Source organism: Thamnophis sirtalis, unplaced genomic scaffold (assembly GCF_051295495.1).
Source record: "Thamnophis sirtalis isolate CommonGarterSnake01/CBP01778 unplaced genomic scaffold, rThaSir2_p1.2 scaffold_17, whole genome shotgun sequence".
Classification (NCBI taxonomy): Eukaryota; Metazoa; Chordata; class Lepidosauria; order Squamata; family Natricidae; genus Thamnophis; species Thamnophis sirtalis.
In genome coordinates, this window is record NW_028261397.1 from 18,748 (window position 1) to 157,606 (window position 138,859).

Here is a 138,859-nt window from a genome sequence, read left to right on the forward strand (position 1 = left end):
GGCCGGTCCATGCCAGGTGCCACAATAAAAGTTATTAACTCCTGATGGGTCCCCATTTTCATCTCTATGGGCTCAGTAGAAAAATGAGCAGGGCCGCCTCCCGCAATAGAATCATCAATTTGTCAAAAAACAATAGGGGTTTTCAAAGTCCTCAATTTTAAGCCTAGTTTCTCCACCATTTCAGGACTTATCATCCGGCGAGAACAGCCGGAATCAAGGAGAGCTAAAAGTTTCTCAGTTGTGCCAGAAGATGGCACTCTCATCTCAATTGGGATAAGCATGGGGCCCCTTCTGTAACTTACCCAGCGATGAGACTCCTCCTCATCCGATTCGTCAGATGAGCTGGGGCTCACGCCTCCCTCCTCCTCCGGCTGGAAGTGCTGGGGAACATTTTCAGCGGCGAATGCAGCCTCCCTCCTTTTGCCTGGGGTCTTCATTGCTTTTCCCTCTCTCCGGGGGGTGGGTGGGGGTGGGGTGGTCTGAGCCAATTTTACGCGGCAATTTACAGCGCGATGGCCTTCCTTCCCACAGCGGAAACAAGTGAAAGGCTTGGCTTTGCCTGTGAAACCTCCTTTTCCCTCACTCCTGGGGCGGAGGGTTTTTTGGGGGGCTGCTGGGGGGGATTTCTCCACATCTCCCTCTTTCATGCATTGAAGCCTGGCTAAATCCAACTCCACGTCTGCCGCGTGCTCATACCAAACAGTTACATGACGGGGAAGGCGTCTGTTTATGCACTGTTGGTATATTTTTTCATTCAATCCCTCAGCAAACTGATCCAGCAAAGCCTCTTCCAACCACCCCCTCATATAAGCTGACAACTCTTGAAATTCCTGGACATAATCTGGCACAGATTTGTTTCCCTGCTTCAGAGCCATAAATTTCAGGCGCCCATGTCTCTTGGTCAAAGGGTCATCAAACCTCCTTCTCATGGCTGCCATAAAGTCATTAAAATTCCTCAGGAGAGGGGAATTGCATTTGTGTAGGCCGACCATCCATTCGGCTGCCTTCTTCTCTAAGGACATCAACACCATCCTCACTTTCATTTCATCTGTCTCTAAATCAGGCCCATAGATTTCCATATAATTCCAGACCTGAATTATAAACAGCCCAAGACCTTTAGGGTCTCCATCGTATTTTATGGTTAAGGAAGGGGCTTTTGCCATTCGGCGCCGCCTCCCCCCCCCTGCTCTTTGAGCGACTCTAGCTGGAGGGGGGGAGGCTGGTTCTGGGTTTTCTTGCGCACAACCCCCCTCGGCCCCTTCACCCTCCCTTAAACTATGCATTGAGTACCTTTGCTCAAATTCCTCTATCGGCTCCCTTTCCACTGCTCTCTCACGGTTTCTGCGTTCAGTCCATGCTTCTTCAAGAAGTCTCATGGCGTGGGAAAGCTTGTAATCCTCTTCTCCAGAATCACCCCAATCAGCTGATTCTTTTCTTTGGTCTCCTTCTCGTGACTCCAGCATCCAATTCCTCAGGCTCCTCTTTTTCTCCCACACCCAAAGTCCATCTGGGACGAACGGCAGGCTCATCCACTCTTAGTCCGGACAGCCTTTCGGTTAAAGATGGTCCTGCCATTGCCCCCTCCTCTTCCTCCTGGTCACTTACATGCAAAGACATTTCTTTTCTTCTTGTGAGGGGACCCCCCTCGGTAGGTTTTAGCTCCGGGATGGGTGCGAAAGCAGACTCAGCTTATTGTCAGCATTACTTCATTCAGGAATCAGGAAAGAAAACCACTGGACTCCATTTGTATTGAAATCAAGTGTACTTTTACTAATCATAAATGAACAGTTGCAAAGCTAAGCTGAGTCTGGTTAATTAGGCGCGAAAGCTAATAATATAATGTATAATTCATTCCCCTCCCTTTGGCATCCCCGTGCACAGTCCAATCATATTGCCCCAAATGTCAGGTGTGAGATAACTTCGAAAGGCATCACCAGGATGGAATGCTGGACCGTTGGCCTTGGCGGGAAACTCCCTTCCTCCACATACACAGTAAGGTGGTCAGTTCAGCATCTAGAAACTTCCTCCAGCACAGCAATGATTCCCCTCCCAATTACCATGCCCCCCCTTCCCCATTTCAATGGCAGCCGAAGCAGCAGTAAAGCAGAGGCTGACAGAGTTTAGTTGCTAAGCAAGGTGGTTGTTAAGGGAATCACACCCAATTTTGTAAGCTAGAGGAGTTAAGCATTGTGGTTGTTAAGGGAATCATGGGGTCAAACACAATCCTGATGCAGCCCTCAATGAAGTCGAGTTTGACACACCTGCACTAGGCAGATTCGACCGAAACAGACCATCAACTCCAGGAGATCCAGAAAGATCTCTTTATGGAGAGTGACTGAAATAGCTGAATCATGACCACTGGGCCAACGTTTATTAAAACCGAGACGTCACCCAAGAAACTTCCATCAAAGGGAAAATTTGGGAAGCCGAAAGGCATTGGAAAGAACCGACTCAGGCCATACAGACCCCGGGGGGGTGTCTCCCCCCACCCAAATTAAGATCGGCTACTATAGCAACATAATCGTGCAAATCTGATTGTGCTGGATCTCTTCCTCTTCCTCCTTACAATCCAGTGAAGTGTTACTCAATCTCAGCAACTTTTAAGATCTGGGGAACTCTCAGAAAAGCTGGGAGTTGTACCCCACACACACTTTAAAGTTGCTGAGCTTAACAAGCATTGATTCGAGTGATAAGGGAGGTGTCTGCATGACCAGCCAGACGGAATTCCTTGACCGATGGAGTCCCTGCCATGCCACCACCTGCTAGAAAGAGGGGGGCAGGCCGATGCTGTTGGGGTGAGATGGCTCCTCATCATTTTGCCTAGGGTACCAGCTTCATTCCTATTGGTCCAAAAAACCTTGGCAAGGGTAACTAACGGTTTGAGCGGCCCACAAGCTGGATTACTGCAATGTATTCTACGTAGCAATAGACTTTATCACTTTTCAATGCTTTACAGCCCTCTCTAAGCAGTTTACAGAGTGGTCATTTTGCCCCCAACAATTTGGATTCCCATTTTAATGACCTTGGAAGGATGAAAAGCTGAGTCAACTTTGAGCCTGGTGAGATTCGAACTGCCTAATTTCAGGCAGCCAGCAGTAAGCAGAAGTAGCTTGCAATACTGCACTCTAACCACTGTGCCACTGTGGCGCAGAGGACAGACTTTGGCATTGACCCAGCAACTCTTCAGGAACTACCATATTTTTCAGATTATAAGACGCACCTAAATTTAAAAGAGGAAGAGCTGTGAGCTGCATTTTCAGCCCTTTTGGGGGGGCCTTTTTGGCCCTTTGCCAGACTTTTTTCTTACCCATTTTCAAGACTTTTGGGGGGCATTTTAAAGGCATTTTGGGCCATTTTTTCCAAAAAAAGAAGCAAAAAAAGAAGCCTCAATAATGTGCAGAAAAAAGCCTCAAAAACCGTCCTAAAAACAGGGTGTGCAGAGCCCAAAAAATGGCCGGTGGGCGGGCAGGGCTTCAGCAATATTCCATCTATAAGACGCACAGACATTTTCACCCCCTTTGAGGAGAGAAAAAGGGGCGTCCTATAGTCCAAAAATATGGTATGTTGCAAAGGCCATATAAGGTTGAAAATACTCATTTTAGTCGATGATTGACAGCCAGGCTGGAATTGATTAAATCATGCAAATAATAGCAAAAAGGGGAAATCCCGTATAATATGAATTTCCCTGATCGTACAGATGTGGCACGCCAGAACCCGCATATAGACACACACCAAAGAAAAGATATTTGCAAATTAAGCTAAGGGCATCCCTACTGCAGCTACATGTCCACCAAATTAAACATTGCAAAGGACACATTTACGCACATCTCACCAAGGACCGTCGTTCTTATAAATATTACCAACCCCTATACCCAAAATTGTTGCTCCTCCAAGAGCTGTTTCTATGCTCTTGAATAACAGAATAGATGAATTGGAAGGGCCCTTGAGGGGTTCCAACTAAGAAGACCTTCCAGATGGCCAAGTTCCACTTGCTCTTAAGTCCAAAGGGCCACCAGAACCTCATAGCCAGGCAGGTGAATCAGCTGTGTGGTTGTGATGCAGCAAGTAACGCAAAAGGTGAGCTGAGCTGGCCTTGGAAGGTTTCCACACCTACCACCCATCTCACCAAGCTTCCAACCCTTCAGCGGCAGAAGGAAAGCGGGGGGGGGGCGGACTCCACCTTTATCCTTCAGTCCCTGGGAAGCGGGGGGGGGGGGAAATCTGGAGGATAGTAGGAAGTCAGAATTAAACCAGGATGCCTCGCACAAGCTGCCTGCAATTTCCCCTTCATATTTCGGTTGAACGATTTCATTGTAATTCTGGAAAAAGAAGAAACAAATCAAAGCGTCAGAATTGGGAGACTCTCCAGGACAAAAATTGGCTTGCAAATCTCTGCTCATCAGCAGCTCTGCAGGGGTTTGGCGGTGGGCTCTTCTCCAAATCACAGGGGCAGTTTTGTGCTGCCTCCAGAGTCTGGCATCAGTGAGGCAGAGGAACAATGGGAGCCTGTTCCCACTTAAGACAAAAAGGGGAGACTCGGGAGGAAGGCTTGGAGAGGATTGGCCCCTCCCATAAGACATCCTTTGCAGGAAGCAAGGCTTGTTCGTTCTGGTCGGTTCAAGCTCTGAGAAGCTCCGTTTGACTCTGTGCTCCGTTTGGCCCTGCAAAACTGATTGGCGGTTAGGTCAAGGGAGATAAAGGTGGCTGCTTATCAGCATTGTCCCGAAAGACTGTGGCAGACTTCCGTAGGACTCTTCGCAGACTGTGAATCATTGCGGTCTGGGAATGAACATAATTTCCAGCCGTCTAAATAAAAAGAGGGTTTTTGGGACGGAGCGTGTGATTTTTATTGTCTCAGGAAGCCTCTACACTAGGTAGAGGCAGATATTTCTCTCTCTCTGGGCACAATGAGAATATATCTGCTGAACAAAACTCCTCATTGGCAACAGGCAGAGCATCCGGCCACTAAACACACAGTTCCATTCAGTTGCCTAGACTCCACCCCGCAGGGGATTATGCTGTCGTTAAAAAGAAGATGGTGATGATTCATCATATTGATAGCAGTATTCCAATATTTGAAAGGCTCCTACAAAGACAAGGAGGTCGAACTATTTTCCCGGGTCCCTGGGAGAACTGCACACTTACATTAACTTTTGAAGCTTGCAGTGTCTTTGCCTCAATCCTTGGCATAGCTGCCTGACCCCTTCATCTCCCAGGCTGTTATCCCCCAGGTTCAGCTCCAAGAGGATATCGCTGGTTTCCAAGACGGAGGCCAGGTCTCCACAGGCACCGGGGGTCAGGCCGAAGGAGTGTAAGCTGCAATGAAAGGCAAGGACATCCATGGGCCCATCATGCTTGGGAGATCGGGAAATTCCCCGTGATGTTTCCAGACGGATCTAGCCAGGAGGTTCGCTCAGGCATGTGCTTGTGTGCACAAGCATCCGGGTGGGTAGGTGGGTAGGTGGAGCCTCCCGCCACTGCCACTACTGGTTCAGCCAAACCGGGCCAAACTGGCAGCAATCCACCTCTGCAGGAAACCCTACACTACTTAAAATGTTTTTTTTAAAAAACCTTACAGGAATTGTGATTTTCAAATGGTCATTTCTGAATTCATGGATATAGGTTGTGCATCTGCATGGTAGCCAGTGAAAACATTCCCAAGGATTTCCTTATTGCAGTAATAAAGAATCAGACTATAATTAAGGTGACCAGACGTCCCAATTTCAGCGGGACAGTCACGATTTATAACAATTTGTCCTGTGTCCCGGGGCGTTTTTAAAAAGTCCCGATTTTCTGGCTTCATGTTGAAAGCCCAGTGGATTTGCTTAAAAATCCTAACCGGGGCTAGACAAAAGACACCCTGTCTAATCCCTCTCTGTCTCAGTACTTTCATTGAAGATATTAAAAGAGCCAAGGTGGCGCAGTGGTTAAATGCAGCACTGCAGGCTGACTGCTAGATCAGCAGTTCAGCGGTTCAAATCTCACCGGCTCAGGGTTCACTCAGCCTTCCATCCTTCTGAGGTGGGTAAAATGAGGACCCAGATTGTTGGGGGCAATATGCTGACTCTCTGTAAACCGCTTAGAGAGGCCTGAAAGGCCTATGAAGCGGTATATAAGTCTACTGCTATTGCTATTGCTATAAAACATTAGAGCAAGAAAAAGGACCCCCCCGCAACCCTTTTACCTCATTTTATAAGAAAAAATGACCAAGTACCATAGAGCTCCAGGAATTACTTGGCTAGAGAAGCCGCGAGTATTACTTCCTGGATTTTCCGGAGGGGAGGCGCAGGGAGGTTGGAGGTCGGCTCGTGTGGGAAAAATGGTGGCAAAGTTTCTTTGAAAAATATTTCCCTGACTAATTTCACAATTTTAATTTGCTCAGTTCTTTGTATTAACATCTACATCATTCTGGATTGATTTGGAGTGCTCACTTGTGCCTGCTGGTAAGTGAGCTGGGTTTTTTTCTTTTACTTTTTTAATGTATTTTAAAATAATATTTTATTTATTGTGCATAGGATTTTTTAAAATTTATTCTGTGTGGATTCTTTTTTTAAATTGTCTTAGACTATTTGAAAAAAGATTCTATCCAAAATAAATTGAAGTGAAACCATTTTTAAAAATTCTATGCACAATACTTTGAAATATATTGTGCATAGAAAGAATAGTTTGAAATGTTTTATTTCAATTTATTCTCTGTGGATTCTTTTTTTAAATTGTCTTAGACTATTTAAAAAAAGATTCTATACAAAATACAAAATACCAGCTACAGTTATTCACTTAAGAACTGTGGCAAGAAAGGTGGTATAATAGGCTTAGTGACCAAAGTTACAATGGCATTGAAAAAAGTGACTGATGACCATTTTTCACACTTAGCAACCATTTTCACACTTAGCGACCGTTGCAGCATCCTCATGGTCACGCGATCAAAATTTTGATGTTTGGCAGCAGATTCGTATTTATGATGGTTTCAGTGTCCTGGGGTCATATAATCACCTTTTGACAAAGTCAAATGGGGAAACCAGATTCACTTATGTTACTAACTTATCAGCTGCAGTTATTCACTTAAGAACTGTGGCAAGAAAGGTGGTATAGTGACCAAAGTTACAATGGCATTGAAAAAAGTGACTGATGACCATTTTTCACACTTAGCGACCGTTGCAGCATCCTCATGGTCACGCGATCAAAATTTTGATGTTTGGCAACAGTTACAATTTATATCTGTAAATTGTAGTTATGTTGAAATAAAAAAAAATATTACAATACTATTTTTGCGTTATATGAAAATTTTTGTTGCTCCGTATAAAAATTTTAATCCCCCCCCCCCGCAGGTCAAAGGTGTCCCTCTTTACCAATCTGAAAATCTGGTCACCTTATACGACCACCCTCATTCAGTGACCGTTTGAAGTTGCAATGGCACTGGGTGAAAAAGGACCATAATTCACAATGCGGCAGCCTTCTCACCCATGGTCACCCGATCAAAATTCAGATTCTTGGCAACTGGCATATATTTATATACCACCCAAAGGGACCCCAGAGGGTTGTCATATATGATGGGGGAGGGGCCGAAAGAGCCTTCAGTGCCTTTAGTGTTTCTCAACCTTGGTGACTTTTAAGTCTTGTGGACTTCTGGGAGTTGAAGTCCAAAGAACTTAAAGTCGCCAAGGTTGAGAAACGCGGCTTTAGCGGATGCCACAAGGGTCACTTTTGTGTTTGCCTTTGTGTCATCCTGAGATCTTCTGCAGGGCAGCTTAGTTAGAAAGCCAGTTTTACTGGGAATGCGGATCGTCTTTGACTTACAACCATTCATTTAGTGACAATTCACAATTATAACACGGGAGGGGGGGAGACTTATGACCATTTTCACACTTTTACAACCATTGCAGTATCCCCACGGCCGAAATTCCCATGACGCTTGGCAACTGGCATGTACTTATGACGGTTGCAGTGTCCAGGGGTCATGTGATTCCCTTTTGCGACCGTCTGACAAGCCAAGTCAACGGGGAAGCCGGATTCACTTAACAGTCACAAGACTAGCTTAACATAATGGTAGAGATTCACTTAACAACTGTGACAAGAAAGGTCATAAAGTGGGGCAAAACCCACTTAACAGCCTTCAAAGAAAAAACCCCAGAAAGTCCAGTTGCCTCTTGAAAAAAAAAGGCACTTTTGGGACTTAGCAACATAAATTTTGGGCTCAGTTTTGGTCCTAAGGCGAGGATGGTTGATATTAGTGAGTTATGCTTAATTAGATTGTTACCTTTTGTGCATGTTACTTGGATTGTACACAAACAACTCACTCATATTACTGCAGTGAAATAATATTACTCAGATTGCCACTTTGCATATTATCTGGATTGCAATGAAAGAATTCGTTCGCATTCATGAATATATTGGCAAATTATTGCGGCGAAATAACTCACGAATTATTTAGTCCAGGATTGTCATGAAATAATATTGCAGATGCTTTGGTTTATGAGTTATGAAAGTTTATTTATATGCCACCCTTTTCCCTGGGGGGATTCAGGGCGGCTTACAACTCAAGGGGGGGAGGGGAAACAAACATTTTACACGTAGAAACAATACATAATTAAAAGCACAACATTCATACCATTCGGGTGGGTTACAGTCTTTAACCCCAGGCCTGACGGGATAGCCAGATTTTAAGGGCTGTGCGGAAGGTCTGGAGGGTGGTGAGGGTACGAATCTCCACGGGGAGATCGTTCCATAGGGTCGGAGCTACCACCGAGAAGGCTCTCCTCCGCGTAGTTGCCAGTCGGCATTGACCGGCAGATGGGACTCGGAGGAGGCCTAATGGCCTGATTTGTTTGAATTGTATCGCCAATTTTTGCACTATATTGTATAAATGGTCTTGATCGGGGAGCCCCTTTGTTGGGGGGGGGTTTCTCAGGCCAGGCCGCCCACCTCACAGGGTTGTTGTTGCTGGGAAATTAAGATTAGGTGAATGTGCTACCTCGAGTTATCCCAAATATACAAAAGGCATGATAAAAATCTCATAAAGAGCGAGATAAAAATTAATAAATGAGTAGAAACATGCCTCACGGCCGCACGCCAAACCACAGATTCCCCTCAAAGCCTCTGAGGGACCCACCCGAGCTGGCCCAGAAAGATGTGAATGCGGCCCCTGGTACTCTTTGCCCCACCACCGGTCTCCCTAGGCTTCGGACACCCACTCCCATCAACCCCAGCCCACACCTTCCCCCACTCACCGATCGCCACCGATGCCACCGCGCGGCAACCAAAATGGCGCCCTCCAGGTTACCTCAGCGCGTAAGAAGTTCCGTGCATGCGCCACAACGCACGGAGGGGGGGAAGACGTGCGCCTGAGCAAAGAGGGAGGGCCGCCTACTTTTTCCTATTGGCCAGAGCTGCTGTGGGCAGGATTCGCCCCGCCTCCATCACGTGTCTTTAGAAGACTGGCTTATGAAAAATAAACAAGGTTTGGTTCCTCCTTAACCATTAAACGTGGTTTAACATGACTCAATTTCTACCCCATGGTTCAGCTGGATTTAAAGCTTTGGTTTGGGATTGCTTATAGTGCGGTGATGGCTTTCATCAATATTTTTTTTATTTTTTTTGCAGTCTAAAAGCTGTTGCCATTGTACTTTCTGTAAAGGTAAAAGGAAGAGGCTCTCTTGCAACACGGAACAATGGGGAAAAGCCCTTTGGTTTATCCAGCATGTCCGCAAACTGCAAAAAATACAGATGTTTCTGTCAATGGAAGGAATCAGAAAGTTTAAAAAATTGCTTTATAATTTATCATAGAAAATAATATACAAAATTTTCTATTCCAGGGCCCAGGGGGACATGATTTGAGTATTTGAGGGGTTGCCACAAAGAGGAAGGGTTCAAATTATTCTCCAAAGCACCTGAAGGCAGGAGAAGAAGCAACGGGTGGAAACTAATCAAGGAGAGAAGCAACCTAGAACTAAGGAGGAATTTCCTGACAGTCAGAACAATTAACCAGTGGAACGGCTTGCCACCGGAGGTTGTGGGGGCTCCATCACTGGAGGCTTTCAAGAAGAGACTGCTCAGCCATTTGTTCTGAAATGGTATAGGGCATGTGCCATAGGGCAAACCTATGGCACATGCGCCATATTGGGTGGCACGCGGAGCCATATTGGGTGGCACACCAACTGTTAGCTCCGGCACGCAGGCACATGCCAGCCAGCTGATTTTTCACATTTCCAGAGGGCCAGGGAGGCAGTTTTTCGCCCTCCCCAGGCTTCAGGAAAGCCTCCAGAGCCTGGGGAGGGTTTGCGCATGTGTGGGAGGAGGTCGCGTGCAAATGCGCAGTTGGGCGGGGAGATTGGGCACGCGTGGGCGCAATTTTGGCACACCATAAGAAGGTGGTTTGCCACCACTGGTATAGGGTCTCCTGCTTGAGCCTGGGGCTGGACTAGAAGACCTCCAAGCTCCCTTCCAGCTCTCTTCTGATTGACTGATGTTCTGAGGTTCTAAACTCCAGATGATAAAAACCTAAAGACCTGCGTGGAGCACCGTGAATTCTAGCAAGGGGATGATGCCATGTTCTAGGTGCAAATGGTAGAAAAGGCCTGGCAATGTCCAAGAAGAGGGTCATCAGAGACTTTGGTGAGACGGGTTTTGGCATGGTGCTGCAGGAGGCCTTTATGATGCGCCCAGAGGACATCATATTAAAGCCCTGTTCATGTTTGAAACCAGCCTGAGCTATTCGGGTTTTCTCCCAAGATGGAGCCGTCAGCTCTCTGTCTTGGGGTTTTGGCTCTTGAGAAGTATTTTCTCCCCTTGATTATTGTCTTCTTCATGATCTGGAAGATATTGGAGGTGAGTTTCGGATTGTAGATTGTAGATTGTAGAAGTTTATTTATATGCCGCCCTTTTCCCTGGGGGGACTCAGGGCGGCTCACAACCCAAAGGGGAGGGGGAGACAAACTTTTAACATATAAGACAATACATCATTAAAAAACACAACATTCATACCATTCGGGCGGGTTACAGTCTTAGCCCCAGGCCTGACGGGATAGCCAGATGCTGAGGGCTGTGCGGAAGGTCTGGAGGGTGGTGAGGGTACGAATCTCCACGGGGAGATCGTTCCATAGGGTCGGAGCTGCCACCGAGAAGGCTCTCCTCCGCGTGGTTGCCAGTCGGCATTGACCGGCAGATGGGACTCGGAGGAGGCCTAATCGATGGGATCTAATAGGTCGCGTGGATGGCTACAAAGACGCTTGAGTTACCCCTTCAACCCCTTTCAATGGTTCTCCAAGACAGAACCAGTAAGTTTTTGAGACTCCTATCCCAGAGGGAACAAATCATAGGGAGGAAAAATGTGGCTTTTCTTTCTTTCTTTTTTTTAAAAGGTTTTTATTAGGTGGACATTAAAAACGTTGGACATAGTGCAACATTTCTGGCATAGTCATTTCCATAGAGTTCTTTTTTAATTATTTTTATTTTTTGTTACACAGACAACAATGGGAAAGGGAGAGGATGGGGAAAAAAAGGGGGGGGAAGGGGAAACCCATCTTCACATATAATATGTCGTTTAATCACAGGTGCATCCCTACTAAGTTTATACATCCCGTATCTCTCTATTGTATATTTAATAAGCACCACAATAAGCTAGGGTTTAAAAAACAAAAAACAACAAAGTAAAACAAGGGAGAGAGGGGGGGGAAAAAGGTAGGGGGAGGGGGGGAGGCCAAAAAGGACAAAAAAAAGGTCCAAGAAGGAAAGGGGAAAAAAAAAAAACCATCATCACATACAGCATGTCGTTTGATTACGGTTGTTTTAACATCTACATCTTCAAATAATGTTTACCATCTCAGATATTTCCTCTAATGTAACTAAAGATCTCATTTTCCTTCTACAATATATATTCAGTTAGCATTAGCATTATTTTCCCCCAGAGAATATACTTCTATTCATTGTTAACCTTGCATTTCATACCTTCAAACAGAGATCTTATTCCTTCATTGTTCAACAAGGCATCGCTGCCTATATATACCAGTTTTCATTTGTTCCCCTATTAGAATTGCCTTATCAGCAGCGAAATATCATTATAAGTTCTTAACCTTATACATTATATCACCAGACCTTATATTAGTACTTCCTTATATCATTGTTGAATTATTTCACAGCATAATTATATCATCATTTACTTTTTCCAATTAAGGCATAAGTGTATCATTTTTCATTTCCAAAATTTTGTTTTTTTTCCCTTAGCCATTGATAAAACAAGTCCCATATCTTATAAAATTGTTCATCCTCTTGCTCTCTAATTTCAAATGTCAATTTACTCATTTCGGCACAGTCCATTATTTTTCGAATGATTTCTTCCTCTTTTGGTATTGTTTCATTTTTCCAGTTTTTTGCAAATACAATTCTGGCTGCTGTTAACACATTTACAATCAAATATTTTAAGTCTTTGTTGTAGGTTTCTGGTAAAATTCCCAATAAAAAGACCTCTGATTTAAAGTCTATTTGTTTGTGTATCATTTTCTCCAACCACATGTGGATTTTAGTCCAGTATCTTTTGGCTTCAGTGCAAATCCACCACATGTGGTAGTATGAGCCAGGTATCTGGTGACATTTCCAACACTTTTCTGATTTATTCTTGAACATTCTTGCGATTCTGGTCGGGGGTAGATGCCACCTGTAAAACATCTTATACAAGTTTTCTCTATATGCAGTAGACATTGTCATTTTATAATTTTGAGACCACAATTTCTGCCAATTCTCTAAATCAATCCCATACTTACAATTTTTCCCCCAAGCAATCATAGTTTCTTTAACTTGTTCTTCATGCAATTTAAACTCCAATAAATATCCATATAGTTTTTTAATTACTTTTTCATCGGTACCTGTTAGAATTTTGTCTAGCTCAGTCATTTTATTATAGAGACCTTTAGTTTTTCTATCTTCATTATATCTAGATTGTATCTGTACATATGAATACCAGTTCATTTCCATCCCTTCTTGCTTCAACTCGACTAGATTTGAGCTCACCCTCTGTATTCAATAATTCTATATATCTAACTGTTTGTTCCTTTTTATGTATTATCGGATACGAGAATGCTTCAATTGTTGATGTCCAGACTGGAATTTTTAAATAATGTAATTTTTTAATCTTTTCCCAATTTAACAACAACGCCTCCCTTATATAATGTCTTCTAAAATAACCATGTGGTTTAGTTCCCTTATACCATAAGAAAGCATGCCATCCCAACAGCAAATCGTGACCTTCTACGTTCAATAATCTAGAGTTTTTTAATGATATCCACTCCTTAATCCACATCAGGTTTGCTGCCTGATAGTATAGCTCCCAATCGGGTAAACCAAAACCTCCTCTTGATCTAACATCTTGTAGTAATTTAAGCTTTATTCTAGCTTTTTTCCCTTGCCAAATAAATTTCAAAACTATTTTATTTAAGTCTAGAAAAAAATCCTTACCCAGTCTAATTGGGATTGTCTGAAACAGATATAGAATTCTAGGTAGAATGTTCATTTTAATTGTGGAAATTCTTCCCATCATTGATAAATGCAAGTTTTCCCATTTCTCCAAATCGGTTGCTATTTGTCGTTTTAATCTGGTATAATTATCCTCTTTAAGAGTGCTACATCTAGGTGATAAATGTATCCCCAAATATTTAATCTTACTTGCGTTTTGAATCTGCAACATTTCTGACAACTGTTCCTTTTGTGTAGCTGGGATATTCTTTGTCATGATCTTTGTTTTATCTTTGTTTATTTTCAAGCCTGCTACTTCTCCATATTCCTCTATTCTTTCTAACAATTTGGGTGCGGTTTCTAATGGATCTTCAAGAATGAAAACTAAGTCGTCTGCGAACGCTTGCAGTTTATACTCTTCTCTCTTAATTTTCATTCCTCTTATTTCTTCTTCTTCTCTGATCTTTCTATTTAAGACCTCTAGTGTTAGGACAAAGAGTAGCGGTGATAGTGGGCAGCCTTGTCTTGTACCTCTCTTTATTTCAATCGGTTCTGTTAGTTCTCCATTTACCATTATCTTTGCTGCTTGTTTCTGGTATATCGTTCGTATACTTTGAGTGAATTTCTTGCCAAAGTTCATCTGCTCCAGTTGCATAAACATAAACTGCCAATTCACATTATCAAAGGCCTTCTGCACATCGAGGAACATCAGTGCCAATTGTTTTTCTGGGTGGGCCTCATAGTATTCCAAGGTATTCAAAATTATTCTCATATTGTCATTGATTTGTCTTTTAGGTAAAAAGCCATTTTGATCTGAATGGATGAAGCCATTTAAGTATTTTTTAAGTCTCTCAGCTAGTATAGATGCAAATAGCTTGTAGTCTGAGTTTAATAAAGAAATTGGTCTATAATTCTTGATTTGTGTTAAATCAGTCTCTTCCTTGGGTAGTAATGTGATATACGCTTCTGACCATGACTTCGGCATTTGGTTCTCAGTCATCACTTCATTCATGACTTGTAGGAGTGGGAGGGTCAATGTTTCTTCAAATGTTCTGTAGAATTCCACGGGTAGGCCATCTGGTCCTGGGGCTTTCCCATTATTTTGTTTTTTAAGAGCCTCTGTTAGTTCCATCATTGTTATTTTTCTTTCTAACATTGTTCTAGTTTCATCTGGTACCTGGGGGAGATTAGCATCTTGTAAATACTTTTTGACTCGTCCCTCCTCCACCTTCTCTTGTTCATAGAGTTTAACGTAGTAGTCATGTATAATATATTTTTTCGGTATTTCCATATTGAATTTCTCCTTGCTTATCTCTTAGTTGAGGTATTTTCTTTGTTTCTCTCTCTTTTTTCATCTTATATGCTAACCACCTGCCTGGTTTGTTCGCATTTTCAAAATAATTCTGTTTGGCACCTCTAATTTTTTGTGCCAGTTCTTCCTTTTCTAATAGGTCCATTTTGTGTTTAATTATGTCCATTTTTATTTTAACATCTTTTTTTTGTGGTGCTCTCTGTAGGTCTCTTTCAAGTATTTTATAGTCATTGTCTAAAGCTTTATGCATTTGTCTTTTTTTTGAGTTTCTCTTCCTTGTGTAATCTAATGTTAACGTTAACCCTAACGATAACGTTAACCATAACGATGTTAACGTTAACCCTAACAATAACGTTAACCATAACGTTAACCCTAACAATAACGTTAACCCTAACGATAACGTTAACCCTAATAACGTTAACCCTAACGATAACGTTAACCCTAACGATAACGTTAACCCTAACGATAACGATAACGTTAACCCTAACGATAACGTTAACCCTAACGATAACGTTAACCATAACGATAACGTTAACCCTAACGATAACGTTAACCCTAACGATAACGTTAACCCTAACGATAACGTTAAGGTTAACCCTAACGATAACGTTAACCATAACGATAACGTTAAGGTTAACCCTAACGATAACGTTAACCATAACGATAACATTAACCATAACGATAACGTTAAGGTTAACCCTAACGATAACGTTAACCCTAACGTTAACGTTAACCCTAACAATAAAGTTAACCCTAACGATAACGTTAAGGTTAACCCTAACGATAACGTTAACCATAACGTTAACCCTAACGATAACGTTAACCCTAACGATAACGTTAACCCTAACGATAACGTTAACGTTAACCATAACGATAACGTTAACCCTAACGATAACGTTAACCCTAACGATAACGTTAACCATAACGATAACGTTAAGGTTAACCCTAACGATAACGTTAACCATAACGATAACGTTAAGGTTAACCCTAACAATAACGTTAACGATAAGGATGTTATGGCTTTCTAGGAGTTTGTTTTCTCCTGTGTGATTCACCGTGACTCTGCAGGCCCTAGTATGAACTAGGCCATGGAGGACACCCACCTGCACAAGGAACTATATTACAACAGACAACTACACATTGAGTGCGGTTGGTCGGCCAGTTACAAATTCATCTGGTGGTGATGCTGTCCAACCCACATTCTTTATGTAGTAGTAGGTTATGGTCTACCTTATCAAATGCCTTACTGAAGTCCAAGTAAACTATATCGACGGCATTCCTCTGGTCCACTAATTTTGTCACATTATCAAAGGAGGCAATGAGATTAGTCTGGCGTGATCTGTTTTTGACAAACCCATGTTGGCTTTTGGGTATTTGTTTGCTTCTAGGTGTTCACTAATTTGTTGCTTGATTATCTTTTCCAGAATCTTTCCTGGTATTGAGGTCAGGCTGATAGGTCTTTAGTTTCCTGGATGTTTCCCCCCCACCTTTTTTGAAGATGGGAACCACATCAGCTCTTTTCCAGTCTTCTGGCAGTTCCCCGGTGCTCCAGGATCTCTGAAAGATATAGTTCAGTGGTTCTGAGATCTCATCTGCCAGTCCCTTCAGAACCTTGGGGTGTAATCCGTCCGGCCCTGGTGATTTGAACTCATCTAGGGTAGACAGGTGCTCGCTTACCATTTTCTTCCCTATTTCAACTTGTGTTCCTAATCTGATTCTTGTGGTGCTGTTTTTGATAGGTTGGACTGTTTTATCCCTTTGTGTAAAGACAGATGCAAAACATGAGTTAAATAGTTCTGCTTTCTCCCTGTCGCTTGTCACCGTCTTGCCATTTTCTCCCAGCAATGGACCAATTGTTTCCTTTAACATGTTGGAAGAAGCTTTTTTTGTTTTTTACTTTTGTGGCAAGACTTTCTTCATTGTGAGCCTTAGCTTTCCTCACTTCATCTTTACAGACTCGGGCTATTTGCTGATATTCTGCCTTAGTTATGTCCCCATCTTTCCACTTTTTATACTTATCTTTTTTGTCTTTCAATTTGTCAGAGAGTTCTTTATGCAGCCATGCTGGTTTCTTTTGGGAGCTGTTATTTTTCTTCTTCATTGGTATTGTGCTAGACTGGGCTTTTGTAATCTCATTTTTCAAAATTTCCCAAGCTTCTTGAGTTGTTTTCCCCTTGAGGATTCTCATCCATGGAATTTTTCCCAAGCTCTCTCTAAGTTTATTGAAATTAGCTCTCTTAAAGTCCAAGACTCTAGTTTCACTTTGTTCTACTACTTGTGTTTGCATATTGCAATGTCACTTATCCCCAGGGTTCCTGTGGCTTCAACATCTTCTATCATTTCCCCTCTGTTAGTGAGAATTAAGTCCAATATTGCTGATCCCCTTGTTCCCTTCTCTACTTTTTGGGAAAGAAAGTTCTCTGCTAGGTTTGTTAGGTTTGTTCTTCCACTTGGTACAGAGTTTGTTTCCCAGTTGATGTCAGGGTAGTTAAAAAAAACCACTACTATTGTGGTGAGCTTCCTACATACCTTAGTTACCTGACTAGCAAAAAGTTCATCTACTTCCTCTGCTTGGTTGGGTGGCCTGTAGTATAGACCTATGGCAATATCATTTCCCCCACAACCTTTAATATTGACACAAATGCATTCAAGATAGTTCTCATCATTGTTGTGCTCTATTTCTGTAGAGAGGTAATTATTTCTTATATAGTGCAACTCCACCTCTTCTTTTATTTGGTCTATTTCTTTTAAATAATTTAAATCCTTCTAGCTGTATGTTCCATTTGGTTTCATCCGACCAAGTTTCTGTAATGGCAACAATATTGTATAATATCTGCCCTCTTTTACTTGAATTTCTAATTCGCCCTGTTTATTCCTCATACTCTGTGCATTGGTGTATAGACATTTGAGTCCATTTTGATTGACACTGTGTTTACTGTCTACATAACCTATGTTATGCCTGACTTCCCCTATTTTCTTGCCACTTGTATGATTCGTGCACATGGAATGGCACTCACTATTAAATGCTTGGTTTTGCTTGACAGCGGGAGTGATAATCTTACCCGCACAAACATCTGTTACATGCACTGATAACCCTATGAATTTTAGATTGCTAGGGACAGAAATGTTTTGTATCAATTAATTCTCTGTCCCCGCTGTTCAGTTTAAATGTTTATCCCGAAAATCTGTGAATTTAATGCCAAGTAATTCAGTCCCTTTCTTGGATGGGTGCAAACCATCTCTTTTCTACAGTTTTTCATTGGACCAGCTGCAGACATTGTGACTAATAAAACCAAAGCCTTCCCTTTTACACCACTCTTTTAGCCACACATTAAACTCTGCTACACGCTGCCCTTTCCCTTTTTGGTCCTTATATACTGGTAAAACCTCTGAAAAGATAAGCCTACAAATCTATACTACTAAGTTCATCCCCCAAGCTCTGGAAATCATTCTGCACAGAAAGTACATCTTTTTGGGACAGACCATTTGTGCCAAGATGTATAATAGCATCAACATCACAGTCCTTACTTGCATTCTTGACTATCTTAAGATTACACCTCTCGTCTCTGCTGGCAGTAGCACCTGGGAGACACCTGACCTCTTTTAAAACCTACATATCCTTTCCTAAATTTACATCCCTTATGATTGAATCACCGACCAGGTGGTGACTTCTCTTTTTGCATACCTTGCTCTTCTTGTGCGACTGATGTGTGATACCTGGTTCCCCATTTCGCCTTTCCGAAGTAAGTTCTTCATTTTGAACCACGATCCCCTGCTTATTTGAGTCATCATTATCACAACTACCTTGACCTGTCTCTCTAGTGTCCCCATTAGGGTCACCAAGGGCGCTGTATCTGTTATGCTGGGTCACAGCAAAAACTTTATGTTTATGGTTCACAGCTCTCACCCTGCCAAATCCCACGGTTGTCCAGACTGCTCTTCTCCTGCGGGATCTTTGGGGTGGGGGGTGGGGGGCGGATAGCGTGGCATCTCCGTAGAATGGAATGGCTGAATTGGACACCTAATTTCTGCTTGGAGAGCACAGATTAGAGATTCTAGATAGATTATCTGTCTATATAGACTAGTAATTTGTTTATAAAGGGGACAGTATCCAAATTTGAAAAGAGTACTGTGAAAGACAGGTGCGAGACAGCTATTACATTGAACTAAACCGGTTTAAATGAATACATTATCTCCATCCCTAATTATATCTCCCACTACTCTAATTCTAATTCTATCTCCCCCTGCCTTTATTTACAAATTACCTTTTATGGGTGCTAAAGGTGCTTTTTCAGGAGGCAACTGGGCTTTAACAGATTAACAGAGTTGGAAGGGGCCTTGTAAATCATCTAGTCCAATCCCCCACCCAAGCAGGAGACCCTACACCATTTCTGACAGATGTCAGTCTTCTTGAAAGCTTCGAGTGATGAAGCTCCCAGAACTTCTGAAAGCAAGCTGTTCCATTGGTTAATTGCTGTCAGGAAATTTCTCCTTATTTCCAGGTTGAATCTCTCCTTGTTCAGTTTCCACCCATTATTCCTCGTCTGGTTTTTGGAAGGTGCTTTGGAAAATAGCTTGGAACCTAGTGGTGGGCTGCAGCTGGTTCGCACTAGTTCAAGCGAACCAGATGTTAATATTCTGCTTAGTTCGGCAAACTGGCAAATCCTACCACTGGCTGCCACACACACACACACACACACACACACACACACACACACACACACCAGGGTTGCCATTCAGGGGGTGGGGAAGCTGCAGGGGCCTGACTGGGAGCTGTGCTGATCAGCTGGGAGGCTGTGAAAGTGTAAATGAACCTGCAGCACCCATCAGCTGGGAGGCTGTCACCCCCCTGCAGCCCAAAAGACCACGTGAGCACTAGGTTTTTTAAAACATTGTCAGACCTTCCAACTTCACAAGATCTCCCCCCCCTTCCCCCCCCCCCCGAGAAGTTGAAAGGCCTGGCTGAACATTTTTTAAACTGGAAGTCACATGGTCTTCTTTTGTTGCCCTGCATGCAGGAGAAGAGCTGGAAGGCAGGTTAGTCAGGGAATTTGATGAAATGGAAGTGAGGATTTTGAATTACCATTTTGTCTGGGATGGGGTGGAAGTGGAGATTTTGCATTATGATTGCTCATAAGTAAGTAAGAACCAGTAAAAGGGGAATGGAAATATCCCTATCTGTAGATCATCATTTTTCAGTCTTAGCAAGTTTAAGATGGGCGAATTCACGCTGCCTTGGGAATTCTGGAATTGAAGTCCACACACCTTAAAACTGCCCAAGTTGAGAAGCATGGGTCTACAGTATACCTTAGGATTTTCCATTCCTGCTTTCCACAATTTCCCGATAGTTGAAACAATCAGTGGAACAACTTGCCTCCAGAAGTTGTGAATGCTCCATCACTGGACATTCTTAAGATGAGGTTGGATAACCATTTAAACGAAGTGGTGCAGGGTTTCCTGCAGGGGCGGGCTTCAAAAATCTTAGCAAGGGGTTCTCTGCCTGATTGCTGGGTGGGCGTAGCCTAGTCAGCCTCCTGCACTATGGCGGGAGGGGGAGTTTTGGCCCCACCCCGGCTCTGTAGGCTTTCCTCGAGCCTCCTCAAGCTCCGGACGACCGCTCTTATTATCTTATTATCCAGGAGATAATGGGGCTGTCCCTTTGCCACTTGAGGTGCTGACTCATCCCCTTCTCAAGTAACGGGTAAGAAGATGTTGGACAGCCATTTGTCTGAAATGGTTTCCTGCCTAGGCCGGGGGTTGGACTTGAAGACCTCCAAGGTCCCATCCAACTCTGCTATTGTATTGTATTGTAACTGTCTCTAGACCAAACCATACTAGATCATTTCCGCACTGTATCCAACCTTTTCTTTTTAGAGCAGGATCTTGAGAATGTGGATGCACAACAGCCTGGAAGGATCATGAAGATGATTATCTGGAGCCCTTTCGGGAAGCTTCAGGACTGGAATTGAAACAGGGCCAGTTGTGCCTGGGGACCCTCATCCTTCTTGGCCCCTCAGTCTTCCCCACCTTCCCCACCAGAGTATCCTTTGGTCGGGGCTCTGGAGGGGGGAAGTGCTGCCTTCTGCTGACCCTTCTGGATGGGGGTGAACAGGCTGGCGCTCAATCCTGACAAGACCGAGTGGCTTGTGTTTTTTCCTCCCACAAATTGGCTTAGTATTCCATCTCTCAGGCTGGGGGGTGAAATTATACGCCCCCTCAGACAGGGTGCGCAATTTGGGAGTCCTCCTGGACCCACAGCTGACTTTAGATCATCAGTTGTCGGCTGTGACCAGGGGGGCGTTTGCCCAGGTCCGCCTGGTGCACTAATTGCGTCCCTACCTGAACCGGGAGGATCTTACAACAGTCACTCATGCCCTCGTTACCTCAAGACTGGACTACTGCAATGCGCTCTACATGGGGCAGCCCTTGAAGAGTGTTCGGAGACTCCAGCTGGTCCAGAACGCAGCCACGCGAGCGATTGTGCGTGTACCCCGGTACACCCACGTTACACCTATCCTCCGCGAGCTGCACTGGCTACCTATTGGTCTCTGGATACACTTCAGGGTGCTAGTTATTACTTATAAAGCCCTTCATGGTATTGGACCTGGGTACTTGAGAGACCACCTGCTGCCAATTACCTCCCAAAGACCCATTACATCCCACAGATTAGGCCTCCTCCGTATCCCATTTGCCGGCCAACGTTGGCTGGCGACTACTCGGAGGAGGGCCTTCTCTGTGGCTGCTCCGGCCCTTTGGAACGAGCTCCCCGTGGAGATTCGGACCCTCTCCACTTTTCAGGCCTTCCGGACAGCCGTTAAGGCCTGGCTGTCCCAGCAAGCCTGGGGTTGAGTTCCCCCCCCCTACTCGAATTTGCTGTGTCTGTTGTGCTTTTAAATTGTTCGTATTGTCTGATTGTCTTTGTCTTACTTTTTGTAATTTCCCCTCCCTTGGCTTTTGTTCAGCCGCCCTGAGTCCCTTTGGGGGGAATAGGGCGGCCTACAAATTGAATAAACTCCAACTCCAACTCCTGCCTCCACATTGTGATGCCGGCCAGGGGTCCTCGGCCCCTCTTTCGAAGGGTCCAACGCGGGTCTCTCCCCGCCCCTGCATCGCGGGAAACCACCGGTTGCCGCCCCCGGCTTGCTGGTCTCGGGGATTCACCGCCCTCGTTCCGGGTGGGACTGGGCCCTCGGGGGGGGGGGGGAGAATCGCGTCTACACAGACGTAATAAGAGCGGCGGTCAAGCGCCAAACTAACGCGTGGATCATTTTAGCGGACGCCCCCGCTGCCCCAACTGCCAACAGGCAGGGCCGAGGCAAGAAAAACCTTCCGCTGCCCTCCGGGAGAAGCTCCGAGGCCGGTCTCGAGCGCCGCGCAGAGCACAGGCGCGGCAGCCTCCAGGCCCGGCCGCCTTCCCCCAGGCGCACTCTGATGACACCACCGCGAAGGCCGCAACAACGGCTTCCGGCGGAGCGTCGTCACTTCCGGCGAGTAGGCGCGGCGGCCGCCATCTTGGGCGGCTGCGGGAGGCGGCGACCGGGTGGGCGCGCGCGATCGGCGGCGACGCTGCCGCTCTCCCCCGCCGGCCATGGCCGGGCAGTTCGACGCGGAGGACCAGGCGAGCTGGTACTGGGGACGGTTGAGCCGGGCGGAGGCGGTGGAGCTCCTGCAGGGGCAGCGCCACGGCACCTTCCTGGTGCGGGACTCGGGCAGCATCCTGGGCGACTTCGTCCTCTCCGTCTCCGAGAGCTCGCGCGTCTCGCACTACATCGTCAACAGCCAAGGCGGGGGCGGGGCGGGGGCGGCCCCCCCGGCGCCCGGTGAGTCCCCCCCCCACTCCCCCCTTTCCGGCCTCTGCCCCGCCGCCGCCGCCGCCCGGGCGAGGAAGCGGCTGGGAGGTCTCTCCTTCGCCCGGGTGTCCTCGGGATGCGGCCGAGCGGGGCGTCCTGGCTGCAATTCTGGTGGAATCGCTTTCGACTTACCCATCCCTAAGATCCCCTCGCGGCCTCCCATCCACGCCCCCAGCAGGGCCGGCTGCTTTTGCTGTTTGAGATGAGCCGGTGTCGCCTGTTGCTGCCGCCTCTTCCGTGTAGTTGAATAAAATGCTCTTTGGCAGTCAGGATTTGGCTCCTCTGTTTGCAAAAGGCCTTTTAGGCCACAGAAGCCCCAGTTGGTTGCCTCTGTCCTCTGGGCTGAATGGTGAGGATTAGGACCCTTCCTGTGGCGGCTCTCAAGGCCCAAGTCAAGTTGTGGTCAAGTCACATTTAGGTTTGTAGTTGTTCCCTTTAGTTCAAGGGGCTGATATCTTCTTTTGAGTTTGAATTGCCTCTGAAGAGCCTCCGCTTAATTTTGCTGCTTACAAAGTGAATTTGTGCATAAGTTATGTACAGATGCAATAATGGTACTGTCAAGTAATGGACATTATTTATTTAGTTTTTCATTTTTAAGAAACAAAATGAGTTATTGGTTGGATGCTATTCTTGGTATTTCCTATTTTGTTTAATTATCTTTTTGTTTCCCCGCTCGCAGGGTCGTCTCCTAAGTTTCGGATAGGTGATCAAGAGTTTGATTCCTTACCAGCTTTGTTGGAGTTCTACAAAATACACTACTTGGACACTACAACGTTGATAGAGCCTGTTTCAAAATCAAAGCATCACAATGATGCGCAGCTCAGGCAGGAAGAAGTTGAATATGTACGTGCTCTTTTTGACTTTAGTGGCAATGATGAGGAAGACCTCCCATTTAAGAAAGGAGACATACTGAGGATCTGGGAAAAACCCGAAGAGCAGTGGTGGAATGCAGAGGACGGTGGTGGCAGGCGAGGCATGATACCGGTTCCTTATGTCGAGAAGTATAAGGCTGCCTCTGCTGCAGTCTCCGCTCCGATTGGAAGTAACCAGGATAGTACGGTCCCACAGGCGTTGGGTGGGCCAGAACCAGGTCCCTATGCCCAGCCTAGCATCAATACGCCACTTCCCAATCTTCAGAATGGGCCAATACTTGCCCGGGTCATCCAGAAGCGGGTCCCTAATGCTTATGACAAGACAGCCTTGGCCTTGGAGGTACGTAGTGGCGCAGTGCAGAGGGAATTCTCACTCGGGTCCTTCCGTTTCGAAAAGAACAGGGGGGGAACCCAGCGAGCAGCAAGGCTTCCAAGCCACTGGTGCTGATGTTCCTCACAATGTAGCATGCAGAAAGACTAGCGTGATCTCCTTGAAATGGATAGTATTTCTGTGTTGTGAGTGCTGTCTGTATTTGCCTCTCCTGAGAGAAACACACTGATTACTTAAGTTCTGTCTGAAGCATTTTTCAGAGGAAAAGTTACTAAATCTAACTTGGCCTTTCGTGCCCAAGGTCATGGGTTACACTGCTTAGAGGTTTGATACACATTAACTCTTCCCTGGTGTCAGCTAAATGTATCTCAGCTTGATTTCTTCTAAAGCAGCAGGATAAGGCAGGAAATGGCACTGGGAAAGGGTTGGGGTGCTACTTCACTTGGGAAGTGACATTTGTTGAGTTTTGCCCCATTTGTCGACTCTCCTTGCCACATTTGTTAAGTGAATCACTACAGTCGTTAAATTAGTATCACGGTTGTTAAGTGAATCTGATTTCCCCATTGACTTTGCTTGTCAGAAAGTTGCAAAAGGGGATCACATAACTCGGAGACACTGCAACCGGCATAAATGTGCCTGAGTGGTCAAGCATCCAAATGTAAATCACGTGACCATGTGGATGCTACAAGTCATAAGTGTGAAAAATGGTCATAAGTCACTTTTTTCAGTGCCGTTGTAACTTCAAACGGCCACTAAACAATCTGTTGTAAGTGAAGGACTACCTCTGGTTAGCCGGATTGTGATGCTTGAACTGCTTCCATACTTCCATGGAAGACCGGGACTGCCTAGGATATCGGTAGTAGCAGCCCAGTGTTTAGACTGGTTCTTTGGTGCCTCTGCCTTTGCCTTGGGAGGAATCCCACAATGGGCTATTGAGGAACACTAATTGGGACAATCTTGGCTTACATATTTAAAGGATAACACACCCTTGTTCCCATGAAAAAATTACTCTGTTCTCAAGCTGGGATTGTTCTGTAATGGTTTCCAAAGGCATCACTGTTAAGCAGAACTGCCAGAGTGACGAGGCATGACAACAGAGCTCTATCTGACTTTTCAGCCTGGCAGGCTTGGAGATGTGGCTCCAGGGGTAAATAAAATAATATAAACAATAGTGCTGATTGTGCAGAATTCTAGTCATTCTTAACCTTTGGGGCAGGGTGGATTTGATTTTAATCAAGTTGATTTAAATTGTGATTTAAATCAAAATGTTTAAAGAGCAACTGTCATCTCTGTCCCGCAGCGGCTCCTCTTACCTGCTGTTGACTCACTGACAGATAGATTTTTACTCCAAAAGCATTTTATTAAAATAAATTTGATTTTAAAAAATCAATTTAAATTTTTTTAAAAATCTGGTTTTTAAATTTATTTTTAATCTATTTTATCCACCCTGCTTTGGTGTTTGAGTTTTCCCTATAGGCGTTTGGATGAGTTAGATCACAATTTGTGCTGAAAGTCCACTGAGTAACAAAGGCAAATTCTTTGCTTTCTTGCACGAAAGGAACTCTACTGCACAGCCCTGCCTTCCTTTGGAACAAAACCTGAGGTTGTTCAGAAATTCGCATGCCGTATTTCCCCCTTGGTGGGAAAGGAGGAAAGCTGCAGCTCTTGCTGTCGAAGGACCAGGCTAGGAGCAGCTACTGCCGCCGCCGCCACCGGTTCCTTCTTTAACCATATTGCTTTCCGTTGAACACGCGACGGTTAGCCAGGGCGCCTTTCCCCAGAAACAGAAGCGTCGCTGTTTGGATTCCTGCCCAAGGAATGGCGGAGTCATTCGCAGGGTTGACAGTGTGATGTCTTTCTTGCTTTGCAGGTTGGTGAACTAGTCAAGGTCACCAAGATTAACATGAGTGGCCAGTGGGAAGGAGAGTGCAACGGCAGGCGCGGCCATTTCCCATTCACCCATGTCCGGATGCTGGATCAACAGAATCCCGAAGAGGACTTCAGCTGAAAAGGACCCCACCGCTCTGCTTACGGATGGGAGCAAGCACACGGCGTTTCATTGCTGCAGCAATGGGGACTCTTTCTTGAGAAGTCAAAAGGAGGGTGGCTTCTGCCAGCATTCTGGCATTGAAGATGAACTGTCCCTGGGACACAACACTCGTGGGGGGCTTGTGTTTTCAGGGCACGGCTTCTGTGCCAAGAGGTAGGTCAAAGACATTACATTCCCCCACCACCACCACCACCACCTCCACCCCCAGAGTAGGACGAGAATGCTACCCGGGGCTGTGGAGCTCTCGGGCTTCGTCAGTTGCATGGCTTTCTCTGTAGGTAGATAACCCGAGTGGCTTGGTAGGACACTCACGGCTTGCTAGCCTACATATTCCTCTCTTTGGATCTGATATATATATTGTAATTTCTGTCTCATAACTGCTTGTTGCAAAATGAGTACACTATGCATCGCCCTGGTCTATTTTCTAAGTGTATTTTGATACTGGGATAGCTGGAGCTTAACGATTATATTTTGGATGCGTTAGGGCGAAGTCTGCTCATTATTGTGAGTTCCAAAAATTTGTCTTTAGTACAGACATAGCAAGTAGCTGACTTAATTTCAGAGGTAGATGTTAATGGAAATTAAATATTGGTGGAATGTTAAGCTTCCCTTAAAGGGCAGAGAACTGTGTTCATTGTACTTTTTTAATTGCCGACTTATCTGAGCACTACACTCCAAAGCATTAGCCAATTATAGAAAGAGATGAGTGCCTGAAAATTTCCTTTTAGTACTTTCTACTTACTCCATATAGCAAGGCAAATATTGCCATGATAAATGAAAATGCCAAATACTTTCTTCTATAAATGGTTCCTTTCAAACTATGGTTCCATCTGCAAAGCATTCCGATGGTGGTTTCATGAAGAACTTATTTTTAATAAACTAATAAAAATACTAAAATGCTTTTGCATTGATTCTAAAACATAAATAGTTTACACACACACAATATCTTTCCACTACTACTCAAGACTTGAAGAAACCTATTTTTCTACTAACCTTTCCCAGACTGCTTGTTGCCAAGTTTCCTTTTGACTTAATATTGCTAGAAAAAGAATAACCTTGAACCAACAAAATTCCCTTTGCTGATCAAAACGTGCCTCTCCCTTGATACTCTTCCCAAGAATGGACTGCAGGTGTGTAATTGGCCATCTCATATCCCATTAACAAAGGAGGAAGAGGCCCTTCAGTGCTTAATGCAACAATGCTGCCATTCTGTTCTTGCTTGAAGAATATTGAAATGATCCCACTTGTCTCTCATGGAAGTCCCATGCACCCCTTCCCCCCCCCAAAAAAAACACAATCAATTAGGATATGAAGAGAGCAGCGCACAGGTCAATCCTTACACACGGTTGCATTACCCATAAAGGGCTGGGCTGAAGTGTATTTTGCAGGGGAGTTGGCTGTGGCTTATGGGATGTACTACCCAATCATCCTCAGTGGTTAAGTCGGATTTCCAACATAATGGAAGTTTGTAGATCCCAACTTCTATGGATCCAGAGATCGGAATGGTCCATTCCCTAGTAAAACGGTTACCCATTGGTGACACCATGCAAAGCACTGCTGCCCAGTGGGTCATTGAGGCTGGGAGATTATTTGTTCTGAAACCAAGTTCTTGGCACGCCTCGACTATACTTCCCAAGGGTTTTAGGAAAGGCAGCAGTGCCACCTTTTGTGGGAATTTGCTGTGGGAATTTGTTTTATGGGAAATTCAGTAGAGAGAGTAAGATTTGTTTCCCTGAAAATGATTTTTCCGAAACAGATCCTAAAGTATTCTTGGACACGGCAGAATCTCTCCAATTGAGGTTGGATGATTTTCTGTACTCTCGCAGGAAGTACCTCTTAAAGAGATATACAGAAGTTTTATTTAACAGGATACGCTGCATTTAAGTAGAAACATAGTTTATTATAATACATTTCTGCTTAGGCTCTGCCAAGTTGGCAGCATTAGAAACACCAGGGCAATGTTTTTATTGTATGTAACGTTGGAAATTCCCTGTGACCAATTCTGCAATGTTGACCCTTCAGAATTTCTGGAATGATACATAGACCCTGTGGTTTGTTGAATTTTGACCAGCTATTGTGATTCATAAACCATATTGCCTGTATATTATAAAACTAATCAACTTTGTTTTATTCACTAAACCATGACAGTATAGTATGGAAAACTATTCAATACGTTCATATATTATGCTTTGCCTTTGGTTTAATGTGTGAATTATCCCACTGGAGTTCAGCAAATCAACTACAGAATAGCAAATGTATTATTGCAATATTCATATTTCAACCACTTTATTTCAGTTTTAAAAGTATGGTTGCAATATTATCACGCTTCCTCTTCATCTGGTATCAGAAGCATTTTCATGATCTGCTTCTTACTCAAGTGAAGCAATTGCTTTGCTTGAAGGCCTCCTAGCCAGCCCATTTTGGGTAGGTAACTTTCCCCTGAATTAGTGACCTGCTATAAAAGCACCACTGGATACTATTTTTATTTTGAGATGCATTTTTGCATAGTATTACACTACTCAGTTTAAATGGGTTTTTTTTTCCTAGCTAGTATTTTAGTCAAGCCCAGCATTTCATAATAAAACCTGATGTGATCAAAGCTTGTTAATCTATTATAACTGCAAGTATTTTAATCATTTTAATAACATGCTGTCAGAGTGAAAAATTCTGTACACAAACTAAAGCAAAAGCATATATAAAATGTGCCCTGTATTATATAACACTACACACTTTCTTGACAGTTATTTTTTGTAGCCTGTAATCAACATGTGTATAATATGTGGCGTAAATAAAAATAGCAAAAGTGGAATTTGTGTTTCATTACCGTAACAATGTAAGTGCATGGATACGCAGTGGGTGGGCTGATTCTAAAGATGCATCATATTGTTCAAAGAAACATTTTTTTAAAAATTTGTTTTTAGAATAGTGACAAAAAGAAATAAAAGAACAAAACACAAAGAAAAATACATTATCAAAGAAGAAATGCTTTTTTAAAAAGTGAAATACAATAAAAATATTTTAATAGTAAATAGTGACAATTCTATATAGCTATCTAATGCAACTATACATTTGAGTGATAGTGAATGACAAGATCAGCTGCTGCAGAATGACAGAGTTGGAAGGGACCTTGGAGGTCTTCTAGTCCAACCCCTGCTCAGGCAGGAAACTATACCATTTCAGACAAATGATTGTCCAGCCTCTTGAAAACATGCATTGTTGGAGTATTCACCTGGAGGGAAATTGTTTCACTGGCTAATTGTTCTCACTGTCTGGAAATTTCTCCTTAATTCCAGATTGCTTCTCTCCTTCATTAGTTTCCATCTGTTGTTTCTTGTGCTGCCTTCGGGTGCTTTGGAAAATCGGCTGACCCCCCCTCTTCTCTGATAGTCCCTCAAATATTGGAAGATGCGTTCATGTCACCCCGAGTCCTTCTTTTCATCAAAACAGACATACCCAATTCCAGCAACTATTCTTTATGTTTTAGCCTCCTCCCCTAATCATCTTTGTTTCCCTTTTGTGCACTCTAGTGTCTCAACACCTTTTTTACAACGTGGTAAAACTGGATGCAGTATTCCAAGTATGGCGTTACCACGTGGTTAAGTGGTATTAACACTCCCTCAGTTGAATACCAAGAGAAAAAGCGACCAAGGTCCCAGGTCTTAACCAAGCCCCCGTTATATATGGCTTTTTGTACTGTTTGTGGTTTTAGGCCTGGCTGACTAAATTTATTACATGGAGAAAGATCACAGACCTAAAAGTGAAACAAACTATTAAGGGAGGATTTTGAAGCTTTAAAATAAAGACTGGACTGGGACTGTTAGCAGTGTGAAAAGAAATTTAATTTGTGGATAATATTGTTTGATTATTGGACGAATTCATTTAAAAAAAGAGGAATTTTATGTTTCATTTTTTCTACCTTTCCTCCTGTTTAAAGCTGCATTTTAGAGCAGGGGAGATGTGAACACAGGCCTCAAAGCTCAGTTAGGTTTTGGTACTATATACCAGATTGGCCCTTTCATTTATGATTAGGTCCAGGACCAGGCAGCTTTATCACAACAGCCATCAAAACCAGACTGCCCAAGGGCTGCTGGGCAGGACCCAGAGTTGAGAGCAAAGGGCTGGAACGTGTCCCATCTCTCAACCCTCACCATCCTCCTCCACCCCACAGGACCTGCAGCATTCCCAAGTCATGTCAATGGGGAAGCTGGCAGGAGGTTGCCAATGGCAACCACACGAAGCCCTTGCTCCACAGCATTTGCTCAAAAACAACAAACATCTGGGATTTCTATTGCAAAGCATCTCAACTGCTGTTGTTAAGTTAGGGCTGCTTGTAGCAAAGATGGTAGCAGCAGTCGTAGCCTCCGAGAACTCCAGGTGAAGAGCCAGATTCTTCCAAATTGCCCGTTTAATGTCCATCCTGGTCAAAGTCCTCGGACAGGCAGGTGGGGCGTGTAGGAGCATCGGGCCAGCCTGCTCCAATTAACAGGATTGGCCCAGGCTTAGCCCGATCATCCCTCATTAACTGGCCAAAGGCTACCTGGAATCCCCCTCCTCCTCCTCCTCCTCCTCAAGGGAAAAAAAGGGGCCACCAGGGGCTCCTCTGCAGCTACCGGAGAAGCGCTGCCTGGCTGTGCCGGGTCCCCGTCAGAGAAAGGGCCCCGAAGCGGCTTAGAAAGTTGGCCGCAGAAGAGATCAGAGGGGAGACGGCGGGCCGAGGACGAAGCGGGGCAGCAGCGTCTGGCTCTGCCGGGGACGGGCGGCCTGGAGGGCACCGACTTGTGAAGATGCCGGGCGCGTCCACGCGGGGTCCCGCCGGGTGGGGGTCGAGGGCCCGGCCCGCTCAGCGCAGGAGTCGCCCCGTCAGGAGACGCCGCTCCCTCGGGGAAGGCGCCCCGGAGACAGCGAGGCCGCAGACGCTTCTCTGAGGGCCTGCAGGGCGCCGGTCTCGGCGAGAAGTAGCGACGCCGCCCGCGTCCGCCCGGCGGTTGCCAAGGGCCGGTCGTTGCTAAGGAGGGCGAGGGGGCGTGGCGGCGCCTGCGCGCGGCGGTCGCACTGCCCGGATGTAGCGGGAGGAGGCGCCGCCGCCATCTTTGCCCGGAGAGCAGCGAGAGCTGATCGTGGCTGAGCCCCCCCGCCGCCGGACCATCGGTCTCCATCCGCCCCGCGTCGCCGCCCTCGCCCTCGCCCCACGGACATGGACGACCGGGAGGACCTCGTCTACCAGGCTAAGCTGGCCGAGCAGGCCGAGCGCTACGATGGTGCGCGGGGCGGCGGCGGGAGACGAGCAGGGAGGGGCGGGCAGGGCAGGGCGCCAGGTGGGGGCGAGGCTGCGGCCGCCGGGCCGGGGCGAGGAGAAGCGGCCGGCGGCAGACCGGAGCCGGGCGGCGGGGCAGCGGCGACAAAATGGCGGCGCGGGCGGTGAGGGAGGCGGAGGGAGCAGGGCGGGAGCGCCGGGCGGGGGGCGCAGACAAAATGGCGGCCGCGCGCTCGGGCGGCGGGGGGGGAGGAGGAGGCGGAAGAAGAAGGGGGCCCAGGCAGGGCGGGGGAGGGGATTAGAGGAGCCCCCCCCCTCACCCGCCCGGGGCCTCTCTGACCACCGGGGCCCCTTCGGGGGGGAGCCCCGCACGGCCACCCCCCCCCAAGGCCGCGGGGGAAGGGAGGGGGCGGAGGAGGGCGGCTGGGGCGCGGCCCCCTCTTCGGGGCGGGTGGGGGGGTATCGAAGGGCCGAGCCCGGAAGCGCCGAATAGGTGCAGGAGCCCGACGGCCCTGCTCGGCTCACATGCTGGAGAGCCCAGCGCTTCGGCCGATCCCCGCCTGCCTTCTCCCACGGCCGCCGCTCGCCTCCTTTCCCTTCTCCGACTCCAGCGTTGCCCCAGCGTTGGAATTGCACCTTTTCTCCCAAATGGGAAACGCGCGCAATCGCCATTCATGTGCTGTTCCCCATCATCTCCCTGCCCCGGGTGGCTCCCTGCCTGGCAGGTCAGGATCTGGGGAAGCAGGAAAAAGCCAAGCCGCGTTGTAGGGTGGACCAAGAGACAAACCCATTTGATAGACTGAACCCTGGCTGCTTGTTTTTATTATGTCTATCAGCAAAAGCCCCTGGGTGAGCAGGCCAGGAAACTGCCCGGGAGGATGTTGATGGCCTTCTCATAAGGGAACAACAACACTCCTGCTCCCGGCTGCTCCCCTCAAGCTCCCCAAGGGTACGGCGGCTCCACATGGTGCACATATTTTCTGGGCCTTAAAGACCTTAAAAAGAATATAATAAAATCAACAGTACTAATTGTAAACACAGCAATAAAGTATGAAATTGGAAACAGTCATTCCAATATGTTGGCCCTCAGCCAAGGAAGGGTCAGAATCCCTTGTGGATTTTGGAACCCTGAAATACTAAATACCGAACACTGTTGTTACGGTTTCCATGTGCTTCCCATCTAAAATATTGATAAATTGTAAAGTGTTGGCAGTGTTGTAAAATGGAATTAAAGAAATATTTTGAAAACACATTTTAATGGACAAACCAGAATCCTTTCTATACACCTAAACTTGGGTATTTTGCATCACTCGGATGCTAAGGTGACTAGATATCAGAAGGGCTTACCTTATGGTTTGAGTTTTGCAATACATGGGAGATGTGGGAGGGCTTTACCTGATGCTGAACGCTTTCTGTGTTGGGTTAGGTTCCTAGAAGAGGGCATATCGTGAATGGGTTCTCACAATGAAAAATATCAAAATATTGGCAGAGATGATCGTGGTCATGGACTTGTTGAGGGACCTTAGACGCATCAAATCCAGCCCCTTGCTCAGCATGAGACCCACCAAGGCATCATTGGCAGATGGTGACCAGTCATCCCCTCAAAGACATCAAGTGAATGAGAACTCGTCGCTTCATGTGGCAGTCTGTTCCACTGACTGACATAGTTCATGCAGCCCAGAAGCTTCTGCGAACATCTAGCCTGAACCCATTTCCTTTAAATTGAATCCATTGCTTCTGTTCCTGCCTTCTGGGGCAACAAAGAATCACTCCACCGCATCTGTGTGGCAGTCCCTCAGATGTTGCACAACTGCTATTATGTCTCCCTTCAGTTTTCTCTTCTATGGGCTAAAGATCCAGAATTTGTAACTGTTCTTCATGGGGTTTGGCCTTCCACCATTCACTACCCTGATTGTCATCCTCCAAAGGCTTTAATTTCTCGCTATCCTTTTTGAACCATGGTTCATAGAGCTAGACCCAGGACCCCAGGTGGGGTCTGTCCAGGGCAGAGTAGAGGAGGATGGTTACTGTCCATAATCTGGAGCCTGCTCAGTTAATGCGTCCCATTGCTAGCTTGTAGGTAACTTGTGATGAATAAGGATACCCAAATCCCTTTCAGTTGTCCTACTCCCAAGCCAGATCTCCACGCCATGTTGTTATGTATTGGGTATTTTCACTGCTTTGAATTAAATATGAAAAAGGCAGGATAATAAACTAATAATGATTTTAAAATATTGACTTGATTTGTGCCCATGAAGTATGGGATGTAGTATTGCTGGAAAGTACAGCTGCGGGTGATCATCTGGATTGGTCCTCTTGGAATGGAAGCTTGAAGGCTTGCTCTGTCCCAGAGGGCCACCTTCCTCTAGTGGAAGGGACAAGCGAAAGGCTGGTGGCTGAGGGTGGCTGGGTTTCATTTGCTAAGCAGCCCTCCTCTTGTGATGAGGGCTTCCCTTCCGTGTCCTCCATACTTTCCCATAGCATACCAGTATTTTAACCCCATCTCTTCATGCTACTGTACAGGGGAGACGGTCCTCAGGCGATTGCAAGAAGCAATCGGTGGAGCTGGCTGCATTTGGGATCTCGGCCGTTTGGGGCTCCAGTTGCCACAGCTGCAGCTTTGCTTTCAGGGCTGCTCGGCATTGCTGCGGCACCGATGCTTCGGAAAGCTTCGGTTAATCTGTGTCATAAAGAGTTTTGCTGCGTGCATTTACATTTGCTCCCACGGGGGGCCTGGTGCTGTTGGCATCGCAGCCTGGTTTGCCTGACAGTCATAGACACCCCCCTCCCCCACCCCAGTTGCTCAGGATAAATTTCTGGGTTTGAGCTATCGGCATTGGTTTCATTTTTTATGGAGGACTGTAAAGTTTATTCCCATATTTGGCATGAGACGCCTGACATGTAAGTTGGTGTGTTGTGTATATGTATTTTAGAAATGGTTGAATCAATGAAGAAAGTGGCTGGAATGGATGTGGAGCTGACAGTCGAGGAAAGAAACTTGCTCTCTGTTGCATATAAAAATGTGATTGGTGCCCGAAGAGCCTCCTGGAGAATAATCAGTAGCATTGAGCAGAAGGAAGAGAACAAAGGTGGGGAAGACAAATTGAAGATGATCCGGGAGTATCGGCAAATGGTGAGTGATGCGGTTGTACCTCCTCAGTCCCCCGAATCGAGCTTGGAAGTGGATGTGTTTCCTTTTGCAAGGTTTGTGTAGCAGGGACATCTGGGCAGAGCGGAGGTACCTTTTTATCCCTTTTCCTTCCACTGTCCTGGGTGTGTGCATCACAGCATTTGTAGCTCTTGTGGCATTCTGGCCCAGCTCTTCTTTTCTCCTCCTCTCCCCAATGGCCTGAACAGGCATGGATTGCTATGGAAAGGAGCTGCGAGTCTGTGTGGAGGCTTTGAAGTGTGTCCTCCAACATGTATCCTCTTTTCAATGGCCAAAAGATAGATTGCTTACTAGAGGCTTGAGACCTTCGAGCATGCCTCTGCGTGGATGAAACTGAATTATTCACTTTACTTGAACATATTCACTGACTACCGAATAATTGTTGAGGAAGGTTCAGAGATGGGAGGGAATAAGAGCGTTTCACATTGTAACATTATTTCATAGGTTTTGCTTGTTTATAAATGGGATTTTAAGTTCAATTTCAGATACTGGGTTGGCTTAGCAGAGGCAACCATTAACCCTTGGGGAAGAAGGCACTCCCAGATTCTTAAAATAGATTCAGGAAATGGGATGTCTTCGTTATTGTAAGACAGATTCTCAATACATATGAAGTTTTGGAGCCTTAAATAGAAATCTGAGATACTTAGAACCATATAGTTTCTCAAACTATTGACAGATTCTTTGTACCTTTCCTCTGTGTGAACTACACTTAAGTTCTTTTAATCCTAAAAAATGTTATATGGCACTGAAGGCAGGCTTCCAAACAATTGTGCCCCATTTGCTGGGCCAAGTCAAATTGATCCATTAGTATCGGTTCTTGCTTTGGAGCAGAGAGAGTAGATAAATGATCCCAGGAAACTCAAAACTGAAATGCCCATTATAGCTCTTGTTCTCTGCTTCCTTGCCTGTCCTTAGTCGTGTTCACAAGAATATGCCTCTAAGCTATTGAGAAACTATTGAACTTCACAAATATATCTGAATTTTTTTAGTCATATAATTTAAGCCTCAATCTTGACACTTAACAACATTGGGAGTATTTTCCTTAGTCGTTTTTTAATTATCTTAAATAATGCAGCTTTCTGTGTTGAGGGGGTTCAGCGAAGGGGAACTGGTCTGCACTGGAGGCTGCCACGATCACTTAGGCTTTGCAGAGGCCATTCAAGCTTGTGTGTGTGTATGTACACACCTTTGTGGGGTTAGAATCAGGGCCGCTTGGGTTTGGAATCCAGCGGACTTGATTTTTAAAGGCAAAACCTGAGGTGTCTTTCTCTGAAAGGAATGTGGAGGTTGGGGCTTACCTGCTCCTCTGCTCAGGGTATGGGGAAGATTAGCTGGGAAGACTTGACCAGGGTTTGTGGCACCATTACATGTTGGGATCAGTATGCCACCTGGATATGCCATCTGGTGAAATTGGTGCCCAGGAATAAACCCAACCATTGATTTCTCCGAGCCCTGGCTTTTGTACAAGAAGAGCCAGTTGGTCACGAAGGACCCCTATTTCCCACTGTAGAGAGTGTCAGCAGGGCCAAAATGGAAACGTTAGACGACCCCGTGACCCGTTGGCTCATCCTTTCAGAGATATTTCCTTACCAGATATTCCGCAACGCTTTCCACAGTGACACAGTGATGTACTGCTGCCTTCGCTTGAAAGGATGGGGCGCGCTCAGAGATGGATCTGCCATGAAAATAGCCATGTTGAACTGAATAGTACAGGGAATTTTTCTGACATTTTGTATTATATCATAAATTGTTTTACGATCATTTTATGTCATAATATTTTATAAAGTTTGCCAAATTTTAGTTCCACAGAAGTCATGGGTCCCAGATTTTGGACACATTCTGTAAGTTGGCCCATTTGAGATATTTTGGTTCAAAAATTGTTGCCCTACGATACGCCATTTCACACAGTTAAAGTTACAGAAGTGGGAGTTTTAATAGCGTATAGAGGAAAGATGTCCCCATCTAGTTTCGCCACCCTCTCCTGTAGGTGCTTCTGGAGGGGGGGGGCGCACTGTTGTTGGGCATAATTTGACTGGCGGTTCTTTTTCTCTTTCTCATGCGTTGTTTGAATTTAGGTTCAAATGCTTTGATTAAACGCTCTGAAAACCTTTTTTTTTCCCCCTTCCAAGGTTGAGACTGAATTGAAACTAATCTGTTGTGATATTCTGGATGTACTGGACAAGCACCTCATTCCAGCGGCCAACACTGGTGAATCGAAGGTTTTCTATTATAAAATGTAGGTACCAGATTGCAGGCACAGTGTATGGAAAAAGAGTGTGCGCGCCTTAACTAAACTACTTATTTGTGGAAATCCTTTCTGTCCTAAGAGACAAATCTGAATGGTGGAAAGTAATTTTTTTCTACCAGACCTTGGAACACCCGTGGAGCTAAGAAAATGGGCAGAGCTTGTGTCTGGCTGGGCAGGAAAACAAGCAGGATGGAGAAGCAAAAGTCAAAGAATAAAGAAACTCTTCTTGCATTCTTTACATCATGTATCTGTTTTTCAACCCATATAATCCAGTCAGTTTTTAAATGCATCCTGTTGGGGGGGGGGGTTGCTTATCTTTGTGGGTGTTCATGCCCTTTATTTTAGCCCTCAAAGAGGGTGTCCTGGGTCTGCTTTGCAATTATGGCACTAGACCAGTTAGATGGCTTACAATGTATTTATGAAGGGAAGCAGGAATTAAGATAGTTTTGTATAAATACTCTGTATTAGGTTATATTGCACTCATTAAACTAAAAGGGTGGTCCTGTAATCAAATATTTGAGTATGGAATTTAAGTTTTACTAACTCTTGCAAATCTGACCACACATTGTTTAAAATTAGAAACAGTACTTCAATATATAGGGTTCTTTCAGCCACAGTTGGAAGAATTTGTGCCTTGGATACGTTTGTCATTTTCCTCCTTTCCAGTATTAAATCTTTATTCTAGCCTGGCCATCTGTACAAGAAAGAAGGAAAGAAAGAAAGAGGGAAAGAAAGAAAGAAAGAGGGAAACAGGAAACAGCCATGATAAGTGGCTTGAAGCAAAATCTGGCAGTTGGTGGACAGGCTCAAGCCATTCGTTTTCATCTGGTGAAGATGAAAAGTGTACTAGGAGTAATGTAAATATTTTTATTTACACAGAAAAATGGTTATAATCAGTGGTAGAAAAAACACAGTTTGGTCTTTCAGTTGGCAGACAGATTGGCCCTGCTTCCCCTCCCCTCTTGCCTTATTTATTTTTATCACAATGCAAGATTTAGCTACTGGGGGGAATCGGGAGTGCAGTAATCATATGAGGGGGACTGATTTCATTCTTGGGAAATCAGAATTCATAAGAATCTCACATTGTGCCATGCAAATATAGCTGGTTAACCTAATCATAACAATTTATTAAATTAATGTGCCTCCTGACTCCCAGTGAATCACATTTGCCAAAGGCTTCAGCGAAGAGCCAGATCTTGGGGGCTTTTGAAACACCACTAGGCCGCGGGGGTGTGTGTGCGCACAAATCTTGGGGAGCAAGTGGGCTTGTTTAAAATATTAAAATTCAACTTTTATCCCATTAGTTAGAAATAACAGCATTCCAAAGAGATTGAAACCCACTCCAGCAATAAATCTTCTTGCACATTCAAGGCCTGGCCTTGCTCTTGATTGCTTTTTATTCCCTTATCCAGGAAAGGGGATTACCACAGGTATCTCGCCGAGTTTGCCACAGGAAATGACCGAAAGGAAGCTGCCGAGAACAGCTTGGTGGCTTATAAAGCTGCTAGTGATATTGCAATGACAGAACTTCCTCCAACACATCCCATCCGCTTAGGACTTGCCCTCAACTTCTCTGTTTTCTACTATGAAATTCTTAATTCTCCTGATCGTGCCTGCAGGTAAGTGAGTTGCTAGGAAGTATCCTCCCTTAGCGCCTCAGGGAACTCCAGACTGTTGCTGCCCCTGGATCAGTCTGGAATACCCACAGAGGAGGAGGAGGAAGAAGGAAATGTCAGTTCCCCCAAAGGTCTTCCCTCCATAGGGATTGTCAGGGGACCAAGCTGGCTCTGAAAAGGGGGGCTGCTGCAGAACTAAGGGTTCCCGGGGGCGGGGCGGGGGGGGTGTTATTGCCAAGCTTGAGGTCTTCACCCGCAGGAGCAGTTGGTTCCCTTGACATGCTTTGCTACCGTAGTCATCCTCTGCTTATAGGTTGGCGAAAGCCGCTTTTGATGACGCAATTGCAGAACTGGATACGCTGAGCGAAGAAAGTTATAAGGATTCTACACTTATCATGCAGTTGTTACGTGATAACCTGACACTATGGACTTCAGACATGCAGGGTGATGGTGAGTAGCCCCGGCAGGTCCGGCCTCCCCTGTGACCTCAGGGCACACAGCATAGCTGTGGAATAGGGACATATCCCTCTGTGCGCAAGTCTAGGCAGCTCAGGGGCTGGGCAGGGAGTGGAATGCAAGGAGCTTCTTTCCCCGTTGGGGTTGCCTGGCAGAAGAAGCAGCCGCAGCAGCCCAGTCCTTTTGGCGTGCAGTTCCACAGGTGGGAAAAAGAGCTCCCTCTCCAGCAGGCATGCAAAGGAACACCCAACACCCCCCCTCGCCTCCCCACCCCAAGTGGGCTTGTTATTAAGATCCGCACAATCTGACTTTGGCCAAGTATTTAGAAGCCAATAAATTGTTTTTGGGAGGATTCTGCAAACTGCTTCATTTTTTATGGAAGGGATGGGGAAAGTGGGAAGAAAGCCAACTCTGCCCTCTGCAGAAAACACGGGCCAGTTTTGGGTTTTTAGTCAGCATAAGACTTACTGAGCTGCTTTTACTTTAGGTTTTGAATTCTGGGTTCCAAGGGGGTTCCCTCTGGCCTGCCAATCAATATCTTTACTTCGGTTGAATGACCTCTGTACTAGGATGTAGTGCTAGGCCCCTATAAGCGTAGCACCTCTCCGAAGTTCTTCCAGCTGCATATGGAGACTGGTATTCTCTGGGGAGCCCCTTATTTTGGTTTTTTAGAGTTGCAATTGATTCTCGGTTTGGCCATTGGTTCTAAAATGTATAGAAAACCTTCCTTACGGTGTAATTTCAAAATGTGAGAAATGGGTATGGGGGGGGGGGAGGATTCTTGAGCCATTGCACAAAAATGTTAGTCCGGACTCGTCTAGTTTCTGATCTTATTTTCAAACTTCATTCTGTTACAGAGAATTGTGTCTATGTTGTTACCTGAGAAAAACAGTAATTGGAATGGATTAATGTAAATAATTGTTTTCAGCCACTGAATTAGTATCTAAAAGATAAAACTATATTAAATCCTTCAAGCCTAATTTCTCTTTTGGAATTCATTCATCTCCTGAGCATTGCTGAAATTTTGGCTAATTGAGCATCGTTTGGCAGTTGAATAGTAATGCTTAAACGTTTGTGAACCTTCTGGGTTTCCAATATTTCTGCACAGACATGACCGAAAATGTGACTTCCCATAAGTCCTAAAACTAGATAAGACAGTTGTTCAGTTAAAACAAGTGAACCAAAAACATAATGTTTGGTCATTTCTTCGTTGAGAAAAGCAATCGAAAGCTACTTATTTCATGTGTGAACCTTTCTTTTTAGGAACTAGTGTGCAGGTCGCCCACTCCGCCCTCTCTTCCCAGCAGCAATAACTGGAACTAACTTTCCAGGGACAATTAGTCCCTGCTGCCCTTTGGCTCCGAGGGATTTTGGTGTTCTCCTGCCCCCATCCTTACAGAAGAGATTGGACTGGGGAGCTGGGCTGCTGAGGTCCCTGGCATGAACTGCCTGATTTAGGTCCTCCCACGTTTCTATGGGATGTTTGGCTTCGCCACTCCCAAACATTAACTTTAACTTAACTTTCGGACTGGTGTGTTCCGGTCATTGTCTTGCTGCATCCACAGGAGTCTCCCCTCACAGCCTTCTAGCTCACTCACACGGCCCTTCGCAAACTGTAGACGGGCAGCAGTGTCCTTTTGGAGACAAGGGGCTTTCCCCTTGCAACCCTGCCCCCCACACCATTGTTTTCAGTGTTTCAGTGGTGGCCTCACCCACATGGACCTTCTTCAGTGCAAAAGAGGCCTGGCCTCCCATCGGGGCTCTTGGAGACTCCTGAGTAAGGCCTTGATCTGGGTGTGGTCCCGGTTGGTCAGCCACTCCTGGGGAGGGCAGCAGTGGGATTGGGTTGCCTTCCTTTGTACATGGTTTGCCTGGCAGAAGAAAGTCCAAACTCTTTGGAAATAGAGTTCTTGCTTGCCTGCTCAGCATCAACAACTGTTTTTCGGAAATCCTCCGAATTCTTTGTTCAAGCCATGACCCACTTCAGCATAGTTCGCTTGTTGTGAAGATCAGGCTTAGAGAGTGGATGCCCAGTGGAGACTCTCCACCACCCGTACGTAGGTCCCGGTTGTCCCAGGGGTGCTTTTTTCCAGGAGGCAAGTGGACGATTCGCTTCTCATCCAGGAAGCTTCTCCAGCTCTGACTGGATGGTCTCCCATTCCCTCCCTCCAGTCAGAAGCTGAAGAGGCTTCCTGGATGAGAAGCGAAATGTCTTCAAAGAAAAACAAGGAAGCCCACTTGCCTCCTGGAAAAAAGCACCCCTGGGATAATACCCAAAATTCTGTGCTTTGGGTAAGGAAGGACTTCCCACACTTACGCCTGATCGTCATCATCCTCATCATCCCATTGACTGAAACCCCCAGCTCTAAAATTTTCCCTTCAAATGAACTGGAAGCCTTAGAGATCCAGATACTTTTCCCCCCCACACATAAATCTGTAGTTTCAGATAATTTTCTTCAGTGAATAAATGAACCAAGTCTGTGTTTTTGACATTTGTTTGGGTTCTCTTGTCTAGCTCCAGGGCATGTGTGGAGAACATGTTGTAGGTCATATTCAGGCAGAAACATTGAACATTCTAAAAGGTTCACAAAACGTGTGTGTGTGTGTTCCTGGATTGCGCGTCTTCTCATGTAGTTTCTGCACTGCAGGACATAGTATCTATTTCAGAGTTTCTTTCTTTGGTGCTCTATACTGTTTTAAAAGTAACAGACAAGATGTCTATCATGAGGTCAAGGTTAAACTTAAACCTACTTCCAAGAAGGTCCCATTGAATAGCAGGGGACAGAATTATAAATAGATGAGCATAGGATTCAGCACTTTTGGGAACAAAAGCTGGTTGGTGAATAAACAAGTTTTGTAATTTGAAAATTGAAGCTGACTTGAGACAAAGTATTTGGAAGGTGTAACAAAGTTTCACCAATCCTCTCGTGAGAAACCGGATTGGTATCCCACGTATGTAGCGGTGAGGATCATATTTTTGATTTGATAGGAAGCTGACAGTATAAAGTCATTTCTCCCCATTTCCCTTGGGTTGAGCAGGGTTTATTGATCTGGTGGTTCTTACATTTAGCTGACATTCATTCCGATAGCTCTAAGGCAGTTCACAAGACTACGTATATTGCATATAAAGATGTAAAAGCATTTATCACTTTGGAAACTTTGAAACAGAGCATTACAATGTCTGAAATTCTTTTTTTTAAAGTAGATTTTAAGCTCTCCGTGGGTGGTTGATTCCAATGCATGGGGCCCACCATGTCAAAGAGAAAGCAGCTTGCTGAATACGCCCCTGGCGAGAGCCACAAAGGGTTCCCACTGAGGACCCAGGAGTGCAAAGAACGTCCTACGGGAGTCTTGTAGTTCCTTGGGGTCTAAAGTGTGTAAGACGAGCACCTGGAATTGGGCTTGGAAAGCAAGTGGCAACCGGTGGCTCTCGCTCAACACACAGGGCCCTGACGCAGCGCATCCCCTGCGGTGTTCCACTGATCTTTGATGCAGCCTTGATTCTGGCCCCACCATCTTGAAGACCTGTCACACAGTGAGAGACTGCAGTGCCATCTAACCTTGATGCTGCCAGCACAAGGTTTCTGTCCTAGTAGGAGTAGTATGAACTCTGCAGATTTAACGTTGCCAGCCATCATGGAGGAGCATTTTCCCCTTTCTACTGAACCGCAGAGAGGATGGGCTCCCTGCCTTTCCTAATGCTCTTCCGGTCTGTCCCATCTCTTTCCCAGTTAGTTTCATCAAAATTGATTTTCCTCTCTATCCCAAACCTGGTGAAAGGAGAGCTGCGGGAGGCTGGGGAGCTTGTCCTTTGCCTGCCAGTCTGGTTTCCCGACACCGTCTCCATCAACAGGAGACTGAAGCGTACCTGGTCTTGTCCTCCTCTGGGAATGGGAGGGCTGGAAGGGATAACGGGGGTTCGACAGCACAGAGAAAAGAAGTGCACATCAAGCTTCTGGAAGGAAATTCTCACGGCTTTTACCTAAAGAGAACACGCTGTTGCTTGGCAGCAGAATTTATTTATACAGCCTCTGCAGTTCTGCACATGTTTTCTCCAGCCCGTCTCCCCTGGTTTCAAACCTAGAAGGTTGCCAGCCTCTGAATTCAGTGGGCAGTTCCCAGTCAGATGCCGAATCGTGGCTAGTCCTTAGAACCAACAGTGATAACACCTAAATGCTTACCTCTTCTAGGTGAAGCTGCATGACGATCATTTCGATGTTGCCCTTGGTTTGTGCTGCCCAACAGAAACCCTATACTATCTATGGGAAGTGCAAGAATTTGTATCTTGCTGGCTGTTGAATACAGGATGAGAAAATAACCTTTGGTTTCTTGGTTTTTGTCCTGTTTGCAGGATTCCTCTCCTAAAGGGTTGAGGCTTAGGGTTCTAGGATGGAGGGGAGTTGGGGGAAGAACTCAGGGGCCCTTGTTCAAGGTGTGTCTGTGTCTGTGTGTCTGTTGTTTTCCTGTTTTCCGATGCCTCGCAATTTCAGTGCTCAACAAGTAAATTTGGGCTGAGGTTTCTCCCCTTCTCATGCTTTTTTTCTAATCATAGTCAAAGTCAATAGATTTCCTTTTCTTAACTCCTATTTTTCTCCCTTCCTTTTCCATTATGTAGATTCTTAAAAGGAACTCCACCTGTTCATTTTCTAATACTCTACTTTGTAAGTCTTCATGGTGACCCTGGAGAATATCTGTTTTTTCCCCTCCTTGTCACTCACTAATCATGCTTGCATTATGCTTGCATCTCTGACTCATGCCAGGGCTATGCACTCTCATCTCTCTCCCCCTCCCCCCCCCAGTGAAGGTCCACAAATACAATTAGATCTGGCATCTCTTTCTCCCCCCCCCCCAAAAAAAAAGCAGGATGCTTGACTATACACCCTCACAGATAGTCCTTTCATTGCATCCCATAAGGGTAGAGTCACCACTTAGCCTGTTTTCCTCTGAATTTAGCCTTCCTTGAAGGTTAGGCAGGTTGTATGTGTCCCTTTTCCTGGCACAGGAACGATTCCTGAAATGTCCAAAAGGACTGTGGCATTGCAAAAGCCGAGCTTTTCTGCTGGTTGATGTGACCGTTGCATGTCAAGCCATATTAGACGTGTGGTCTCCTGATCTTAGGGGGGGACTTGTGCTTGTGTGCAGAGAGCCAGGACAGCTGGCCGGGGGCAGAATGCACTGGAGCAGCCCATCTCTGTTGCATGCTTCAGTTGGATCGGGTCATGGCTCCAGATTAACGAGAAGCATGGAAACATCTGTGGTCCAAAGGATCCCGAGTCTTTTTTGGCCACAGCTGCTTGTATTTGGGGTTGTGAAGGAAGAAGAATTTGCTCTGAGTGGGAGAGGTTTGCAAGATGGACTAACTAGTCTTGCCGATGAGATGTTGACCTTGGAACGGCTTCCTTTGTGTCCTCACTCGGTTTCCGTGTAGAAGGAAGGGAGAGGGTGCTTCTTGGGGGGGGGGGTCGTTCCCTTGATTGGGCCTTCAGGGTCACTGCCCCTCTGCTGGGGCTCTATGGACTGCCCTGCTCGTGGGGGTGGGGGCCCTCTAAGGCCGGGTGGTGGCACCTGCTTCCCTCGGGCAGGGTCTAACTATCTTGATTTTTCTCCCCAGGTGAAGAACAGAGTAAAGAAGCACTGCAGGATGTGGAAGACGAAACCCAGTGAGACATCAAGGCCAATAAAAGACCCCCCCCACCTTTGTCCCCCTTCTGCCCCATCCTCCCTCAAAACCCCCCGGTCTCCCTGGGAGCCATCTTACCTGACGTTGTGATGGGCCCCAGAATTTAGGTTCCTACCCTGTTGGTTTTTTTTTTTTTTTACACAGTTGAAAAGTTCTTTAAAAGGCAAGAGTGAATGTCTGTGGATTTTACTGGTGCCAGCTTTCAGTTTCTTTAAGACACTAACCGGACTGGCTGCATGGAGGCTTTTTCTGAATTATTGTGTGTCTTCTGTCAGTTGGAGGTAACATCTGGAAGCCGTTAGAATTCTAGGGAAAGTATTTTGCACTGTGAAGTGCAGATGGTGGCATTTTTCATTTTTTATAATTGTTTAAACAATTTTATACCAGTGTTTAAAATTGGGCGTTTAGCTTGAAGTTACAGGTTTCATTGGAACAGTTCTTGTCATGGTTTTGCTGTAAAACAAAGCGAAAACCCAAAACTGCTGAGGTGACGGGTGCTGGTAACGGTTCACGATCCGTGGCTGCTCATTCTTGCCTTCTCTTTACTTCCCCTCCAAGCAGGTGAGGAGCATCGAAGGTGGCGTTGAAAAGCCTGCATGTGTGTTGAGTATTTTTCTCTCCCTTTCTTTGCTAGCTCAACCTCTTTTGTTCAGTATGTGTAACTTGAAGCTAATTTGTACTACTGGATATCTGACTGGAGCCACAGATACAGGATCTGTATTGTTCTTACTGAAACACAGCATGGAATTAACCTTAAACTTAAATAAAACAACCCTAAATTAAAACGATGCCAAATACTACTGCTACTTTACCCTGGTCCCTATTCAGCAAGAGGTGCAGGCCGAACAAGTAGCAGGAAAAAAAGCAGAGCTTATGGACAGTCGGTGGCTGTAATTTCCACTCGATGGCCTCGGCCAGGATTTGTGGATCTAAATTTGTGGCTGGATGCAGAGCACGCTCTTCCACCCTGAAGATTGTATCTACCTAACGATGGCAACTGGAAGTGATGCTTCCACCCTCTAAGCAGATAAACAGTGGGTCAGGTTGAGCTAGAAGAGCACCTCTCTGAAAATCAAGCCATCTTCCCCCCTTCCCCTTCCCCCCGTCCCTCCCTCCCCCTCCCTTCCTCTTGCCCTCTGACTCTCTCAGCAGCCGCTTCCTTTCAGTGTTCAATTCAACTTATGCCTTGTTCGTTTCTTTAGGCCACGGGCTAGTAAATATTGGAGGGGTTGTGGGGTAATTTTACATACACTCAGAAACATTTTCCTTCAGTGCTTTCGCGCTCTTTATTTTGTCTGTGAATGCCTTATCACATACCTCTGGTCTGACCTGTATCCTTGCCTTTTAGTTTCATTTGGGATTCCCCTTTGGAGTGAGCAGCAAGTCTGTTGGATAAATAAAATACTGTGTAAAGATTCTGCACCTCGGCGCCCTCTCTGCACAAGCCTTTCAAAAGTGGGAAATCTCTCAGCTGTCACTCAGCATCAAGCGAGCGTTTCGCCTCTTGAGATGAGAGCAGCACTGTTTTTTTGGGGGGGTAGACTGTGCGTGTCTGAGAGCAGATACAAAAAATGTGTGAGAAGGCAGCTTCCCTGATCCCACGAAAGCCCTTCTCTTCCCCCGCCCTGCCCCCCCCCCCAGAGAGAGAGAGAGAGATTTGGGCTTGATGAAATGGCTGACACTTTCCTTAGGCTAGTTATTTCCTGGAAAAAGCTCACTGAAGAGCCTCCCGGCTTCTGGGATACTGTTTCTTAATCCCTGGTTTTACCAGTCATGCCGAGACCCCGCTGGGCAGGGCAAGGGGGGATGTGCCATCGGAGCAGTTTGCTGCATCTGTGGGCCACCTTGGGGATTCAGAGCCTCTTTTGCTTGGAGCACGAGAAGCCTTCCTGTCCACGGCCTCCCTCCTTTCAGCCACGGGCCATGTGCAGAGTCCACGTGACAAAGCCTAGGGCTTCTGCGTCCGAGGGGGGCTCCAAGCCCATTCTGGGTAATGGGAGGAGGAGGGTAATGGGACGCCTAGGTCTCCCAAGGGTGAATGGGCCAAGAGGGCAGGTTTTCCTTTACCCAGCAGCTTGAATACCTACAGGATTTCTTGCCCTTCCTGATGGGCAGGCAGAGCAGGGTGACCAGTTGAGGCTTATGGGCACAGCTCTCCTTTCAAGTGGTGGAATAGGTGATCGATTCTCACGCTGTGTGTCTGCGAGGGGCCGTGCAGGACTCTAGAGCTAGAGAACAGTAGGGGCTTCTCAAGGCAGGCAGGCAGGGGTCCACTGAGCCTTTGTTGGTCCCTCTAATCATTTCCCAGTTGTAAACAGCGGTGGACATAAAATGTACCTCCGGAGCTATCCTTAGTCAGATGCCTTGCCACGACGCAGTGGGGCAGAGAGGAAGTGGCAGGCTAAGAGGAGGGAGCGTGTCCTCTGTTCATGCAAAACAGCCTCCAGGGAGCCCCATCTTAGAAAACTCTCCCATCACTAAAGGTGCCACTAACCAGAATGCTGGCGTTTGCTTTATTCAGCATAGCTGCTGGTCAGGGGTGGAGTGGATGGGTTTTTTGGCTTTTAATTCTCCATGCTCAAGTCCAACAGCTGCATGGAGCCTCAGATTCAACACCACCACAGTGTGATTGAGAACATGCAGGAGTGCAAGTAACTGAGGGAGCTGCAGATAGGAGCTGCTTTTGCACCTGTGTGCTCCAAAGGTTGCCCAACTTCATTAAGGGCACAATATATTGTATCTGCATCCTGTGAATTTTTGGTAATTTTATTCCATGGGGCTTTGAGGGCATAGGGTATAATCCAGCTCAAGTTCAAGATTTGGAGTATAGTGCGGGCCTAAAACTGATTAGTGTGTGATGTGATGACAAGGACCCCTGTTTGCCTCCTGAACTCTTTAAAAAATGGAAAGAAAAAAGGGACAACCAGCAGCAAGGGGGATAGAGGGGCTCTGGCTACAGTGGAAATAGGTTTAGGTTTATTGGATTTCTATGCCGCCCTTCTCCCAAGGACTCAGGGCGGCGTACAACATAAAACACATATTACAAAAATTAAAAGGGACATTAAATAAATTATCCAAAAAAACCCAATAGACATTTACAATGAGATTTATATATTAAATTAAAATTAATTTATTCTATTCAGGTCAGGATGGCTTGCTGGAAAAGCCAAGTTTTTAGGGCGGGTAAGAAGGACCGGAGGTCGGGCATTATGCAAAGCTGGGGGGGGGAGCTCATTCCAGAGGGAAGGCTCTCTCTCACTGTCTGGCTGACGGCACCCTCTGTGGGATCGCACTGGATGGTGGGAGGCTACTGGTGGCAGTAGGTGGTCTCGCAGGTACCCTGGTCCTAAGCCATAGAACGCTTCAAAGTTCATAATTAGTACCTTGAATCGCACCCGGAAGACAACCGGCAACCAGTGCAGGCCGCCTAAAAGGGGTGTAACATGGGAGCACCTGGGTGCCCCCGTGATAACCCGCATGGCCGCATTCTGGACCAGCTGAAGCCTCTGGGTGCTCTTCAAGGGCAGCCCCATGTAGAGAGTGTTGCCGTAGTCCAGGCGAGAAAGGACGAGGGCATGAGTGAGTGTGGTAATGGGAGCACCATTGGAAAGTCAGCTTGGGGACAGATGATCCCCCCATCATTCAGAGATCCTGTTTGCACAAGTAAGGATCTCACTCAATTGCTAGTGCCCTAAGTAGCAGTGTGTGTGTGTGTGTGTGTTTGCAATGCCCTAGTGGTTACGACACTGGGCTTGTGGAGTGATAAATATAGCAATAGCAGTCAGACTTCTATACCGCTTCTTCATAGGGCTTTCAGCCCTCTCTAAGCGGTTTACAGAGAGTCAGCATATATCGCCCCCAACAACAATCCGGGTCCTCAAATATAAGGCAGCAACTGGTTTCCCCAGGTTTTGCTCCTTCAGATCAATCTGGAATGGTGGGAAGGTTCAGCCTTTGGCTTTAGACATTTGACTGGGCACCATTTTGAAAAACCCACTCTAATTAACAAATGCAGGTTTCATCCAACCATGGCGTGTTAGTTGTCAGCCCAGAATGTCCTGAAAATACCCGGCACCTCCATCTGTTTTCCATCTTCCACTGCCCCAAGCACCTGGGGGGGAGGGGGTGGCTATCCCCATCTCCCGCACTGGCCTCTTGGGCATCAGGTTCAGCACTTATCCTGCAATCGTGCGAACGGAGGGAGAGGAGGAGCCAAAATAAGGCTGTGGATCAATTACGAAGTAATTTGCCAAATTTCAGTACCGCCAACAAACCAAAGAAACTAAGGATTTTAATAAAAATTTATTTGGCATATATATCTTGATTCATATCGCACACTGCACAGAGCCTTAAATCTTATGTACACTATAGCATAGGCCCCATTTTAGAAATGACATAAAACATTTGTCGTCATGTAGGGAAGGAAAATTCCACCTTTGAACGTGGGCAGCTGTAAATAAAGCACATACAAACAAAAAGATGCTGGTTGTATGTAAGTAACGCAAAAGGCTTATTTCAGATCAACAGGCATAAGCACTGAAGCAGCTTGTTCCCAAGTCTTTGTGCTGTAAATGTTCCTTTGCAATTCAGAAATGTGAGTTCAGTGTAGTTTTCAGAGGACAATAAACCAACTTGCTCCTTGAACAGCTGATTTCTCAAGCTAAAAGAAAAGCAAGCTGAGTAAGATGATGAAAAAATCTGAATCGGGCAAAAAAGGCCCAGTGCTTAAAAGGAAGCTTGCACATGAAGCAATAATCATTTAAACAGCTTTCATGAAAGATAATCAAAATGTAGATACTGTCCATTTGTATGACAGCAAACAACAAACTGCTTGGCATATACAAACACTTGTTTTGAAGCTATGTCAGTGTCGAGGAAGCCATAATCAAAAATTAAAAGGCAGACTTAGTGTCTTACTAGATACACTTAAAAAAAATATCCCAAATATTTAGAACTTCAAGCATTTTTGAAAATGTGTTTCAGCAATTTTTTTAGCTCTTAACAATTTTGTTTTTTGCTTGATATTTCATAGCAATGTCCTTGCAAAGATTAGAGACCATGAATGTTGTGTTGAAGACTGTAATGGAAAACCCTCTTTTTATAAGGGTCTGTTTGTGGAGAAATATTGCTGAACTCCCTTTGGCAAAGTCAAAGTGCAGATATAAGTAATCCATCTAAACCAGCAACTGCCAAGTCTTGGGAGATTTCCAGGAAAGGAAAGGGGAATATAGAAATGCCAAGAATGCTGATACTTCTTGGATCATCATCATCATTTCTCCAATCAGGAATAAGAAAATAATTTCCATAGTGCAAACATCCCATACAAGGAGGAAATATTTACAAAATTTCATCTGTACATTATGGCTTTTTATATTTTCATACAAAGCACCCAAAAACAGGAGAAGATTGCTTTATAAAATATTTTCATATAAAATTTGGCATTTTACTGGGATTTATTGGCAACTGCGTGTTACCTCACTCCTTGTGGGCACCATGGCCGCCAATCTGTTTAGGGCCGATCGGCAGATGGGGTATATGGATTGAATAAAAACCAAGGGCAGAACTGAGGGAGGGTCATTGGTGGCCAGAGAACAGGGGCAAAGAGAGGCCCCTCACTAATGAAGAGGCCAAGGAAAACCTGCGACCATCTTCACCGAATTAGTCTACGGCCCCTTGAAGCGTCCATCGCCATCATCGAGAATTCAAACGAGGAGCCACCTGAAATACAGACAAAGGCAGTAAGAGACCCCGGGGGCCTTTTCCTCAGAAAGAGCCCCCCCCCCCGTACTGGGTGCCCAGTCCAGGGAAGAAGGGGACTGCTTTCAGCTTCGACAAGCAAAGGGTTACTTACGACTGCCAGGTGGCCATTCTTGGCTTTGGCTATCAGCAACTCAGATCCTGAGGTGAAGTCAATGATGCCTTCCTTGCCCTGCCCAACTGTGAACTTGATGCTGGAGAAGGGGAGCGGGGAGGGGGGGGGAGAGTCAGGATTAAGGTATTTCAACGGCCAGGGAGGGGAAAGTTTCAGATGCCCCACCCCAGGATAGCCTAATTCGTGCTTTCTTCAACAGAATGATCGAAGGCAAAATGAACAAGTCAACATTTGTACCTGGCCTTTTGACATTTGAGTAGTGAATTTCTGGTTGTAAAATATTGTAATTGTATTGTAAATTGATACTTTGCAACAGGGAAAGTATTGAATTTTTAGAAAATTTCAATTTCTAAACAAAACAAAAACAAACACAGTCATGGAAATAGAGACTGATAGTATAATGCCTTGCATTATAAGTGTACCATGTGTTTCAGCTTATGCTCACAGAAGACCGAAACTATATATATATCAAATGTGTAAACTACCTGAATTACTAAAAGAAAGAAAAAGGGCGTCTAGAAGCGAGTCTAGCCACTCTGAAACTCAATGAACAAAGCGAGAAATCCTTGCCTAAGCAAAAGACTACACCAAAATAAAACAATAGAGAACAAACAGCTTCTTAAAAAATAACCCCATATATGAATTTAAAGAAGAAAACTGATACACCCAAACTGAACATAATAGGGAACAAACAGCTTCTATTAAAAAAAAAACAACCTACATATGTACCTACATCTCTACAGATATACACAAAACCATGGGTGAAAACCTAGGATCCAGAGCGGTCAATATAAAAGGAGAAAAAATGACATTGCTACAGGTGTATATTACAGGCCACCCAACCAAGCAGAAGAAGTAGATGATGAACTCTTTGCTAATCAATTAACAAATGTATATAGGAACATACCACTGTAGTAATGGGGGACTTCAACTAACCTGATATCCACTGGGAGACAAACTCTGCAGCAGGTGGGAGATCAAACAGAGTCCTAACCAATTTAGCTGATAACTTCCTCATTCAAAAGATAGAGGAGGGAACCAGAGGAAAAGCTATACTGGACCTAATTCTTACTAATAGAGAAGAGGAGATAGAAGGAGTTGAAGTTGCCAACCCTTAGGCAAACGTGACCATGTCATATTTGAATTCAATGGAATGCAAACACAAGCAATAGAATATAATCCAACCAGTGTTTTAAACTTGAAAAGAGCTGATTTTAACAAACTGAGAGACAGCCTAAGAAAAATCCCATGGATAAAAATGTTAAAAGGGGAAAAAAACTAAGAAGCATGGGAAACTCTTGAAAAACATGATCATAAAAAGCCCAATACAGCACACAATACCACTGAAAAAGAAAGACAAGAAATCCAGGAAGAAACCAGCATGGTTTCACAAAAATCTTTCTGATAAACTCTGATAGACAAAAAGGGTAAGTACAAACATAAGTAAGGTAGGATGGCAGATGAACAAAGACTTGCAACAAATATCAAAGATAATATAAAAAGTTTCTTTCAGCATATAAATAACAAGAAAAAAGATTCACTAAAGAGAAAGATGGCAAGGAAGTGACACGCGGTAGAGAGAGAGAGAGAGCAGAACCGTTTAGTTTACTCTTTGCATCGGGGTTCATGCAAAAAAAAACCCAAAACTATCGCCCCCAAAGCACAAAAGGATAACTATAAAAGACAGACTAGAAATAAAAATTAAAATAAACAAGAAAATGGTAAGAGATCTTGATGAATATAAATGACTGGGATCTGATGGGTTACATCCAAGAGTTCTGAAGGAGCGGGAAGGCGTTATCTCAGAGCCATTGTACCAGACCTTTAGAAGAACCTGGAGAACTGCCAGAGGTTTGGAAAAAAGCTAATGTGGTTCCAAACTTCAAAAAAGGAAGAAGAAGAAAACAGACCCTGGAAACTACAAACCACTCAGCCTAACATGAATATCTGAGAAGATAATAAATAATAATAATAAAAAAAAGATCTGTGAACATCTATAAACAAATAAAAGTTATAACTAGTAGCCAGCACGGCAACTGTAGGTTAAAACGGATCATGCCAAACCAATCTTATTCCATTCTTTGACAAATGACTAAATCGGTAGACGAGTGAAATGCTGTGAACATAAGTATATTCTTAGATTCCAGCAAGGCATTCAACAAAGTAGATCACAACCTATTTTTTGGTAAGCTAGAAAAAACTGGGATAGCCAGCATCACCACCAGATGGATTTGTGACTGACTGACAAACCACACTCAAGGAGTAGTCGTCCTAAATGGTATTGCATCTAAATCAGGGGTGGGTTTCGACCGGTTCGCACCGGTCCCTGCGATCCGGTTGGTCGCCGAACCCGGAAGTAAGTAACTTCCGGGAACGGCGACGCCCCCCCCGCGCCCGCACACCCGCGCCCGCTCCTTACCCAGTTTTTACAAATTCTGCGCTTTCCGCGCATGCGCAGAACGCATACAGCGCCTGCGCGATCCTCCAGGAGCAGCTGGAGCATCGCGCAGACGCTAGTACGCATGCGCGCACCGCGTGCGTGCGCGAGGACGCCGCCGGCCTCGTTCCAACCGGATCGGGCGAGAAACCCACCCCTGATCTAAATGGAAGGAAGGAAGGAAGCAGTGGGGTACTACAAGGTTCCGTCTTAGGCCCAGGCCTTTTCAACATGTTAATAAATGACTTAGATGAGGGAATAGAAGCGGAACTCATCAAATTCGCATATGCTGCCAGGAATAACCAACACCCCAGAAGACAAACTTAGGATCCAAAAAAATCTTAATAGACTTGAACACTGGGCCCTATCCAACAACATTACATTTAATGTGGAGAAAAGGAAGGTTTTACACCTGGGCAGGAAAAACCAGAGGTACAAGTACAGATTAGGTGAAACCTGGCTCAAAAACAGTAACTGTGAGAGTGGACATTCACTTAAACATGAGCCAGCCGTGTGTGGCAGCATCCTAAAAAGCTAATACAATCCTTGGTGTATAAACAGAGGCATAGAATCAAAATCAAGTGAAGTATAAGCACTGCTTTATAAGGCCTTAGTAAGGCCTGGAACACTACATCTAGTTTTGGTCACCACATTACTAGAGCCGAGGTGGCGCAGTGGTTAGGGTGCAGTACTGCAGGCCACTTCAGCTGACTGCTATCTGCAGTTCAGCGGTTGAAATCTGACCGGCTCAAAGGTTGACTCAGCCTTCCATCCTTCCGAGGTGGGTGAAATGAGGACCCGGATTGTTGTTGGGGGCGATATGCTGACTCTGTAAACCGCTTAGAGAGGGCTGAAAGCCCTATGAAGCGGTATATAAGTCTAACTGCTATTGCTATTGCTATTCAGCTCCCAGCCCGCTGCTTGAACTGAACTGGGTTCCTCCCTGTCCAAATAAAACGCTTCCCTGGGATTTGTTTGCGCCAGAAGCCATGAGCCGCTTTGGGAGCAGGGCTGGGTGCCGATCCCTGCTGGGAGCACTGGGGAAGGGGCGGCAGCAGCTGCAGAACCATGTTCATGAAGGACAGGTGTATATTGCTTAAACTCACCTGCCCTGGTTGATATTAACACTGTTGACTTTGTTGGCACTTATGGCAATTTTAGTCAAAGTTTCAATCACAAAATCACTCTGCAGCACAACGTCTCCCTGCAGGGAAAGAAGGACCAAGAAAGAGGTTTTACAATGCTGCTGGCACGGCTAGGTAGGAGTCGGGGAGGGGGGGGGTGCTCCAAGGCAGGCAGGGGGGGCTCATGTCAAATGGGTGATGCCCCGCCTTCCTCTTCCTCCTCATCAAAGGGAATTGCCGTTGCTTAAGTGCCACTCGAGCCCCCACCCACCCACCCCCCAGTCTCTCTGGCGAGTCCGGGCCACACCGAGCACAGCTACCTTCTGCTTGTTGTCCTGACGAAGCACGTGGAGCACAAAGAGATTGTCGCTCAGGCTGCTGACTGAGATGCCTGCAAGAGACAAAGGGGGGCACGTGTGGAAAGCTGGGTGACAAACCTCCTGGCTCTCGGCTGCCTGCCTGCACCCACCCCAAGTCAGGCGGCTTGGACAGGTGAGGACAGGCTGGGCCCCTCTGCCTTGGCTTCCTCCCTCTCTGGACATGCTGGGGAGCCAACGCCCCTCGACTCCAGCAGAGGGGCAGAGAGGTTCACGGGACGTCAGTCACCAGCTCCTCCGGCAGGTCAGACGGACTCTCATCCTCCAGGAGTTGACCCAGCCAATCCGACAGCAGGGGCTGGCACCCATGGGCCCAAAGTCTCCATCCTGGAGCAGGGCTTGGTCCAACCCACATATGCGCTGGCAGCCTTGCTGGCTTCACAGCCTCCCTGTCCCCTTCCCCATTGGCTGAGGTGACCCTTGAGGGGCGTGGCCTGGCACCTGCACCCAATCGGCATTGGGGAGGTCTCTTGGCCATTGACCGGCCTCGCAAGGGAAAGGCTCCTTTTTCAGCTGCTCTTTCCCTTCAGCTCTTTTGCTAGGAGGACTAGGAATTCCGGACTGAGGGTTCCCACCTTAGGACAGGCTGGGTGAATTTAATCCTGCACAGCCAAATATAAAACGGGGTGTCAATGTAAAGGATCACTGAAGGATCCTCTCCCAGTTAAGCCTGTGGAGTGGGGGGGGGGAGGGGAGATAGAGTCAAGGCCAACTGGAAGAAGTTGCAGCCCCTTTCCCAGGCTGTGTTTTGCCCCTGGCTGAGCAGAGGCTTGGTGCCAGGCTCCGGGACACCCCCCACCCCAAGTCCGATCCTACGGAGACAGAAGCCTTTGCACCCGTCCCTGCTTCCTCCTCCTCCTCCTCCCCCTCCTCCCCTCTGACTCCAGCTCAGGCCGGATCCTCGGTTGTCTCGGAGTGAGAGTGGAGGAGTCATGGCCCGAAAGGGTCGCTTCCCCTCTCCCTACCTGTGAGGTTGCCGTAGTCGATCTGCTGCTTGACTTTGGATTCCTCCACCAGCACAGCAGCGTTCTGGGTGAGCAGCAGCTGCCGGGCTCGGGCTTTGTAGCCTTTGCGGTCATACTTAACCACAGGAACGGCGTACTAGAAGGGCGGCAGAGCACAAGATGCCGTTTTTCAAGGGAGCCTTAAACTGCCAACAGTGTTTTCCACAAAGTACATAGTTTCTACCCTGAGATAATCGAGAATCTTGGCCACCTGGAAATGTGTTTAGGAAGATGAAGAGCTATAATTAGATCTTCTATGGGCCCAGGAAGCTGGAGCCTCTCTCTAAAGTGCTTCCGTTTTTATAAAGCAGGCGTCCCCAACCCCATTCTGTGAATCGTCACCACCTGTCTGTGGCATCCCAGCAGCCGGTCTGTGTAAACAAGTGAAGCCGCCGCGTCTGTGGGATGCAGGCAGCGTGAAAAAATGCACCTGCTCCGGTCCACGGAAAACTCTTTCTCTGTGGAACCAGTGCCAGTGGCCCAGTGGTGGGTTCCGCATCCCGTTGCAACAGGTACGATGCAGTGGGGCCTGGCATCTCCCACGTGCACGCGCACAGCATGCGCCTGCGTCCTTACCTCCGTGACGCTCCAGCTGCTCGGCGGAGCGTCACGCAGGAGCTGTGTGCTTCGTGCACATGCGCGCTAAAGAGCTCAAATACAGGTAAGGAGTTCAAACGGGCAGGTGGGCCCTCCGGAGCACTGTACCAGAATGGTACCCAGTGCTCCCGGCAGGCACCAGTACACCCGTACCGGGGCGTACCGCCTGCAACCCATCACTGCAGTAGCCCAAAAGATTAGGGGCCACAGGTATAAAGGATCAAGAGAACTTAGGAAAAGCAATGAACATTCAACTAAAACAAAAAGTGGCAGGTACAATTCTATTTCACAGGAGATCTTCAAGGAGATCACAAGAATAATCCCATCATAAACAACTATCTTGGAAAGTCCAATTTAAAAGTCTAATTTCACTTTTTTTCTGGATTTAACAGGCTTATACTGTGTAGGGCAATCAGTTCACCAAAGCCAGAATGTCTGGGTGATCAGTAGCCACCATTTTGAGACTAGCCACCGTCTCTTAAATCCATAGTCTGCACCTTCTGCATTTAATCTCCAATGCATTTCACCGTTTAATATCATTTCATTCTTTCTCTACCTAGAAATACCAGAGCCAGTTTGGTCTAGTGGTCAAAGTACCGAGCTAGAAACCAGGAGAAGCTGAGTTCTAGTCCTGCTTTCGGCACTGATGTTGGGTAGATGGCTTTGGGCCGCCCAGTCTCAGGCTAACCCACCACTGCACTGGGCTATTGTGAGGAAATAGGAAGAAGGCGGCTTAGGTATGTTTGACGTCTGTGTAAACAAGTGAAGCCGCCGCGTCTGTGGGATGCAGGCAGCGTGAAAAAATGCACCTGCTCCGGTCCACGGAAAACTCTTTCTCTATGGAACCAGTGCCAGTGGCCCAGTGGTGGGTTCCGCATCCCGTTGCAACAGGTACGATGCAATGGGGCCTGGCATCTCCCACGTGCACGCGCACTTGGCTTAGGTATTTAGGTAAAATAATAAAGAGTTAATCCCAACTCAACCACATGTGTAAACATTTTCCTGGTATCAAAATAATGCAAAGTGGATTATATTTTACAGAAAAGCCTTGCAAATCTTTAAGTTGATACAAACTTAATAGGATTGTTTTTTTCTGGACCTTTGGTCTCTCTTGCTTGTCCAAGAAAGTCACGCTAGATACATACTGAACCCCGGCAGAAACTGTGCTGGCAAAGGCCTTGCAGCATCCTGTCCCCCTCCCCACTGATGAGAGGGAAGGAAAGAGTGGACACTCACCTTAAGCGCCTCATTCCCCAGCACCTGAAGGATTTTGGCATTTATCTCTTCATTACCTGTCATCCCCCACCCAAGGAAAAAAGGGAAAGAAAGAAAAAAGAAGTTAGGAGTGACTTACTAGAAAAGTGACATTTGGCCAGATTAAACAATACTTACCAAGACGAGTATTGAGGAAAAGCCTAGGAACACTTTGGGGGTAATTGTCCTTTTTCCCCTTAAATATCTCACTGGCCACCACTTTCTGCTCCAGCTGCAGGGGGATTAGATAAAGACAAAAGAACCAGGGTTAGGAAAAACTTGGGTAATTCTCAAAAGAGAGATTATAAAAGCCTAGTCCAGCACAATACCACTGAAAAAGAAGAATGAGTTCCCAGAAGAAACCAGCATGGCTACACAAAGAATTATCTGATAAACACAAAGACCAAAAGGATAAGTATAAAAAATGGAAAAGGAGCACATAACTAAGGCAGAATACCAACATATAGTCTGAATCTGGAAATATGAAGACAGGAAATCTAAGGCTCAGAATGAACTTGCAACAAATGTAAAAAAATAATTTTAAAACTGTTTCTTTCAACATGTGAAAAATAAGAAAAACTTTAAGGAAACAATTGGTCCCCCAATGGCAAGGAGGTAACAGTAGTGGGGGAAAGCAGAGCTGTTTAGTTCATTCTTTGCATCTGTCTTTACACAAAAGGCAAAAATAGTCCAACTTTCCAAAAGAAATAGCGTGATAGCCAGACTAGAAATACAAGTCAGAATAGGCAAGAAAAATTGGTAAGAAAACATGTATCCACTCTGGACAAGTTCAAATCACCAGGACCAGATAGGTTATACCCCAGAGCTCTGAAGGATGTGATCATGGAACCACTAAACAATCTCTTTCAAAGGTCCTGGAGCACTGGGGAACTGCCAGAGGACTGGAAAGGAGCTGATGTGGTTCCCATCTTCAAAAAAAGGGGGGAAATGAATACAGGTAACTACAGCCTGACATCAACACCTAGAAAGATCCTGGAAAAGATCATCAAAAAGAAAACCTGCAAACAAATCTGATTGCATTTTTTGACAAAGTGACTAAATTAGTGGACTAGTGAGGTACTATGGATATAATTGACTTGGACTTCAGTAAGGCATTTCACGAAGTAGACCACAATTTATTCCTGGGTAAGACAGAATAAGGTGGGTAAGCATCATCATCATCAGATGGATTCGTAACCATCTGACCAATCAGACAGAACTACCTCTAAAAGGAGAGAAGTAGGCAGAGGGATAGGCTAAAGTTCTGTCTTGGGCCCAGTACTCCAACATCTTCTTAAACGATTTAGATGAGGGGATACAGGAGGAACTCATCATATTTGCAGATGACACCAAGCCAGGAGGAATACTCAATACTTTAGAACAGGGGTCCCCAGCTCACAGTCCGTGGACTGGCACAGGGCCCCTCCAGTCTAAGGAAAACCTTCTCACCATAGAACCAGTCCCTGGTGCCCAAAAGATTGGGGGCCCACTGCTTTAGAAGATAGGCTGAAGATTCAGAAGGATCTAGGCCAGGGGTGTCAAACGCAAGGCCAACAGCCAGCATCCTGCCTGTGATGTGGGCGGATCTGGCCTGTGGGCGGGCGGCCCATGTCACTTCGGCCTGGTCTACCTGCGTTGCTTCGGCCCAGTCTACCCAACGCAAATAGGAAAAATGCTAGCAGTTCGGGGAGTGGGGTCAAGCTGACCTCGCCCACCCAGTCAGCGACACCCAGTGAGTGGAGTCAAACTGACCACTCCCACCCAGTTGGCCACGCTCAACCACAGCCCTGATGCCTCCCTCAATAAAATTCAGTTTGACACCCATGATCTAGGCAGACTTAAACATCGGGTCCTATCAAGCAAAACGCAATTCAGTGATGAGAAAAGTAAGGTTTTACACTTGGACAAGGAAAACCAAATGCACAGGCATAGTATAGGTGGTACCTGACTCAACAGCAGAAACTCCGAGAAGGTTCTAGATCTCCTAGTGGACAACCATGTAAGTGGGAGCCAGCAGTATGCTACAGCTGCAAAAAAGCCAGTGCAGGCCTAGGTTGCATCAATAAAGGGACATTATCAAGCTCACATGAAGTATTGGTACTGCTATATACTGCTTTAGTAGGAATCCCGCATCTGATTTTGGTCACCATGATACAAAAAAGATATTGAGAAACTCTAGGAAGAGAGAAGAGCAATAAAGATGATTAAGGAGGTGGAGGAGGAGCCTATGTCGCCACGAAATGGTCGCCCGATCTCGATGCTCCAAGATCGCCGCCAATACTTTTCTTGCTGGGTGGTCCAATCGGACCTAAACCGTCCTGGAGAGGCGGTGAACAGGAAGACTATGTTCTGCTGATCACAGAGACATCGCAAAGTCCCTGATTGATGCAGAAGAAGGTCTCTCAGCCCCAAGGCCGATGAAGTAGGGATGGCACCAAAATGGAAGGAAATGGAAGAGAAAGTGTTTACAGCTGGTGAGGAATTTTTACCCGTTTTAAAAGAGCCTGCCTATAAAAAACTTAAAGCTAATTTAAATCTAAGAATAAAAGAAATAAGCGGCGGAATTAAACTTTGGGTGGTTTTGGTCAGTGTGTTATCTTAATTTTTAAACGTTATTTTCATGGATTGAATTTATGCTAACCATTTGAAATGAATGGATCAAGTTTTCTTTTTCTAAAATTTTTACTATTACTTTCATAACCTTAAACTTCTCCTTATTCGTCACTACATGTGTCTTTTACTCTTTCTTCTCTATTTCATGTAAGAATTTGACTTTTTTTAAAAACTTGGAATATTAAAAGATACAAAAAGAACAAAGAATTCCAACAATTGTAACAACAAAAGGAGAGATAACTGCTACTCGAACACTGGAGACTTGAGTATTGAAAACAAAATATTTTTACTTTCACTACTAACTACTCTGGTCTGGAACTTTAAAGTCTCACTGTTTATAGAAAGTGATAAGAAGTAAAGCACCATTTGTTTATACAAATGTTCCTTTGAAGTATATCCTTAACCAGAGATCTCATGGTGAACCTAGGTGTAACCTTGTAAAAATCTTCCAAGTCAGAGCAGCAGTGTTTTAACAGCTGGAAACAATGGCTTATTTCCAAAAACAGAAAGAAACTGTCAGCTTGCAAGAGATAATATTTGTAATACAGAAATTATCAAATACATTTGAGAAAACGTTTGAAAAATTAGAGCACCTAACAGAAAAATATGATGAAAAGGATGGAGACGCTTATCAAATGGGAAAAATAGAGAGTAGTCCCAAGCAATAAAGAGAAAAATGACTACAAAGAAATCAAATTTGCTGGCATCTATGGTGAATGGTTTCTGTCTGGAAATGGAAAAAGTGGAATATGGAAAGGGGAACCAGATGGATGGGAACCCTACCCTAGTTGGCAAGACACAGAAGAAGAAAAAATAAAAGAACTTGTGGATTTAAAGGGAGAAATTTTATTAGTAACACCATCGATAACAACACTGACAATTAAAGACAAGCTGATTAAGGAAAAAGAAGAAGGGCATCGAAATTACATGAGAGAATCAATAAACAAGGAGTTGCAAAGAAGAGTCCATACAAACTTGATTAAGGAGATGATTAGAGGACTGATGCCACAAATGGCAGAAGAGATGAGACTGTTTCGCTACTGGAAAGAGATACAGGCTGATAGATGAAAGTGTTTAAACCAAAACTAGTTGGACCTAGTGAAATTGAGTGACAATAGATATGGTTAAATAAACAATTGAAAATGATAACAATGTATACATATGTATTGGTATAACAAGTAGTAATTGGATATGAATATTGAATGGTACCTATGAAAGGAAGGTGAGAAATGGTTTGGTTACACATAAAGATTAATAAAAAAGAACTAAATTATGATAATGGATAGAGTCAAATAAAGGAGGGATAATGATAACAATGTATATATATAGGTATGGGTACAACATGGGGAAATTGGATGTAAATTGTAAACAGTGATTTGGAAAGGAAGATTAGAAATCTTTGTTACTAAATGTTATTGATGTTTAGCTAGAAAAGGCCATAAGGAACAGGGTTATTGGGATAATAGAAATAGCAGACGAGATGCCAGTATGTGGTTATGTCTGGAGTTTTGGTATGTTTTATGATGAAGGACGTTTAAACAATTATAGTCAAACGAGAATGGGGATAGGATGATGGTAATATGTACAAATATATTTGATTTAAAATACTAGAATTAATATGAATCATGGGTGACTCTGAAAGAAACGCACGAAAAAACTTTGTAACCAACTGATACACTTTCTACAGTATGTAAAGAAAGAGGATTTTTTGTGTTGTGTCTGTTTTGAAAACTAAAAATAAAAAACTTTTTATTAAAAAAAGATGATTAAGGAGGTTAAAACAATATGAAGAAGTTGGCAGGATATCTAGTCTAAAGGAGAGAAGGATTAGGGATGACATGATAGCATCTTCCAGTATTTGAGAGGCTGCCACAAAGAAGAAGGGGTCAAGCTATTCTCCAAGGCACCTGAGGGCAAGACAAGATAGAAGCTTATCAAGGAGGGATCCAACCTAGAACTAAGGAGGAATTTCCTGACAGGGAGAAGAATCCATCAGCGGAAGGACTTCCCTCCAGAGGTTCTGGGTGCTTCCATCACTGGAGGTTCTTAAGAAAAGACTGGAGAGCCGTTTGTCCAGAATGACCTCAAGTCTCCTCCTTGGGCAGGTGTTGGCATAGAGGACTTCCAAGGTCCTTCCCAACTCTGTCGTTCTGTTATTCTCTTCGGAGATTCCTGACTGGCCCTGGGTGCCTTCAGGGGAGACCCTCGGCTGCCATCAGGGTTCAAGAATCCCAGTAACCATCCATGAAACTCAGTGCACAGCTGAGGCCCCTCTACCCTCCTCCCCCCCCCCCCCGCCCAACCTGGTCCCGAGGGAAAGCCTCACGGCCCCCCACCTGCATTTTCCATTCGGGGCTGATTCTTTTGCAGTAGCTCCAAACCAGGTTCTGCATGCAGAGCTCCCTCAAGAGCTGGGACGCCTGGAGAAGAAGAAGAAGAAGAAGCAGCAGTGAGGGGCCGTTGAGGCAGGACCACCGAGGGGCCGTGGCTGGGGACAGGGAGGGGCTCCACCTGGGTGAGCACACGCACACAGGAGCAGTAGGCTTCGTGGGCGAAAGACACCGGATTGGCATCTTTTACTCTGCCAAAGATACCATCACCGCTGCAGTCCATGCCTTAAATGCAGTTTATCATGGTTGGCTTGTCACTCAGAGGAAAAAGCTCCTGAAGCCACCATCATTCTGACCCAGCAGGACTTCTGGGACAACGCTCCCTCAGGCTGCGAGGCCTCCTTTCCCTCTCGTCCCTTCACGCAGCTGGGCACCTACCTCTCGCAGGGAAGGCGGCGGCACCGGCCAGGACTTGTCTAGGACAGTCTTTGGCAGGTTGCGCTTCAGGCTCATCATGAAAGAGTAACGGATGTAGTCCAGGAAGTATTCGTTCTCAGGGCAGCGGGAGCAATTTCGGTAAATGAAACCTTTGATGAACCTGTTGGTGGGGGGAGCCTTGCTCAAGAAGGCTGCTGCTCCCCCCACCACCACCGCCACCACACACACACACACTCCAGGAACCCCGGCTTCGCGTGCCAGGGGACCAGTCCAGGGGTCTCGGGCAGAAGGAACAGCGAATGCAGCCAACGCGGGGTCTCTGGGGAAAAGGCCGCAGCCCAGGCAGGTGCATAAACAGCCCCACTGCCCCCTGCTCCTCCTTCTCCCCCACCAACCCCTCCGCCCAGCAATCAGCCCCGATGGGTCACGAGTGGGAAGGAGTCCCTCTCACCACCACCCAGAGTTCCTCTTGGAGAGAGATGGGCCATCCAGAATGAGAAAACTCGCTCAAGGCCCCCACTCCAGGATTCTGCCTCCCCCAACCCTTCCTTCAAGTGGGCAGGGTCTCCGGGACCCGAAAGAGAGCCCACTCCTGCAGCAAAACCACGGCTTTCACATACCGCCGGATTATCTCCACTGCCCACTTCTTCTTGGCAGCCTTCCGGCGTCCCAGAGTACCACGCCACCAGGCCTGGATAGTGACCGCTGCAGGAAGGAAGAGACCTCAAGGGCTCAGCGCCCAGAGCCCCCTGCACCTGCTTCTGGTTCCCCCCGGGGTCTCAAAGCAGCCCCCGCCCCCCCGTGGCCCATCCGTGGGGAGAACTCACGAGGCCCAGTCTGGCTGCCCCTTCCAGGGCAAAGCCATCCGGTTACACTGGGCCCCAAAAGTTATTTGAAGGGCCGCCTTCCTACCTGAATGCTTCATTTGAAGGTACTTCTTTCGCCGATAGAAGCCTCGCCAAGCAGCTTGGATTTTTGTGGCTTAAATTGGGGAGGAGGAAAGATGGGGGTTAAGCCAGGCAGAAAGGCAGGTTGGGTCAGCTTGACTTACTTAAAAATGCCCAGCAGACCTACCGAGGCTTTGCTTGCGAACTTCCAGGGCTTCTTCTGTCGCAAACAGAGTTTTAGGAAAACGAATAAATATTTTTGTCCTGGAAATAAAGACGTCTGTGAAAGAGAGAAGAGACCCCCCTTTTGCTTCCGCAGGTTGAGAGCAACTCCCCTTGCCAAACTGTTACCTGCCCAGCTTGTACTCCTCCTGCTTGAAGCCCAGGTGTTTCAGGAGGACGGCCACTCCGTCCTGAGGCCTCCCGTTCCAGGTGGGCCACGTCTCAGGACACAGAGATTTGTACCTGGCCGGAGAGGGAAGGAGAGGGAAAGGACGCCCTCAAAAGGCCTGCTGCTAAGACGGCCATTGGACGTGGCTGGGCAGCCTCAGAGGAGGCCTGGGTTGGCACCTTGGGCGCAAGGGTGGGAGAGATGCCAGGGCAGAGACTGGGCAGCCAATGGAGAGCTCTTTATTCTTCACTGTACCCACCCACTAAATACCCTGGAAGCACAGCCCGGGCACCTGTCTTAGCGCTGTACCTTTGCAGAAAAACCTCGTATTTCCGCCGATATGCAAAACCAGCCCTGCGCACTCTCAGGTTCTCCATCAAGCCCAAGTATTTCACTTGGTGCCGAATCAAAACTTCGTCAAAATTGCCTGGGGAAAAATGGAATCGTCCTTGGGGTCCAGAGCCAGTTCCAGACAGACAGCCGTCCTTCTCCCCCCCCCCCCAACCAGCTGAGAGCAGAGGGCTGGGCAGCCAAGCCGCAACTCCAGCCGTGCTTCAGGGCCCCGGTGGGCCAAGAGCCCTTGAGGGAGCGGCCACCGTCGTGCCTGACGAAGAGGAAAAGCAGGCAGGGATGCCAGCGGCAGTCCTTCTCCCCATGAGGGTGGCCGTCCTCAGCCTGGGCTCCCAGAGCAGTGGGTGTGGGGAGGGAGGGTTGGGGGCCCCTGCTGACACCCCCCCCCGCACCTACCGGCCTGCTTGGCATGATTCGGCTTGATGCAACGGACGTAGGAGGGCTCCTTGGACATGAGGATCTCCATCAGCTTCAAGAGGCTGTTCTTAAACTGGGTGACGGCCTGAAAGGCAGCCAAAGAGGTTGGTTGAGGGCCTGACAGAGGGGGAGGGCAGGGGGGATGTGGGGCCCCTCCGCCAGGCCTTACCGTCTCAGGCCTCTTCTTGTCGGTCAGCTCCGTCCTGTCAAAGCACTGGGTGATGATGGGGTTCTCTGAGTCGCACATGGCCTGCAAGGGCAGCAAAGGAGATCGTGGGAGATCACTGCATCTTCCGGGGGGGTTGTGGGGAGCCCCCCAACCCCCCTTGGCCAGAGCACTTCCCCAGGCTCACCTCCTTGAGGTTCCGGAAGAGCAGGTCGTTGTTCTTATCCAAGAAACCTGGGGGAGGAGACCAGAAACCCACGAGGTGAGCAGCAGGAGGACCCCTTGGGCAGGGGCCGGGCGGGGAGGAGGAGGAGGAGGAGGAGGGGAGCGGGGCCCTGCGCGGCTGCAGGAAGGCTGACCTGCCACGCTGTAGGTGACTTCCCCGGCGTAGTGCAGCAGGCGGAACTCTTCCCGCCCCAACGACTTCCGGGTCTTGGCATCGGCCAGCTTGTGGCTGTGGGGAAAGCACGGCAGAGGCTCAGCCCACAGCTTGGCCAGACCGTTTCAGCCAAGGACTATGGGAGGATGAAGGAAACCCCGTGGGAAAAGGGGAGGGGGGGGTCAACAATAGGGTAACGGAATAATAGAATTGGAAGGGACCTTGGAGGTCTTCTAGTCCAACCCCCTGCTAAGGCAGGAAACCCTATACCATTTCAGACAAACGCTTGTCCAATCTTGCCTTAAAAACTTCCTGTATTGGAGCACTCACAACCTCTGGCTGTGTCCCACTGGTTAGTTATTCTAATCGTCAGGCTCCTCTTAATGCCAAAACCTTTGGGTTTTCCTACTTCTTTGGGGAGGGGCCTTCTGCAGGACACACCATAGCAAGCCCCCCACCCCACCCCCACCCCCCGGGGTGCCTACGCTTACAAGAAGGCAGACCTGAGGAGCTGGCCTGGGGGCAGGGGGGGGGTCAGACGGGGTGTGTGTGTGTGTTGCGGAGCCTATAAAACCCTTCCTGAATGGACCCCCTCCCACAGAGGGGGGGTCGCATGGTTTTGAACTTCAATCTTTTCAAGCTCCTAGGGCTATTTTTTTTTCTTTTTTAAATTGTGTTGTTCGTGTTTGAATTTGTAAGCTGTCCATGTCGTATGCGAGACGGGCAGCTATAATATTGAAATCAAAGCCCAACTGGCGAAAGAGCCGCCCGTGGTTTGAAACTGCGCCCCCCCTCCTCTTCCTGCCGGGGGGGGGGGGGATCTCTTCTGAACTCACGTGAGGAAATGGGGGTGGCTCTTAATGGTCTCCTCCAGCTTCTCCAGAAAGGTCGTATCTGTGGCGTCCCCAGGCCGCAGGCACTCCTCATCCTGCAGGGGAAGCCAAGGGGGGGGAGGGGGGCAGGAGGGGGGGGTCAGGGTGCCTCCCCTGGGCTGCTTTACGTGTGAGCAGCCCATGTTGGCAGAAGGCCAGAAGGGGGTCAGCTCCCCACAAGTGTGGCCCACAGCTCGAAATGGCCATCAGCACAGACTCTTAAGAGGTGGACCTGGTGCTTGATGGGTCAACTCTCAGCCCTCTGTGGGGCAGGTGGAAAGGCCCGGGGGGCAGAAGGCGCACAGGTTAACAGAGTTGGAAGGGACCCAGGGGAAAGCCACGCTCCCCCCACCACGCCGGGCTGCCTGGGGCTCTCCGGCTGCCCTGGGGTTCCTTGGAGGAGGACTTACCAGAATGGAAATTATGCCTTTAAACTTTTCTTCCACCAAGTCGCAGATGATCTTGTTGTTGAAGTACTGAACTGGCTCCCACTGCCCTTCCACAAAGACAGGTCCGATTCAGCCCACCTGAACTCCCCCATCCTCCACCCCTTTCCAAGCACCAACCACCCTTGGCCTCCAAAGCGAGGGGAGCTGGGCTCTCCCGCCAGGCTCTCCCACCTGGGGGTCACCGCGGGAGGGGAGGGGGCTCTTACCGCGATGCCCTCGGCTTCGTACTCCTCTTGCTCAGACTTCAGGGTGAGCTCTATGAACAGCTGCTGCAGCTTCTCATTGCAGTAATTGATGCAGAATTGCTCAAAGCTGCAAGGAAGCAGGGGGCGTTTTGGGGGGGCTGATCCAGAGAACTCCCAGTCACCCACACCCTCTTACACACACACACACACACACACACACACACACACACACACGCACGCACGCACACACAGATACCAAAGCGGCAGAGTGGCCAGCACCCATCAGGCCGGCTCTGCAAACCCCTTGTGCAGCACAAGGTCCTTGGAAAGGCTTCCCCCAAAGCCCAAAGGGGGGGGAGGGGGGTCCTGTGGGCTCTGCAAAGCTGCTAGGGAGCCCGGGCGGAGGGCGAGAGCAACCCTGGCACGTCAGGCACATTGCCTTGGAAGGGCTGCCCATCCACCTGCCAAAGGGTTCCCAGCTAAAGGGGACGCCCAAGGGGCCCAGAAACGCACCAGTTGTGCTGGAAAACCTCGAATCCGTAAATATCCAGCAGTCCCAGCACAGTGGAGCTCTTCCTCCAGCCCAGGCCCTCCGTCTCCTGGGAAAGAAGAGGGAGAACAAGGATGGGAGCCCCACCGCTCTGCCCTTCCGGAGACCCCAGAGAGGAAAAGCGGCCCCTCCTCCCTTTCAAGTCTGGTCTGCGACTGCGGGGGCCTCCTCCAGTTCAATCACGCCAGCAGGCAACACCTGCTGTGCCAGGCATGCCGGTGATGCCCGCAGTCGGAGCCCCCACCGATCCCCAGGCAAGCCTGGCAACTCTCCGATTCCTCCGGCCTTCCTGACCAGCACAGGCAGCCCGAGTGCCTTTTTCAAAGGGGGGCTGCCCAGGCCAGCGTGGAGGACCCTGCCCGAGCCCCAGGGCGACCCTCGCTCGTCCCACGCTTTCCCCAGATATATGACTGCAGCTGCCCAGCGGATGCTGCTCCTCCCGTTAGCCCAAGAGGGTCCCCGGAGAGCCTCCGCCATCGAGGTTGTCCCAAAGGGGCTTTTCTTTTTTCCAGGAGGCAACTGGACTTCCTTCTTTTTCTCTGAAGACGCTTCGCTTCCCATCCAGGAAGCTTCCTCAGCTCTGACTGGGCGAGAGTTGAAGAAGCTCCTTGGATGAGAAGCAAAATAAGGAAGTCCAGTTGCCTCCTGAGGAGGCCCCAAGGGAGCCACTGGCCCTGCACTTAACCCGGCTGAGTCAGACCGGAACCGGCATTTCTGGAGAGGTTTGTCCCAGGAATTGACAATAGTTTGACAATAGTTTAGACTTGCAGTCAGCAAGGCAGAAGGGGTGATAAAACCACCAAATGGCTGTCATCAAGCAACACTGTTAAAGCAAGGCCGAAAGAAAAGAAGTCAAAACAATACATAAAAGCCGTGAGAGAAAAGCCCAGGTGGAAAATAATATCCCTTTAGGCAGCAGGTGCCTAGCAGCCCCTCTCCCACCCACCGCTTGGGCTCCTGGGCTGCCAGAGACCCCTGGGAAGCCGCTTCCCCTCCCTGAACCGCAGCGCTCCTGGCCAGGAGGGGGAAAGCCTTTGCTACGCCCGTCCTAGGCCGCCACCCGGAGAGCCGGTCACAGCCAAAGGCAGGGAGGGGAGAAAAGGCTGGGGGGGGGCTTGCAGCAACACAGCAGAGGCTGGCATTTCGCTTTCCATGCCGGATTTTGTGCCAAAATGACAGCCTCAGCAGAGGGGAATCCATTGCAAAATACCCATCGTGTCTTGCCTGATGCAGCCCCAGAATGGCAGCCCACTAAGAGTTTGCTCTGATAGAGGCCTGGTGATATAAGGTATAATGTTAAGAATATTATTATAATGATATCCTGTTGCTGATAAATAATTTTAATAAGGGAATAATTGAAAACTGGTACATATATGTAGTGACTATTTAGGACGTTTTGTTGAAAAATGAAGGAAAAAGACCTCCGTTTGAAAGTATGAAGTACAAGGATAATAACGAACATAAGTATATTTTCTGGGGGAAAAATAATACTAATGGTAACTGAATATATATTGTAGAATGAAAGTGAGGCATTTAGTTATACTAGATGAAAAGTCTGAGATGGTAAATGTTATTCGAGGATGTGGATGTCAAAACACCTGTAACCAAACAACAGGCTGGATGTGATGATGCTTTTTTTTTCTTTTGTGTGTGTGTGTGTGTTTTTATTATTATTGTTGTGTGTATTAAATATATATATATAACAGAGAGATACGGGGTGTCTGTGTGGGGGGGAAATATAGTTGGGATAGATTAACACAGGTAGGGGAATAAGAAATGATACTAAATTATAACCTATTAAATGAAATAATAAATGTATAAGAATGATAAATGTTAAAACACCTGTAACCAAACGACAGGCTGGATGTGATGATGGTTTTTTTTTTCTTTTTGTGTTTTTTTTCTTTTGTGTGTGTGTGTTTTTTTATTATTGTTGTGTGTATTAAATATACATATAACAGAGAGATACAAAGTGTGTGGGGGGGGGGAATATAGTTGGGATGGATTGCCACAGGTAGGGGAATAAGAAATGATACTAAATTATATAACCTATTAAATGAAATAATAAATGTATAAGAATGATAAATGTTAAAACACCTGGAACCAAACGACAGGCTGGATGTGATGATGGTTTTTTTTTCTTTTTTTTTCTTTCTTTTTTGTTTTTGTTTTTTCATTGTTGTGTGTGTGTGTTGTCTATGTAACAAAAAATTTTAAAAAATTATATTTAAAAAAAAAAGGAGTTTGCTCTGATGAAAAGAAGGAAAACACAAGCTCCCTGGAGGAAGAAGGGCAGCACCAGGGGAGAGCAGCCTCCGGAGAGAGAGAGACAACAGCAGCCGGCGGCTTTGCCCGAGAACCTGCATTTCCGGAACTGGTGAGCCTCTGGCACGGGAAGGGCTCCTCCAGGGAGCCCCAAAGGGAGCTCAAACAATGGGAGAAGCCTCTGCGCTTCGTTTCTCTTCTCTCTCTCTGTGTGTGTATGCGTGTGTGCGTGTCTGTCTGTCTGTCTGTCTGTCTGTGTGTGTGTGTGTGCCCTTGAGTCAATGTTCCCTCCTGGAGGCTGCTTGGACAAGTCTGGGCAGTTACTTGGCCAAGTCCTTCAGAAGGCGCTTGCCTTCTCTCTGGGACTGAGACGAGACGACTGGCCTAAGGCCACCCAGCGGCTCCTGACCCCAATTTCGCTGTATACGCAGGATGCACAATTACAATCGAGGCTTCGAACATTTCAGCCTAAGGCGGGACTAGATCTCACAGTCTCCTGTCCTGTAGCCCAGCGCCTTAAATGATTCATCTTCTTTACCCAATCCTTTGGGGGGGGTTCTGTGGTTTGGACGTCTGCTTCTTTATTGTTCTTGCTACTTAAATAAATGCATCTTCCCATTAAAACCTGCATATAAAGAAAACTGAAACTGGCCACAGCAAACGATGGCAGCAAAGGAGGCCCGTAGAAGACTCGCTAATCACCACTCGCCTCCCAGGCAGAGCCAAAGCAACGCCGGGGCCCTCCCAGCTGCTCTCTGCAGCTCTTTCTGGCACAGCTGCGGCCGTGCAAAACACACCCGGCAGGCATCTTTGTTTTGTCGCGGGGGGGCGGGCCTGCTCCCCAGGGGGACAGAGTAACCGAGGGAGTGCCCAGGGAAGGGGGAGTGTCCTCCAGAGTGGGAGCTGCCTAAGAAACCCCTTTGCGGGCTCACCTGTAAGTCACTGAAAAGCCCCTCCGCACCCCAAGAAAGGGGATCTGCATTTCAGAAACATTCCCAGCGTGCCGAAGACGTTTTTCAAATTCCCGTTGGGTTTCTGCACCCCAGGGCCCTTCCTGACCAGCCCACGGCTCCCTGGGGGGGGGGGCTGCGTCAGGGCGGCCTTCCACTGGCTGCCCACCATCAATCTTCCCCTTCTGGCAAAAGGGGCTCTTGCCGAATAAGGGTCTCCATCTAAGCTCCTCCTCCTCGGGGGGCGCCTGGCTCAGCCCTCCCGCTCTACTAACCAACTCTGGCGGGCAGGTGAGTTCCTCACAGGTGAGTCCTTTTGGCTGGGTGGCAGTGGCAGCACCAGCTTCTCCTGCACCAGACAACGGGCACCCCTCCCAAGCAGCCCTGGGCCGCCTACCCGACGGAGGCAGTGCAGCTCCTCCTCTGGAGGCGCCCTCTGGGCCGGCCCTGTGCCGCTGGAGGGGCACCCCATTTCCTGCCCGGGACATTTGGCTGCTTCATGGGGATGCTAAAACACAACCCCCGTTTCACATCTCCTCTCCGAGTTCAGAACCAACAACGGGCGAGCCTCGGCCATGGGGGAGAAGTCCCAAGACAAGAGCCCCCTTGTGGGGAACCCGCAGGCGCTGTTTGGGCCCGAACGAGTCCCCTGCGGAGGCCGCCACTGGGGCGCCTGAGGCCAACTCACCTTGTAAGCCAAGGACTTGTTAATCTTCCCCACCAGCCAGGAGAAGGTGCGCCCATAGACGGCCTTGGCCAGAGCGTCACGAGCATAGGAGGCCTGTTCCAGGCTGAGAGGGCTGACCAGCTGCAGGGGAGAAGGAGAGGCGTCTCCAGCTGAGCCTCACTGCGAGGACCAAGCCCCTCGGGACTTACAGGCGGCTGCCAGGGGGTCGCCAGGCCACCCCACCGCCCCGAATCGTCCTGCCGGCAACTCTCCTCTCACCTGTTCTCCCTTCGCAATGATCTTCTTGTGGGTCAGGGCTTCCTGCAGCACCGAGTTCTCCAGGCCCAGGAGCTTCGAACCAAGGAAAAGAGAACGCGTGAGAGTCCCGGACGGTCCCTCCTACGCCCGGGGAGCAGGGCTGAGTTTGGGGCAGAGAAGGGAACAGGAAGGGGGGGGCTGCTCCCGGGGCAACCTGGCCACCCACCCACTCTTTCTCCTGCACCTGCCTCGCCTCCCTTTGGGTCCACCTTCCTGGCAGGAGAGCACAGCCGGCCCTCTGCAGGGGGTGGGCAGACGAAGGGCAGCGCTGGCTGATCACGGGCGACCAGCACTTGCCTCCTAAGCCAACCTCGGCTGAACCACGGACAGCCTCAGGGAACATTTCTGAGGAATTTCAAAGCATATTTGAAAGCGCCTCCAAAGCCGGTTGGTCCATTTCGCTTCCCCTGTAATGGATCGTGGATAAAATGGAGGTCTGGAGCAGATCCCGTCACTCACCCTGGCCAAGTATTTGATCTGGTTCTCCGTGGTCACTTGAGCACTGCCGTGTTCGTCAGTTGTAAACTGCACATTCCCCAGGTGCAACACGCTTGCAATGATGCTCAGCAGGTCCTGGGAAAGGAAGAGGCCTTGTGAACCAGGCCCTGTGGCAGGGGTGTCCCTGGGAAAGGCTTCTCTCCCCGGAGGGAGGGGGGAGGGGGGGAGGGCCTCTCACCTCGACTTCACTGTCGCTGAAGTTGATGACGGACAGCGCCCTGCGCACCACCTTCCAGTCGCTCTTGTCGTTGATGGAGGCGACCTTGGCACACTGGCCCTGTGTGCAAAGGGGGCAGAACGGGCTCCCTGAAGAACAGATCCCCGCTTCCCCATCCCCGATACGTGGGTGGCCGCAGGTTGGACAAGCAAGGCGAGACCAGGAGACCCGCTAAGCACATTCCCACGGGAGCCTCCGTGATCGGCACCAAAGTGCTTTGAGGCGGCTGAGAGCTGCAGGGCCCTCCACCAACCAATCAGGGCTGCCTTTACCTTCACCAGAAACTGGTACTGGTGGGGGCTCTTCTCCAGCCCCAGCCTCCGCAGCAGGTCTTCCTCCCCCCCCTCCAAGAGCTGGTAGAAGATGTGGAAGTTCCTCTCGCCGTGATTCTGGTGCACTACCCGCGACTTCTCCAAGAGGTAGTTCAGGATGTGGCCCCCGATGGGAGCCCCCTAGGCAACACAAGAGAAGGCTTGGGTGCTGCTGGCGAGAGGCCCCAAGGATGGAGCTGCAGGCACCCCCCCGTCAGCCAAATCGGCGGCAGCAGGAGGGGAGCCCTTCAGGGATGGGAACCGGAATCGGTGGGCACATTCCCCCCCCCGCCCCCGAGCAAAGGCCGGATTTCCCTCCCCCCTTCCTGGCTGTCCATCCACTCGGGCACCTTGTAATCGAACTGGACGTCCATGTATTTCCCAAAGCGGCTGGAGTTGTCATTGCGCAGAGTCTTGGCGTTCCCAAAGGCCTGGTCAGAGCAGGAAGCAGAGAAAGCAGAGAGGGGGGCTATCTTGCGGCTCCCCTGTCCCCCCTCAGGCCCAGGCTCTCCTCCCGGCCAGAAGCCCCTGCACTCCATGCTGCCTGCCTCCCTGGAAGGGGGAAGGGGCTGCAGGCGGGGGAGGCGAGGACAAAGCCCTTATTCACGCTGGAGGCCCCCAGCCTCAAGGCCGGGAGGAGAAGGGCCACAGTTCCCTCCAAGCAAGCAGGGGGGCCCTCCGAAGAAGCCCCCTGCTTCGTGCCAAGAAGTGCTTCCTTGAGTGCTCAGGGGCTGCGAACTCCTACCCTGCACATGCCACCGAAGAGGCCAAGATTTAGGCTGGCCATGACCTCCTCGGGGGCCCCAAAGCAAGGCCAGCACCCCCATTCTTCAGTGAGCCGCGAGGGGTACCTCAAGGACCGGGTTGGACTGCAGCAGCCTGTCCTTCACCGTCTCCACCTGCTCGCTCGCAGGGCAGGTGACCGCGTAGTACTGCAGGATCTTCTTGGTGGCCTCCGTCTTGCCCGCCCCGCTCTCCCCCGAGATGAGGATGCACTGGTCCTTCCTCTCCGTCCGCAGCGAGCGGTAGGAGTTGTCAGCGATGGCGTAGCTGAAGAGGCCGGGAGGACAAGAGGCTGCTTGCTCTGCTCTGCTCTCCCCCAGGAGCACAGAGGCTCTGGCTGCAGTTCCAGGGCTACTTGCTCAAAGGCCCTCCCCCCCCCCCTCACCAAAGGGCAGGAGCAACACCCCCAGGTCTCTCCTGCCACAAAGGGGGGCAGGACTGGCAGGAGAGCCTGGCAGGGTTTGGCTCCCGTCAAGCCCAGCGAAGTCAATGCTGAAGCAGCAGGAATGGGAGCCCTGCTGTGACTCCCCCCACCCGTTCCCCCCTCCCCCGCCTTTTTGACCTGCCAGGCGCTGCCCGCCCTCCTTTCTGCACCCGGGGGGGGGCCCTTCTCCCCATCCCTCCGGCTCATCTGCTAGGCCGAGGGGTGCAAATGCCCTTCCGCACCATTAGCTGGCCTTGGCAGCGCAGTGGGGGGGGGGAGGGGGGAGAGCATTACGCCTGTTCAGGTACCCACAGGTGAGGAGAGACTTCGTAGAAACTGACGCCACGGTAACGGTTCATGTGCTGCTTACTGTAGATCTCCAGGTCCTTGTAGGGGTTCACCGAGACCAGAACCGAGCCAATGTATGTCTGAAGAGGAAGCCAGCCCAGGGGCGCGTCAGGAGGGGGCAGCGGGTGCCCTGACTCAGTGGGGCTCCTTTCAAGAGGGCCCTCAGCCCCCCAATTTAGCCAGAAGACCAAAATCCTGTCTCCTTTCCTTACGTGATCTGGGCGCCACAAGGATATTTTGGTTGGCCTGCAGCACCAGCAGCTTCCATTGTAATCCAGCACCTGCAGGGGACTCCCTTCCCCAAGAAGACCCCCCCCCGCCCGAGCCCAGGAAGATTCCCCCAGGGCCACTGACCCCCAGGGCCAATAAGCCCCAGCAACCCTCGGGCCACCCAGAGCAAGGGGGCTCCCTGGAGCCGGGCATCCCTTACCTTGATCCCCAATGCGAGGAGACCACGCCAGACACCCATGGGAGAGGTTTGATTTGGGGGCTGCCAATGCTCCAGGAAGGAGCCCCCAACCCACTAGGCCAGTCAGGCCGCTCTGTGGAACCCTCTCCCTTCGGAGATTAAAAGGGCCCAGATAGCCTTCCGTAAGGCCCTGAAGAGCCGGCTGTCTTCCGATGGGGGCCTCCAATGTCTTTGCTGGCTGCACTGCTCACCGGTCGGCTACCTACGTATATTTCATCCCGCATGTTTTTAGTGTTTTAAAATGTTTGTAATATTTTTAATTGCAGTGTATTTTTTGAATTTTAAGCTGCCCAGAGTCATTGACTGAGATGGGCAGCTGTAGAATTGAATAAACAAATCAATAAAAAATCAGGCTTTTTAAATAAATAAACCAGACACCGCACTCACGTAGACGAGGTTCTCCTTGAACCGCCTGCGCAGGTTCTCGATGAAAGCGGCTTCGCTGGTGAAGTTTTCCAGCAAGACAAAGTCCTGCACTCCAACCCGATCCCGGGCCGTCAGGGCGTTCTCCATCTCTGCCAAGCGGGCACCGTCACCTGCCTGCCAAGGGCACAGAACAACCCGGCTGAGACATGGGTGCCTAGCCCAGCACTCGGACGGATGGGATGGCCTCTCCCCTTCCACAGGCTGCCCGGCCCCCAAATGGGTCTGCTTCCCACCCACACCCGGACCTCCCTGTTTGCCCCCAACCCCCCCTGGCCTAGCCGGCCACTTTTCCCTCCTGGCTCCCATAAGCCACTCCTGTCTCTGAGCACCCACTCCAGACACACAGCCGGGATTCTTGCCAGGAGTGACCGAGTGGCATACGACAGTCAAGTAAGACAATCATTATAGAAATATGGAGTTATTAAACCTTAAAATTATACACAATATAAACACTATAGAATGTAGTACTGCAGGCTACTTCTGCTGCCTGCCAGCAGTTTAACAGTTCGATTCTGACCAGCTCAAAGTTGACTCAGCCGTCCATCCTCCCGAGATCAATAAGTGAGGAGCCAGATTGTTGGGAGGCAACATGCTGACTCTTTAAAGCTCTTAGAGAGGGATGTAAAGCACTGTGATGCGGTGTGTATGTGTGTGTGTGTGTGTGTGTATATGTATATATGTATATATATATATGTGTGTATATATATATATATATATATATATATATATATATATATATATATATATATATATATATATATATATATACACACACACACACACACACACACACACATATACCGTAAGTCTAAGTACTATTGCTATTAATGGGGGCAGAGCAAGCCAACTACAGGGGGAGGCTTCCATGGGTTTGGTGCCAGAGCAGAGAAGCCTCCTGGCACCCATCAGCTTTCAGCCCCTGGCAGATGAGATTTGCAGCATGCGCTCCCTGCCAGATCGAATACTGCACATGTGCTCCCCAACATCATTCTCTTTTCTGGATCCCCAAGCAGGAAAGGCCACAGGGGTATCCAGCCCCCCCACCCCCCCACAAGGGGGAAGCAAGGGGGAACTCCTTAAAGGGAAACCGCAACTAGTAATGCGAGAGTGAGGGGGGGGGTGTCCCAAGCTGTAAGGAGTCAGGCCTCCACCTGGCCCACTCTGCCCAGAGAACCGGCATTAACGCCAGAGGGGGCCCTTCCCAAGACAGGCGGAGCAAGGCCCGAGACAGCCGGCAGTTCTGACTACGCATCCCCTCCTCCCCGGCTGGCTGACTCCAACCACCCGCCCTCCTGCCCCCCCCAGCTCACCTCATGGTGGAACAAGTGGTACCCAGAAGGAATTAGAGAGCGCTTTTGCTGGATCTGCGACCACAAGCCCCCCACATCCATGGCCAAGGGCCCTGCCGGAAGCCGCCCAGGGAGCGCCTGTTCCTCCTCCTCCTCCTCCTGTGCTGTTCCAGCAGCAATGAAGGCACCTCGGGAAAGCAGCCAGCACAGAGCACCAGCCCTGGAGGGAAGCCTCCTCCGGGCGGAGCAGCGCATCACCTGCCCTCCCCGAATCCCAGAAGCCGCTTCGGGGGAAGGAGGTGCACCTGCGGTCCTCACAGAGGCCACCATCTGCCAGCCGCTTTCCCCGCTGAGGGCTGGCAGCCCAGTTGCTCCTCTCACCCAGGTGTGCAGGGGCATCTTCTGCCAAGGGGGGAGGGACTCCTTGCTGTCTCCTCCCCAGCAAATTGGGAGAAGCAACATCCGAACCCCCTTCCAGCCCAAAGTCTGGCACAGCCGCCTGGCTCCCAATGGCCACCAAGACGGCCTTTGGGAGGGGGGGGAACTCCATACGGGCTTCTCGGGGGCCTCCCAGGGAACGCTTGACTCAAGCTGGCACCTCAACCCCAAGCCCAGACAAGGGAAGCGGGGGTGTCTCTGGCAGCCCCCAGGGGACCCAGGGAGGGGAAGCTGCCCTTCATCGTCAGCAGGGAGCCCAGGGCAGTTTAGGTATCAGAGCAGCCTGAAATAAAGCATCAGTAGCCAAACCCACATCCTGACAACCAGGAGCCCCGTTTTTCCAAAGAGGCCCTGGAGGCCTTTCAAGAGAAGGAGGGGGGTCCAAGGGGGGGACGGCTCCCAGCCGGCGTGGCCTTCTGGGGGAGGCAGAAGATGCCCCAAAGGGCTGCTGCAGACGGACCCCTCAAGGAGGGACGGGAGGAACCAGGAGGGTTGGACCACTGAGAGAAGCCAAGAGGAGGGCGACCAGCTTCATGGGGGCCGGAGGGGGAGCAGAGGGCTGCCAGGCCACTGGTCAGCCCCCTCCAAGGGTTTGCCCCATGGAGCTTGCTTGGCCACGACTCAGGAGCCCCAGGGGTGGGCCGGAAAACCTTCACTGCTGCTCAGATGGGGCCCTCTGAGGCCTCAGCCACTGCTTTGCAATTTAAACCTTCTCTTTTTCAACCTAAACAACTCAACTCTGTCCCACCTTCTGTAAAACACGCCACAGGCACAATATTCTGCGTACGCTGGGATCAAGACAGGCTACAGCTGCAGTCCAAAGGATCAACGTGTGCTTGAACCCTACGCCCCCCACCAAATACCTGCCAATGTTCCATCCCTGCAGGGAGGTGGAGCAGGGACACACACACACACACTACACACACACGGGGCCAGTCAGTGCCTTTGCAAAGGGTCCAGAGGCCGAATGAAAAGGCCGCCTGGGAGTTGCAGAAAACAGCTTAGAGGACAAAATGGCCTCCACAGACTTCAAGGTCAGGGCAAATCAAACAGGTTGGGGCTGATCGGGCACAAGCTCCTCATTCGGAGGCAACGGGGAACCTGCCCTGGGAGAAGGGAGCCCCCCCCCCCCAACTGCACAGGAGCAGACCCTGCGAGGCAGCAACTAGCAAGGCAGAAATGATCGGGGGGGGGGGGGCAGTGCCTATTTCGGTCTCCTGGAGGCTGGTTGGATGAAACGAAGCCGGTGGGGGTCCAGAGGAGGAAACCCCCCCCCAGGAGGAGCGTTAGGAGGGGCAGCCGGTCTGGCCTGCAGAAAAGAAGGCCAGGGCTCAAGAGTGGGGACCGGAGAGCAGCCGGACCACCAGACGGGGGACCTTTGGCCACCAGGAGGCGAGACCAACTCTGCCGGCGATGGGGCCGGATGGCTGGGAAACCCGAGTTCACTTGGGCGATGGGCACCCTCCTTTCCCACAGTTGCCTTGAATCGTGATGTAGATGGGCAGCCAGGGAAATTATTTCAGTAAGTAAATAAAATTAAGGGAGAGGAACCAGTCGGATGCAAGCTACTCCGCAGAGGAACAGTCTGCCTAAAACCGCAGTGAAGTTCCCTCTGGGTGGCCAGCTCCGTATTCTGTGGACCCCTTCCTGTCCTGGGCAGGGGTTGGACTAGATGACCTCCTGGACCCCGCTCACTCCTGCGGCCTAGGATCCTGCAAGACAGCCGCCCCTCTGAGGCTCCCTGGCCAAGCACGGAGGCCGCCGCCGTCTTCAGCGATGTCATCTGTGGCCTGCCAGATGTGGCCCAGCTACAGCCGCCTCCTCCTTCCCCTCCTGGCCGGCCAACCCTTCCCTTTTAAGGAGAAAAAATGCCTTTGCAGGAAAAGCCTGCCTGGCTGCAACCCTTCCCCGTGGAAGCGGCCCTCCAGCGGCCCACCACTCCCGGGAGAGGAGGCGGAAGCAGCAGCAGCAGCAGCCCACAGGGCAGGGTCCTCAGCCGCCCGGCTCTCCAGCAATCGGGTGAAAAGACTTCTAGTCCTCAGGATCTCAAAGCGGGCGGGGGGGGGGGGGACGGGACCCAAGGGGATTTACTGGCCCAAACACGCCTGAGGTCCCTGGGGCTGCGCTGAGGGGCATAGCAATCCGAGCTGTTGGGAGGAGCTTTCTCCAAGCCCCCTGCCCCCCCCCCCCCCCCCGGACAGCCTCCATTCCTTTCCAGGGAGGGGTGCAAGAACTCCCCAGAGAGACTCTGAGCTGCATTTTCCACGGGAGGAAACAGGATTTCCTCACTCAGCAGAGTCCCAGGGAAGGTGCCAAGAAGAGTCATGGCTGTATAAGGGCAGATCGGCCGAGGGCAGCCAGGGGCTCCTCACGGCAGGAACCGTTGGTCAGCACGGAGTGGGGTGGGGGCAGTAGAGCAAGGTGGTCTCCCTAGATCCACCCCACGGGAGGAAGCGGCCCAGGCTGCTCATCCGGCACCTAGTCAGGCGGGAGCTCTGAAAAGGGGCACCCTGTGTGCGGCAGGCGTACCAGCTTTCACCCAGGCAGGACGAGGGAGGCCTCCCCACTCCAGGGACCAGAATCCTCCTCCTCCTCCTCCCCAAAGCCCCCAGTAAGCAGCCCCACTCAAAAGCCGCCACATTATCCCTGTGTAGACTGGCAATCAGGCGCCTCCGGGCACCCAAGGGCTTGTTTCTTCAGCGCCAGCAGCCTTTTCCCAGCAGGAGAAAACAGGTGCCCACATCCACACAAACACACCAAATCTCCAGGGCGGAGAAGCCCAGGAGGCACACACACACACACACACACACAAACAGGGCCAAAAGACTCCCCAGGCAGAGGCAGCAGGTGGCAAAGACCGGGGTGGGTTGGGGGTGAGGCCCCCTTGTGGCAGCGACAGGGGAAGCAGCTCCTGGGCCACAAGAGCTGGGAAGCAGTTTGGTTGAGGTTTCCCAAAGGGACCCCGGTTCCCCTCCCCAGTTTAGTCCTGCCCCCCCCCAGCTGCTGCTGCCCCCCCCAGGAGAGACAACCTTATCTTGGTCTTCAGGCGGGTCTCATCGATGGAGTCCATTGGAACCTGTCCATTACGTAGCAGCTTCTGAGTATTTGTGCCACGTTGTGCGTTCATAAAAATAAATGGGAACATCTTGCCCCCCCCCCCGAGATCAGATCAAGTCCCCCCCCCCCACCTGACTGGAGACCTGGCTCTATTGCTTGGCTTGGGGGGTGTTGATCGACTAATGGCGGCTCTCATCTCCCCCCCCCCCAGCTGGCCCCCTTCCGCCCATCTTTCAGTTATATCTGTATTTTTATTGCAATTGTTGTTTGTTATTTTACACAACACCCAACACACAGTTTTATTTTCATCTTGTAAGCCCCTCAGTCTCCTCACAGAGAGATGGGCGGCAAATAATAAAATAAAATAAATAAAATAAATATAAAATAACCCTAACCCACCCGCTTTCCTTTCGCAGGGGGTGACGCTGAGAGAGACCGTCACGTCAGCAAAGCTGTCAAAGAGGAGGGCAAAATGTGCTACTATTAAACGGGTCCTGGGCTTTGTCGAAGCTGCAGATGATGCTCGTTGGCCTGTGGATCTCCATCAATGACTCGGAAGAGGATTTGGAAATATGACTTACTACATTTGCACAGGAGACACAGAATTGCAAACTCCTTAGAATAAAGTATCCGGATTCAGCTGCCTTCGGGACAACCATGAGTCGGCTGACCAAGAATCTCCATTGATAACCAGGAAGAGCTGGAACAATTGATCAAGCCCAGCAAGACGAATCTCAAGAAGAACAAATGCAAAGTCTTGGATCTGCGTAGGGAAATCAAAGCCTGGAGCGTAGAAGGTGGAGAGGGGAGGGATCAATGCAGCGAATCGAACTGTCTCAGTGGATCACAAACTGAATGTGAGCCAAAATCCTGTTGCAAAAAAACCAAGCACAATTCCAGGCAGGGAAAACCTCTGAACAACAGGCAGAGGCTCGGATTATGACGAACGCGGGACAGAGAGGACGACCGCAGGGAGACGTTGCGGGTGCCTCGGCGTCTCTGAAGGAACTGCTACGTAGAAGGCAAGTAGAATGGTTCAAAGTTACTTCAGGGAGCAGGAGAAGAAATATTTCTTGCCCTGAGCTGAGGCTTAAACAGCAAGGAAGCAGACTTTGCTTGGAAAACAGCTGCCTGGGAGGAGGAGGAGGAGGAGGAGGAGGGGGAGGAGGAGGGGGAGGGGGAGGAGCCACCAGAGAGGTGGGAGGCAGTCCCAGGCAACCCCCAGGCTCCCTTCCGGCTTAGGTCCCACTTGGCAAACAGCCCCCAGTCAGCCAGAGGGCCAAGGGGACAGGCCAGAGCTCCTAAGGGCCCCGCCTGCAGCCCGAGGCAGACCAACCCAAGTGCGCAAAACCCACCTCCATGAAACACGCATGAGCCACACAAACACCACGAGCCACACAGGGACATCCAAGCTCTCTGACCAGAGGCTCATCAATTGGCTGCACCCAATTTGGAAGACCTCCACGCAGGGCCCCTCCCAGGACAGATGGCACCTTCGGTTACCATTCCTGCTGGCCAAGCCTTCTTCAGCAAGACCCAAGACTGCAGGTGGTCCTCAAGTTGCGACAGGTTTTTTTTAATGACGAACAAAAAATACAACAGCCCCAGAAAAAACCACTTATTACCCATCTGTAAAGTAACCACCAATCGTTCAGGCCTGTGATCACAATTCGGATGCTCTGCAATTGTCTCACATGGTGGCAGAGGTTTGCAGCGGGGGGGGGGGCAACTGCGGGTTGCAGCTTTCCTGGATGACAAGCCGAGTCAATGGGGGCAGCTAGTTTCACTCAAAGGTGGCAGCAAATGGTCATAAAATCAAGACTGGTCACACGAAGATCCACTTAGGTTCCCCATCCCAGTTGCAATCTTAAGCTGAGGACTTACAAATACACCGGCTGGAAGGGAAGGCGTGGCCTCCCCCAGTCACCCAGACCGCTACCCTCCTCTTTTGACCGCTTCCCTTCAGCCACTGTCCCTGGTTCTTCAGTGGCCCCAACCTTCTGGGCCACATGAGGCTGGTCAGGCAGGAGCCCCGAGGATCCGGCTCTGCCTTAGGAACAGCCCCCTTTCCCCCACTTCCCAATGGGGGGCAGCAGAAAGGGGCAGCAGGTGGCAGGAGACGAAAGGGCCCTAACCCTTCAGCCCGCCATCCAGCAGGGTTGGCGCCCAGCAGGTCCCTTCATGGCTAAGTGGCTCAGGCTGGGTCTCTGCAGACAGGAGCCACAGGCCGAAGCCCGGGGTAAGTGGGTGGGTGGGTAGGGGGAGACTGAGAACCCCACGAATACATACCCAACTGACGGCAGCGCAACTGGGAGGACCCTGGTGTGAGCCAGGACTGGGAAATGCTCAAATGGGCAATGCGGGAACAAAGAGCGACTCTCCCTTCGTGCTCTGCCCTTCTTAGACCCCCCCACTTGGAGTTCAGGTGAGGCTCTTGGCACCCCAGTTCAGACAAACCATGGTGGGAGGAATTCTGGAAGCCCGGCTTGTGAAGGTTAAAGGGCCCAGCTGAGTTTAGGTCAGGAAGGGACGCCGGAGAGCGAACCTCTAAAGGCATCTAAAGGCAGGAGAGGAGGCGGAGGTCGCCCCGGAGGGCAGGGCCCAACGCAGCAGGTGAAGCCGGAAGGAAAGAAGGTCTGAAGAGGTCAGGAAGGGGGTTCTCCTTCCCTGCAAGTCTTCCAACAGACCAGGGAGACCCTCGGATGGACAGAGAGATTCCAGGGTTGGGGGGGGGGAGGATTTTCTAAGGTCCCTTCTCATTCACACACAGAGGGATGGATTGCAGGGGTGCCTCTGCGTCTTTCCGACTTGGAAGGCTGGGCGGGGCCTGGCAGCTGAGGGCAAGATAGCCGTGGGGGACCAATTCCCACCCCCCACGGGACCCACAGAGCTTCCTGTCATCTCCGGGTAAGGCAGTCCACCTCTGAGCCACTGCTGCCCCCTGCTGGCAGAGCACTTCAGAGGCAGAACAGAGTGGATGCCCCGCCCCCCCCAACGGCCCTGTCACTCATCAGGGCCACACCCACTGTATGTGTCACCAGCCTGAAGGGTTTGCCAAACCATTACTTGCCCTGCCCACAAAGATGATTCACCGCCTGCATGAAAGTGCTAACCAGGAACGGCCTCGGCTGGCCTGAGCACAGGCTTGGGGGGATGGGGGCTTCTTCCTTTCTGAGGGGCCTCAGCTCCTCCCTCCCCCACCCCCGCTGAGCTAGACCAAACTCCCAACCAGCCATTTGCAACTCCCCCCCCCCCCACACACACAGCGCCATGGTGTGGGCAGCTCATGCAGGGCAGTGGCCAGGCGCTCCTCCCTGGCATAGCAAAGTCCTGGGATGGTGGCGGGCAGAGAAAGCAGCTGCTGGGTGCCTCAGTAAGTGGTGAGAACCAAAACCTCCTTGCTGCCAGAGCAAATCCCGCAAGCCAAGCCCCTGGAACGAATGGAATGCAGCCGCCTCCTCCCTCCCTGGTGTGTGTGGGGGGGGAGGCCAGAGTGCCGGCTGACATTAATCCCACTCTCCGGCCAGATGGGGAGGGGTCCTGGGGCCACTTGACAGGCAGCGGGGAGCAGAGCCCAGGTGCACAAGTGCTTGAGGGCAGGAGAAGAGGGGCCGTCAGAGACCCTTGCAACCCCCCCTTTTGGGGACAACCCTCACACAGGTGCTGCTGCACCCACCACCAAGGAGCAAGCGCTGAAGCCCCCCGTCCGAGGGAGAAGGGCTGCCAGGCTCACCGCCAGGCTGCGCCAGAGCACAGAGCCAATGGGGGGAGGGGACCTGAAGGACCAGCAGGGAAAGGGAGGGGGCCTTCCTGGGGGCCAAGGGCTCAGGAGGGCCGCTTGGGGGTTGCCATTACTAAAGTCAGAGGGTCGCAGCTGTGGAATGCTGAACCTGCCTGAGCAGACGGGCGGCAACAGCCCCACCCAGCAACCAACAGCTCCTCCCCCTGCCCCGCCCCGCCCCACCCCAGAGCCATGGGCAGGGTCAAATTCCAGGCAAGGTCCACCAGAGGGGGGCAGTCTTTCGCTCACCCCGCATTCTCAACCCACACGTCCAAGGTTTCCTCCTAGGGGCAGGGCACCTTTCTCTCCAGTCACCCCACCCTGGAGGGCCAGGAGCTCCCCCAGAGCCACCAGTTGCTCCTTTCAGCCAGGGATCCCACCCACAGCTGCCTGAATCCCACAGGGCTCAGCCACAGCAGAAGAGGAGACTACAAGGGCAGAAACTGACTGGACTTCCCCCCCTCCGTGACCCTCCCTGGCTCCCTTCCCTCTACCTGAACTACTCAGAAAACTCAGGTGCTCCGAAAACAGGACAAGCAGTTCTACCCCACAGGCGGACTCGGCACTTGCAGGCAGAAACCCAACAATCCCCACGCTGAGCCTGGGATGGGAGACCACCAGGGAACCCCCAGCACTTGGCCTCGGCTGGGAGGTTAGAGACACACCCCAGGAGGCGGCAAAGGCTTCTTTTGCAGGGCCGCCCAGGATCGGGAGGGAGGCATGTGGTGGCCCGAGTCTTTCTGACTAGAACTTCACCCAACGCCCCCACCCAGACATTCAGCCCGGGATGAAGTTCAACCCACCGGGAGGTCGGCCAGCTGCTGTGTCCATGTAGTGAACCTCTTTCTAACGTCCAGGGGGAGATTCAGCTGAGCCTTAGAGCCCCCCTCCTCCTCCTCCTCCTCCCCCCCAAAGAGTTCAGCCGGGGTCACCCGAATAGTCTGTGCCGAACTTCCTGCTGAGTCCCCAATGGGCAGCCAAGGGGAGCCCCGACGCCTCTTCCTCCTCCTCCTCAGGGTTTCACAGGCGCCCTTCGCTTCTCCGGGGCCACTTTCCCACCTTCTCACTCGAGCCCACAGCCCACGAGTCCCCGGCGCTCTCGCATCCGCTGCCAGCCGAAGCCGGTCACCCTTGCCCGCAGCCCCCCGCCAGGAGACTCCGGGGAGTTTCCTGGGGCAATTGGCGGGCCGCCGGGAGAGAGACCGCGGGCGAAGGTGGGCCGGAGCTTTGGTCCGGCAGGGCCCGGCTTCTGCTCCCTGCCGGGCTGCACCAAAGCGGCGGAACGGCCAAATGCCCCAGGAGGGCAGCCGGCCAAGCGCCCGCGGCCAAAACGGGCACCCTCCAGCGCTGCCTTTGCGAGGAAACGCTCGGAATCGCCGCCATCGGTCCACCGGGCGTCTCGAGGCAGGCAGGGCAAGAGAGGCCGCCGCCGCCGCCTTGTTCGAGCGGGGAGAGCAAGGGAGGGAGCGGTCCGCGGCGAGCCGCCCGGCCTCCTCTGGCTCGCTCTCCCGGATGCCCCGGAGGGCTGACGGAGCCGCGCCACAGTTGCCAGCCCCCCCCCCCGCGCTGCGGCCACCGGCAAGGCTCCCGGCTGGTCGGGCTCGCCCCCAACCCCGCTGCAGGCCCGGGCAGGCCCCCTTCCGCCGCCGGGCTCCGAGAGCGGCGGCCCCTGCAGGCCCAGCGGGAGGATCAACCCCGCCAGGCGCGGCAGCGGACGCCGGGCGGGAGGGCTCGCCGCTAGTCCCCTGGGTGGCGGGGCCGCGGCCACGCGAGCAGCCCAGCGGCCAAGGCGGGACCTGGCGGGAGCGGCCGAGGGAGGGATGGGCACCGCTCGGGCAGGGCGGCGGCCGGACCGCCCCAGCCGCTAGCGGGCTAGCGGCTGCGGCGTGGCCGGCCTCCCCGGACGGCGCGGGGAGACCGCTGGGGGCCGGCTGCTGCCCAGCCGCTCCGCAGAGGCTCCGAGGGCGACGTCGCAGCGGGCGCCCGACCTGACCGCCACGGCGGCGGTTGCACGTGGAGGGGCGGGGCTGCTGCCCTGCTCGGGGACGGCGCTTGGCCCGTCGGCGCGGCCTACCTGCTCCGGGGAGTCGAGACGCGCGAGGTCCAGCTGCGCTCTGCCCGCCGCGCCCTTCTCTCTCGCCGGCCAGAGGCGTCCGGCGGGGAGGTGGGCGCGCGGGGCGGTGGGCGGGCGGCGACGCCTCGGAGGCCCTCCCAGACGGGCGGAGCGACGGGCGGAGCGCGCAGGCGCCGAGGCGCCTGGGCACGGAGCTCTCCAAGGCCGCGGCTTCTCCTGCAGGGCGAGCGCCCAGACGGGGGCCCGGAGGCCGCGGGACGTTCCCCTCCCCTCGGCTCCCGGGGACTCCGCACTTTGGCGGCGGGTTGCGCGCCTTTCTGAGCCCCGCTGCCAAGGGAGGGTGCCAGCCCCCCTGCGGTTGGGCACTTGGAGCCCGGGGCATTTCCTGCAAACAGAAAAGCTGCCCTTGTGGACGCTGGCCTGGCTAGCACAGCGTTGCCCGCGCGGCTTAAGGAGCGCCGCATCTGTAGGCAAGAAAAGGGCATTTCGCTTCTTCCAGAGGGAAAAGCCGCCACCGCACAGCCACACACCTGGCGCGCCGCAGGTTGCGCCTGGCCTTCTTTGCTTCTGAGCACCTGGCACCTGGCAGGGGGAGGCTGGGCCTGCGTCCCAGGGAGCCCAGGAGGAGCCCCAGAGCCTGGTCCAGAGTCTACCGGCAAGGAGGAACGCGGTTGGCCGCGATTGGCCTGGGAGACGCAGCTTCCCCAGTGACCTTGGTCGGTAGAAGCTGAAGAAAGTTGCTTCACCTAATGACCGTGGGATTCAGTTAACTGTGGCAAGGAGGCCTGTGGGAACTGCCATTGTTAAGCAATCGACTCATACTTTACAACCACATCACCTAGTGGTGGAAATTCCACTCCTAATTGCCGTTTTAAGTCAAGGACTGCCTGTAGAAAGAGGTGGAAGTTGGGGGCCAGGGTGGGCCCCCAAGTGAATCAGCTGCTCTCCCCTGAGCTTCCGTGCAGCCCTTTCCAAAGGCTACGTGAAGGTGCACGGCAGATCCATGTTCCGCTGCCTACTGCTCCGGTTAGGCCACCCTTGGACCACTGCAGGGAGCTTTGAAGGGGAACCGGAGAACCCAGAACGGCTGCTCAGAAGAGCCGCCAGGCTGATCCAAGGCTTGGAGGCCGACTCTTAACTCTCTGGGACACCGTGCAGCCTCCGCTTGAGCACGTTCAATGATGGGGGAGTCCGCCTCTGGTCTGGGCCGCTGGGTCCTCCAGAGTCCCACCGTTCTTCTTGTCAGACATTTGTTCCAATACTCGGCTGAAATCTGGTTTTGTAACTTCCATTCCTTAACCCGCCTCCTGCCCTCTGGAAACAGAGAGAGCCGCTGCTGCTCCTGGCTTTAGAGCCAGCGAACACGTTGAGTTCCGGTGGGGGAGGAAGGTTCCTTGGGGATCCTCCTGTCCAGCTCCTGGCTAGTGCGGGAACCCACTGAAGGGCTCCCGGTCTTTCCCGAAACCTCTTCAGTTGCAGCGCTGAGGAGCTCTTACTCTCGGAGAAGGCAAAGAGATCCGCTTCGTCTCTGGGTATCTGACCAACCTTGCATTGATGTTAGCTTGGCATCTAACAGAATGACAGAGTTGGAAGGGACCTTGGAGGTCTTCTTGTCCAGCCCCCTGCTCAAGCAGGAGACCCTGAGCCATTTCAGACAGTCCCTTAAAAACCTTTAGTGATGGAGCACCCACAACTTCTGAAGGCCATTCCATGGGCTGATTGTCCTCACGGTCAGGAATCTCTTCCTTCGTTCTAGGTTGCTTCTCTCCTTGATTAGTTTCCATCTGTTGCTTCTTGTCCTGCATTCAGGTGCCTTGGAGAATAGCTTGACTCCCTCTTCTTTGTGGCAGCCCCTGAGATATTGGAAGGCTGCTATCCTGTCTCCCCTGGTCCTCCTTTTCATTCAACTAGACATGCCCAGTTCCTGCAACCGTTCTTCATATGTTTTGACCTCCAGTCCCCTAATCACCTTTGTTGTTGTTCTCTGCACACAGAGTCTCAACATCTTTTTTATATTGTGGCGACCAAAAGCGGATGCAGGATTCCAAGTGGGATCTTACCAAGGCCTTGTAAAGTTGTAGTAACACTTTATCTGGATTCTATCCCTCGATTAATGCAGCAGAGGGCTTGGGGTTTTTTTTGGCGGCTGCAGCAGCACACGGCTGGCTCACACTTAAGCGATTGTCCACTAGGGCTCCTAGACCCCTCTTGCAGTTGCTGCTGTTGAGCCTGGTCCCACCTGTTCCATAGCTGTGGGTTGGTTTTTCTTGCGCAGGTAGATTGCAGTACTTGGCGTGTATACGAGCACCCAGAGGTCCTTTTCTTATGTCTCTCAGCTGTTTGCACCACTCATTTTCTGCTTATTGCTCTAGCTCAGCTTGATGCTGCCTCGAAAGCTGTTTTCTGTCCTTGTGGCCTCTGCCAATTTTACAGCACTAACTTCTGAGCCTTTTACAAATACATTGAATATAATAACACTTGCTTAGAAATGCAGTTTATGGTGCAAGACTCTCTTGTGTTTTCACGCCCAGCCTTTGACAAACACTCCCTGGATGCTCTTGCCCAACCAGTCCTGTATTGGATGCATCCGATGGTAGCTTAATTCCAGCCCACATTTCCCCACCTTCTCTGTTAGGATCGCACTTGTAAGATCTCCCCGTATGGGTGGCTCTAAGTCCAGGCAGGCAGCAGCAACACCCCCTGCATTTCCCTGGTCTTCTCCTCAGGGAGTTTGCATTGGCTTGGCATAACTTGTTCCTGATTAAGGCCTCCCGGCTCCTGCCAAGAAATTAATTCTTTTCTAGATGTTAGCGAAAGTCTCCTTGATAATATGTTCCATTGTTTTGCTTGGTAACAACAGGGCACTATTCCTGGTGGAGTCTGGCCAGCAGCGCAGGGAGAAAGAAACAATTACTTTCTGAATTTTGGAGAGGAGGCTTCTGTTTTAGAGCCATATTCTTGCTGCAGCTACATCCTGACTGGATTCCTGTATTGACTAGATCATGGGATCTTATAGCAGTTGGAGGCATTCATGAATGGGCCTCTATGGAATATTGAATATAATAAATTATTTCCAAGAAGAATGAATGATCAAAAAACCCATATCTGTAATCAGAAGATCTCTTTAAAAGCTTCCTGTGCCACTAAATGTTTTCCAGGGATCCTGAACCGGATATGAGTCACCTGAACAATTTACTTTCTGGATGTCGAAAACAGTCAAGCGCTCGTCACTTTTTGGGTTTCCTGCCAGCAAAGGAGAAGACGGCGGCATTTGTGACGGAAGCTTTTCTAGCAAAGTTTGAAACGAGGCCTTTATCCCTGAGCACGACTTAGGCCAGGAGACGCCCGTGGGAGCGGAATCAGCCCGGGTCTCCCGTTCCTCTGAGCCAAAGGTTCCACCAACGGGGAAGGGGACGCACTCAGTAACGCTGTGGGAGGCAAGGGGTTGTCCTGGGCTGGGGGGGCCCTGTTTTCCTCAGCCTCAAATTGCCCCCCGTTCATTCTCTGCTCGGGAAGCTGCATGGGGCAACTGCACCGCTCGCCTCCCGGCCTTCCCCCGGAAGATCCCGAAACCGGCATGAGGAGTCTGGCTCAGAGGCTGCAGGGCTGGTTGGCCCGTTCGCGGGCCTGATCCTTCCCATCCCGGCAGCTGGTTGACTGGCTGCCACCCGTGGGCGGGTCTCTTCCCCCCTCCCCTTGGGCCTTCTTGGCCCCTGAGATCTTTGGAGACGCTGGGGGTGGCAGCCCCACCACTTTCTGGGTATTCTCCTCCGGTGCAAACGCACCCCCCCTCCCCTCCCCCCACTTGCCAATGTTGTTTGATTCAAGAAAAAGGGGCCCTTTGTTCCCTCTTTCCACAGTGGGCCAGTAGAAACCTTGTGGCAGTGAAGAACTGACAGTTGCCGCCGGTAAAATCCGTTGCCCTGTGTGTGTGTGCTCTCGACGTAAAGATTTCTTTCTAGGAAGGGAAAGGGATGCCTGGCCCGACCGCAGGAAGCGAAGGCGAGCACCGGAGCTGAAGCCCAAAGGACAGCCGGGAGATATGGGGGGGGAACACGGTGCTGACTTTCCGGGTCTTTATGGGCCACCCTGGATCAAAGCTGAGCAGCAGCCCTGGAGGCCTGGAGGTTAACCCTCGGCTCGTGCTGGGGGAAGGGGCTGTGGCTAAGTTGGAAGGAAGTGCGGCAAGGCAGAGCTGAAAAACCTGGCGGGGGGGGAGGAGGGAGGGAGACGGACAGTCCTGCATTGCAGCCAGGGCCCCCCCGCTGACCAGGAGCCCTGAGCCGGCAGAAATCACAGGTCCGGTGTTGGGCGAGACCCAGGCTGGCCCTCTGGTGCTTCTTCCTTTGTGTTCTTGGGAACATTTCTGGTGGTCATCTGACTTCCCTGGGTCATCTGGCAGGTCCTGCAGTTGGCACTGCCACGTAGAAAATTGTGGCTTGGCTCATTCGGGCGCGCTATCCTTTTGAATCCAGCCTCGTTAGCCGGCGGCTCCGGGAAAAGGACACAGAGGTGCATTCTGCCGTGTAAATGCTGCAGAAACAAAAGTGTTGTGTGCCCCCCCCCCTCTCCTGACCAAGAAAGGGCCTTTTGGCAGCGTTTTGGGCCTGGGCCAGATGGCAGCGTTTCTAGGTCGATGCACCACCATTCACACAACTCAGGCCACTGACTTCCACCTCCCGATAGGGCTTTTCCTTCAACAACAGCCTCCTTGGCTTTCTGTGTGATACCCACAGCTCACAGAAGAGAACATAAGAGAGAGAGAGGTGTAAAATTGGAGTGGGCATTGAATCAGAATATTCAAAAGATATTTATGTAGTGAGCTTAATTTTTCAAAACGGCTTAAGAACTTTCTATTCTTGGAGTGCTGGAGCTTTGAAGAGAAGCTCGTCTTTTAATATCTCTCTAAATTTGTTACCTGCCACAAACGTCCGGTAACTTCTTGAAGTTGAGATCAATAAAAACATGCAAGTGTTCAACAGTGGGACAGGAAAATCTCACTGGACTTTCCATCACATGGAATTAAAGCATGGAATACTCCTAAGGAGAAGAAATGGGGTTTAATTTTTAAAACTTTAATCCAGGAAAGTGATGGCTTAAGACCACAGGGACGGTTTGGAGCATTTTGTAATTACAAGTTGAGGGACTGAAGCTCGAGCAGGTGAGCCTGTTCCATTCCGGACAAGGGGTTCTCCCGCCTCCTCTTAAAGACCTCCAGGGACGGAGCCCCCCGTGGCTTCGGGAGGCAAGGATGGACTGCCGGGCTCTTTCTGTCGTCTACCTGAAGGCAAAAGCCAAGAGTTAAGCAGCCGTTCTTCCTTCCTGAAGCCTGTCACCTCCTTGCCACCTTCTCCCATTAGCGGAATAGCAAAAAAAGCTTGAAAGCCTGAAAACTCGGCTACATTTCAGGGCAGAGCAGAGAGAAAATGGGAAGAGCCGCCTTGTGTGCTGCAGCTGTCCAAATATTTACCCCAGAGAGAAGCATTCCAAAAATACCAGTAGTTTATTTTTGCTTGTAAAAGTGTTGGAGCTTTTTTACATTTGGTGACAGGGCTGATGAATGTGACCGGGAATCCCCCCCCCCCACAAACAAAATGCAGAGCTTTCGAAATGGGTGACCTCTGACTGTCACTCACTAGGAGGCCTTCCCTTCTCTGCTGGCACTTAAGAGGTCCGTGTAGGAATGGATGCAGGGAATCCGTATCTAATCACGACTCGCTTCAGAAGATAACATGGCCTGCAGTATATAAAGGACCTTTGCAGCGTCTTCTATATTATGAATGATCCGCAGCTTAAATTCTTTTATATTATTACTAACAAATCAACAAATAAGCATATAGGATCTGAAGGCTGTAGAAACAGTAAAAAGCCTACTGGGCTATTGACTGGAATCTTTTAAAGTCAGTGTCATGTAAGCCTTATAAAATTAATTTGGTAATTTCTCCATTTTAAACACCGTGTTATAAAGATTCACTACAAAGCAGCTCAGGATCCTTGTTTTACCTTGAAAGCAGGGGGGGTCTTAAAAATTAAGCGTTAACTCTGAATTGAACCTGGGTGAAGCTATTTTGTGCTGCTTCATACATATTGCCATACAATATGGGGGGGGGAGGATGAGGGAGAAATAGCTAGACTGCATCGTAGACAAAACAAGGAGCCCTCCTGTGGAAACCAAGGTCATCTCAACAGGCGAGAGTTGGAGGAGGAGGAGCAGATGTGATGGAGGGAGCCTGCCACCTGCTTTGATTGGACAATTTGACCTGTGACACCTGGGGAGGAAAACTTTTGCTCTTTTAATTACAGCTGACATACCCAATAAACATCTTCTCTGAGGAATGTTCCTGCCTCGGGGTTCTGATTTCTTTGGATGAGTTACTCTGAACGCTGACCTTAAACCAACTCTGCTAACTTTCTGCTCCATCCAGAGCCTGTCTCCAGGGTCCTGAGCCCTGGCTGTCCACCAGATATTCGAGGGGGCAGAGAAGATGCAGCAAAGACCGAGAAGATGGAGAAGCAGCAAGAGGAGGGGCGTCAGCACCAGCGCAGTCCCTACAGAGAGCCCACAAACTGCAGTACTGCTGCACTCTCAGCGGGGGCCTGGCCAACGGTCCAGAAGGAGGCCCCGGACACCGGAGACCTGTACTGAGCTGAGGAGGACCTCAGACGGCAGGGCTCATGCCAGAGATTTGGAATGGGGTCCCTGTTGACATCCACGCAGGACTTGGCTGCTCTCAGTCCACACTGGAGAGCGAGGAGACCCATTGCGTTGGATGAATCAGGGGACATATCCCTGATAACCACCCTATCGTTTCCACCCTATGAGACACTAAATGATGCAAGAAACTGAAGACTGTTTTGGAGCACCTGCCAGGAGCCCCCCAGGAATGCCAGGACTTAGCAGAAGTTTTCAGTGAAGTGGAATGCAATGCGCTACCCTCTCACCTGTCTATTGACTGCGCAACCAAGATCCTGCCTGGCGCCAAACTACCCAAGCCAAAGTTACACTCTATGAACCCTAGAGATATGAAAAAAGTAAGGAAATATATTGATAAGAACTTGGCCAGAGGGTTGATACAGCCGGCGAAGTCACAAGTAGCCACCCTAGTGTTATTTAAAGAGAAAGATGGGACAATGAGATTATGCATGGACTTTAGAGGGATTAATGCTTTATGCGCCAAAAATATGTACCTACTCCCCTTAATGAAGGACATGCTGGCCCACTTGGCAAAGGGAAAAATCTTTATCAAATTAGATCTGTGGGAGGCATACTACCAGGTGAGAATTAAAGAGGAGGACAAGCACAGGATTCACCCCGTTCCAAATAACCACAGGGATGAAATTTGTCCCTATGCCTGAGTTTTCCCAGGAGCCACCCTCCTCGGTTACTCTAGCTCAGTGGTTCCCAAACTTGGCAACTTTAATACTTGTGGACTTCAACTCCCAGAATTCTCCAGCTAGCTCTTCTGGCTGGAGAACTCTGGGAGTTGAAGTCCACAAGTCTTAAAGTTGCCAAGTTTGGGAACCACTGCTCTAGCCGAATGGATGGACTCCCTGAGAAAAACCTGGGAGAATGTGAAATGGGCCCTCATTTTTTTTTTAATTTGACATTTATAGGCCGCCCTTTTCCCTGAGGGGACTCAGGGCGGCTTACAATTAATGGGAAGGGAGTGTAAGACAAAACACAAGAAAGAAAAAAAATGTGAATAAAAAAATAAACCGATAAAACACAATATTCATTCAGCATTCGGGTGGGGGGAGGTTCGGGTCTCATCCCCAGGCCTGACGGGATAGCCAGATCTTGAGGGCTGTGCGGAAGGTCTGGACGGTGGTGAGGGTACGAATCTCCACGGGGAGATCGTTCCAAAGCGTCGGAGCTGCAACTGAGAAGGCTCTCCTCCGCGTAGTCGCCAGTCGGCACTGACTGGCAGATGGAATTCGGAGGAGGCCTACTCTATGCGATCTGATGGGACGAAGGGAGGTAATTGGCAGAAGGCGGTCTCTCAGATAGTCAGATCCACTACCATGGAGGGCTTTATGAATGATGAGTAGCACCTTGAAGCGCACCCGGAGATCAACAGGTAGCCAGCGCAGCTCACGGAGGATCGGTGTTATGTGGGCGAACCGTGGTGCGCCCACGATCACTCGCGCGGCCGCATTCTGGACTAGCTGAAGTCTCCGGATGCTCTTCAAGGGCAGCCCCATGTAGAGCACATTGCAGTATTCCAGCCTAGAGATCACAAGGGCTCGAGTGACTGTTGTGAGGGCCTCCCGATTCAGGTAGGGCCGCAACTGGCGTACCAGGCGAACCTGGGCAAATGCCCCCCTGGTCACAGCTGACAAATGGTGGTCAAAAGTCAGCTGTGGGTCCAGGAGGACTCCCAAGTTGCGGACCCTGTCTGAGGGGTATAAATTTTGACCCCCCAGCCTGAGTGATGGAACGTTGGCCAAATTGTTGGGAGGGAAACACAACAGCCACTCGGTCTTGTCCGGGTTGAGTACCAGTTTGTTAGCTCTCATCCAGTCCTTAACGGCCTCAAGACCCCGGTTCATCACGTCCACCGCTTCATTGAGTTGGCACGGGGTGGACAGATACAACTGTGTATCGTCTGCGTATTGATGGTATTTTATCCCGTGCCTCCGAATGATCTCACCCACCGGTTTCATGTATATGTTGAATAGTAGGGGGGATAAGACTGAGCCCTGCGGCACCCCATAAGTTAGGGGCCTTGGGGACGATCTCTGCCCCCCCACCAACACCGACTGCGACCTGTCCGAGAGGTAGGAGGAGAACCACTGCAAGACAGTGCCTCCCACTCCCACCTCCCGCAGTCGTCGCAGAAGGATACCATGGTCGATGGTATCGAAAGCCGCTGAGAGGTCAAGGAGAACTAGGATGGACGCATGGCCTCCATCTCTGGCTCTCCAGAGATCATCGGTCAATGCGACCAAAGCGGTTTCTGTGCTGTAACCGGGCCTGAAGCCGGAGTGGAAGGGGTCAAGATAGCTAGCTTCCTCCAAGGTACGCTGAAGCTGGAAGGCCACCACCTTCTCAACAACCTTCCCAACAACAACAATGAAACCGCCACCCCAACTGTTGTTCCAAGTAGGGGACAAGGTTTACCTGTCCACCAAACACTCAAGATTGAAACTACCCTGCAAGAAGCTAGGACTAAAATTCCTAGAGCCTTTTCCCATTGTAAAAATCATTAATCCAGTTACAGTGGAGCTGAAACTTCCCTGCCTATTAGGGAAAGTGCATCCAGTCTTTCATAGGACTCTGTTGAAGCCAGTAATGAGATCCCAGCTGAAATCGGTAGGCCAGGTAGCCCCAAACCTGATCATGGTGCAGCGAGAGACCCATTACAGGGTGAAATTAATTTTAAACTCTAGATTATATAAAGGGAAGCTGCAGTGTTTAGTGCTATGGAAAGGATACCTGCTCTCAGAAGCTACCTGGGTGAAGAGCACAGATGTGAGGGCAGAGCATTAACTAGGAAGTTCCATGACAAGTACCCACAAAAACCCAAGGAATCTCTGGGGGAGGGGAGGGGTGGTTGAATAAGAACTAATCTATTTATGTTTTTCTTTCGAGGAACTTCTCTTCAAATAAGGGGGGGGGTCAACTCTGAATCTAACCTAGCTGAAGCCACTTTGTGGTGCTTCATAGTTGCTACACAATAGGGTGGAAGAATGAGGGGGAAATAGTATTGTAGACTTTGATTGGACAATGTGACACCTGGGGGGGGAAACTTTTGCTGTCTTAATTACATGTTAACCACAGGAAACTTAGAGTTGGTTTTCATTGGCTGTGCCAATTTGATGTATCCAATAAACATGTTCTCTGAGGAATGTTCCCACCTTGGAGTTCTGATTTGTTTGGATGCGTTAATCGGAATGCTGACATTAAGCAAATAAATAGGTGATATTATTAAGTAATCACAAAAGGGAATTTTGAAGTAGCTAACTTGAGTCCAAAATCTTGTGCCTGGCATTGATTGAGATTAATTTCCGCATGATCTGCTAAGTTGTGCCTAGAACTGAAGCCTCCTCCTAAGTCTCCTATCTAGGCCAAGGGCCCTTGACATTTTTGTGCAGTGGACTCAGAAAAATGTATTAAAATGTGTAGCATAAAATACATATAAATTGCCAGAAAAAGGAAACTACTTGTACTTGAGCACATTTAAAGTGTCATCATTTTTGACTCCTAGTGATCACTGAGATTTTCTCCATGGTGATCTAAATTAATCAATTTAATTCATAGCAAGTAATACCTTTTCTAGGTTATAATAATTTTAATTTATTATATTAGCCACCCAGAGTCCCTATGATGAGGTGGGTCACACATAGGAGCCGAGGTGGCGCAGTGGTTAGGGTGCAGTACTGCAGGCCACTTCAGCTGACTGCTATCTGCAGTTCAGCGGTTCAAATCTCACCGGCTCAAAGGTTGACTCAGCCTTCCATCCTTCTGAGGTGGGTGAAATGAGGACCCGGATTGTTGGGGGCGATATGCTGACTCTGTAAACCGCTTAGAGAGGGCTGAAAGCCCTTTGAAGCAGTATATAAGTCTAACCGCTATTGCTATATAAATTTAATAAATAGATGATAGAGATGGATGGATGGATGGATGGATGGATGGATGGATGGATGGATGGATGGATGGATATGGAGGGAGGGATGGGATGGGATGGGAGAGATATGTGAGAGAAACAATTTAGAAATCCAGAGGACATAAGCTACTTTGTTGCCTACATACATTATTGATGAGAAAGCTACACTCAGATTGGTCTTTTTTTTTTCTTCTTATGGAAATTCACCGATTTCCTGAAGTTCACCAGCTGCTGCTGGAGAAGAAGACATGTTGTGACCAGGAGTGGAAGCAAACGAGGTTGCCCTTCAGCTGAGATGACAATGTATAAACCTGTCCATTAGTAAATCCAAATCTGCCAACTTCTAGATAAATCCTCACCATTTCCCAGCTCAGCACTGGAATGTCTTGCAAAGGAGGCCAGGGGAGCCTCCATCCTGTGTGTGGGGGGGGGGGCAATAAAAAGGGTTGCCTCTCATCACCCCCACCCCCAAGACCCGGATGGCTCCTACCCAAACACTGGCACTCACTGAGGTCTGGCCCCGGGGGGGGGGGGGGAGGGAGGGAGGGAGGGGGGTCTGCCTTGGCTGAATTGTTCCCTCCTTGACGTTGTCTTCCCGTGTTTAAGGCTTTATGCTGGATTGTGACTGCCCAGAGTTGTCCTGGAATTGGGTGGCGCCTACATCGAATGAATTATTGTTGTTATTTTTGCTTATCATCTGTGCACGTCTCTGCTATCTCTGCCTCCTCTGCCTCCTCCCCCCTATTGGTTTTATGCAAATCCCAAAGGAGCTACCCATGTTCCTGTGAAAAGGGCCAACCTCCCTCCCTCCCTCCCTCCCTCCCTCCCTCCGCCTGCCCCACCCCCACCCCCACCCCCCATGTGGGTTTCCATTGCTCATCTTTTCCACCCCCACCCGCACCCCTCTGGCTTCCTCCCCTTTCTTCCTGCAGGGGCGCCTTCCTTTCCCTGGGAACTCGGCCAGGCTCCGTGCTGAGGCGGGTGCGGCCGGTTCATGTGTGTGAGTGGAGCTGTGGGAGCCAAAGGCTGGTGCTCTCGGGGGGGGGGAGGACCCGTCTCCTCGGGACCTTGTTGCAAGTTCCTCGGGTCAGGATAAGGGAGAGAAGGCTCTCTGTCCATCAGCCGGAGGAGCCTTTCTGCTTATCCTTCTCTCTGAGAGGAAAACGTAACTCAGGTGGCAGGAAATGCTCATGACAGAGACAATGGCTCTTATCAATGCCTAAATTTAGGACCCAGAAAACAGGCTGAATATCTTGGAAACTTTTCCTGTTTTCCTGGCACTGCGCTGGGAAAGGCAGGGCTGTCCTGGGCTGCTCATTCCAGAGAGGGTCAGGATTCTCTGGCCAGAAAAGCCCAGCTGCCCTGGCGGGGAAAAGACACCCATTTGCTGCAGCAAGAAATCTGCAAGGGCAACTTGCACATCCAACAGACTCTCCAGAGCTGCCAGCTGGCCGCTGAAATGGGCACCTCTTTCCCCTTGGGTGACTTGGAAAGATACTGTGGAAGGGCCAAAGAAGGAAAGGCTTGTATGCCAGGGAGGGAGGGAGGGGGAGGGAGGGAGGGGGAGGGAGGGGGAGGGAGGAAGGAAGGAAGGAAGGAAGGAAGGAAGGAAGGAAGGAAGGAAGGAAGGAAGGAAGGAAGGAAGGAAGGAAGGGACTCACCTTCTGGTGGCGCAACAAAACCCTTCTCTCACTGTCATTACAAGCAGCTCCATTCCACTGAAAAATTCTGGCATGTCCCACTTTGCGATGGTGTTCTCACCCACTTGCCACAGCCAGCCAGAGAGCACATCAGTTCATCTGTGGACAGAGCACAGGGAGCGATGGGGAAAATGCTCAGCGGCAGAGCAATAGCAATAGCAGTAGACTTATATACCGCTTCATAGGCCTTTTCAGGCCTCTCTAAGCGGTTTACAGAGAGTCAGCATATTGCCCCCAACAATCTGGGTCCTCATTTTACCCACCTCGTAAGGATGGAAGGCTGAGTCAACCCTGAGCCAGTGAGATTTGAACCGCTGACCTGCTGATCTAGCAGTAGCCTGCAGTGCTGCATTTTAACCACTGCGCCACCTTGGCTCTTAGGTCTGCAACTTAGGTCTTAGGTCTGCAACACCTTGGCTCTCAGAGGTCTGCAACTCGAGGCTGAACCGTCAGGTTCTTGGTGTTCCCGTTTCCTTGCAAATGTTTTGCCAGCAGGCTTTTGCCAAGGATGGCGTGACCTACTTTGTTGGTGAAACACCTGCATGAAGTTAAGAGAACGCCAGGAAGGCCCTAAAGCTACCGAGGGCCATAACGTCCTGCAGGTTCTAAGAAGGTGAAACTCTTCTCAGGATGCTGGGACGGGGCCTCTACTGAGGCCAACTGGAGGATCTGAAAGAGAGGAAGGGAAGCTTCACGTCGCATCTCGTGGCCCTGTGACTTTGAAGGGCCCGAGGGCTCTGAGCTCCTGACTGGGGCAGCAGCTGCTGAAGCATTTGGGACCTTCTGAGCTTGGAAGACTTCTAGTGAGGGTATTGATCCTGAGGAAGTGTGGTGGTGATCCTGGGTGATCCTGGGAGCTCTGCTTCCTGTGGTCTAGATCCTTGTATGAACCGAATCTACCAACTCTTACTCGAGGAACCAACCCCCAATCCGGCTCCAACGGACAAATATCACCTGCCTGCCGTATAATTTTGAAGATTGGAAGATTCCCAAGAGCTGGATTTCATCAGAGCTCAGACTAGCTTGTTCTCATCAGTGACTTAGGGTTACACAGAGTATCATCGCCTAGCTGACACTGTTGGACCCCCAACCCCCTCGGTCCTTCCTGAGTGGCTGCTGCCTGTCCCGTGGGAGTGGGGAGAGGTTGCACCCTCGGATTCTGCCCTCAGGGCACCCCACCCACCCGGGGCCCCACCACTTCCCTCCTTGGTCCCCCTCCCCATATGAAGCTGCTGAGGAGTCTCGGTTGAGAGTTGCAGGTCCCGCCCACTTTGGGGGAAGAAGGGGCGGAGCAATCACGGCCGTGCTTGGGGTGGGCAGGGCACCCTCGGAGGAGACCAACCGGGGTTCTATCGAGCTCCTGGGGTTTCTTTTGACAATTTCAGGGCGTTGGAATGGAAAGCTAAAACCGGATTGAAACCGCAGCTGCTCCGGGGTCTCCTCCGAGTATGAGGAGGGCTGGGTTTGTCGTCGGGTTCAAAGTTTGAGCCAAGGGCTCAGCTACCTTCGCGGGCAGAGAGCAACCAGCCGGGCGGAGCAGGGACCGGGCTACCTTGCTTCTCCTCCTCCTCCTCCTCCTCCACCCATTCCCAGCGCACCCCTTCTGGGGCCTGCCTCTCTCGGCCTGGGCCAAGCCAGGAGTCACAGTGGCCATGGGTAGCCGGAGCCCCGAGCGCATTCAAGGCAGGCCGCCTGCCCCGGTCACCCACAGAAGCGCTGGAGGCCAGGGGTGAAATGCTACCGGTTCTGCCCAGCTCTCTGGAACCGGTAGATAACAAATGCTTCCGTAGTTAAAAATGCTTTTAAAAAGTCAAAACAAAGGTTCCCACCATCAAATGGCACGGCTGATTATCACAGCTGATGAACCTTTTTTAAAAGCATTTTTAGTACCTATTCCTCGCCCAACCAGTAGTAAAAAAAAATGCTTTAAAAAGAAAAAAAAGGTTCATCAGCTGTGCTGGTGGATGTCTGAACTTTTACTTGTCCTTTTTAAAAGCGTTTTTTACTACCTCTTCACCGTGACTCTGTGAGGTTCCTGCTTGTTGCAGGGGCCATTTTGTGTGACGTCCAGCTGCTCCTGCACTGTGTGTGATTCAGTTGTGTAGGAGTCAGTTTTGCAGCTCTTGTGTGTGAAATGTGAAAGTTGGTTTTTGAGCTCTTTGTGGCTGTGAGGTTCCTGCTTGTTGTAGGGGCCATTTTGTGTGAGGTCCAGCTGCTTTTGCATTGTGAGTCAGTTGTGTAGCTTTTGTGTTATTTTTGTGTAAAGTGTGATGGTTTTTGAGCTCACCCAGTCACATGACCTCCAAGCCACACCCACAGAACCCGTAGGGAAAGTTTTTAGATTTTAGAGCCGAGGTGGCGCAGTGGTTAAATGCAGCACTGCAGGCTACTTCAGCTGACTGCAGTTCGGCTGTTCAAATCTCACCGGCTCAGGGTTGACTCAGCCTTCCATCCTTCCGAGGTGGGTAAAATGAGGACCCAGATTGTTGGGGGCAATATGCTGACTCTCTGTAAACCGCTTAGAGAGGGCTGAAAGGCCTATGAAGCGGTATATAAGTCTACTGCTATTTCACCACTGGCAGGGGGGTCTCCGTGGGGGGGGAAGGGGGGCAAGGGGCAGCCGGGAATCCTGCTCCCTGTGGCCAGGTGATTGGGCCTGGGCCAAGCAGCAGGGAGGAAGTTTCCCCCTCCCCTGGTCTTTTAGGTGGGCCCCAAATGGCAACATCTACCGCAAACATGAGAAGGCCAAGGGCAGGAGGAGGCGCCCAGAGACGGGCTGGGCTGGGAGGAAGAAGCCTTAGAGGTTCCGGGAGAAACCTCAGCAAGGCCCAGCCCAGGCCTCTCCGCCTTCTCCTCCGGGAGCCACCTGCCCTCTTGCTTGGAAATCTCTGCTTTACTTTCAGGCCGCATTTTACCAGCCTGCAGCAGCAGAAATATCTCAATATATACCAAATAGTATCAAACAGCTATGACTGTTACCACATAGCTACCCTGGGATGGGCAGCAAACCGATATAATAAATGCATAACTATTAGAAGTCCTGCCGACCCCATAGCCTGAATTCCGTAGTTGATGGAAGTTCGGTCCGGACTTAGCATCGTCTCTGTGTCTGATGACAGCTGATGACCAGCAAGAGGAGATCAGACACCCCCTGCTGCGCTCTCCTCGCCCCCACCCCCCCACAGGACACAAGCCCCCCCCTCCCCCCCCCTCTTTCTTCCGCACAGGGAGGAGATCGAAAGCTTTATGGATTTGCAAAACCACTTGAGCCAAAGAGGATTTTCAGCCCCATGAAGAACCCACCGGCAAAAGGCTGAATAAAGCTTGTTTACTCTGTACCAGTTGGGATTTCCTGGTTTTCCTTTTGAAGACTTTTCCCTTCTCAGCCAAGAAGCTTCTTCAGCTCTGAGTAGATGGTGGGGAGTGGAGGGACAGCTGGTGATTTGCAACCCTTTTAGAGAGTTGTTGAGGCCGCTTGGAGGTTTACCTGTGTCCTTGGGGTCACCTGAGTGGTGCAAATGCGGGTGGAGCCTTCTTGGAACCGTTGAAAGGACTGTGTTGTAGACTGGAGATGGGTGATGTCATATCCCTCCCCCTGTCTTGCGGGAGGGCTGTTCAATTCGAAGAAGCTGAAGAAGCTTCTTGGATGAGAAGGGAAATGTCTTCAAAAGAAAAACCAGAAAAAGCGGGGATTTGGGGATTCCCAGACAGAGGAGGGGGCTCCTGGCTCAGGGCCTCTCGGGGACCAAAAGTCAAGGGTAATTAAAAAAAAGTTTCTTTCAACATATAAACAAGGAGAAGAAAAATCAAGGAAACAGCCCGTCCACTAAAGAGAGGAGGAGGCAAGGAGGCAACGGAGAGAAAGCAGAGCTGCTTAACTCATTATCTGCATCAGCCTTAAACACAAAAAGAAAGGGAAGCCCATCCTAACAGGAGCATAACTGTAAAAAAGAGACTGGAAATAAAAGTTAAAATAAGCAAAAAAAAAAAAAAAAACAGTAAGAGAACACCTGTCTGATCTTGATGAATACAGATCACCAGGACCTGAGGGATTGCACCCCAGAGCTCCAAAGGAGCTGGCCGATGTCGTCTCAGAACCCCTGAACCTCATCTTTCAGAGATCCTGGAGCACCGGGGAACGACCAGAGGGGTGGGAAAGAGCTGATGCGGTTCCCATCTTCAAAAAAGATCGGGGGGGGGGGGAAGAGATCCAGAAAACTATAGACCAATCAGCCTAACATCAATACCCGGGAAGATACTGGAAATGATAATTAAAAAAAAAAAAAAAGATCTGCCAACACCTAGAAACAAGTAAAGTAATAACTAGCAGCCAGATCAGGGTTTGTTAAAAACAGATCAGGCCAAACCAATCTTATTTCATTCTTCAGCAGTGGCTAAATTAGTAGACCAGCGAAATACTGTGGACATAATAGACTTCAGCAAGGCATTCAACGAAGTAGACCACAACCTTCTTCTTGGTGAGCTAGAAAACAGTGGGGTAGACGGCATCACCACCAGATGGATTCGCAGCTGGATGACAAACTGTACTCCAGGAGTCGCCCCTAATTGGCCCCAGGTCTACAGGGAGAGAAGAAGTGAGCCCAGGAATCTTCAATATCTTCATAAACGACTTGGATGAGGGAATAGGAGAGCAACTGACCAAATTTGCAGATGATGCTAAGCTGGCAGGAATAGTTAACACCCTACAGAATGAAATTCAATGTAGAGAAAAGTAAAGTCCTACACTTAGGTAAGAAAAACCAAAAATACACATATAAACTGGGTGAAACCAGGCTTTATAGCAGTGACTGTGAGAAGGACCTTGGAGTCTTAGTGGACAACCAGCTAAAAGCCAATGCAATCCTAGATTGCATTAACAGAGGGATACAATGAAGATCAAGTGAGGTACTAATACCATTCCATAGAGCCCTGGTGAAATCATACCTAGAGTCCTGCATCCAGTTTTGGTCACCAAACTATAGAAAAGATGTTGAGACTCTAGAAAAAGTAGAGAGAAGAGCAGCTAGGATGATTAGGGGACTGGAGATTAAAACATATGAAGAACGGTTGCAGGAACTGGGCCTGGCTAGTCCAGGGAAGAGAAGGACCAGGGGAGACAGGAGAGCGTGTTCCAATATTTAAGGGGCTGCCACAGAGAGGAGGAAGGGGGTCAAGCTATTCTCCAAAGCACCCGAAAAAGTCAGAGAAGGAAGAATGGATGGAAACCGACCAAGGCGAGATTCAACCTAGAAATAAGGAGGAACTTTCTGACAGTGAGAGGAATCAGCCAATGGAACAGAAGTTGCCTTCGGAAGCTGGGGGGCGGGGGGCTTCATCACTTGAGACTTTCAAGAAGAGATTGGACAGCCATTTCTCAGAAATGATGTAGGGTCTCCCGCTTGAGCAGGGCGTTGGACCAGATGACCTATAAGGTCCTTTCCAACTCTGTTAACCTGTTTCAAAAATCTGTTAAATCTGTTAAGATCTGTTTTACTTTACTTCAGTTTACTTTTACAGGGCTTGAAGGGCTCATCTTCCTCCCAGTTTCCTCACCTCCTCTGGAGGCAGCTTATTGTATGTTTATTACACTTGTATGCCGCCATATTCCCGAGGGAATTTGCCCCTCTCTACAGCGGATGGGCCTGGGAGGGACTGGAAGCAAGGAGCTTCCTAAAAGAGTGTCTGTTCTCCTCCGGAAGGTAAGCAGCTTCCCTGGCCCCTTCCTTGCTGGTCAGGTTAATGCCACCCCTCCAGAGCAGGAGGCAGGACGGAAAGGGCCATCCAGGGAGAGACACCACCACCCCGACTCGAAATACTGCAGGGAAAACCAGTCCAGGATGCTTGGGAAACTCTTGAAGACGAGACTGTAAAGTGCCAAACAGAAACAATAAACAGAGAGAGAAAAACAAGGGGCACCTGATGAGAACCAGCGTGGTTGCAGAAGCCAAAAGGACAAATAGAAAATTTGGAAAGAGGAGTTTGTAACAGTCTGCAAAGACCAAGTCAAGAATGTTAAGAAGCAGACTCCCAAGGGAGATACACTGCAATAGATCTGGTAATAGAAGGGGAAAGGATACTTCTATTGGGTATATATGCTCCCAATCAACAAGAAGATAAATTTTATAAAATGCTTCATGCTAAGTTAGTACATTGGGACTATAGATCCTGCATATTACTGGGCGACTGGAATGGCGTTATGGATACCAAGAAAGACAAGGCGGCTTCTCGGCAAAATATTCAAATGCGAGCGAAACTACCCAAGTCCTTTTTTGACATGATAGATGACTTTGAATTGAGAGATATCTGGCAAGAAAGGAACTCAGAAGGATACGACTTCCCTTTTTTTTTCCTGACAGACACCAATCCTTTTCTAGGACTGACTTTATACTAACAACCAATGATTTGCTTTCTAGGGGAAAGACGACGGAAGATATGTCCCAGAGTCTTATCAGATCATAATCCGGTTTGGATGGAGTTGGGATTTGGGATGCAAGCAAGAAGGACTTGGAGATTGAATGAAAATGTATTTAGATGTGAGAAAAATATTAATGAATGTAAAAATTTATTAAGAGAATACTTTGTTTTTAATATGAATAAGGGTACAGAAGTGGTAATGGACGCAAGTAAAGCCTGTATGGGAGGAGTTATGATAAATTTAAATAGACTACATAGACGTAAACAGGGGGAAAAGAGAATTGAACTTGAAGAAGAAATTAGAGAGAGCATGAGTTAATTCTAAAACCAGGAGACAAAAAGATTAAAGAAGCAATTACCTTATTAAGAGGGCAATTTAATATGCTGATGTCAGACCAGGTAGCCACTAATTTGCTATATGAAAAACATAACACCTTCTGTAATGCAAATAAAGCTGGTTAGCATATCTGATTAGGAAAAAACAGAAATCTTGTAATATATCGAAATTAAATTATAAAGGGAAGGAAGTGTATCAACAGGATGAGATCCAAAAGGCCTTTCATGAATTTTTCACAGGATTGTATATGAAAGATAAAATACAAGGTTTAGATATAGATAGATACCTGGATAAAGGAAAAATACCTATAGTTAAAGACGAGCAGAGGGAGAGATTGAACCAACCAATAACCTCGGGGGAAATTCTCCAGGTAATCAAACAGCTAAAGGTAGGGAAAGCATCGGGTACAGATGGCCTGACATCAGCTTATTACAAAAATTTACAATTAGAAATGGTAGAACCCCCTCAAGGAATTATTCAATACGATCCAAACGGAAGGGAGGGTACCCCCATCTTGGAAGACAGCTTTCATATCCTTGATACCAAAAGAGGATCTAGATCTTACTCTACCAAAAAACCATAGACCCATATCATTACTTAATATAGATTATAAAAGTTTTACTAAAATACTGGCGAATAGGTTAACGTTGGTTAATCAGCAATTGATTCAATCATAAAACGGGTTTTATTCAAGGGAGACAAATGAGAAGTAATGTAAGACTAATTGTTAATACACTGGAACATTTGGGAAAGAATAACCAAATCCCTGCTGCGCTTATATTTTTAGATGCCGAGAAAGCCTTTGATCGAGTCAATTGGCAATTTTTACTGAAAATATTGCAAAAAATGCAAATAGGAGAGCACTTTTTACAATCAATTAAAGCAATATATCAGGAACAAACAGCTCAAATCATAGTTAATGGAAGTTTAACAGACTCATTTAAAATTGAGAAAGGTACAAGGCAGGGTTGCCCCTTATCCTCATTACTGTTTATCATAACTTTGGAACTATTGCTGAATAAAATACGGGGCTCAGATGATTTACAGGGAATCAACATTAGGCAGCAAGAATATAGAGCATGTGCTTTTGCGGATGACTTGGTTATAACATTAACTCAACCATGGGAATCTAGTAAGGTTTTAATGAATATGATTAATCAATATGGTCAAGTGTCAGGATTTAAAATAAATTTAGGGAAAACAAAGATGTTAGTTACAAATATGAACACTAAACAAAGGGATGAACTAGAAGGAATGACAGGATGTGGAATAGTCAAAAAGGTCAAATATTTAGGGGTTTATATCTCAACCTCAAATGGGAAGCTATATAAGAATAATTTTGAACCACTATGGCATAGTATACATACAGAGATGAAAAATTGGGAGAAATTACAATTATCATTGTTGGGAAGAATAGCAGCTGTGAAAATGAATATTCTACCTAAATTTTTATTTCTTTTTCAAGTGATACCAATACTTAAAAAAGATGCGAATTTGCTAGAATGGCAGAAGGGCATTAATAAATTTGTATGCGCAGGAAAGAAGCCGAGAATAAAACTAAAAATAATGCAAGATGTGCGTGAGAGCGGAGGCTTGAAATTATCCAATTTAAAACTATATTATGAGGCAGTAGTTTTATCGGTAATTAGTGATTGGATTAATTTAACAGATGACAGAATACTTAATATCGAAGGGTATGATTTGGTATATGGATGGCATGCTTATTTGTTATATAACAAAAAGGTAGATAAGAACTTTAAAAGTCATATTTTAAGGAATGCTCTATTGCGTGTCTGGAACAAATATCAATATAAATTATGTGATAAGATACCCATGTGGGCAATTCCTAGACAGGCAATAGAAAACATAACTATAGTACAAAAACAGGATGTAACTACATACAGACAGCTTCTTACCTTAGAAAAAGGTGTATTACAGTTAAAACCTTTGAATGTACTGAAAGAAGAAAAGGCAATTCAATCATGGTTTCAGTATGGGCAGTTCCAGGCCAGATGGAAAATAGATCAAAAAGTCGGCTTTATGCAAGTCGAGGATAATTTACTCAAACAAATTAGAGATCAAAGTCCAATGCATATAAAGAGATTATATAACGTTTTAATAGAAATGGATTCGGAAACAGAACTAGTTAAAGACTGTATGATAAAATGGGTTCAAAATTTTGAAGAACCAATAATGTTGGATACATGGGAAAAGATTTGGGTAAGAAATTTAAAATTTACAAAAGCCCAAAATATGAGAGAAAACTTTTATAAGATGTTTTATAGATGGCATTTAGATCCTAAAAAACTGGCCTCTATGTATCTGAATTTACAACCTAAGTGCTGGAGAGATGTGACTGTGTTGATGCTACTTACTTTCACATATGGTGGACTTGTAAAAAGGTTAAAGCATTTTGGATAAAAATATGGTGGATTATGCAAAATGTTCTTTAAAAAAGGATAAAGTTTACCCCTCAGTTATTTTTGTTTGGTATAATTACTGATTGTACAGTTGTAGAGATTAACTTGATTTTGCATCTAATAACCACAGCTAGACTCTTCTTGGCGCAATACTGGAAGAAGGAAGATTTGCCTACTATTCAAGAATGAACGTTGAAAGTCACAAACCTAGCAGAGATGGCTAAAATATCTGCATATCTCAAGGACCACTCAAACGAGAGATATAAACTGGAGTGGAGAAGATGGATTGACTATATTCAAAATAAATACGGGACTAAGAAATTTCAGATAGTTTATGATTAAAGAAACTAAGAATGATACAATCTGTTTAGAGAGCAAGGAGGAGTTAAAGCTCAAGTGAAATATGTTATTAACTTTTTTTCTTTTTAAGCTTATTTAGGCATGTTTTTGTTAAAGATTTATACCTTGTATTGGTTCTGGGAAGTCGGGGGGGGGGAAGGTTGAGGAGGGTTTGGGGGGGGGAGGGAAGCAAATATTTGTAAAAGCTTGTTTTTTAAATTCTTCAATAAAAAAGAAAGAAAGTGAGGGGTAAAAAAGAATGTTAAGACTCCGAAAGAGAAACAAATGCCAAAAATAAGCTTTCTTTCAACATAGGAGCACCAAGAGGAAAGTCAATGAAATGATTGGTCCACTTAGTGGGTGAAGATGACAGGTGACAAGAAAAAAGAAGAACTACTTAATTTCGGACTTTACATCTGTTTTTACACAAAGGGGGGGGGGAAATAAGCAGTCCAATCTATCAAAAGCATCACCGTGGGAGACAGAAAGAAACAGGGGAGGATTTAGCGAGAGAGAGAGAGAGAGAGCGGCCGTCTGCTTCTGGCAAGGATTTCCATTTCAGGCTTTTGAAGGAGCCGGCAGATGTGACTTCAGAACCACTGGACCGAATCTCCCAGAGCCCCCGAGGGGGGCAGAAAAGAGCTGATGTGGCCCCAACCTCCAAAAAGGGCAAAGAGGAGATCTAGGAAACCACAGGCCAAAAACAGGCCTGACATCAACACCTGGGAAAACCTGGAAAAGGCAATCCAGCACTCAGAAACGAAGAAGGAGGAGGCGAGATTCCTGGGAGCCGGCAGGCGTTTGTTAAAAGCGGCTCATAGGCCAAAGAAGCTTCACTGCTTTCTTTGAAGTGAAGGGACTACATTGGCAGATCAGGCGAATGCTGTGAATATCCTACACTGGGACTCCAGCAAGGCATTTGACAGAGCAGAAGGCAGCCGACTTCTTGGTAAGATGGAGCAACAGGGGACGGATGGCATCACCACCATGGGTGGGTCAGTGGCTGACCAACTGCACTCAGCGCGTGGTTCTCCGAGGAGCTGAGTCTGCATGGAGGGAAGCGCGCAGTGGGGTTTCTGTCCTGGGCCGGTTCTCTTCAACACCTTCATGTTTCAGCTGAGGGGACAGGAGGGGAAACTCATCAGGTTTGCAGAAAACAGTAGGTTGGAGGGGGGGGGGGATTGCTAACACTTTGGAAGAGGCTGAAAATTCAGAAGCATCTCCACACAGTCTTGAGCATGGGGCCCAACCCACTGAGAGAAAAGGAAGGGGCTGCACTTAGTGGCAGGAAAGATGGCCAGAGAGAGGGCAGGCAATTCCTGGCTCAGCCGCAGGGCCTGGGGGAGAGATCTCGGTGTGTTACCCACTTGAGCTGCAGCTCTCAGAAAAGCCCCAACTGAAAGGCCCAAATGCCCACGGAGCCAGAGGGCTGCAGCAGGACAAGACCCCCCTGCACCTGGCTCCAAAGCCTCAGGTGCCCCCTAAGCTGCCCCTGGGTCCTCCTGCCTGCATCCAGGCTTTGGAGGAAGGTGCGGGGCCCATTTCGAGACAAATGGTCAAAGAATAACAGCCTCCCCGTTTTCTACAATAAAATGTATTTCAGTTCTAAAAGCTTTACAATTTCATAAAAGTCCTACAATCCCAGGCTTCAAATAAGTGCCAGCAGCGACTCCTTAACGTTGCAGTGAAGCGCACAGATCCTAAGAGGCACTTGGAAAACGGGGCGGCAGCCGTCGGCCGGGGCAGAAGGAAACGGTCGCCCCTGCTGGGAAACTGGCTCTGTCCCGGCTCTTTTCTGCCAAAGGGAGGCAGGGCCCTCCAGAGGTGCGGCAAGCTGAGCCACGCTGCTCCGGGGGCCGAAGCCGGGGTGCCCCACAATGCACATGGAGGTGCCGAAGGAGGCTCAGAAGTCACAGGGCGGCCTCTCGCAAGGAAGGCGTTCTGCGCTGCTGGCCCCAGACCAGCCCGCCTGCTGCTCGGCTGACTTCGGGCTTGGCTGGACCTGGAAAGGGAGAGATGCACGTTCGGACGCAATTCCCGCCCCCCCCCCCAACTCAGCCCAGAAAGAAGGCAAAGATGGAAGGTGCCCCCACAGGGTTCGGGTGGGGGGGGGGCTCCCCCTGTCATGGGGCTGAGAACTCTTGCAGAGTTAATCCAGGCCAGACCCCGAAGATGGTGGTGGGGAGCTGGGTTAGTTCTGTCTCTCGAGAGGAGCTTCTGGACATCCCCCCCCCCCCAGCACAAGAGACGTTTGCTGTGACGGGGGTCTTCCGGCACCCCAGAGACAGCCCCCACCAACTCCCTTCAGGAGCAGCAGGGGGGAGGAGGAGGAAGGAGCAGGCCTCACCTGGACCGGCTGGCTAAGGCCCACAAGGGACCGCAGCGCGTTGCTGTAGTACCCCAGGAGGAATTCTCCCCCCGCGTTGGGGAGGCCCTCGGCCCCGAGATAAACCTGCAAGCAAGGAAGGCGCCATCAGCTTCCAGCGGGAGCAGAAGAGCAGCCGAGCAGAGGGAGGTCCCGGGAGCCGCCCTTCACCTGCTTGGCCCCGTCCTCGGCGGAAATCTCATTGTCCTGCACCCAGACGTAGGTGACGTAGTCGTTCACATGTCGGAAGGACACCTGCCAGGGGAGAGGAAGAGCTGCAGGGGGAGCCCACAGGCCCACCTGCCAGCACAGGGGAGGGGCTCCCAGTGGGAGGGAACGCACGTCCCTTCAGGAGGCTGAGTGAAAAGCCCCACAAGGGACCCTTCTCCCCATCATCGGGAAGGGGGTCTTTCCCGGCAGCAGCCGGCTTGCTCCCCTCCTTGCAAGACCACTCTGTGTGTGTGTGTGTGTGTGTGTGTGTGTGTTGCAGCCCCTGAGGAGGCGGCTGGGAGAACAGCCTCTACTTGGCCTCAGAAGAGCCCTGGTGCCTGGGCAGCAGAGCAGGGCCTGAGCACCAGCCCGAGCACCCTCCCCTCTGCCCCCCTGGTGCCAATTACCCTGTAGAGGCCAATCCAGTCCCAGGGGCTGCTGGCAAATTCTGGAGCGGTGACGTAGCTGACGGTGGCATCCTGCTCAGCACTCCAGGTGCCCACCGGGCAGAGCACCACCAGGGGCTCCTCCTGCAGGGGCTGCACCTGCGGGAACAAAGCCGCCCAACCCAGGGTGAGAAAGGCCAGGGAGCGCCCCCACCCCGGACCCCAACCGGGCTCTGTTCCTTCTCCCGAGGGGCAGCCAACCCCTTGGCACCCAGCCTGCTACAGGGTCACAAAGGCCCTGCTGTCGGGCTAAGAGGCCCACCCTGGGAGTTAACCTGAGTTTCAGCCTCCTAACAGACTTCAGCATGGTTGGGGGGCTACAGTTCCTCTCTCCGCCCGGAGGCTCATCCAGAGGACACCAGCCCTCCTTACCTCCCCTCCCCTTCCACAGGGGAGCCGGGCCTGGGGATTGCACTGACTCTGCTAAGACCGAGTTTTAGTGTCCGGGGGTGTGTGTGTGTGTCTGTTGAAGGGGGCTGCTTCTTGAGAAAGGATCTCCGTAAGGAAGGATCTCCATAGACAGGAATGTTGCCAACCACCCACCGAGGCCCTGGGGGACATAGCTGCCGGGGTGTGTGTGGATTGACAGGCAGCCCTGGGGCCATCGTCAGGGCTCGCCCTCACGCAGGGTGGTCTGTGCCCAGGCAAGGCTGGCTTGTTCAATTCAACCTGGTTAAGCCACAGCTTGGCCTGAAGGGCGCATGGAGCCAGCTGGATGCTGTTCCTAGCCGGAGGCTTCAACAGGTGCCCCTCGGAGACCCTGCAGCAGCCCCAGAACCGGTGGCATCGGCCGGGTGAAGGGCAGGACGTCCTGCTTCCCTTTGGAAGCCGGTGGGGGGAAGAGGGGGCTGCCTCGGGATGCCAGGCTCCTGCAGTGGGTGCCAAGGGGGCAGACCGGTGGGCGGAATCCCCATCTCTCCAGAGAGGAGCAGCTGCCCTTGGGGAGCCAGGATCCTACCTTCAGCTCAAAGGTGCCAGTGACCGGCTTGTGGTCACTGATGTCGTAGTCCATGTGGCTGGTGTAGCTGCCCAGGGACAGGGAAACCCCTCCCTCCCTGGGCACCTCCTTCGGCTTGGAGCACGGAAGACATTTCACTCTCCACAGGATCCGATCGGTCCAGGCGGGCTTCCGTTTCTTCTCACTGCAGAAACAAAGGGGGGGAGGGAGGGAGGGGGGGTGGGAGGGAGGGAGGGAGAGTGGTGGCAAGGATAGAGCCCAGCTGGCTCCCCAGGGCAGCCCAAGCGGCCGTGCACCCCCCCCGCCCCCCCCAAGCAGAAGGAGAAGTGGGCTGGGGGCCTCCAGCCACTTTGCCTCCAGAGCTGCACTCAGTGACTAAACCTGGGCACTATCCGAAGCCCCCCCACCCACCACCCCAGGGCAAGAGTGCTGCTGGTGCATAAAAAGCCCCCTCCTCCCCCAACAGCTCACAAGCACTTTGGCCAGAGTCGTGGCAATTCTGGATCCAGAAAAGGATCCTTCCTTCCTTCTGAAGGAAGCGGCTGCTGCGTTTTCCCAGCCGGTCAGGGCTCAGGTGGCGGAGCGCCTGGTTGAGCACCTGGGGCTGGATGTGCAGCCGTGCGAGAGCATGTGTGACAGACACCCGCGTTAACTTCTCAGCTGCTGCTGCTGCTGCTGCTGCTGCTACTTTAAACGCTTTCTGGCTCCCGCTTTTTGCAGTTGCTGTGGGTTCCGCTGTCCCTGCAGCCCAGAGAGAGCGAGGGGAGGGCCGCTGCCGTCCCCTGTATGCCCCACGCCAGGATCATCCCCCCAGCAACAGCCAGGTCAGAAGAGGGGGCCGGGTGAAAGTCAGCAGACTCAGGCGGCCCAAAGGCCCAAGTTTTCCAAAATCCCCCACATTGCGTGTGGGTTGAGTGTGGGTGTTAGTTAGACCCAAGCAGCCCCTCCTCGGCTCTGCAAATAGAGAGAAGGGGAGGGGGGCAGCCAACCAAGACACCACACACACACACACAGAGAGACACATGCGTCCTGCTTCCGCTGGGCCCCTGGGAAGTGATTCCCCTGGCTTCTTTCTCGGCCTAGCCAAGGGCCAGAGAGCAAGGGAGCCCTGAGTCCGGAGCCCCCGCCAGACCCCCGCAGTCACCTGGTGTCGTATTCATCCGAGTGCAGGTCGAACTTGTAGGTGGGTTTGAACTTCAGGGGGCCTTCCGAGAACTCCTGGAGGAAGAACAGCTTCTTCTTGGCCATGTTTAGCTGGGGAGGGGAAGCAAGAGCCGTTCGGTGCTGCAGGCCAAGCGCAGGAGCCGCGGCAGGGAGCCCGCCAGCGCCCTCCCTTTCCCAGCACAGGGGGAAAGCCTGGCACAGGTAGCGGCCCCCCTCGGAAAAAGAAAGGGGGGGGTGATGACACCAGATGGGGGCTGGCCAGAGAGGAAGAGGAACTAGTAAAGCTCCTCCCCATTCAGAGGCTGGGGGTGGGGGGGGGCTGGGAATCCCAAGGGGAGGGAAGGCCAGGGGGGGTGGGGGTGGGGGCCGTACCTGGTCCTTCTCCCAGAGAAGATTGAAGCGGCTGCTGCTGATCGATTCTCGGATAAAGTGCAGCCCATAGTCCTCGATCCGGAAGTTCAGATCGCCAAACCAGAAGAGGAGCCTGAAAGGAGGCGGAGAGGAGTGGGGAAGGGAGGGCCCCTCCACGCCCACCTTGGCTTCAGCCCCCCAGCCTCTCCTTCCCTCCCCAGGGCACCATTTCACCTAAGCAGGCGGTCAGAGCAACAGGCCCCCTGGGCACCGGAACCCTTCCGAAAGGCTGCTGGCAGATGCCAAGGCAGGTTTCAGATTTCCCTCTTCCGCTCAGGTACTAGGCAGCCCCCCTTCATCCCATCGAGGGCAACACCCTCCCTCTATAAAAAGAACTCGCTTCTGCGCAGCAGCGCCCCCTCCCCCCCCCCCCGCCCGAGAGTCACGAGTGATTTCCAAATCAGTAGACCCGGCCCTCCTCCCGGTCAGACCCCCCCAGCAACGCTACGGGCGGTTCTCCGATCTGGCCAGAACTATTTGGAAGCCATTCTGAGTTGGCTGGCGGTGAAAATGCAGATAAAAAGCGCCTGGAATAACAGGGGTCACCTCGTATAAAGCAAAATGTGGGGCCCCCTTTGCAATCGTTCTGTTCGGTTTTCAAAACCGTCCCTTTCTCTTGACCTCCGCGGCCGACGGCTACCTGAGGGCAGCTCTAGAGGGCAGCCAAGTGACCGGAGGGGTCCACCCTTTCTGGACTCTTGGAAACTCCTTCCTAACCCTTTTCATTCCTGCTTTATCTGTGCCAGCCCCACCCTCTCCCCCGTCCCCCTCTGCTGCTCCTTGGAGTCCCCCCCCCACGAGGCCAAGGGGCCCGGGCACCATTCCCAAGAAGAGCAGCTGAGCCACCGTGGGGAGGGGGGCATGCTGGGCCGGGCAGGAGGACCCCCCCCTGGGGAGCCCACTCACTCGTGGTCCAGGGCGGAGGGGAAGGTCTTCTCTTCGAACTGCTGCATCTCCAGGATGTGCTCAAAGTCGTCCAGGCGCTGCTTGGCGTTCTCCTGGTGGGCCGGCAGGTGGCAGTTCAGGAAGCAGACCGAGTGGCCGTAGAGGGACAGGCGGATGGAGACCCCTCCCTTGTTGCCCTGCGAGACAAGAGGCTGTGGTTGCCCCCAGACTCCCGGGCTCCCTGGGGCACAGGAGGGGCAGGTTTTTTGACCCTCTGCCAGATTAAAGGCCGGCCTACAGGATGGACAGACTCACAAAGGAACAAATTGCAAAATACAGGGAGTTCTCAACTTACAACCATCCATTTAATGACCTTCACATTTTGCATGGAAAAAAGTGACTTGGGCGCAGTTATCATGCTTGTGACCATCGCAGCATCTCCACGTGAACAAATTTTGGGAGCTTGGCAACCAGCAAGTTCTTACGACAGTTGCAGCATCTCCCCCCCCCCCCAATTTTGTAAAATGTGGTGCAATTCATTTAACAACTGTCTTGTTTTGGCCTTTCGTTGTAAGTCAAGGACTACCTGTACATCAGGAACAAGGACGCAGCCCCTAGAGTGCTCTGGCCTTTCTTCACCCCTTGGTTGACAGCCGCCGGTGGCCAATAATCTGGATTCACATGTCAGGTTGGGTCGCACCCCGTTCGCCCGGGGGGGGGGAGCGGGGGGGCGTTGGGAGGGTTCTCCAGGAGGAGATGCTCCCCAACACCCAGCAGGAGTTCCAGCAGGAAGTAAGGGCTTCCACTGGCTGCCCAGTAGAGGCAAGGCTGGATTCAGGTCTCTGAATGCCTGGTTCGGGGAATTTAAATTTCACACCGTTTGTGTCGGTGTGACTTGCTTTGGTGCCTTGGAGCAGGAAACAGGTGTTCTCAACCAATGAAACGTGGAGCTCCCTACCTGAGCATCTCCGTCGCTAGAGATTTTACTGGGGCTTGAAAGCTGTCAGCGGGTTCTTTATTAGCCAGCTTTGTGGGTTTTCCTTTGGCAATTAGCGTTACAAATTAAATACTGGTTATTGGGTGTTAGTTCTTATCTTGGTGTGAGGTTTGCCATTTTGCCTGCCTCCACATTAGAAAGATGGAAACGTGCAAAGAACATTCAGGCAAGAAACGGAGGCGTGCGTGCGTGCGTGCGTGCGTGGAGGGGCTTGGCCACAGCAGAATTCGGCCTCTCTGCTTTTCCTGCATCTACTGTACCTGCGGCTTTAACCGACCGGAGGCCTGGCAAGGTCCCTGTGAAGCAGCTCACCCAGTAGCCGTGCAGGCCGGTGCGGGTAAACTGGCTCCGCACACCCCGGATGAAGGGCAGGTGGGCTTGCCTGGAGAAGAGGAGCAGGAGGATGCCCTGCATGCGGATGGAAGACACCTGAGAAGGGCAGAAGGGGAGCAGTCCTGAGCCACGCAGGCGGGCGCTTCTCCCACCCACCGGCTGCCACACTCGGCTGCCAGCAAATGCCCAATGCTGGTGATGCCCACAGATTACAAGGGGGGGGGGGTGATAAGCACCCTCCAGCTTTGGAGTAAATGGAACCCACGGCCAAGATCTGTGCGGGAACCCCACAGCACAAGGCCCCTCAGACCTGTGGATTCAAAAACCCCATTTGGGGCTACACAACCCCCCACACCCCACAGGAGCCTTTCGGACGGAGCCGCCTCAGGCAGAAGGGACCCGGGGGGAGGCTCTCCAAGAGCTCCGTCCGCTCCAGCAGCCCGGTCCCCCCGGCGGAGCCCCACTGGCGAAGCGGCGGCTCCCGTGCTCGGGGACGAGAGGCGCCCGGGGGCCCCGTCGGAGCCTGGAAGGGGCCCTTACCCGGACGTAGCCCAGCGGGGCGAGCGCTGCCGTCAGGGAGGCCGTCCAGGGGTCCTCGAAAGCCAGGTCGGAGATGAAGCTCAGGATCCGGCAGCTCACCTCCTGTAAGCTGAGCAGCGGAGATGCCCGTCACGCACCCGCCCCACGGCGACACCCCGAGCGCCGCCAGGACCCTCCGGGGCGAGGGAGGCTGGGTGGGAGGAAGCACGGGAGGAGCCCCCGGCCGAATCCCCCCCCCGCCCCCGCCGTTTCCCGGGACCCGCCGTGGGGCCGCGCGCGCACCCACCCGATGGCGTAGAGGTCCACGGGCGGCTCCGGTGCGCCGAGGCCGAGGAGGGCGGCCACCTCCCCGGGGGGCTGCGCGGTGCCCACGTTCCAGGTGACCAGGTGCAGCCTGCGGGAGAGACAGACGGACGTCAGCCCGGCGGCGGGGCCGGCGGGCGGGCGGGCGGGCGGGCGGGGAGAAGCTGCTCACCGGAGCCGCGGAGCCGCCTCCTCCGCCGCCGCCTCCATCTCCTCCGAGCGGGGGAAGCAGGATGAGAGCGGCGGGCAGCAGCAGCCCGGCTCCTCGCCCGCCCGCGACGTCATGCGCGCCGATTGGCTGCCGGGACGCAGGCGCAGATTCACGCCGGCACCGCCTCCGCCCTCCCGCGCCCCGCCCTCCCGGAGAGCTTGGCGCCTGCGCACGGCGGCCGAGGGGAGGGGCGGCCCCGGGAGCCCGGTCGGGGCGCCGCTTCCGCCTTCGCGGGGTCCCCGGTGGCGGCCTTCCCCTCGGGCGTGGAAGAGGCCGGGGCCCCTCGGAAGGTGGGCCCCGAGGAGAGCCCGGACGACGGGGGGAGAGGGGTGGCCCGGCGCCTCCTCCGCTCTTTCCCCGAGGGGGACCCGGTTTGGGCCGACCACCGGTCAGTCCGAGATCCGGCCTCCCGCCGCCTGCCCGGCGGCTCCGTGCGCGGCCCCACCCAAGGCGCCCCGCGAGCCCAGCCAACCCCTGCACGTCCTCGCTTACTGACCGTTCATCATCCAGTGGTCTGAGAACGCGGCCGCAGCGCCGTCCTTCCAGCCAGTGCCGGCTGTCCCGCGTGCCTTGCAGGGCGGACCGGAGAGATGGCGAGGCTTTTCCACCCCAGCGGCCCCCAACCGCCGGGTCGCCCCCCGGAACCGGTCCGTGCAAGCCAAGCTTCCTCTGTGCACGTGCGGGACCTGGGTTGCGTCCCTCCCCGGGGCCAGAAAGGGGGCGGCAGGGGCGGATTAAGGCTCCCTGGTGCCCTGAGCCCTGGCAAATCTTGGCGCGCCTCCTGTACACACGGAGCCAAGCTTCACTGAGCGTTTCCTTTCTCAAGTTTGTGGTGCCCTGAGCAGGGGCTCCGTCTGCTAAAGGGTTAATAATACACACACACCCCGGGTGGGGGCCCACTGTCTGTGCGATATCCATGGGGAGGGGGAGCTACGGGTCACCGTGCAAGTGGCGTTCAGCGCCTTTGGGACCTTTGCCTCCAGCCCTGTTGGGACGGGGAAGAGGGAGCAAACGTCTATTTGGCCACCACAATAGGAACAAGCATGTTGAGACCCCAGAAAGAGCAAGATGATTAGGGGATGGCTGGAGCCCAAAACGCATGAAGTGCTGTTGCAGGAATTGGGTCTGTCTAGTAGTTTAACAAAAAGGACTAGGGGTGACATGATAGCATCTTCCAGTATTTGAGCAGCTGCCACACAAGGGTGGTGGTGAGGGGGGCAGCCTATTCTCCAGGGCACCTGAAGGCAGGACAGGAAGCAAGAGGTGGAAGCTAATCAAGAGAGGGGCAACCTGGGACTAAGGAGACCCGACAGTGGGAACCATTAATCAGTGGAACATAATTTGCCTCCAGTAGTTGTGAATGCTCCAACACTGGAGGCTTTTAAGAAGAGATTGGACGGCCATTTGTCTGAAATGGTATAGGGTCTCCTGCTTGACCAGGGGATGGACTAGAAGGCCTCCAAGGTCCCTTCCAACTTGTTATTTGGATGTGTAAATGAATCGGCACCTCTCTTGAAATCTCTCCAGTGCCTCTGCTCTGCAATGGAGAAGGGAGGGTCAGGAAAAGGAGAGATTGCCTATAGAAATTACTCGCTCCCGGTTCTGCAAAACCGAGAATGGAGAGGGAGGGATTTTAAGAGAAGAAGCTGTCTGTCTGTCTGTGTGTGTGTGTGTGTAGCATTCCCACCCATCCCCCAAGCTGTGGGATGGACAAGCCGGCACTTGGACTACCCAAAGGCGGGGTGGGGAGTAGCTAACAGGCTTTTACATAAGTTGTGGAATTTACGTATCTCCTCCCAGCAGGAAAGCCCAGTTGCAGTCATCTAATTTCCCACTTTGTAGCTGCTTCAGTTAGCTGGCAGAATTGCCACAAGTAATTAGGATCATTAACTGAGGACTACCTACATGACTTCTCAGCTGTCACTGTAATTGATTAATGGAAATTAAGAAAGATGGAAAGTAAGGAAAAGATTGAATTTTCCATTCCCCAGTCACACGGAATAAAAGCTCAGCCAGGGTGATCTTCTGTCTATGATTTTATTAAGAGTTATTTCCAATAGGCCTGTATTGGAAGATTGGGAGACCAAAAAAGGCACAACTCACAGAAAAGGAACAAGGGAGATCATCTAACCTATCCTACAGAGCGGATGGCGGAGAAAGAAATAGCACAGGGAACCCAGCTGGACCAGTCAGGGAGTCCTTGCAGGTTCGGCAGAAAAGAAACAGAGGAAATCGAGCATGCTGAAAGGGGGAGGGGGGCCTGTTGACCGTCACAACGCAAAGCAAGCGGAACCTGCTCTGTGTGTCTCTGCCCTTGGCTCGAAGCTCCTGCCACAAGCTCCTTTCAGGGTCCAGGAACACACGGGAGCAGCTGCGTTGCCCTCCGTCACCACTCGCTCTCCTTGGCAGGAAACAAAGGGGGGGGGAGCAGTCACCACTGCCAATGGGGAACAGGGGGCTCTACAGGAGCCTCAGCTGCAGCGGGGCGCACTGGGTCAACTCCAATGCAGGACATTGGGGGGAGGGGTGTTTCTGCACTTGTCTTGCTGCTAAGCAAGGAAGTTATGTTTTCATAAGAATTCCTGTCTTTTCCTAATAGAGTCGCTTTAATTCTCTCCCCCATCCTCAAAATGTCACCATCTGTTCCGAGATCCACTGCCACCCGCCTCAGAGTTAAGCCCAAATCTTTTAAGCAGGAGTGGGAACAGTACCGTGTTTGAGCAGATCCTCTTAGCCACACAATAATTCCCTGTGTTGTAGTTCCCTGGGTTTTGGGGGAGAGGGGATTACTGGGCGCCCTTGTGCCTCAGAGGAGAGGGAGGACTGGTGGGACACAGCCGGATCCCAGAGGGCTTGACCTGGCTGGCCGGGGACATTCCAGCCCCGCTTTAATTCTGCCTCCTGTGCCCAGGAACCGCCAACTTCCTGAAAAGCCCTCTCGGCTCAACACAAAGCCACGGGGGCCCAGGGAGACCCTTTCGCCACAGCAGAACAGGCTTGCTTATTGCACTTAAGGCAAGAAACGAATCGGCTGGCAAGGAATGGTGGAGGGGGGGGGAGCCCCTGTCTTCCCCAAAGCCCACTCTAACCTCCCCACCCGCCCGACATTGCTGTGGAGGGGGAAGCAGAGATCCAGGGACGGGATCCCCCCCACTGGTGGGCATTCCCTCCTCCTTGCTCATGCGATTGCCTGAAGGGGAGTTGGGGCTCGGGGACCTTCTCCAGAAGCACAAGCCCCAATTCAGGCAACCCTGGAAGAGAGGAGCTGAATGCGGTTTGGTCAGACGAGTGAGACCCTCCCCACTCTCAGAGTGGAGAGGGGCTTCCACTGTTGTTCCTCAGCTCCAGGACGCACAGCCCCAAAGAAGCAGCAGTGGCGGCCTCAGGCCAGGGGAGGGGGTGGGGGGTAAGGAGAGGAGACCACAGGGGGTTGGGGAAACCGTGTGCCAGCAGCCACGCCTAGGCCGAGGGGCCCAGAGATGCACCCAAGACAAGAATATTCTTTACAGAGAAAAAAGGCTTCCGGATCCCAGCATTGGTGGCGCTGAGCTCCCGTCTCCACAAGTGCAGCGCCATCCCAGGATTCGGAAGAGGGGGAAAAAAGACAGGGACCGAGGAACTCTTAAATCATTACATCACGAAACGACTTCAACAAAACCTGCCACTTGGAAATCAAAGAGTCACATGAGAACCGGTGTCTGCCCCTCCCTGGGGGGGCAAGGGGGGGGGGTGGTCACGGAAGCAGCTGTCCTGAAGGGCCGCCTCTTCCCCGGGCACTGCCGCCCAGGCGCTCAGGACCAAAGGATTTGCTCACTAGGTTAAGGGCAACTAGAATTAGCAAGGGGGGCAGAGGTTGCCGGCGGACTGGAGGAAGAGGGCTCGAATGTCCGGAGACGGTCCGCTGGTCAAGAGGGTGGAGTTCCTGGGCCTTCGCGGAGACTCTCTCGTAAACTGGAGGAAGAGAGAAGGAATGAGAGGGGACCAGGGGCTGAAAGGCCGGCCGAGCGGCACCGCCAGGCAGCCGTGGGCTGCTGCTGCTGCTTGAAGCCTCTCGGTCCCTGCCTGGAAAAGGCTCTGCCTGGTTCTGACCCCCTGCCAGCCCCCCACTCAGCCTTACGGCCTCTCTCCCTCCCCAGCAGCAGATCCTCCCGGTAAAGTTATTTTTCCAAATCTTGGGTCCGATTCGATGAGGGAGGCAGCTCCGTTAGGGCCCCCCCCCCCAGGGGCAGCTCCTCTTTCCGAACCCGGGAGCAGACGCCGGGCACCACTGGCCACGTACCATGGGGGTCAAGGAATCCACGCTACTCGTCTGCAGCCGACATGCCCTTCAGAGGGTCCCTCTCTCTCATCTGCGGCAGAGAAAAGGCCAGTCACCTCCAGGACTCGGACAAGGAGCGAGAGAGAGAGGGAGAACCAGGCCCAGGCAGGGAGCGCTCACCTCATCCAGCTGCCTCTTCGTCTCGTACTCCATCCGGCGAATGTCCTCCATTGTCAGGCCAACCCATCTGTCAAGCCAGCAGAAAAGCTGCCGGTGGAAATTCGTAAAAAGCCGCCTCTCTTGCTGCAGGAAAGTGGGAAAAACCCCTGAAGCTGAAAGGCCTGGCGGGAAGGACGTCCCTGCACAGCAAGGGGGGGGGGGTGTATCTTCTCCTTCTTCTCCCTCCTGAAGGGCCCAGGCGGCTGCAGCCCCCGCACAAATGCCGCTGGGGGACCCCCCTCGGCTTCTGCCCTAAACTCTGCTCACCTTCTGGATAAAGTTCTCAATTTTGTTTTGAAGGCCCCACCACTTGAACTTGACCGTGACCAGCTTGTAAGCACACATGTACGGGCATTCGGACTGGTTGCCCAGCTCCTTCTGGAAAGACAAGAGCCCACCGGCCACCACTCAGGACGGCCGCCCTCCTCCTCCCGGAGGGCAGTCTTGGGGCAGCCCCTTGGCCCTCTCCCCTCCAGCTCTGCTCGGCCCCTGGCACTCTCCGAGTGGAGCCCCGGAGCCACCCCAAGCAAGCAAGCGAGAGGTGCTCCCTACCTTCCAGTTGGGGCCCAGAGGGCCACGGCCAGTCTTGACCGATTTAAATTTTGCTGGGTCTTCTTCTGGCTTGTAGTCCTGCGTGAGACGAGAGAGGAACCGGGAGGTTACGGAAAGGGAAGAGACCCACCCTCTTTCCCGGCACTTGCCTGGGTGGGCCTCCTCCACCCAGCCCCCCTCCAGCCTGGTGGGGCTGTAAAGCCACTTGAAAACAGGACAGAGGCCTTCTATTCCCCGCTCCCCCCTTTGGCTCCACAGAAGGCCCCCAACCACCTGGACTTCAAGCCAGCAGAGAGGTGCCCCTCACAACTCGTTTTGCCACTGCAGGTGAGTGGCCTCCAAGGGCACCTCAGAGACTCCAGCCAGGTGGCTCCTGGGTGGCCACTCCCCCCCCCCATAGACCGGTCCGCCCCCCTACCCTGGAAAGCACATGGCTCCGGTCCCCAATGTCTATGTAAACGGCCTCCACGTTCTTCCACTCCTCAGGATCCAGTTTATGGACCTGCAGGGAGAAGGAAGGGCAGGTTTCAGTCCACCTCTGAGGCCCCCCCCCCTCCGCTCTGGCTTTCAGGGCAGCCTTGAAAGTGAATTTGTAAGGTGGGGGGAGCAGCTGCAAAAGAATTCCTCAGGAAAAACATGCAAGAACGAACTGCTATCGAGGGTGATACAGTCGACATTTTAAAAACGTCAGCTATTAAAAAGAACAGGAAGCTCCTGTTCGTGTTGTACTGTGCAAATGTGGTGTTTTGTGTGTATTTTACATGTTTGTAAATAAAATTTAAAACTAAAAAAAAAAAAAAAAGGTCAGCCGGGTGTCATCCGGCCTCCTTGCAAAGAGAAAAGCAAAAAGAACAGGGAACTCTCATGCGGAGAATAGGGCAGTAGACAGCCTGTCCCCCCCTCCTCCGTCTCCCGTTCCTGCCAGAAAAGCCCCCGGGGAGGGTCCCCAGCATAGTTGCAACCAAAAGACAGACTCCCCCACCCCAAAGTCCCCACACTTACATTCTCCTGCATGCCCATATCGGCTTTGTGCCAGGTTTCAATTTTGATCAGGAAGTCATCCTTCATGTACTCGTTCTAGTCAGGAGAGGAGAAAGTTGTCTCCGCTGGGAAGGAGGGGCCAGGCCTGCAACCACCTCTAGACGCCACGGGTCTCCCCCCCCCTCCCTCCCTCCCTCCGGAGAGCGCTTGGGGAGGGGGGAAAGCCCCTCTCTGGCTTGAGAGCAGGAATGGGGCACCGGACCCAGCTGCAGAAGCCCTTGCTCTAGAGGGAAACCCACCCCCCCAGCAAAGAAGTGTCTGAAGCCCCAGGGCGAGACCAGGGCTGCCCGCAGGCACACCCGGTGGAGGGAGTGGGTGGGTGGGTCTCTTCCAGCTCTAAGAAGAGATGAGCTGGGGGCTGCAGGGGTCCAAGGGGCCCCAGAGCCTGGAGGAAAGTGGGGAGCAGCGACAGGAAACTCCTGGCCAATCTACGGAAGGAAGTGAGGGTGAATCAAAGCAACCGGAAGGCCTCCCCTTCTTCCCTCACAGGCGGATCAGAAGGACCTTCCCCGGGAATCGCCCCTCGCCCCAGAGCACCCCGGATGGGCCCCCAGGAGTCCCCGCAGGTGGTGAGGTGGGCTGGCTGAGAAGAAGTCAGCAAACGACTTTAGTGGAAGCTCCCCCCAGGCCCCAAAGGGAACCCCTGCCTCCCCCAGACCACGAAAGGGGCCTGGCACCCCTGGCAGCCCAGCCGCTTACCCAGCAGGGGCCGGAAGCTCTACTTACTGTTATAACTGCTCCAAACCCGAGACATGGAAAGAAAGACAGAGCTTCAATCAGGGACGCAGCCACGGCTCCCGGCCTGCCCCCCAACAGCCCCACTCATCAGTGGGAAGGCCTAGCCAGAGCCCCGGCCTCCTCCTCCTCCCCTTCCTGCAGCAGGGAGCTCTGCCACTTCCCCCCCCCCAAAACCCAGCTTGAGCACCCCATGGGATGGTGGGGACTGCCAGGGAGGGCCTCGCGTAAGGATGCCTATTTTAAGGCCAGCCTCCACCAGCCCCACACAGCTGAGGGGCTGCCAACTGGTTGGCAATGCACACACACACCAAAACCAGGGCGTTTTCACTAGCCATGCTGTGGTTGCTGCCTGGGAACCCAGCCCCACAGACACCCACCCCCACGGTCGGGTTTGGATTCATTTCCCCCCCCCCCTTGAGAAAATGGGCAACGCCAGCAGGGCTCTTCTCTCCAGCAGGTAAGCAGTCCCCCCCCTCCCACACACACACACACACACACACACACACACTCTGGGGAAAAGCCTCCCCACAGCCCTGGCCCTCCCTCCCTCCCTCCCTCCTTCCTAACTCCTGGGTAACTCAACCCAGGTAACCCAACCCAGGACTGCGCTGGGCAGTAACTGGATGCCCTGGCGCCAGGATCCATGATTAATGAGGGGAAGGTGGCAGGTCCTGCTTCTCGCAGGAGAGGACCCCAGTCGTAGTAGCAGCAACACCACGACCCCCTTCAGGGCTCAGACACAGCAGCCACGTAGGGGCCTCCCAGGAGGTGCAGGCAGCCTGGAGCTCTCAAAGGCCGAGCATATCCCGCAAAGGAGGGCCGGAGGCCAAACGTCCAGTGAGCAGCAGGGCTCCCAAGCAGCCCTGGACACAGCCTCCATCCCCTGCAGCAGCAGCAGCTCCTGGTGGAAGGTGGCCTGTGGTTTTCTAATCCAGGTGGTCAGCCCTCCCAGACTCGGCCTGCGCCCAAGACCCGGCTCTCACTGTCCAGACTGCGGGACCTCAAGCAGCCCAAGGAAGCCAGGCCGCGCAGAGGAGGAGGAGGAGGAGGAGAGGCCAGGGCCCAGCCCCAACAGCAGGGAAGGGTCTCTGGGGCAGTGGGGCCACCGGCTCAGAAGGGCTGAGCTGAGGGGCTTCTGCAGGAGCTGCTTCTGGGCTGCCCAGGGGGACAGAGGCCGGCTGCTGCTCCGGGGAGGGGCAGGGAACGGCCAGGCTCCCCCCTGAAGTGGTTCCCCTGGCGGAGGTTTCCTCCCTCCCCGAGTGGGCAGAGGAGCCGCTGAGCCGTGGAAATTCTCTGAAGCAGCTCAGAGCATCGGGCAGACCCGCCTGGGGCACCTCCCTAACACGGGTCCCACCGAAGGAGAAGGGGGCCTGGCATCCCCAAGCCCCCCCGGAAAAGCCCCCCAACGCCCAGCAAGGCAGCTGCCCTGGCAGAACTCACCGGTCCGGCAGAAAGGGTAGGCGTTCCAGGCCTTCTCGTGAATGTCCAGGGCCCCCTCGGGGGCCAGCATCCTGACGAAGGGAGGGACTTTGCTGCAGGGGAAAGGAGGGGTCAGGGCGCGGCCCCCCGGCAGGAGCTCCGCCCACTCTTCTTCCTGCTGCCGGCGACTGTGGCGCTTAGGGGTTCAAGGCTAAGCAGGGTTTCTGGAAGCAGAGGGGGTTTTTTCCCCCAGCTCTTCCCCAACAGGCAGGCACCTTTTCCTGGACGGGGGGGGGGATCCTCCCAGGCCACCTACCTCTGCAGGTGGTATATCTTGTGCGTGTATTGCCCCCGCTCCCCGTCTCGCTCGTAGGGCTCGTTCACCAGCACTTCCACCCCTTCGCCCCCGCCGGTTTCGTTCTTGCTGGCCTCGGCCACGGAGTACAGCTGCCCCACCTGGTACTGGAGGAGGGAAAACACGGCAGAGTCAGTGGCTTCCACGCAGGAGGGATGGGCACAGAGCGAGCCAGCAAGCAGGCCGGGAACCCGGCGCTCCTAGACCAGGTGTGGGAGGAAGCAAAGCACAGGCGGGGCAGGATCCTGCAGTTCTGGGCCTGCTGGGGGCACTGGGGGGCCCGTCTTTGCAGAGCCTTGGCATCTTCCGCCCGCCAGCCCTGCCCGAGAGCCCCAAGGCCAGCCGGAGGGCACCGGGGCTTAAGGGAGAGCAGAGGTTTCCATGGGAACCGCCTGTCCAGCGCATCCCCTCCCCCTCTGCAAGGTACAATTCAGGCCTGAAGAGGACAGGCTGCTGATCAACCCCCCCCCCGCCCCCCATTTGTTTTGGCCCCACCAGAACGAGGAGGAGCTCGGGCCCCTCATGGCAACGCCTGACCCTCCAGGGATCCCACTGCTGTTTCCAGGGGGAGAAGGATTCGCTGCCTCTGCTCTTTGGCCCGCAGTCCCAACAGACCAGCCCCCTTCCCTGCCCTTCCTGCATGGGGGCCCCAGAGGGGGAGGCAAGTCCCTCTGGCAAAAGCCCCCTCCTCCCCTATCCAGACTATCCTCAGGGGGACACAGGTGCAGCAGCTCCTGCAGGAGCACAGAGGGCGGCTGAGCAGACACCCACTCGCTGGGCCCAAACGAGGCCGAATTCAGCGACCATCCCAGCCAGTCTTTCCTGCAGCCCCAGGAGCCCCTTGCGTGGTGCGCCCCCCCCCCCCAGAGGCACCTCCAGAAGGGCAGCCTCAGCTCTGCATCTGTCAGGAATGCCAGACCAGGATCCCCCCCCCCTCTGCCCGTAAGGCTTTCCAGCCTGCCTGTAGTACTGCCCTGCTGGCAGGGGCCTCAGAGGGAGGCCCACCTTGGCGCCCATCCGTGACAGCCCCAGGCAGAGCAGAGGAGCCAGGGAGCCTCCCGCAGGGGCGCCTCCCATTGGAGGGACTCTGGTGGGCTTCCTCCAATGGCAGCCACGGATTGCGGACACTCAACACATATGTGAGGGCTGTGGTTGGGCACCTCAGGGCACAGTCTAGAGGACTAAAAGAATGGGAAGGTTTATGTGAGGAGAAGCTTCATCCTAGGCGATTGCACAAACACGGAGGAGCAGCAGCGCAAAGGACGGCTAGACAAGAGCACAAGCGCAGCCCTACGGGATGAGGCCGAGGCCCAGCGTTTCGTTTCTCACATATACCGCTCACGGCGGCTCCCTTGGCATTGGGAGGCCTGCTGCTCCAGGCACAGTAGGCAGCCAGACACGGGAGAACTCTGGGGCGATGGCTGGGAGAGCACTGTCAATCAAAGGTTGACAACACAGAGTTGCAGGGTGGTCTGAGAGGGGACCCCAGAAGTGCAGGTGGGGAGACAGTCAATGTCTCCCCATCAGGGAGGCTCAGGGCGGGCTAGTATGGAGGGGATGCAGAAGTGGAGCCCCTGAAAAGCTACTTATTTATAAAAGTTGGGTTATGCCTTGTTTCTATGTTAACTGGTGTCCTAATTATGGTATCTCCCCTGCATTCCGCCCAGCTTGGATACCTGACAGACTTGGAGAGCCAAAATCAGAGAAAGGGTTTTTTTTTTGGGGGGGGGGGCGAGATGAGGCAGAACAAAATAACAGTAACAGAAAGACTTCCTCAAGGCAGGTGCGTAGCCCCGTCCTCCAGGAATTTTACAAGCGCTTTTGCAGCCATTCCAATGAGAGGTTATCCCCCAGATCACACGCTAATGAATTTCTGGAGTTTACTGGCCACTTTCTTTGACAATTGTGCTTGAGAAAAAGCAAGAGAGAGTCCCAAAAGGGAACAGTGTTGCTTTTTCAGGAAACCAATTTAATACCATAAGTGTGTTTCACACAAACTTTCTTGCAATTCTGTTCCTAACTATAAAAAAAGCTCAAGAAAGAAAACAACCAAGAGAAGAGGTCGTACAGTTCTTGCAAAGTGACAGTAACACCACCACCATCCCAAATAAAAAGTAAACTTGGGCCGAGAGTTGTCAGGCAGGGAAGCCCAAGAAGGGCTCACAGGCAAATGGAGCTTGCCCTTCCTGCCAGGGTGTCAGACTGCTGGGAACTGCTTGAGGGACTCCTCCTCCGTCCTTTCCCCTCCACTCCTTACAGTTCCACTACTGCATCTAAGGCAGCCTTCCTTGGCCACAGAAGCCCCCAGGGTTGATTTGCAAAAGGCCACACAGCAAGCCCCCCCCCAGTTTGGCTAGATGTCTTGGGAAGGCGGGGAGGGGGAAGGAAGGAGGGAATATTAGTCTCCATATATTTTTCCTGAGCTTTAGCTACAAGTTTGACCAAGATGGAAAGAAGAAGACGAGGAGGAAGAAAAGGTTTTGTCAATGGACTGAGGGCGCCCCTTCCCCCCCCCCCACCAAACAGACCAAGGGGTCCGTCCCACTGTGTTGCTGCTGCTGCTGCTGGAGGGGGGGGGTCGTATTGTTTTCTTTAAGGGTGTTAAGCCCACCGCCCTCCCCTGTGCGAGAGAGTCGGGTGGCCATATGCCTTCCTCCAGAAAGTAAAAGGGAGAAGGCAGAGGGAAGACCTACCTCCTCCACCGACACAGGCAAAACGACGCGGCTGCAAGAGAGCAGAAGGAACGCAGTTAGGTCGCAGCCTCGCTCGCCGCAAGAGGGGCAACCCGACACAGAGATCCGCAGTTGCCGAGTTACTTTCGCCCGGCAACCCAGCCGACCCGCACCCCGCAACGGGAAAGGGTGACTGGCGCGAGCCCCTCCAGGGCATCGGCGGCCGGGATCCCACTCGCCCCCCTCCCCGCCCGAAGACTCCGCGGGGCTCCCCGGGACACAGCGGCTCTGTGTGTGTGTGTGTGCGGAGTTGTGGGGGGGGGGGAGCTGCACCGACCCGCAAGGCCGCCAGGCAGGCAGGCAGGCAGGGAGGGAGGGAGGGAGGGAGGGAGGGAGGCGGGGGAGGAAGCTGCTCCAGGCCAGCCCGGTCGGCGCTTCCAACCTTCGGAGGAGCCCCGCGGGAGGGACGCCAGCTGGACGGGCGAGCTCCTTCCCCGGAGCCCCCCCCCCCACGGCAACATCTCCCTCCCCGGACCCTCGTGTCCCTCTCCTCCCCCCCCATCTGCCCACGGAGGTCACGCGGGGCCGCCGGGAGGGGAAGGCCGAGGCGGAAGCAGCTGGAGCGGGAAGCCCCGGGTGCCCAAGACCGAGCGCCCCCCCCCCGAGCAATCCCGCCCCGTCACGCAGGAGCCGGAGGGGCGCCGGGTCTCCCGGGAGGCCGGGGAGGCGGCGGGACCTTCAGGGGTCCTTGGCCGGGGAGCCCCGTCCGCTTCCCGGCTTCCTTCCTGGGGGCCCGGCTGCCGTCAGGCGGAGGGAGGGGGGGGGCGCCCCTGCGGGCCCCGAGAGGGAGCCGCCAAGCCCCCCCCCCGCCCGCTCGCGCCCCCCCCCCGGTCTCCCCCCCCCCCCCGCCCGCTCGCTCACTATTCTTTGACGAGCACCATGGCGAGCGCTGCTCCGCTGGCTCCGGCGCGGCCCCGCCGCCCGCCCGCCCGTCCTCCGCTCGGACTGTCCGTCGCCCTGAGGCCCCTCCGTCCCGGAGCCGCGCTCGGGGTTCCCGGCCGGGGGAAGGGGAGGCGGGCGCACCGGGCGGCGTTCCTCGGCAACAGCCCTGCGTCACCGCGCGGCGTCCGACGCACGACGTCACGCGCGCGGAGGGGGCGGCGCCGTCCTGGCTCCCCTTGGCCGGCGGCGGGAGGCGGAAGGAAGGGCCGGCCGAGCGCCCCCCCGCGGCCGGCTGGGGAAGCGGCACCCGTGGAGCGGGAAGTGCCGCACTGCCGGCCGGGCGCCCTGCGAGGCCACCGGCGTGTCCGACGGCAACCTCTGTAATGCAACCCGATGAGGCGCCGAAGGAGAGCGCCAGGCGCAAGCGACGCCCGGATGAAAACGCCACGGAACCGCCCCGGAGGGCGCCGGCGGGGGCGCCTGTCGAGGGTCCCTGGGGAGGACGGCCCCCTCCTGCAAGGGGGCGGGGGGAGAAAAGACCTTGCAGAGCTCCTTCGGCGGGGGGGGGGGGAAGGGGTTCGGGGGGGGGTCCGTTAGCCGGTCTAAGGCCCGGAGAGAAGCCGCTTTGAAGCTCAGAGTCCCGGGAAGGGAAAGGTCTGTGAAGAAGGGACTCGCGGCGGGGGAGAGGAGGGAGGCCGGCCGACCTGCAAGATCTCCCTGCGGAGCTCGGTGTTTTGCTCTCCGTCGCGAGACCGTCGTCGTGATAGGCGTCTGGGACTCCTTATTGACCACAAGGCGAATAGGAGCCAGCATTGCCGCAACTGCTAAAAAAGTTCCCTTGAGCGGCAGTAACAGGAATGCGCTCTACATGGGGCTGCCCTTGAAGAGGGTTCGGAGACTTCAGCTGGTCCAGAATGCAGCCGCGCCAGCGATTGTGGGTGCGCCACAGTACAGCCACGTTACACCTATCCTCCGCGAGCTGCACTGGCTACCGATCAGTCTCCGGATACGCTTCAAAGTGCTAGTCGTCACTTATAAAGCCCTACATGGTATTGGACCTGGGTACTCGAGAGACCACCTGCTGCCAATCATCTCCCACAGACCCATTAGATCCCACAGATTAGGCCTCCTCCGAATTCCATCTGCCAGCCAATGCCGGCTGTTGACCACCCGGAGGAGGGCCTTCTCTGTGGCTGCTCCGGCCCTTTGGAACGAGCTCCCCGTGGAGATTCGGACCCTCGCCACCGTTCAGGCCTTCCGGACAGCCGTTAAGGCCTGGCTGTCCCAGCAAGCCTGGGGTTGAGTCCCCCCCCACTCGAATTTGCTGTGCTTGCTGTGTTTTTAAATTGTTGTATCACTGTATTGTTTTGTCTTACTTTCTGTATTTGTTCCCCTTCCCCTGGGTTTTGTTCAGCCGCCCTGAGTCCCTTCGGGGAATAGGGCAGCTTACAAATCGAATAAATACCAATACCAAATGCAGAGTGCTGACCGCAGGGAGAGCCCTCCCCTCCCCCTTGGATTTTCTTAGAGGAGCCCTCCGGTCCACTTGTGGGTGCTGACGTTCAGAAAGGTCCAGGGGGTGGCTTCAGGGTGGCACGGGTGCAGAGTACAGAATTAAGAGAGCGGCAAGGGACTTTGGAGGTCTTCCAGTCCAACCCTCTGCTCAAGCAGGAATCTCTGTGCCATCCAGTGATGGAGCATTTTAACAGCAGTAACTGCAGGGGAGGGCCCTAGGAATCCTCGTGGACTGCCACGTGAGCCAGCGTTGTGCTGCAGCCGCCAAAAAAGCCAACGCAGTCCTCGGCTGCAACAACAGAGGGGACAGCAGAGGCAGAGGGGGTTGCTGCCAAGGGGCAGGGAAAGCTCCTCTGAGCCTGGAACACCCTCGGCCACCTTCCACCCACCTCAGCAACTGGGGGGGGGGGTGCTGAGCAGAGACTGGGAGGACCCTGCACAGCGACTAGGTGGGGGGCCTGCTTTCTTCCCTCCTCCAGAAAGCTTGCAAAGCCTCTTGGCCAATTGAGCCCGAGGGAATCGTCAGCTGAGGCTCTGTCCAGGGCTTGGACCTCAGGGCTCCACCTTGCCTGCCCCTCCTGGGGTCTGCCTATAGAAGCTGCCCCAGAGGGCCGGCCCAGACCCACTCACTCCCCACGCTTGTGCTCTTCAGGCCTTCGGTTTCACCTAAGTGAGCTGGCAGAGCACTGGGAGGCATCGAACCCCAAGTGGACAAGAGATGCAGCAGGGACCAGGTGGGCACAGAGCAGGTGCCGACTGCTGGGCTGGGCAGGGCAGGGCAGGGCGAGAGAGCTGAACCTTCTTCCGGCATCCCTCGTCCCCTTTTGCTCCCTGGAGGCCCCGGGCAGGCGGAAGGGCTCTAGCTATTGGGCCCCGAGGCTTCCCCTTTGTCTTAGTGCTCTTGGCTTCGGGTTGCATCCAGATTGCCACAAGTCACCTCCAACGCGGTTGGCCAGCAGCCCTTTGGGTCTGGCAAGATCAGGGATCCCAGGGGGCTGCATCCCCATCGCTCCTTCCAGCCATCAGCGCCAGGCACTCATGTGACAGCTGCAGCAATGGGTCAGCCAGAGCCCTCCGTAGCCATGCCGCCCAGCCTCCTGACGCTCTTGGCTGAGGGCACGGGAGCATCAGCCAAATTTGGTGGCAGTGCCAGATTAAATGCCGCACCGTCTGGCTTTGTCAGCCCCCCAGTGTGCCCCCATTAGAGCGAAATGCCGATGAGGGTGGCTGTTCGCTTCCCCGTGGCCTCCTTTTTCCTCTGCCTGGCTACGGATTCCACACCTTCAGCCTCCCTCCTGGCCCAACCAGGGTTTGCTGCCTCACTGGCCACTTGGCACAGGCTCCAAGGGCACTCGCTTGTCCTTGGCCCGGCCTTTGTGGGAGACGCGAGAACAGAGATGTGGGACCATTGCTTTCCTTCCACATGCCCTCGGTGAAGAACTAGCTGTGCCACGGCTTGACCTGGCAGCTGATCTGGAAGCTGCCAACCCCAGCACCGTGTTGGGCCAGTCCTTTCCCTCTGCACGCAGAAGGCTGCAGTTGAGCCAAGAGGGAAGAAGCCCCCCTTTTGGAGCGGGCCATTTCTTCCTTTGGGAGGGAAGTGGGGCAGACAAGCCCCAGGCCACAGCTGGCACGCAGAGGGCAGCCCCGGGAAGGGCCCGAGGAAGATGTGGGCCACCAGTCCTAGCTCCATGGCCAGCCCCAGAGCCCCTCCGGCCAAGGGCAGCCCACTGGCCTCCGAGGGGAACACCTTGACCAACCTCTCCACCAGGTCAGCCTCCTGACTGCTCAGAGGAAAAATACGAAGGCCAAGCAAAGCAGTGGGGTTTTTTGTTTTTTTGTTTTATGTCGAGAGACAAGACAGTGCAATCCGCCCGAGAGACAAGACAGTGCAATCCGCCCGTGGCATCTTGCCCCCCCCCCCCCCCGCTCCAATGGCTGCTGCATGAGAACCAGTGCCCTGCCTCCCGCGGGGATTCCTGCCACCAGAGGGCGGGAGTTGCTGCGCCAGGCACCAGGAGGCTGAAGGGGACGACAGGGCAGGAGCCAGCGCACCTCAGCCCAGCTCATGATTCCGGGTGTCTCCTTGCCCAGCTCTGCCAGGCCCCCTAATATTTGAGACTTGGGGCTTAATTCCCGCTGCAGATGTCGGTGCGACCCTGTGCAAAGCCACCCCTCTTCGGTCATGCCCAAAAAAAAGTCCAAAGGGAGGCGGGGAAACACGACACTGTGCAACCCCAGCTTTTGTCAAGCTGGTCCTCAATCTGCAGAGAAGGTGGGGGCCACATATCCCCCCCCCAGAACAGGTGCGAAATGCAGGCAAACCGGATGCCCTCCTCCTCCTCTTCCTCGGCCATCCCGCGCCATGGCAGAGCAGGCGGATGGGGAGGGAGGCTGGAGTCCGTGTCCTGCACAGACAGAAACCAAGCTGGGTTTGTCTGGGTGTTTGTGCGTCGTGCAGGTGTGTGCCGGGAAGGGCCAGGTCACCAGAACGGGGAGGGGGTGGGGGGGTAGGGGAGCATTCCCTTTGCAAAGCAACCAAGACCCGTATGAAGTCAGGCGTCTCCGAGGCCAGCACCAGAGACCGTGGGCAGGGGAGGCCACAGCAGGGTGGGGCCACGGCAGAGGCATAGTGGCGTGGCTTTTGAATCCAAAGCAAGACCCGTGAGATGGGGAGCTGTGCTGGGGGCTTCTCTGGGGCCCCAGGGCGGGGGGAGCCCTCCCCCAGCCGGTCCAAATGTGTCCCTAGACAAAGGCCTCCTCGCTGGGCGTGCCGTTGATCTTGAGGAAGAGCTGGGCATCGTCGTCCTTCTGCTGCTTCGCCCGTTCCAGGCGCCGCCTGTAGCAGATGAGGTAGACCGGCAGGCAGAAGCCGAGCATGCTCACCCCCAGCAGCCCCACATTGACCTGGCAGGAGAGACGGCGAAGGTGGTGAGGGCCGTTGGCGAGGGACGGCTCTCCACAGGGTGGCCTGGAGGGACGGCTCAGTCCGCAGCTGCCTCCTCCGCTTGAAGCGGCCCCGCCCTCCCTCCCCCCCTCCTGGCACCGAGTCCCTCGGGTACCAAGCAGCCCTGGAGCCCTGACTCCTGTTGACCCAGAGTGGCAAGCATGCCACCTGTGGTGCCCAGGGCAGGCACAACTCTCTCCAGAGGGGCAGCCGCCCAGGACGAGCGGCCGGGGCCTTGGCCAAGCTCAGTTTCAACAGCTCTTCGCTACGAAGGGCCCAGCTGGCTGACTACGCAGAGCCTGGGAATGCTTTGGAGCGCCCCACCAGGACACCCTCCTTTCCTGCACCCCTGTCCGAAGGGGAGAGGGGCACATTTGTGTTGCCCCCCCCCTGATCTGCCTACCGCCCCCACCCTCAATGGGCAAGAAAGCGAGCGGGCGATAGTGGCTGCCAGGGCAGATCTGCACCAAAGGGCCCTGAGATGTTTTGCCAAAGAAAGACGGAGGCGGCTGCCAAGCGAGCCTGGAGCTGCCCTTCCCTCCCTCCCTCCCTCACGTGCCCAGGACAGGCAGCGGCTGTGCGGCTCCATCCAGCCGTCCTCCCTGCACAGAGAAGGCCCACGTGGTCCCTGGGAGCCGGTCCAGGAGACACCCAGACCGTGACCAGGCAGATGGGGATGGGGGGGGGGGCTGGCTCCCACTGCAAGGCCAAGAGGCTCCAGGTGTGGGGCAAAGGGTGCTACTGGTGGGCTTCCTCCCGGGCACTGCCAGGCAACAGGCAAGACCCTCAAGGGAGGCTCCTTTTTGGGGAGCCCAAACACCAAAAGTGTCTCCCTCGGGGATGTGGGCTTTGTTGTGCTGGCACGTACCTTCCGCCCCCCCCCCTCCCTCCAGGGAAGGTCCAAGGCCCCAGACTGGGCCTCCTCCGCCCAGTGCCCCCGTTCACCTCCTGGGGCTCCTTGGCTGACCGACCAGCCCCCCCCCCGGGGAGTCGGAAGCTCTGCCACAGGGATGCCCAGTTCTTTGGGGTGCAGCCCCTCCTGAGCCCCAGGAGCCAGAACTGGCCTGTGGAGGGAGACCCTGCCAGGCACGACTTGTTCTCCCTTCTCGCGAGCACCAAGGCTGCCGGTCCAGGACATCCTTGAACGGCCAGAACCCCCAGCCAAAGCGGCACCACTTACCCAGAGGGGGTCTCCTTTCAGGGGCCCATCATGGCCAGGAAAAGGGGCTGCTGCAGGAGGGCAAAGAGGGCGCTGACGAGAGATTGCAGCCCAGTCAAGCTGCCAAACTGGGTGGAAGGATACCTGGGGAGGGAAGGGGCAAGTGACCCACAGGTCTTGCGGGTGGGAGGCCGGGTTGAGTGACAGTGGAGGATCGGGCTCTCTCTGTAAACAAGGAAGCCGCTGGGCCAAGGGACGGCTCCGGCCCTTCCTGGAGGAACAACACCCCCTCCTCCCGAGGGGTTGAAGGGCTGAAGGCTGACGTAGAGCAGGAACCTGGGAGGCAGATAAGCCTGTCTCGGCCTCTCCCGGTTGAGCAACCCTTGGAGTTGCACCCGACGCCCTCTGTGACCCACGGCCCGAAACGTCCCGTCCAAAACAACAAGTGTCTGAGCAGGGCAAAAACATGTGAGTCAGCCCTGGCAAAGGGCTCGTGTGTGTGTGTGTGTGAGAGAGAAGAAGGGGGGGGGGGTGAAGGAAGGAAGGGAAGGAAGAAAGCTGCCTAGGGAGAACTCTCCAGGGCAGCGTGCAGATGGCCCCTGGGGGGGGGTAGGAGCAGAGGGGCCCCCTCAGCGTCTTTCAGCTGCCTTCCTTGGGGCAGTTTGGGGCAGAGGACCAGCCAGAATGAGGAAGTTGTTTTGCTCCCCAAGGAACATCGCTTGGCCCCAGCTGACCTCGGCCTCCATCAGATACTCGGGAGGCAGGTGGGGGCGGGCAACACCCACTCTGGAGCAACACCCAGAGGTGCCGGCCAATATCCAGAGGCAAAACCACGCAGCAGGGAACCCAGGAAGGAAGAAAACATGACCCAGAAACGGGGGTGACCCACTTTGCGATGGGCAGCCAAGGAGCGGGTGCTGGACTTACACAGCAGCATAGAGGCCCCCGACGGCCGAGTGGATGAAGCCTCTGACGATGGTGTGCAGGATGAAGGAAAGGATCTGGAAGGGAGAACGGGGGGGCTGGCTTCAGAGCCCCCGCAGGACCCCCGCCCTCCAAGGCCCCGAGTGGAGCTGGGATACGTCCCCCCATGGAGGCGGCGGAGGGGGGTCCCCCAGCACAGGCCCCAGCCAGCCTCTTCCCCGCCAGCTGCCCCTTTGCCCACGTGCCCCTCCTTCACCTGCAGAGGCAAGTTGGGGATCAGGCAGGTGACCCCAAAGCCCACCAGCAGCAGGTTGGTGAAAGCGAAGGCCCGGGTGGCGTTGCAGACCTTCTGGATCTGCGGTCCCGAGGTCTCTTCTCTTCTTCTCCCCCCTGCAGGCGGGAGGAAGGGTCTCACAGGCTGCCTCCCTTCGAGCCCCCACCCCACCCAGGGCCCAGGAGGGCTCCTTCCCTGCCCGTCACTCCGGTGCCTGCTGACCCTTTCCTTCCTTTCAAGGGCCGGAGGCTGCCCGTCCGTGACAAACAAGGCCTCCCCGTGACGACACTGCGGTTGCTGGCCCAGTGACCCAGCTGCCTCATGCTGCCTCCCGCCCGCGCAGGGCCCTTCCCTGCGGCAGGCGGCACTCCTGCTCCCCACGGCATGAGCTGCCAAGGGCGTGTGGGAAGCGGCACCCCTTTCCCAAGCTTCAGAGGGGAAGGAATGCGGGTTGGGCACGCAGCTGGCAGGGAAGGACGCCGCAGCTGCCCCCACCCACCGGGCCACGTACGGGGGGCTGTCATCTCCCTTGTCGGCCTCCTCGGGGCCACCGTCGTCGCACTCCTTCAGCTTCCAGTCCATGATGTAGCCGATCACCGGTGCCGTCATGAGGCAGAGCAGCTGCAGGACTCCGAAGATGGAGCCGTAAAGCTCCACTGGAAGGCAAGAGGGCAGGCCCCGTCAGGGACGGGAAACACCCCCACCGGCGCCCCCCTTGCAGGGGGCCGAGCACGGCGCAACGGACTCTGCCGCAAACCCAACCTGTCCGGCCTCTGCTAGGGGCCCCTGGTCTTTGCCCAGGGCAGAGCTGCGCAGCCCAGCGGATGCGGCAAGAGAGGGCATTGCCCCCTACCTGGCTGTGGGTGACCCAAGCCAGATCTCTGGAGAAGCAGAGCCAGGAAGCAGGGAGGACTGGGGCTGAGGAGGGGCTGGGGCCGCCCCCCCCCCAGATCACACTAGGCCCTGAGCCCACCGCCTGGCACCCCAGAGGCCTCCAAAGGCTCCGCCCCATGAGGCCCTGGGGGCGCCAGGCACCGGAGCAGGCCCCCCCTGGCCCAATACCACCGCTCCCTCCTCCCTCCCCCCTCCGGGAAAGCTCCGGGGCCGATTCTTCTGCCTCAAGGGATTCCAGACTGAACAGGCCCAAACTGGCTGTTGCGCGTGGTTTCAGTCTGTTGTGCAAAAGACACGGTGGTGGTGGAACTGCTCCTCCTAGTGCAAACCCCTCCCTTCCTCCTGGCTTCCTGCCAGCAGCTATAAATAGGGGCCTGACGCTGAGTCTGCGGCCTTTCCCCTTCTCCCTGTTGTTGCTCTTCTGCTCTTCAGGGGGCAAACAGGCCCCTCTGACCCACTGGCTGAGCCACACACCCCGTCGGCAGCAGCCGGATTCCCCAGGGAGCAGCCGAGCGTAGCCCAGGCTCCCAGCGCCCCCCCCCCCCCCGCCTCTCATGGCAACTCATGGCTGGAAGGAGCAGCACAAGAGCCACAGCGCCCGCCTGCCTCCCTGCCTGCCTGGCCAAGCAGCCGCTGCCATGGAGGGACGGGGGGGGGGGGCATCTGGTTCCCAGCAGGCAGCGCAGGGCCATCTGAGGGAGAGAGAGAGGGACCCTCAGGGGAATTCCCTGCCCACCTGGCCGCCTTTCAGGCGGGAAGGGGGCACCGATGTGCTGTGGCTGCCTGGAGGCCTTCCGGGCCCTTCTGCTCCGCGTCCCCCGCCTTCTCTAACTGGGGCCCGCCAGGCAGCCAGGCTTCTGCATCCCCCGCCAGGGTGGCCACCGGGATGTCCGAGGAGTGAAGCCCAGGAAGGGCTGCGCTCAGGATTTGGGCCGTCAGCTGATTCAGGCCCAGCCTGGCTGGTTGGGAGAAGCGCCTGGCTGGAGCTCTTAGCGCCTGTGGTGGGTGCACAAAGGACCAGCAGCCAGAAAGCAGCCGCAGGCCTTGCGAGGTAGTCCAAGTGGGAATGAGGGCATTGCTCCCCTCCTGTTTGTCCTCCAGAAAACTAGGAGGGCCCCCTTCTGACACGCTCTCCCCCCCCCTCGCAGAATGAGCTGCCTCTGGTCAGATGTTGCCAGGGGGGGCTCTCCCGCAGCCAGCCCGAGATCCCTGGGGTCCCTGAGGAGGCCTCCGAGTGCCGGGGAGGGTCAGCCGGATGGGAGCTGGGCTCTCCCAGCCCTGACGCGGGTCTCCTGTGGGCACGAGAGGGCCCCCACCTGTCTCCATCTTGCCCTCCACCAGGAACTCCAAGATGTTGTTCATGGCCCCCATGTAGAAGATGAGCCGGAGCTGCGTGACGCACATGGTGACCAGGCTGAGCAGGAGGATGGGGCTGAAGACGCTGTTCATGAAGGAGGGGGAAGCTGCAGGGGGGGGGGGGGGGAGAAAGAAGAAAGGGAGGATCCGTCAGGCTTTCCCCAGGAGGCACCACTGACGGGGCTGGCAGGCCTGCACAATCCAGAATCCCAACCCCCATTGGCCGGCTGGCCATTTCTCTTGGGCTTCTCCCTTTGGCCGGGCCCCAGGGCCACCCTGCAAGATGGCTGCCTGGTCCGGGGCCTCAGCATGGGCCGAGGGGATGGGGACGCTTGCCCAAGCGGGCACCTCCACCCACTTCAGCCAAGCTCTGGTCCTTTCAGGGGCCCTTCGGGAAGGTACCCCCCCGCCCCCGGGTGCAGCGTTTTCAACCTGTTCCTGTATAAAACCAGAAGGGGAAAGGTCTCCTTGCAGCCCCTCCCTCCCTCCTAGGCTCACCGAGGGCAGGGAAAGGACCTCTTGCCCCTTCCAGGATGACCGTCTACCCCTCTGCCAACCTGCCAGGCCCCCTCCTGGTGGCTCCTCACCTGCACTGTCCGGCTCGCACTTCACCTCCAGGTCCACCGTGGAGAAGCAGAGCTTGTTGCCGTTCTGCAGGGCCGTGTTCTCCTTGTTGCCCTTCATGGAGCTGCCCACACTCAGGCGCCGGCCGACCGTGGTCACCTGCTTGTAGAACTGCTTCCCGGTGATCTTGTGGTCAAAGCCCAGCCAGCTGAACTTGATCTTCACCCTGGGGAGCAGAGAGAGAGGAGCACGTCCTGCTCGCTCTCAGGTGGGCACATCTGGCCTTGCCGAGGAGCCTCCCTCTTAAGGGGCGTCCCCAGCTGCAAGGCGCGAGGGGGGGGAGTCAACGGCTACAAAGAGGAGGAGCCGGCTGGCCGGGAAACCAGGAGGGCCCGGCCGAACCCCCAGTGTGCTGGGCAGTGGGGCAAAAGGGGGGCCGCCTGGCACAGCCCCGCCCACGTTCGCCCCTTGAGTGGCTGCAGGGCCCTTTTCACTCACGTGTAGTCCATGTCTTCGGGGCCTGGGAAGGGCTCCAGGGGCCAGTTGAAGAAGCAGTTGAAGAAGACGAGGCCCGCACAGCCGGCCCAAACCAGCAGGATGAGGATGAAGGAGACGCCCAGGTCGTAGATCACCTGGGGAGCAGGGGAAGCGCATGGGAAGAATCGCCTGGCCCAGCCCTTCAGCCCCAGGGGCCGCTTCTCCAGGGGGAGCCTGAGCTGGGCCCTCCCATTGAGACGGCCACGGCCTTTGAGTCCAGGGACAGGCGTGCATGTGAGGGGCAGGGGGTCATTTTGGGGTGCCCAATTCCCCTGGCACCCAAAGGCCTCTCTGGGGAGCCCCCGGAGGGCTTCTGAAGCTACCCCTGAAGCTCTGGAGGTGGGAGGAGAACGTGGCAGCGTGCCTCCATCCCCCTCCTCGGATGGGCTCCAGCTGCCACCCGAGCACTGCAACATGACCCCCGTGAAAACAAGGGGGCGGCCCTGCACACCAGCTGCCCACTGAAACCCATCCACTGAGCTGCCTTGCCTGTGCCAGGGGGGATCTGCCCAGCCCGTAGGGCAGGCTGAGGACCTCAGCTCAGAGCCAGCCGTGGGCCCAAAG

General features: G+C 51.9%; 6 protein-coding genes across 7 annotated transcripts in view; 2 read left to right on the forward strand and 4 right to left on the reverse strand.

Moving 5' to 3' along the window:
• Window positions 1-22,249: 22,249 nt before the first annotated feature.
• CRK (CRK proto-oncogene, adaptor protein) lies at window positions 22,250-28,667 on the forward strand. The gene is made up of 3 exons (XM_014059407.2): window positions 22,250-22,575; window positions 23,285-23,817; window positions 25,679-28,667. Exons 1-3 carry the CDS (start codon window positions 22,344-22,346, stop codon window positions 25,814-25,816), a joined length of 903 nt encoding a protein of 300 aa, XP_013914882.2. The 5' UTR covers window positions 22,250-22,343; the 3' UTR covers window positions 25,817-28,667.
• A 2,239-nt stretch (window positions 28,668-30,906) lies between these two features.
• On the forward strand, window positions 30,907-45,701 carry YWHAE (tyrosine 3-monooxygenase/tryptophan 5-monooxygenase activation protein epsilon). The gene is made up of 6 exons (XM_087702856.1): window positions 30,907-31,116; window positions 34,046-34,245; window positions 36,411-36,517; window positions 37,942-38,148; window positions 38,459-38,595; window positions 44,213-45,701. Exons 1-6 carry the CDS (start codon window positions 31,053-31,055, stop codon window positions 44,263-44,265), a joined length of 768 nt encoding a protein of 255 aa, XP_087558982.1. The 5' UTR covers window positions 30,907-31,052; the 3' UTR covers window positions 44,266-45,701.
• Window positions 45,702-48,568: 2,867 nt separating this feature from the next.
• MYO1C (myosin IC) lies at window positions 48,569-85,385 on the reverse strand. Its single transcript, XM_014059400.2, has 32 exons — window positions 85,290-85,385; window positions 74,612-74,764; window positions 73,720-73,835; window positions 73,052-73,250; window positions 72,551-72,631; window positions 72,162-72,341; window positions 71,851-71,949; window positions 71,634-71,747; window positions 71,136-71,207; window positions 70,878-70,997; window positions 66,938-67,023; window positions 66,446-66,551; window positions 66,201-66,281; window positions 65,755-65,846; window positions 64,899-64,993; window positions 64,727-64,773; window positions 64,543-64,623; window positions 64,353-64,458; window positions 63,915-64,032; window positions 63,566-63,679; window positions 63,402-63,478; window positions 63,240-63,308; window positions 62,948-63,032; window positions 62,328-62,487; window positions 61,896-61,979; window positions 57,085-57,178; window positions 56,929-56,984; window positions 55,057-55,192; window positions 54,035-54,105; window positions 53,697-53,794; window positions 50,133-50,232; window positions 48,569-49,999 (listed from the first exon to the last, which is right to left on the reverse strand). The coding sequence occupies exons 2-32, from the start codon at window positions 74,735-74,737 to the stop codon at window positions 49,973-49,975; spliced, it is 3,090 nt and encodes a 1,029-aa protein (XP_013914875.2). The 5' UTR covers window positions 74,738-74,764; window positions 85,290-85,385; the 3' UTR covers window positions 48,569-49,972.
• Window positions 85,386-105,013: 19,628 nt separating this feature from the next.
• Window positions 105,014-115,998, reverse strand: INPP5K (inositol polyphosphate-5-phosphatase K). 2 transcript variants are annotated; one of them, XM_087702914.1, is made up of 12 exons: window positions 115,891-115,998; window positions 115,702-115,809; window positions 115,416-115,524; window positions 114,855-114,950; window positions 113,567-113,742; window positions 112,622-112,733; window positions 112,230-112,339; window positions 111,086-111,269; window positions 110,089-110,226; window positions 109,643-109,726; window positions 109,454-109,558; window positions 105,014-109,108 (listed from the first exon to the last, which is right to left on the reverse strand). In XM_087702914.1, exons 1-12 carry the CDS (start codon window positions 115,926-115,928, stop codon window positions 109,010-109,012), a joined length of 1,359 nt encoding a protein of 452 aa, XP_087559040.1. In that variant the 5' UTR covers window positions 115,929-115,998; the 3' UTR covers window positions 105,014-109,009. The 2 variants fall into 2 exon arrangements, with proteins under 2 accessions (XP_087559040.1, XP_087559039.1); XM_087702913.1 differs by having other exon boundaries at window positions 114,855-114,971.
• A 1,954-nt stretch (window positions 115,999-117,952) lies between these two features.
• PITPNA (phosphatidylinositol transfer protein alpha) lies at window positions 117,953-128,262 on the reverse strand. Its single transcript, XM_087702923.1, has 12 exons — window positions 128,105-128,262; window positions 127,205-127,235; window positions 124,473-124,618; window positions 124,178-124,269; window positions 122,726-122,769; window positions 121,961-122,035; window positions 121,377-121,460; window positions 120,959-121,036; window positions 120,674-120,784; window positions 120,368-120,490; window positions 120,209-120,278; window positions 117,953-119,880 (listed from the first exon to the last, which is right to left on the reverse strand). Exons 1-11 carry the CDS (start codon window positions 128,122-128,124, stop codon window positions 120,231-120,233), a joined length of 852 nt encoding a protein of 283 aa, XP_087559049.1. The 5' UTR covers window positions 128,125-128,262; the 3' UTR covers window positions 117,953-119,880; window positions 120,209-120,230.
• A 3,313-nt stretch (window positions 128,263-131,575) lies between these two features.
• SLC43A2 (solute carrier family 43 member 2) overlaps window positions 131,576-138,859 on the reverse strand; it is a 17,242-nt gene continuing 9,958 nt past the window's right edge. Inside the window, 8 exon segments of the mRNA XM_087702801.1 lie at window positions 131,576-132,547; window positions 133,768-133,787; window positions 133,790-133,890; window positions 134,674-134,747; window positions 134,927-135,600; window positions 137,155-137,301; window positions 137,782-137,984; window positions 138,257-138,390. Of these exon segments, the coding sequence (XP_087558927.1) occupies window positions 132,386-132,547; window positions 133,768-133,787; window positions 133,790-133,890; window positions 134,674-134,747; window positions 134,927-135,600; window positions 137,155-137,301; window positions 137,782-137,984; window positions 138,257-138,390 (1,515 nt within the window). The 3' untranslated portion in view covers window positions 131,576-132,385.

Coding starts and splice junctions, on each gene's coding strand:
- MYO1C (XM_014059400.2), bottom strand. CDS start 74,737: ATGGAGAACGCCCTGACGGCCCGGGATCGGGTTGGAGTGCAGGACTTT. Junction 70,998..71,135: donor TCATTGCGAAGGGAGAACAG/GTGAGAGGAGAG, acceptor TCTCCCCTGCAG/CTGGTCAGCCCTCTCAGCCT. Junction 63,680..63,914: donor TACGAGGTTTTTCTGCAAAG/GTACAGCGCTAA, acceptor CTCTCCGGCCAG/GTACAAATCTCTGTGTCCTG.
- INPP5K (XM_087702913.1), bottom strand. CDS start 115,928: ATGGAGGCGGCGGCGGAGGAGGCGGCTCCGCGGCTCCG. Junction 115,810..115,890: donor GAGGCGGCTCCGCGGCTCCG/GTGAGCAGCTTC, acceptor TCTCTCCCGCAG/GCTGCACCTGGTCACCTGGA. Junction 110,227..111,085: donor CTGGCACCTTTGAGCTGAAG/GTAGGATCCTGG, acceptor TTGTTCCCGCAG/GTGCAGCCCCTGCAGGAGGA.
- PITPNA (XM_087702923.1), bottom strand. CDS start 128,124: ATGGTGCTCGTCAAAGAATA. Junction 127,236..128,104: donor ATGGTGCTCGTCAAAGAATA/GTGAGCGAGCGG, acceptor GCTCTCTTGCAG/CCGCGTCGTTTTGCCTGTGT. Junction 124,270..124,472: donor AAGATATACCACCTGCAGAG/GTAGGTGGCCTG, acceptor TTTCCCCTGCAG/CAAAGTCCCTCCCTTCGTCA.
- CRK (XM_014059407.2), top strand. CDS start 22,344: ATGGCCGGGCAGTTCGACGCGGAGGACCAGGCGAGCTGGTACTGGGGA. Junction 22,576..23,284: donor GGCGGCCCCCCCGGCGCCCG/GTGAGTCCCCCC, acceptor CCCCGCTCGCAG/GGTCGTCTCCTAAGTTTCGG. Junction 23,818..25,678: donor AGACAGCCTTGGCCTTGGAG/GTACGTAGTGGC, acceptor CTTGCTTTGCAG/GTTGGTGAACTAGTCAAGGT.
- YWHAE (XM_087702856.1), top strand. CDS start 31,053: ATGGACGACCGGGAGGACCTCGTCTACCAGGCTAAGCTGGCCGAGCAG. Junction 31,117..34,045: donor GCAGGCCGAGCGCTACGATG/GTGCGCGGGGCG, acceptor TATGTATTTTAG/AAATGGTTGAATCAATGAAG. Junction 38,596..44,212: donor TTCAGACATGCAGGGTGATG/GTGAGTAGCCCC, acceptor TTTTCTCCCCAG/GTGAAGAACAGAGTAAAGAA.